We start from the raw sequence: 144,179 nt of genomic DNA, 5'->3' as shown, positions 1-144,179 counted from the left end.
AAGAAATATAAATGGTCAAAAGGCACATGAAAAAATGCTCCACAACGCTGGTCATAGGGGAGATGCAAATCAAAACAACAATGAGACATCATCTCACATCACAGAGACTGGCACACATTCAAAAGAACAAAAGCAACCAGTGCTGGCATGGATGTGGGGAAAAAGGGACGCTACTTCACTGTTGGTGGGAATGCCGAATGGTCCAGCCTTTCTGAAAAACAATATGGACAGTCCTTCAAAAACTAGAAATTGAGCTTCCATATGACTCCACAATACTACTTTTGGGGATATATTCTGAGGATGCAAAAAAAGCACAGTAGAAATGACATCTGTACCTATATGTTCACTGCAGCACTGTTCACAATAACTAAAATCTGGAAACAACACTAAGTGCCCTAGAACAGATAACTGGTTAAAGAAAGTTTGGTACATCTACACAATGGAATATTATGCAGCTGTTAGGAGAGATTAAGTCATGAAATTTGTTTACAAATGGATAGACATGGAGAGTATCATGCTTAGTGAAATGAGTCAGAAAGAGAGGGACAGACATAGAAGGACTGCACTCACTTATGGAGTATAAAATAATATCACATGAGGCTGATGCCCAATAGACAGTAGATACAAGGGCCAGGAGGATTGCCTCATAGCTGGAAGATTGCTTAATGAGTGGAGGGGAGAAGGCAGCTGGAACAGAGAAGGGATCATTAAGAAAATGATGGCTGCAGGAATCAGTTGGAATGGGAGATTTGTGCCGAAACTAGATAACAGACCAAACATGATGACCTCTCAGTATCTGTGTTGCAAGCCATAATGCCCAAAAGTAGAGAGAGAGTATTGGGAATATTGTCTTCCATGGAAGCAGGGGAGGGTGGGGAAGGGAGGGGTAATACCAGGGATATTGGTGGTGGGGAATGTGCACTGGTGGAGGGATGGGTGTTTGATCATTGTTGATTGAAACCCAAACATGAAAGCTTGTAACTATCTCATGGTGATTCAATAAAAAATTTAAAAAAGAATAAATTTGGCTATTGGAAGTTTTTTATGGTTCGATATAAATTTTTTAGTGGCCATTTTAAGACCTTGAAGAATTTCAGCAGGATTTTGCTGGAGATTGCACTGAATTTATGTAATAATTTAAAAAGTTTGGTCATCTTGATAGTGATTCTTTCAATGATTAATTCTTCTTTCTTTGAATATCAATAAATGATTCTTCCAATACACTAACAGGAAATACTTTTACATTTCTTTTTTTATGCCAATAAAATTTTATTTTATTATTATTATTATTTTTACAGTTACAGATTTATACATTTTTGTGCTCATGTTTTCCCCATACAAAGTTCAAGAACCCATCCCTTCACCAGTGCCCATTTTCTACCACCAGTAAACCCAGCATCCCTCCCACCATCCCCAGTCCCATCTACCCACCCCCCCACACTGCCACTATGGCAGGGTATTCCCTTTTGTTCTCTCTCTCTGATTAGGTGTTGTGGTTTGCAATAAAGGTGTTGCGTGGCCATTGCGTTCAGTCTCTAGTCTACATTCGGCACGCGTCGCCCTTCCACCACATGACCTCCAAACACATTTTACTTGGTGTTCCCTTCTCTGAGTTGCCCACAATGAGAGATCAGCCTCCACGCCATGGAGTGAACCTCCTGGTACATATTTATACTATTCTTGGGTGTTAGTCTCCTAGTCTATTATTCTATGTTCCACAGATGAGTGCAATCTTTTTATGTCTGTCTCTCTCTTCCTGACTCATTTCAGTTAGCATGATACTTTCCATGTTGATCCCCTTATATGCAAACTTCATGACCTCATTTTTTCTAATAGCTGCATAGTATTCCATTGTATAGATGTACCAAAGTTTCTTCAACAAGTCATCTGTTCTAGGGCACTCGGGTTTTTTCCAGATTCTGGCTATTGTAAACAGTGCTGCGATGAACACATAAATGCAGATGTCATTTCGACTATACATTTTTGCTTCTCTGGGATATATTCCCAGCAATGGTAATGCTGGGTCAAATGGGAGCTCAATATCTAATTTTTTGAGAAGCGTCCACATTGTTTTCCAAAAGGGCTGAACCAGTCGGCATTCCCACCAGCAGTGTAGAAGGGTCCCTTTCTCCCCACATCCTCTCCAACAGCGGTTGCTTTTGTTCTTTTGGATGTGTGCCATTTTCTGTGGTGTGAGGTGGTATCTCATGGTTGTTTCGATCTGCATCTTCCTGATGATTAGTGATGTAGAGCACTTTTTCATGTGCCTTTTGGCCATTCATATCTCTTCCTCTGTTCATTTCTTTGCCCCATTTTCTGATGGGGTTGGATGTTTTCTTCTTGTAGAGTTCAAGCAGTGTTTTATAAACCATTGATATCAACCCCATATCTGATGGGTATTGTGTAAATATCCTTTCCCATTCTGCAGATAGTCTTCGTATTCTGGCCACTTTATCTTTTGTGGTGCAGAAGCTTTTTAGTTTAATGTAGTCCCATTTGTTGATCTCTGTTTCTACTAGATTGCTTAGTTCCATGTCATCTTTGAAGATACCTTTATCTTCAATATCCTGGAGGGTTTTGCCAACCTTGTCTTCAATGTACCTTATGGTTTGTGGTCTGATGTTGAGGTCTTTAATCCATTTTGATCTGACTTTTGTGCATGGTGTCAGGTCGAGTTCTAAACCCATTCTTTTGCATGTGGTTTTCCAGTTGTGCCAGCACCATTTGTTAAAGAGGCTTTCCTTGTTCCACTTCACATCTCTTGCTCCCTTATCAAAGATTAGATGATCATACACTTGAGGTTTTGTGCAGGGATATTCCAACCTGTTCCATTGGTCTTTGGCTCTTCCTTTGTTCCAGTACCATGCTGTTTTAATTGTTACCGCTTTGTAGTAGAGTTTAAGGTTGGGGAGGGTATGCCTCCCATCATCTTTTTCCCAAGAATTGTTTTACCTATCCGTGGACGTTTGTTATTCCATATGAATTTCAGGATTGCTTGATCTGTTTCTTTGAAGAATGCCATGGGTATCCTTATAGGGATCGTGTTAAATCTGAATAATGGTTTAGGGAGTATTGCCATTTTGAAAATATTTATTCTCCCTATCCATGAGCAAGGGATATGTTTCCATTTCCTCATGTCCTCTTTTATTTCATAAAGTAGCATTTTATAGTTTTCTTTGTAGAGGTCCTTTACTTCTTTAGTTAAGCTGATTCCAAGGTATTTGATTTTCTGGGGCACGATTGTGAACAGGATTGCTTTTTTCATGTTCTTTCCTCTGTCTCATTGTTTGCATATAGGAAGGCCATGGATTTTTGGATATTGATTTTATAGCCTGCAACTTTACTGAACAGGTCAATTGTTTCCAAGAGTTTCTTACTAGAGCTTTTAGGCTTCTATAGTTATAGTATCATATCATCTGCGAATAGTGAGAGCTTGATTTCTTCCTTTCCGATCTGAATCCCCTTAATATATTTTTCTTGCCTGATGGCTATTGCTAATACTTCCAGTACTATATTAAAGAGAAGTGGTGAGAGTGGGCATCCTTGTCTTGTCCCGATCTTAGAGGAAAAGCCCTTAGTTTTTCTCCATTGATGATAATGCTTGCCATAGGTTCGTGTTAAATGGCTTCAACTATCTTGAGGAAAGTTCCTCCAAAACCCATTTTGATGAGAGTTTTTATCATGAATGGATGTTGGATCTTGTCAAATGCTTTCTCTGCATCAATTGATATGATCATATGGTTTTTATCTTTACTTTTGTTGATGTGATGGATTATGTTGATTGATTTCCGAATGTTAAACGATCCTTGCATCCCCGCGATGAATCCCACTTGTTCATGGTTTATGACCTCTTTGATGAGTTGTTGGATTTTATTTGCTAGTATTTTGTTGAGGATCTTCGCATCAGTGTTTAGCATGGATATTGGTATATAGTTTTCTTTGTTAGTGGTGTCTTTGTTTGCTTTTGGTATTAGGGAGATATGTGCCTCATAGAAACTGTTCAGGAGGGTTCCTGTCTTTTCAATTTCCTGGAAAAGCTTGAGAAGAACTGGCATAAGTCTTCTTTAAATGTTTGGAAGAATTCCCTAGTGAATCCGTCTGGACCTGGGCTTTTGTTTTTGGGGAGACTTTTGATTACAGTTTCAATTTCCTTGATATTTATGGGCCTATTCAGGTATTTCAAGTCTTCTTGGTTCAGTCTTGGGAGATTGTAGGAATCAAGGAATTCGTCCATTTCTTTTAGGTTCTCTTGTTTCGTGGCATACAGACTTTCAAAGTAGTCTCTGATGATCTTTTGAATCTCCTTGGTTTCTGTTGTGATGTCCCCCTTTTCATTTCTGATTCGGTTTATTAAGGTTTTCTCCCTTTCTTTCTTTGTGAGTCTTGCTAGCGCTTTATCAATCTTATTTATTTTCTCGAAGAACCAGCTCTTTGTTTCATTGATCTTTCGGATTGTTTTTCGGGTTTCCATATCGATAATTTCTGCTCTAAGCTTTATTATTTCTTTCCTTCGATCTGGTTTGGGTTCCTTTATCTGGTCCTCTTCTAAGATCTTGAGCTGCGAAGTCAAGCTATTTATATAGGCCCTTTCATCCTTTCTGAGGAAAGCTTGCAGAGGTATAAATTTTTCCCTTAACACAGCTTTTGCTGTGTCCCATAGGTTCTGGTAGCTTGTGTCTTCATTCTCATTTGTTTCGAGGTATCTCTTGATTTCTTCCTTGATTTCCTGTGTGACCCACTCGTTGTTCAATAGTGAGTTGTTTAATTTCTAAGTGTTTGATTTGGTTCTCCGTGTCTGTGCGTGATTAACTTCCATCTTCAGTGCATCATGGTCTGAGATGATAGTTGATACAATTTCTATCTTCCTGATTCTATTAAGGTATAATTTGTGACCCAGAACATGGTCTATTTTGGAAAATGTTCCATGTGCGCTGGAAAAGAATGTGTATTCTTTCTTTAGAGAGTGTATAGCCCTCTCTCTTCCATTTCTTCCTTCAGAGCCATTGTTTCCTTGCTGAGTGTTGTTCTTGTCGATCTATCCAGAGGTGATAAAGCAGTGTTGAAGTCTCCTACTACTATCGTGGTGTTAGTTATGTCCTCCTTAAATTCTGTTAGGAGTTCTTTTAAGTATTTAGCTGGTCGTTCCTTAGGTGCGTATACTTTTAATAGTGTGATTTCTTCCTGTTGTACATATCCCTTGATGAATAGGAAATGACCTTCACTGTCCCTTCTGATCTTTTATAGCCTGAAATCTATGTTGTCAGATACTAGTATGGTCCCCCCAGCTTTTGTGAGGAAGCTGTGTGCTTGCAGGATTGTTTTCCATCCTTTGATTTTGAGTCTGTGTTTGTTCTGATTATTCAGATGTGTTTTTTGTAAGCAGCAGAAAGTTGGGTTTAGTTTCTGAATCCATTTTCACCACTCTGTGCCTCTTGATTGGTGCATTTAGACCGTTAACATTAAGAGAAATTATTGTCATGGGATTTTGTGTCATTTTTCTGTAGGATTTGTTGTTCTTGTAGGTTTTTTCCTTGTCTTATAGTAGCCCTTTGAGTCCTTCTTTTAAGTTTGGTCTTGAGTCTATGAAGTTCCTGAGCTGTTGCTTGTCCTTGAAATAGTGTATGGTTCCTTCAAGTTTAATTGAGAGTTTAGCCAGGTAAAGTATTCTTGGTGAGGCATTCATTTCATTGAGTTTTTTCACTATATCCCACCATTGTCTTTGGGCTTTTAAGGTTTCTTCTGATAGGTCTGCTGTGAATCTAAGGGGTGCTCCTTTGTATATGATCTCCTTTTTGATCTTGCTGCTTGCAGTATTGTGTTTCTACCCACGGCATCCATCATTCTGACTATGATATGCCTTGGGGATTTTTTTATTTTGGTCCCTTTTAGCTGGCACCCTTCGGACTCCTTGGATCTGGATGTCCATATTTTCTAGCTCTGGGAATTTCTTAGTAATGATGTCTTTAATTGTGTTTTTTTCATTAGTATTGGTTCCCTGTGGTTCTGTACTCCAATGATTCTTATGCTTTTTCTCTGGAGGTCATCCCCTAGGACTCTAATTCTCTCTAGAGCCATTTTGAGGTCTTTTTCCATTATTTGTTGTTGCCTATATGCTTTCTGCAGCTCGTCTTCAAGATCACTGATTGTGTCTTTGGCTGTAGTCATTCTACTGTTAAGGGCTCCTACCGAATTTTTTATTTCATCTACTGATTCTTTTAATTGTGTCACTTCTGTTCGTAGCTTTGAAATTTCTGCTCTCATTTCTTCCTGGATTATCTTGGTGGATTGTTCCAATGCTGCATCCATATCTTCCCTTAACTTATTGAAGTTCGCTCCATAGTTGCTTTGAGTTCTTCAACCATATTCACGATTTCCTCTCTGAATTCTTTATCTGAGAGGAGACTGTATTTCTGGGAGGTCATTGTTGGGGTTGCTGAGATTCTCCCTTCCATCTCTGCTGGTGGTGGGTATTTTCGCTGTTTCTTCATGTTGTTATGGGTTTTACTATTAGGCGCTCTCCTTAGCTTGTGAGGGGTCTCAAGAGAAAGCGTGGGGGCTATGATCTTTTTACAAAGGAGTTTATGTGCAGCTTGATGAAGTCATTGACATTTTTTTGTGAAATGAAGATAGGCTAGGCCAGTTGACTATTAACATATAGTGACTAAGATGACCAGGGTATTTTTCAGAGGGATAGATTTCATCGATTATGGCCAAAGCACAATGCATTGAATGGGAAAAATATCTTTGGCCGTGTAAGCGGCCGCTGCTCCAGAAAGAGGCCACGCCCCTTTTTGAGGCCACCCCCCTGACGTGTGGACACGCTCCTAACAACCTGTTGGGGAGTGAGAGTTCAGGGCTGCCGGAGGGAGTCTGAGAGGTGCAAGATGGGGGGCCTGGGGCTCCGGACCCAGACCACGGATGTGGGGGGAGTCGTCGCACTCTTGGACCGGCTGCAGAGTCTCAGAGGAAAAGTCCCAATTTACCTGGTGGGGAGTCCACTGTTTCATTTCTTAAGGTCCTTTTTTATTTCTTTGTTAAGTGACTTTTAGTCTCCCAGGAATGTCTTTCTTCTTCCTTTTGTTAAGTTGATTTCTAGTTTCTACTTACTCAATATTTTCAAAATTTTTTTTTGCTTTTTTGGGGGAGGGGTCACACCTGGCGATGCACAGGGGTTGCTCATGGCTCTGCAATCAGGAATTACCCCTGGTGGTGCTCAGAGGACCATATGGGATGCTGGGAATCGAACACGGGTCAGCCACATGCAAGACAAATGCCCTACCTGCTGTGCTATCACTCCAGCACCATTACTCAATATTTCTGAGCACAATTTTAAATGCAATACTCTTCTGGAGCTCTTTCTCTTCTATTTCACTATTTACAAATAACAATACAAAAAATTTGTAAGTTGATTTTGTAGTCTAAATCTTTGCTTATATATTATAATCATATAGTTATATTATGTTTATATATAATTATATATATATAATTATAAATAAATTATATACATTTTATATATATATATATATAAAATCTTGTCTTCTGCAAATAGTGACAGTTTGACTTCTTTTTCCAGGTGGATCTCTTTGATTCTTGCCAAATTTCTGCTGCTAGAGCTTCCAAAACTTTATTGAATAAGAATGCAGGAAGTATAATCCTTGCTTTATGCCTGACATCAGAGGGAAAACATTTACTTTTCACCACTGAATTATACTAGTTATGGGTTTATGGTAAATCAATATTTCTAACTTGAGGAAATTTTAATTTATCCTTAACTTCTAGAGGATTTTCATCATAAACAGATGATGGATTTTGTCAAAAGCTTCCTGTGTCAAGTAACATGCACATAAAATTTTAATTGTTTCTTTTGTTGATATGCATTTTGCATTGATTAATATGCATACGTTGAACCATCCTTGCATCCCTGGTATGAATCTCACCTGATTATGGTCTTTTTGATATTTTATTAGACTTGGTTTGCTAAGACTTTGAGATTTTTGCATCAGTATTCATTAGTGAAATTGGCCTGAAATATTATTTTTTCAATGATGTACCTTGAAACTGTGCTATAAAGGTATAGGTATTAAACAGCATTATGCTGTAATAAGAATAGACTGTAGGACAAATGAGTTAGAATCAAGAATCCAATTATAAGCTCTCAGATAGAGGACAATTAATTTATGACAAAGAGTCAAGTATATGAAATGGAGTAAAGATGTCTTCTTCAACAAATATTTTTGGGAAAATTGGATAGCTACATGCAAATAAAAATGAGACAAGATTCATATTTCATACTCTACAGAAAAATCAGCTCAAAGGGGATCAAGTACCTTATTAGATAAGATTCCAAAGATATACATTGAAGAAAGTAATGGTAGAACTTCAAAATATGGAACTCAATGATATTTTAAGCAATGTGATCCCTCTGGTAAAAATCAATAGAAATAAGAATAAACAGATGTAAGTATATAGAGTACAAAAGTTTATACATGGCAAAATAAACATGAAATCAAGAGATATCCTATTAAATGGAAGAAAATATTGTCATACAGCTCATCAGATAATAGTTCAATATCCAAGACATTCAAAGCATTCACAAAGATCAACACCAATAAATCCAATAACACCATAAAAATAAGGAGAAAAAAACACTTTTATGAAAAATACAGGTGGATGGCCATTAGGCATATGTAAAATTGTTGATTGTTATTGTTAATGCTGCTTGGTTTAGCCCCTATGGAAAGCAATATAAAAATTCCTGAAAAGAAGAAGAAGGAGGAGCAGGAGGAAGAAGATGAAGAAGAAGAAGAAGAAGAAGAAGAAGAAGAAGAAGAAGAAGAAGAAGAAGAAGAAGAAGAAGAAGAAGAAGAAGAAGAGGAAGAAGAAGAGGAAGAAGAAGAGGAAGAAGAAGAAGAGGAAGAAGAAGGAGAAGAAGAAGAAGAAGAGGAAGAAGAAGAGGAAGAAGAAGAGGAAGAAGAAGAAGAGGAAGAAGAAGGAGAAGAAGAAGAAGAAGAAGAAGAAGAAGAAGAAGAAGAAGAGGAAGAAGAAGAAGAAGAGGAAGAAGAAGAAGAGGAAGAAGAAGAGGAAGAAGAAGAAGAGGAAGAAGAAGAAGAAGAAGAAGAAGAAGGAGAAGAAGAAGAAGAAGAAGAAGAAGAAGAAGAAGAAGAAGAAGAAAGAGAAAAAGAAGGAGAAGGAGAAGAAGGAGAAGAAGAGAAGGAGAAGGAGGAGGAGAAGAAGAAGAAGAAGAAGAAGAAGAAGAAGAAGAAGGAGAAGAAGAAGAAGAAGAAGAAGAAGAAGAAGAAGAAGAAAGAGAAAAAGAAGGAGAAGGAGAAGAAGGAGAAGAAGAGAAGGAGAAGGAGGAGAAGAAGAAGAAGAAGAAGAAGAAGAAGAAGAAGAAGAAGAAAAGGAGAAGAAGGAGAAGAAGAGGAAGAAGAAGAAGAAGAAGAAAGAGAAAAAGAAGAAGAAGAGGAAGAAGAAGAAGAGGAAGAAGAAGAAGAAGAAGAAAGAGAAAAAGAAGAAGAAGAAGAAGAAGAGAAGGAGAAGAAGGAGGAGAAGAAGAAAAGGAGAAGGAGAAGAAGAAGAAGAAAGAAGAAGAAGAGAGTCTCAGCCGGGCCGGAGCTCGGCTCTGGCCGAGTTTCGACCTGGGTGGCCATGCCTTTGCACAGCCGGTGGATGTGGAAGGAGCAGGAACCAGAGACAGCTTTAGGATTTGGGGTTCCAGCAAGTGCTTGCAACCATGTATGGAGACTGTGAACTAAGCTTTTGCTACATGCTCTTCCAGGATGGGAAATGATTCATTTTCCAACTTAAATCTCCGTGGACTTAATTACTATAATACAGAAATTGTAAACCGCGCTTTTATCTCTTCATTCTCATCAGTGGAAAACTTATTATCAAATATTTCCTTGCCAATAGAGCTGTATTCTTGGGGGATAAATTCCAACAAAAATAGTGAGTCTGTTTTGAAACTCCAACAATAGTGAGTTGTGTGTTGAAATCTGGAATGTAATCAAGGTAAAGAGAAAAGAAAGTGAAATTATCAGTCACGCATGGTGGGGGGGCGGGGGTTTGGGGGTGAGGGGTGGGATGTGTACTGGGTTTGTTTTTGTTTTTATTGGTGGTGGAATATGGGCACTGGTGAAGGGATGGGTGTTTGAGCATTGTATAACTGAGATATAAGCCTGAGAACTTTGTAACTTTCCACTTGGTGATTCAATAAAATAAATTTAAAAAGAAGAAAGAAGAAGAAGAAGAAGAAGAAGAAGAAGAAGAAGAAGAAGAAGAAGAAGAAGAAGAAGAAGAAGAAGAAGAAGAAGAAGAAGAAGAAGAAGAAGAAGAAGAAGAAGAAGAAGAAGAAGAAGAAGAAGAAGAAGAAGAAGAAGAAGAAGAAGAGAACACCCTTATGACCCAGTAATTCCATTGTTTTTTTATTTACCCTCAAGTCACAAAAACATCCATTTAAGAGATATATGTACACTTATTTCATTACAGAACTTAGAACAATAGACAAGGACAGAAGAGTAGATGATAAAATTGTGGTCTCTCTATGCAATGGAATATGTTGTAGCCACAAGAAATGAAAAATATATCATGTATTTGCTGCAAATTGGATGGAAGTGGGTAATCTTAAATGAAATAAGTCAGAAGGACATGGGCCTTTGCATATCTGTGTTCTCATTAATCTGTGATATATAGTCTAGGGAATGGTAGATAAAGTAAGCAAAAACTGGATTTGCTTTACAGAAATATAAGAGCCAAGGATGGAGAAAAGTGGATGAAAGAAGAAGAGGAGTCCCAGAAATGACATAGAAACTAGGGACTCCTCTGTGATGGAGTAGAAAGGTATCTGTAACATGAGTGAATACATGAGGGGAAACTACAACAATTACATTTCAAAATGTATCTATCAAAGAGTCAGTTTTAGGAATGGGAAGAAATCTGGAGTCTTAGGGGGAGGGATGAAATAATGGGGTGGTGGAATTAGAGGGGGTCTATTGTATGGCTGAAACCCTATTGCGAATACTTTTGCATATCATGACATCTAAATTAAAATTTAAAACAATAAATAAGTAAAATAGAATTTCAAAAAATAGTTTGCACACTTATACGCTTAGGCATCATCTTCATATTTTTTATTATGTGCTCGGTGGCAGGGCATTTCAAAGGTAGCCCCAGAATACTCCTCATTTTCCTTGTTATACCCTTGAATAGACCTTTTGCCTTGAATATGGGCTGGCTTTAGCAACTCACTTTCATTCTTTTCTAGTCCATTTCATTCCCATTCACTCCATTTAAAAGATTTCCTCCTAGTTTCCTTCACTGAATAAAGTATGGCTGAAAAAATAGAATCACACTTCTAAAATTGTTATTTAAAAGTTTTCTGATTTGAATTGTTCTCCTTCCCATGCTCTGAGGGAAGACTGACATAATATGAGCTGCCCTGTTTAAAAAAATAGAGGGAAAAGGAATGGACTTTACACATCAGTGAGTGGAGAACTAAAACCTTAGTTTCAACAGTCTGCAAATGACTAAAGTCTACCAATTACAAAAAAAGTGTCATTGAAACATATCCTCCACTCAGACTTCAAATATGATCATAACTGTAGGATAACATAGCCTCAGGTAGTTCAGGTTTATTGGATTACTCCTGTTATGGTGCTCCCATTCCTCTGTGTTTATTTGTAGCTTCTTTCTTAGTGTTCTGTTGACTTGTAAATATTGTTTTTCTCTTCTCCTTGAGTCCTTTGCATAGTTTATCCAGAGCAATGTCCTTTTTGTATGGACACAGGAAGTAAAATAGAATTTTACTTAGCAAATGCTATGCTTTTGTAACGTGGGAGTCATTTGACTCTACATGATATTTTCCTCCTGGGCATCTGTTCCTAAGCCTCAGCTGCCCTTACTTCCTAGCACCCCCAAAAGCAGGGTCCCGACGAGGGATGAGGCGGACCCAGGGCAAGCGGTGAGTTGTGTGATACCCTAGCATCGAGATGGGCCTGGCCAAAGTGCCTAATGCTTAAGTATAAGTTAAGAGCTTTATCATGGACAAATGTTGTCATGATCCAAACAGTGATAACTAGATTTGGACCCTACTACGGTGAGGAATGATTAATCTGGCCTGAGTGCTATAGTCTGAGTCTGTGGCAAGATGTTGCCAGGAGAGCTGCCTTGCAAGCCTCAATGTATCTCTTGCTATGTCCATACAAAAATAACTAGTATTAAGATGTTAATGAGTGTTTGGAATAAGGAGAGGAGAAAAAACACTTAAGAGGTATTTTGCCTACTGAGGAAGGGCTTTGGAAGCCCCTATGTTGTGTTCCCTTTAAACCTGACAGCCCTCAGGAAGGGCTTTCTTATGTTGATTTTGCTACCTGGCAGTGTGTAACCTAGGGGCAAGGGCAAGAGAGGAAAAAGGGAGGAGAGAGATGAGAGAGAGAGGCTGCAGTAGGTCCAGAGAGAGGAAGGAGCCGGGAGTGTGGGAGATGAGAAAGATGGAAGATTGAATAAACGGTAACTAATCAGCAACCAGCTTGGTCTTCGTTCTTCCTTTGCCTGTCCTTGACAACAGCTGTCCCCATCCAGCCCATACACAGCGGTTCCGGAGCACCGAACGCGTGCGGTGAGACAGAGCTGCCTGGAGAGCCCGCGAGTGCACACACCTCTTGGAGTGCTTTAGTTTTTTACAATAATTTTGACTAACAGCTTAATTTCAATTTCACAAGAGACCTTAAACTACACTGGTATCCAGACAAATTACACTTGAATGTCTGACCCATCAGAACTGTGAGATAATGAATGTATCCTGTTTTAAGCTGTTTATATTGGACTGACTGCTACCTAATAATAACTAAATAATACATGCTCCACCAAAAAATAAGAGTTCTTCATGAATTACGAATCACAAAATCCCTGCTAATCATCGATTTCTCGAGCGGGTGCAGTAACCTCTCCATTCGTCCTTTCCCTGAGATCTTAGAAGTCTCTCTCGACTTGGCCCTCCAAACGATGTTGCACTGGAGACTCAGGATCAGGGGAATGAGATCCAGCTTGTTACTGGATTTAGCATATGAATACACCATGGGAAGCTTGCAAGGCTGTCCCATGTGGAGAGGAAACTCTCAAAAGCTTGCCAATTTCTCGCAGAGGGAGAAGTAGGCTACACGATATCGTGTGGCCATTTGCGGCCACGTGCTTCTGGGAGCTTGCTTTTAAGTCTCTGGATATTGGCCATTGATGGAATTACACACACCTGGGTTCCTCTGCTGGTACCTTCATGTGTGAGGTCTGCCTGAACGTGTGGAGAGGGGCCTCGGGCATGGCTGTAGCTAGGTTCTGGTGGTATTCGGCCGCCGGGAGCTCTGCTCAGGGTGGGGAAGCTGGAGCCCATCCCCTCCGAGGGGTCCCAGGGAAGATAGCCAGGCTTGCGGGCAAGAGACTCTCTGCAAGAGAGTTCTCATATGCAAGAGTTCTTATTGCATATGAATTTTATTTTAAATTACAAGCATTAGCTAACATGAATATTTGCTTTAAATACTAGTAATATGGTAATTCTTGTATTGCTTTATTGTTAGCTAAAAATAAACAAATAGGGGAAATTTAATAATTTCTTGAGTATGGATGCCCCTAAATTGTTTTTCCATTCTTTGATGTGACCAGATCTACACTGGAGAAATCTGTTCAAGTATCACAGGACCATAATAACACAAACACTATCCAGACTGCTAATATAGGATTTTATCAATCTGATGACTCTCTCCTTTCAACAGAATCAGAGCTTTCTGTCTCAAATACTTTACGTATTAAAAGTGTTAGCTCCTCATTCATGTTACTCAATGGACAACTCACCACAGATGTCACCTTGGAAACTTATCTTTAGGTTTGTAGGAAATTTTCAGATGTCGAAGAGTTTGTTCTTGTTTTAAGGGTTGCTTGGCCACTGAAGAGGAATGTTAACAGCTGTGGGAGAAGCAATTAGTGTCCATTCTATCCTGATTGACAATTCTGTAAAAAGCCCAGTAGCATTTTCTATGGTTCTACAAAATGGCAACCTTCTGTTTCAGAGTGCTGGGTAGCTATCGAGTTCTGGGTACAGTGATCATCACGCCGCTGCCCCATGTGGCTTCCAATTAGGGAATCAAGTCTAATTTTGCTCCCCAACGAAATATAAAAGAGACAGATAAGACCTTCAGAGTGAGGTATGAACAGAGATTGCAGGCAAGCAGAATACATGAATATCAACTTTTCTCAGAGCATTCAATTAAAAATGCGAAGGCAGAGCTCTCGGAGAATCTGGAAGCCTTTGGATGAAAGGAGAGAGATTAGTGAGAAGCCTGCAATGAAAGCACTGTTTCCATACAATGCTCTAATCAGGAGGACAAGTGGCAGTTGTAATGAAGCAGGGAGATTCAGAACAATGCCTTTCCCGGGAAGCAGTCACTACAAAACAAGGACTGCAGAAGGACAATAAGGACTTGGACACAGGAAAGAGAATAGTGACTTTAAGACATTATACAAGATATCTGGTAAGGGCCCTTGCTCCAAAAAACAAAAATATTGCAAACTGGAAAGCAGAGAACTATTTTTCCCTTGGATCCCAAAATTTCTGTTTCTCACTGAGCATTTTGTATTTTCCCAATTATCTAAGTTACTCCATTAATATACAAATGCTATTATCTTCCATTTTCCCTAATTAAGACTATTAGGAAGACATTTAATGTTCTTATTTTTAAAAATAAAATTCAATTTAAGGTTACTGTATTAGATCTTATTAACTGCTATGTTATAACATACAATATTTCATTAGAGGCAAAATGCCTTACTCATAAATTATATCAAAAATTATAACTTCAGAATATGCATTATTATAGTAACATAGTTGTGGTCCTTTTTGTGCATTTCATCAAGTATAAAAATTTCCTTATATCATTTTTTAATCAAGAATGTCCCCACGAAATACTGCAGAATAGAGATTCTGGGGAGAAATCTTACTATTCCATTCTTTTGATATTAGAATGTTAAAATTAGAGCTTGCACCTATTTTCAGAAAAGTGTGAGAAGTGAATTAAGGAATTGATTCACACAATGCTACTTTTGTTAAGATGAAAAATGGAAAATTTTTATTTAATTAATTCAGTCAGCGTATAGAAGTATTTACCTCATGGTGAACATAAAGTTAATCATAGTGGCATAGGATAACACCCTGATTCATATACCACAACCTGGAGGAAAACATCTCCTGGGTCCAACACACAGCAGTTGATCTTTTGTGTGTGTGTGGGCGGGGGTTGCTCACACCCAGCAATGCTCAAGGGTTACTCCTGGCTCTGCATTCAGGACTGGCAGTATACAGGTGGACCCTATGGGATGCTGGGGATCAAACCAGGGTGGGCATATGCAGGGCAAACACCGTACTCACTGTACTATCACTCCAGCCCCAGCAGTTAATTCTTGGGCCACACTCAGCATGCTTAAGGCTTACTCCTGGCTATGCAATCAGGAATCACTCCTGGTGAGGCTCAGGGGACTATTTTGGGTCCTAGGGATTGAACCAGTGTCAGCAGGGTGCAAGGCTTTTCTGTCTTTCTTGCTTTTCTCTCTCCAGACCCAGTGCAAGATTTCTAATGGATAAAGACCTTTCAAAAAGGATGCTGCCACCTAGTTAGAATGACAGTCACTCCCTTTTATGATCCTCACCATTGAACAGTGAGGGAGGAAATGTCTTTAAACTAATTTTGTTAAGGGGAAAATAGGAGTACTGAGAGTTAATTAGTTCAAAGTCAGAGAACTAGAGGGAAAGAGCGAGACATTCAACTCTGCTTGACTCCAACAACCAGGCTGTTAACTTGGACTTGATATTTCAGCTGTTGGTTCTTCCCTCTTCTCAAAGGCAAGGACAGCGTTCAATGATATCCTGGTAGTCCTTTAGTCCTGGATATTTTCTAATATATTTTCTGCCTTTCTTATTCTCCCTTACAAAGGCTATGGAGTGACATTCAGTCTGCTATGGAAAATCTTTGAGGCATTATTATTATTATGACACAAGTAAATATGTAAGAACATCCCCTCTCACCATCTACTCCAAAACTTGAGTGATACCATATTTCAAATCAAACCTGAAGGGTTACCTGGAAAGTCATTTTGCTTGTAGTAAGTTCTCAGAACAACCGTGTGAGCACAATTAATACTTAGACGTGTTTTCTTTATCATTGCTGGACAGAATGGACCTTTCTAAATGATTTTCTGCCACCTCTAAAAAAGGTGATATCCTCTGTGAACAGTTAAATGGTCAAATGAAGGATTTCTGGATACCTTATAGAATAGATTCTCAATTTTTCTGTTCTCCCAGTACATCTCAATGATATGCTTAGAGGAGACATCAATGTTCACATTTTCACCAGGGCTTAGAATCATCTATTTCCCCTAAACCAGTCTGGCACTGGCAGGATTCAGCAGTGGCTAACAATAAAATGTACTGGGAAATTGTCAGTCAATAAAACTTGAGGACTCTATTTTAGCTGGTGGACTTGACTATTTCAAGTGGGAACAGAAACATTTTTTGTTTAAGAATTAATTTGGGATGGGGGCTGGAGTGATAGTACAGTTGGCAGGACCTAGCTGACCCAGGTTCTATCTGTGACATCCTATATGGTCCCCCAAGTACCACCAGGAATAACTATTGAGCAAAGATCCAGGAGTAATCACTGATCATCACCAGGTGTGACTCAAAAAACAAAACAAAGAAAAAATAATTTTTGAAAGGCTTAATAAATGTGAGAAAACAAACTACAATAGGTAAATATCACAGAAAATAAAAATAATGATTGCGAGTCCACCAGGAATGATCATTTCCAGTCCACTAGGGAGGCGCTTTTTAGCCCACCAGGCCAATGGATCCATACTAGAGTTCGAGGATACAGTGTTACTCAGGCCTTGTAGTACCAACCATTACCTGGACCATATCCATGGTGCTCAGAGTGCCTCCAGGATTGCCCTGGCAATGCTTGGGGTAATGGCTTGCTAGGGATGAAACCAGTTAACTGCATGAAGGGCATTAACCCCTGTGTTATCTCTTATTTTATAAGAAAAGTTTCCAATTTCCTCTTCAATGAAGGGAGAAGAAAGAGATGGATAGCAAAATTTAGATGACCAAGCACTTAAACAGTGGTACTGGAACTCTAGTCTTCCTATTTTATTTTTTTGTTTTAGGGTCACACCTGGAAGTTCTCAGGGCTTCCTCCTAACTCTGTGCGCAGGGACTACTCCTGATGGGCTCAGATAACTATATAGGAAGCCAGAGATCAAACCCAGGTCAGTCCTGTACAAGGTGTGTGGCTTACCAGTTGTTTTATGTCTCTCTAGTCCCTGATTCTTTTTTGTTGTTGTTGAATCACCAGGAATTACAAAATTATAAAATTATTCATGGTTGAGTTTCAGGCTTACACTGTTCTAATACCAAACCAGTGTCCACTTCCCTCTACCAAGGCTTGTTTTCCCTCCTGCTCACTCCCTCACCCGCCCTCCCCCCCACATAATAAATAAATAAATAATAAATAAATAAATAAATAAATAAATAAATAAATAAATAACACACACATTAAGCTTCCAGAAGATTGACCTTCAGGACTGGAGTGATAGTATAGCATGTGGGGTGTTTGCCTTGCACTAGACCAGCCAAGGTTCGATTTCGATTTCCAGCATCCTGTGTGGCCCCCTGAGCACCACCAGAAGCAATTCCTGAGTGAAGAGCCAGGAGTAACCCCTGTGCATTGTCAGGTGTGTCCCAAAAAGAGGGGAAAAAAAGATTGGCATGTATGTATAATGCAGGTGATGAGCTCTTTACTTGCAATTCCCCAATCCCTCCCAATTGCAGATAAAGGAAGGTTTGGTTTTTATTTTTTTTTTAAATCTCTTGAAGTTAAGATCATTCAACAACTTAAATGTGTTAGAGAAAAAGAAAACTTTGTCTTTGCAAGGCCCTTCTCAAAGATTTGAAATTCCTTCTCCGTTAATACAGAAAAATGTTTTCATCCCCTTCACAAGGCGCCAGCAATTGTGATCACTTCTACTCACCTTCTGCTCTGGGCACTATAAACACCACCTACTCTTCCGAGGGATACATGACAGTTGGAAATGTGCATGACTTGGATTTCATGAAAAAAAAAAAACACACAAGAGAAGTTAGCCCCTTCCTGTCATATGCTCCATAGCCTCTTGCACTTCTTTTTGGTCCTCATCACACTTCTAATTACTTGTTCAATGTCACTGTCTAATTACTTCTTCCCCACATGTTATCTATTAAGACTTTTAGAGGCCCTGAGCTCTGACAAGATAATGGTGTCTCCTCCAACACCATATGGATCTTGAAATAAAGAAAAAATTCAAATTTGTCCAATATGTTTAAGATGTCCAACATGGTTATGAGTTTCCCCATCATGAGTACTTCAAAAACTTCACCCCAAAGAGCATATGCTATGCTTATTTTGTAAAAGGGTGGGGGAGGAATTATGGAGGGAGTAGACGACATGAGAAAAGGAGATTGGGGGAGGGAAAGTTCACAGGGAGGAAAGAAAAGAGGAAAAGTTTAAGGGAAAATGAAAAGAGAAAAGTAGGAGGCAATAAAGGTAGTCACTTAAATTTTCTATGAGTGAGGAAAGAGGTGGCTAGGTTCTAAATTCCCCAGTCTATTGTTAGAACTCAGAAAATCATGTTTCATTATGGCTTAATTCTAGAATGAGTGTTCCATCCTCCTTTTATAGAATTATGAACTGTGTCTTTATTTACTTGCATGGTACAATTTTCAAATACATGCCCATCCGCTGCTCATGTTGTCTTTGTCATGGAATTAGGGAAATGTAGCATGAGCTTTAAATTTGCAGCTGCTGTCCAATCAATGAGGAAGGGCTACCGTGCAGATAGTGCTATGATATGTGACATTAGCTATTCAGCAGTTACAGTGCTTGGGACTTTTGATTTCTGTTACCCTGGAAAATGAGCAGCATTTGCGCTGACAGCTTTTTTTTTTTCCAATTCACCCCTTTTAATGAATCTATTCTAACCTGAGGTATGCATTTAAATAAATTTTACACGCCATATCAAAACAGCAATATTAACGGTACTTGTTACCACAAAATCCCATGCATATTACAAGGAATTTACCCATGCAATACGTTTAGCCAAAATGGAGCTTTTAGATGACATCAATCTTAGAGGGTGACAACAACAGCCACAATATGCAGACCCATATTTTCTACTGGGTCTTGATGAGAACAAAAGAATGCTTTTGTGCAACATTCAAATTTGTCAAATAAGCACTGAAGAGAGATTTATTGCATAAACTAAGGTTGCATAAAGGAAGTCCATATGCCATGTACAAAGACTCCTATATCTCTAGGTCCCTAGATCCTAATGTGACAAGGATATTATTATCCACTAGAGTCATAAAGCCTTTTATAGAGATATTTTCCCCTTTAGCCCTGTTATTTTAATTTGTGCACAGATTTTAACACAGGCAATTTCCCCCTGCCAGGGTTTTTCACTAATAGAATCATACTGTCTTAGCTCAAAATGGCCTTTGGTTCTTAGTCCACTGGGCTCAAAAGATTATTTTCTTGTGGTGGGGAGCTCTCCACCCTGCCCAGAAGCTCACCATTATCTGCTCTCAACACCCCGATCCTCTGCATCCTTCAAGACGCTACACAGCTGGGCCCAGCATGAAAATGACAAGTGTTAGAAAGCTTCAAGAGTTTATTTTCCTCTGGCTGGGCATCTCAGCTTCTTGAGTCCTGTCAAGGCCATAACAACACATGCCTTTCAATAAAAAGTGATCCTAACAGGATTAAATGTAATTTAGAGTCAATAAGGAGAAGTTTGCTATCGGGCAGAATTATAATAGACAGTATGATCAGAAGGTAAGGCATTTGGAATGTTTTCAGGGACCCATTCTGCTGTAAAAATGAAACATGAAAAAGAAAATATGTTCTCAGTTCCATCTTGCACACAAATTAATTCAGTCTATTAAGGTAGCAAGCGCAGTATACTGTTATTTACTGGGGAGAAAAAGGGGGGGAGAGAGATTAATAGAAGATGGAAATCACTGTGAGTTCTTCACCAACCCTCTTTACTTTAGATTCTGTATAGCATGGAAATTCATCCCCTAGAACATACAAGAATCTCAGTACATAATATTTGATACAGGACACTCTATTCATTAAAACCTATGACATACATATGCACAATGGAATACTACTCAGCATTGAACAAAAATGATACTTTGCCATTTGTGACAACATGAATGAACTGCAAGAGAGATAAAAATAAACAAAATAAGAAAGAGGACAAACATCATATTAGTTCACTGGTAGGTAGACTATTAATAAATAAACCTAAGGAAGAGACAAAGCTAAGATAAACTAAACCCCAATACTCTGATGACAAAATGTTGGTCAGCAGAGAGGCAGTGGATGTGGGGATGGTTGGAACAGGTAGAGAAAGTCAAGTGAATGGTGGTGGGTGGAAACCAGTATTTTGGTTGTGGCCATGATGTAATGTGTACAGATGTGGACTTATGGTTACGTGTACCTGAAACATACATAATGTTGTAAGCCAATGTTTCTTTAACAAAAATGAACAAAAAACAGCACTCCACAATTCACATGCTTAGGAATCACCCTTCCCTATGACCCCAACAGAGGATTCTATTTTACCACAATTCTATTTTACCTCCCCCATTCATGCCCTGCCACAATGCATAAGGTATGTTCTCCCTATGTAACCTATAATTCTAAAGCCCACCAGTGAGTATCTCTGTCAAATTTTCTTCTGATTTCATTCTTGAAGATTCATTATGTCTTATGCTCAAGGATATAGAAATATCCCTCCCAGGACAACTAGAGCCTAAAATATTGTGATCCGTGATGAATATGTGTTCTCCAGGTAAAGTGTATTGCTAGTAATTAAACAGTATTAATTCCATCCACTCTGATTTATTCTGCTTTCACAGTAATGAAACTCAGTGTTCTATTTTCTTTCTGCCTACCAGTGAGCAATAGAACTAGTGCTTTAAGGATTATCATATAAATCCACTTTTTGGTCATTCAGTGTTAGGGAAGTTTTTCAATATATTGCAAATGTATTCATTATTCCCCTGTTCATAAAAATAATTAAAAACTATAAGCTGAGCACATATTCTCAGAGCACAAAAGCTTGACTGGAACTCCAGCTTCAAATACTCCCATTGCCAGCATCTTTATGTGTTTGCTCATAAGAACTTGAACCTTTTCTTGTAGTGAAGGGCTTGGGTGGATATTTCTTGGTAGTGTTTGCAGTGAGTTACAAAATTAAACTCTGTATCGAAAAGAAACAGAAGTGTTATTTCTGTATGTTTTTGGTAATGTAGAAATTACTTTCTCTAAATGTAAAACCACTGCCCCCTTCAAAAAAATTTAGCCCATAACCATCCTCAGGATATAATTAGTTCACATTTCCTTTATCAAAATAGAGGAGAAAAAATTAAATCCAGGCAAGAGGGAAGAGAGGAAAAACTGCAAGTATACCCAATCCATCATTCTGATACCCAAGCTTCTCTTTAGATAAAACAGACATAAAACACATGCTTTACAAGCCTCAGATGACCTTCAAGACATCTAAGTACAGTATCTATGGATTTTTAACTATAATTAACAACTCTTGTTTTTCCATTTAAACAATCCAGGTTCTGTTTTCATGACAGGCAAAAAGCCTATCAATCTTGTTCTCAAATGCTAATACAAGCAATTAAAAATAACATGAATTAAAATACTACAGAGGCTATTAGGTTTTGGGTTGGTGGATTTTTTCTCTTCACCTTAACCTTATGGCAATTTTCTGATTTACAGGTCTAATTAGGGAAGCACCCTTGGTTTAATCTGTCTCTAGGACGAAGGGCTGGCCTTTAAAATTCAGCGAAGAGCTGCAGGAGGAAATTCAGAGGCCGCAGAAGGAATGTTTATTTCACCTGGTAGACCAAATGTGACAGATTACTTTATTTACAGCACGAATATTAATTTTCTGGTTTGGGGAAGGAAAATACAGTGCTCATTTGTATTGCTGTAAAACTTGTAAATATGCCCCGTAGGATAAGTAATATTCAAAACAATATATTAATTAAAAAAGAAAGCTCAGTTGTCTTGCAAGATAATATAAGAATGCAAATAAATTCTAAAAAGATATATGATAAAAGTGAAAAAGACAGGCTGGATAAAAGAGAATTGAAATAAGATTGTTGAAAATGTGTTTTTTAAATGAACACAAAGTGTGAGATAATGTCTCAATGAACAATAAAAATAACAAACCAGTAGGCGAAGATGTAATAGAATTTCCTGAATATACCAGTTTAATCTTAATATAATTTCCCTCAGTGCGTGCACTTTTATTGAACTACTATGACTATTTCTTTTTCACTCTGTCCAAAGGTACAGAGAGTGTTTTTGACTTTAAGTAATTTTCTGAATATGACCCCCCAAATCATCCAGAAAATTACCACATTTTAAAAAAGTGACATAGCATGTGTTCATGGCTAGAAACCTCTGATTAAGGCAAAATAGGAGCACTCTTGAGGAAGCAGTAGTAAGAAACAAAACCACTTTCCCCTTTCTCTACATCAGCATCTCCATCCCCTTCCCTTTTTACCCTCAACACAAAAGATGCAAAACAGCTGGGTAGGTAGTACAGCAAGTAGGATGCTCGGTAGAACTGATCTAAACTCAATTCCCAGCACCCACAGAGTCCCTTGTGCCCAGTGTCATTCCCCAAGTGCAGAGCCAGGAGTTTGTCCCCAGAACAAATAATAACCCCCCCAAAAAAAGTGTCCGTGTCACTCCACAGGACAGAGAATAGAGGTGGCCCAGGAGGGCAGAGTCCAGAAAACAAATCAGAATGGCACCTGAGGAAGATGCAACACCAGGATCTCAGCTTCTGGGGTTGTAGAATAGACCTGATCATATTAAAGTCTGATAGACTTCAATTGTTTACTAAACAGGACTTAATAATAGACGTGAGGTTCCAAACTCCACAATTGAAAGATTTGTTGTAGAAGACATGGAATCCAAAGAGACTTTTTACATTTACTCCTGATGCCAACTAAGGAAACCCAGAGCATGCCTGATTCCATTTAAGCCACAAACAAGTCAGTCATTCAGCCACTAGTATAAGGAATTCCTACTCCTTCGCTTACACACAATATTAATAATTTAATATGTGGACTTAATTCATGGCTGTCATTGTGTTCCTATGAGTTTTAGCTTTATTAAATATTCCAAAGTAAAGACAATGCCTTGTACATTATATTGATTTTATTTTGATATTCCTTTGGTGGACAAAAACATTTAAATACTTTTATTCTTATTTTCAGTATAATTTGCTTTGTTGATTTACTTGATGAAAGTGTATCAGATAAGAGAAAGATACATTGTTTATTATCTATATAAAAGGAACCAAACACATCAACAACTCTATTTACAATTAGCTTCCTTATTGAATGGAATAAATAAATATATTATAAGACTAGTATTTATTTATTTTTTAAAAAGACTAGTATTTAACAGATTTATTTTGTATAATATTTTTAATAGTAAAACAATTATGGACCACAGGAAATTGGATCTACTAAGAAAACAGTTTATGTAGCCAAGAAAGAAAAAACAGACAAGAAAGCAAGTTTACTTCTAAGAAAAAGTTTGTTGTAAATTTTAGAAATTTTTCTAGATAAATTTAAGTATTTGAATAGAAGTTTCCAAATCTATCTTATTTATTATTATAACAATCATTAGCAGTGGTCTTCTATTATATTTGTTTGTTTTACGGACCTAAGTGAAAATAAGGAAAAGGAAATTTTTATGTATGTAGACATCATATATTCCAATTTCTTAATCACTGATCAGTGAGTGATTACAAAAGCAAGTTGAGGTTTCTCCGACGTGCATTTCCTTTCCAAAAACAAAGACTTCTCCAGGTGGTACTGCTGAGCTGTCATGTCTATTGATGTCCCTCTAGGCCATTGTTCTGAATGACCTTGGCATATTCCTTGGCAGAACTGTAAGGGACTCGAGGTCTAGCCGGATCTTCAAAGTCAACATGGAAGAAACCAAACCGGCAGCTATACCCTTCTGTCCACTCAAAGTTATCCAGAAGAGACCATGCACAATATACTTTGAGGTTGACTTTATCCAGTTGGATAGCTGCAATTATAAAAAGATAGGAAGAAAGAAGAAATAGGGTTATTTTTGTGAAAGGCTCTATGGAAACAGACAACATAATTGATGCCCAGGTTAGGGTTGATGTCTCCTGTAGGAAATCACAGTAGGAACAGAGGAAAGCCTCTCAACCTCCTTTTTTGGTTCTCTGCTTTAACTAAGAAGGGGCTTCACTCATGTACTGAAATTGTAGATTATAAAATTATTTCATGTGCTCATTTTAACATCCTATTTTCTTTACCCATTCATTTACTCATGACACACCTTTTCAATGCCTACTACTTTTCAGTCGTATGCATTCAGAGAGACACTCAGACACAGTGAGGGGGAAATAAAGACAGAGCCAAAAAAGAAAGGGAGAGGGAAAAGTTTCTTCCTAACACCTCAAATTATACTCAGTAAAGATAATGCCTAGCTTCGAGGCAAAATTTTCAGACAGTCCAGAAAACCATTGGTGAGCTGGAAGATGTTATCAAGACATGCTCAGAAAGTCTAACATCTCCTTTTCATCTCCATGTGGAATTGAAACATGACTTCTGATTCTGGAAATGGAATCTTCAAAATGAAAAGCATCAGCTTAGAGTTCTAAGTGACTATCCTAGACTGAGTAAGCACCAACATATGATGTTATTCTCCCAGCTACATTTGAACTCAGAATGATGCTCTTTAAGCACATATTCTCCTAAGATGGACAGATTCACAACACATATTCAATATATAATTTCATTTGTAGATGTGCCAAAGCACATACATGGACTCCATTGTAAGATTCCAAGCTATAGAGAATCATCTCAGTAATTTTCACTCATTTCCATTGCTTTAAATTTTAGTTTAACTTTTATTAGCATCTTTTTAATGGGTCTTTTTATTTTTAAAACAAGAATAAGTAAACACATGCAGAAGGTACATTCATATTCATTGTTTAGCATTAAAACTAAGCTATGGGACCAGGGAGAAAGCCCTGTGGACAGAGGTACAGGATTTTTATAAGCTTTCCCCATGTCTGATCCCTGTCACTGCATGGTCCCTAAAACACTTCAAGGCATTGACCTCAAGGCCTGAGAAACATCCATTGTTGGTTCAAACATGAACCCATCTGGTGCATATCACTGCTCGGTATCATCCATTTCCCAGGAGGAAACAAACCACAAGACATTTTTGCTCACTTACATGGAAATTTTCCCAAATAAGTTGGAGACAAATGAGAGAACATTTGCTAGGCAAAATAGAATGGTGACGAAGTCTTGGACTTTTAAATACAGATCTGAGATTGGCTAGGAGGAGCGGTACGGGAAGGAAGGGGTGAATGAGAAGTGCACTGCATCTATTTGCTCAAGCGGGCACCAGTAACGTCTCCGTTGTGAGACTTGTTGTTACTGTTTTTGGCATATGGAATACACCACGGGTAGCTTGCCAGACTCTGCCATGCGGGCAGGATACTCTCAATAGTTTGCCAGGCTGTCTGAGAGGGATGGAGGAATCAAACCCGGGTTGGCCACATGCAAGGCAAATACCCTACTCGCTGTGCTATCACTCCAGTCCAATGAGAAGTGACATCAGAGCATAGAGGAGAATCTTGGGCACTTTAGTGGTGGAGAAGGTGTAGCAGCTTTGTTCATCTAAACCATGAAAATTAATACTATTGTGCATTCATGTTATCTAAACAATAATAAATAAAAATTGATTAACATATATAATAAAACTCAATTTAATTGTCCTGGGAATTACTTTTAACCAAGATGACTTCTTGAGCTTCAGTAAAATCAATCCTTTAGGCTTTTGTTGTTGTTATTGGTATAAATCTATATATTTTTAAGGTCTCTTAAAAGCACCATACTGACATATTAAGTTGAATGTTTTGCTCACCAAATCATCTTTGACCTTTTTGACTATGGACATTCCACACATAAAAGGTTCTGACAGGTTAATTGATGCAGAACATCTCTACCTTTGTATGTGATACCCTGCAAAGTGCTTTGCTTAGGAAGTGCCTTCCTTATGAATGGCCTCAAGGCCAGATTAAACATTGGCTCTTTTGAAATAGAATGTGTTTACAAAGTGAAATATATACCATTCAACTACAGTCAGTTTTTCAGGAATTAAAACTTTTGTGAGGTATCTTTCTTCTACTTGTTCACATAATCATGCATCTCCCCTCCCTTCTGTCAACTGTCACCTACAAACTATGAATTTAAGAAAGATTTAATTTCTGGGAAGTATCTCTTTTTTTTTTTTATTTTCCCCCACTGCCCCACCGCCCTTGGGAAATATCTCTTTAAGAATTAAAGTGGGCAAAGCCAAATATTAGTCCAGAAAACAATTACCTCCTTCATTTGCCTGATAATTCAATCTGAGGACAGGTGAGAATCTGTGCATTTTCTTCCTCATTTGCAAAACTACAACCTGAAAAAGCAGGCTTGCCAGCTATAAAGCCAGGCAGTTTCTGAAAACACACCCTGTCCCACCGATCATGTACAAAAAGGATTGATTCACGTGCTAAGCCAGGGGATAAAAACCATGCCTTCCCTGCTTGGAAGGGAACAAAAAGGAAATCTTGACAATTTCATTGTTAACTGCCAGGAGTTCCGCAGCAGGTACTAAACTGCCTGAGTGACACTAGTGGATGTCTTTGCACTTTCATTGCAAGAACATTCAAGTAGAGAATTTCCTAGTTTGCTGAAGAACTAGCCTGCTGGAATCATTTGCACTGTGCCACCACTGAAAAAAATTACAAAACTATGCTAGAAATAGCATGCCTCTCCTCTTGTGGTCCCCTCCAGAGCAGAAACCATCACCACACATTTTGTCAAGATGTACAAGATCCCAAGCCTTAAAGGGGGGAGGACACTTAGAGAAGTCCACTTTCCTTTTTTGTTTTTTAACTAGTGTTAAAGTCAAAGTAAGCACTGTATGACAGGAACTGTGTGTGAGTACTACACTGTCACATATCACAGTCAGAGTTTGGGACTCAGTGGCTAATGAGCAAGATTCTCACCTCAGAGCCAAATAGGTCAACAAGAAATGTAGAAGGAGAAAAGTCTCTGAGTCCTATAGACGTTAAACCCTTTGTCAGGTTGTGCTCGCTAGAAGAATCCCATGCCAGTGCTTTATTCCACATACACACCCACATCCACTCATTCACACACACGTGCACGCACTGCCCAATGTTAGCCAAACAATGTCTGCAAGACCTCCCTCACACCTGACACAAACTACAAGTTGGTGGACTTCTCCAAACCATTCTCACGTTCAGTTATCTAAAGAGAAAATTATGGCTCCGATCACTCCCCGCCAGAGGTCTGGGGCTCTGAAGCCCCCAGACCAGCCTCGCATCTCTCAGTCACCTGGTGGCGGCCCTGACCCCTCCCTCTTCTCCAGGTAATCGGGATTTTTCTTCTGAGACCCCGCCAGTGTCGAGGAACTCTCCGATCGCCACTCGCTTGTGGTCTGGGGCTTGAAGCCCCCAGACCCACCTGGAGCCTCTCAGTCACCTCGCCACCCGCCCTGATCCCCCTCCTCCTCTTGCTCAGGCTGTTAGGGGCGGGTTCTCACGTCAGGGGGCGTGTCCTCAAAAGGGAGCTTGTCCTCCATCTGGAGCAGCGCAGTTTTTTCTCCCATTCTATGCAATGTGCTTTGGCCACAATCGATACAATCTATTCCTCTGAAGAATACCCTGGTCATCTTAGTCACTATATGTTAATAGTCAACTAGCCTATCCTATCCTAATTTCACAAAAACTGTCAGTGAACACATCAAGCTGCACATAAACTCCTTTGTAAAAAGATCATAGTCCCACGTCTTCAATTGAGGCCCCTCTCAAGCTAAGGAGAGCGCCTGACAGTAAAGCCCATAACAACATGAAGAAACAGCGAAAATCCCCACCACCAGGAGAGATGGAAGAAAGGATCTCAGTAACCTCAGAACGACTTCCCAGAAATACAACCTCCTCTTGGATAAAGAATTCAGAGAGGAAATCGTGAAGATGGTTGACGAACTCAAGGCAACTATGGAACAAACATCCAATGAATTAAGGGAGGATATGGACGCAGCATTGGAACGGTCCCCTAAGATAATCCAGGAAGAAATGAGAGCAGAAATTTCAAAGCTACGAACAGAAGTCACACAATTAAAAGAATCAGTAGATGAAATAAAAAACTCAGTAGGAGCCCTTAACAGTAGAATGACTACAGCCAAAGACAGAATCAGTGATCTTGAAGACGAGCTGCAGAAAGCATATAGGCAACAACAAATAATGGAAAAAGACCTCAAAATGGCTCTAGAGAGAATTAGAGTCCTAGGGGATGACCTCCAGAGAAACAACATGAGAATCATTGGAGTACCAGAACCACAGGTAACCAATCCCAATGAAAAAACACAATTAAAGACATCATTGCTAAGAAAATCCCAGAGCTAGAGAATGCAGTCATCCAGATCCAAGGAGTCCAAAGGGAGCCAGATAAAAGGGACCCAAATAAAAAATCCTCAAGGCATATCATAGTCAGAATGATGGATGCCGTGGGTAGAGACACAATACTGCAAGCAGCAAGATCAAAGAAGGAGATCATATACAAAGGAGCACCCCTTAGATTCACAGCAGACCTATCAGAAGAAACCCTCTAAGCCCGAAGACAATGGTGGGATATAGTGAAAAAACTCAATGAAATGAATGCCTCACCAAGAATACTTTACCCGGCTAAACTCTCAATTAAATTTGAAGGAACCATACACTATTTCACGGACAAGCAACAGCTCAGGAACTTCATAGACTCAAGACCAAACTTAAAAGAAGGACTCAAAGGGTTACTATAAGACAAAGAAAAAACCTACAAGAACAACAAACCCTACAGAAAAATGGCACAAAATCCCATGACAATAATTTCTCTTCATGTTAACGGTCTAAATGCACCAATCAAGAGGCACAAAGTGGCAAAATGGATTAAGAAACTAAACCCAACTTTCTGCTACCTACAAGAAACACATCTGAATAGTCAGAACAAACACAGACTCAAAATCAAAGGATGGAAAACAATCCTGCAAGCAAGCAACTCCCTTAAAAAAGCGGGGGTGGCCATACTAGTATTTGAAAACATAGATTTCAGGCTGAAAAAGATGAGAAGGGACAGCGAAGGTCATTTTCTATTCATCAAGGGATATGTACAGCAGGAAGAAAACAAACTCTTAAACGTATACACACCTAATGAATGACCAGCTAAATACTTAAAAGAACTCCTAACAGAATTTAAGGAGACATAACTAGCACCATGATAGTAGTTGGAGACTTCAACACTGCTTTATCACTTTTTGATAGATCAACAAGAACAACACCCAGAAAGGAAACAATGGCTCTGAAGAAAGAAATGGAGGAGACAGTGATAATAGGCCTATACAGGGCTATACACCTCCAAAATAAAGAATACACATTCTTTTCCAGCGCACATGGAACATTTTCCAAAAGAGACCACGTTCTGGTCACAAATTATACCTTAATATAATCGGGAAGATAGAAATTGCATCAACTATCCTTTCAGACCATGATGCACTGAAGATGGAAGTTAATCACACACAGACACGGAGAACCAAATCAAACACTTGGAAATTAAACAACTCCCTGTTGAGCAATGAGTGGGTCATGCAGGAAATCAAGGAAGAAATCAAGAGATACCTCGAAATAAATGAGAATGAAGACACAAGCTACCAGAACCAATGGGATGCAGCTAAAGCTGTGTTAAGGAGAAAATTTATAGCTCTGCAAGCTTTCCTCAGAAAGGAAGAAAGGGCCTATATAGATAGTTTGACTTCGCAGCTCAAGATCTTAGAAGAGGACCAGCTAAAGGAACCCAAACCAGATCGAAGGAAAGAAATAATAAAGCTTAGAGCAGAAATTAATGATATGGAAACCCGAAAAACAATCCGAAAGATCAATGAAACAAAGAGCTGGTTCTTCGAGAAAATAAATAAGGTTGATAAACCACTAGAAAGACTCACAAAGAAAGAGAGAGAGAAAACCTAATAAACCTAATTAGAAATGAAAATGGGGACATCACAACACAAACCAAGGAGATTCAAAAGATCTTCAGAGACTACTTTGAAAGTCTGTATGCCACAAAACAAGAGAACCTAAAAGAAATGGACGAATTCCTTGATTCCTACAATCACCCAAGACTGAACCAAGAAGACTTGAAATACCTGAATAGGCCCATAAATATGAAGGAAATTGAAACTGTAATCAAAAGTCTCCCCAAAAACAAAAGCCCAGGTCCAGACGGATTCACTAGCGAATTCTTCTAAACATTTAAAGACTTCTTGCCAGTTCTCTTCAAGCTTTTCCAGGAAATTGAAAAGACAGGAACCCTCCTGAACAGTTTCTATGAGGCACATATCTCCCTAATACCAAAAGCAAACAAAGACACCACTAACAAAGAAATCTATAGACCAATATCCCTGATGAACACTGATGCGAAGATTCTCAACAAAATACTAGCAAATAGAATCCAACAATTCATCAAAAAGATCATACACCATGACCAAGTGGGATTCATCCCAGGGATGCAAGGATGGTTTAATATTGGGAAATCAATCCATCATATCAACAAAAATAAAGATAAAAACCATATGATCATATCAATAGATGCAGAGAAAGCATTTGACAAGATCCAACATCTGTTCATGATAAAAACTCTCATCAAAATGGGTTTTGGAGGAACTTTCCTCAAAATAGTCAAAGCATCTACCACGAACCTATGGCAAGCATTATCATCAATGGGGAAAATCTAAGGGCTTTCCTCTAAGATCAGGCACAAGACAAGGATGCCCACTCCCCCACTTCTCTTTAATATAGTACTGGAAGTACTAGCAATAGCCATTAGGCAAGAAAAATATATTCAGGGCATTCTGATAGGAAAGGAAGAAATCGAGCTTTCACTATTCGCAGACGATATGATACTATATCTAGAGAAGCCTAAAAGCTCTAGTAAGGAACTCTTAGAAACAATTGACCTGTACAGTAAAGTTGCAGGCTATAAAATCAATACCCAAAAATCCATGGCCTTCCTATATGCAAACAATGAGTCAGAGGAAAGGGACATGAAAAAAGCAATCCTGTTCTCAATCGTGCCCCAGAAAATCAAATACCTTGGAATCAGCTTAACTAAAGAAGTAGAGGACCTCTACAAATAAAACTATGAAACGCTACTCCATGAAATAAAAGAAGACACTAGGAAATGGAAACATATCCCCTGCTCATGGATAGGGAGAATCAACATTGTCAAAGCAATATACAGATTTAACGCGATCCCTATAAGGATACCCATGTCATTCTTCAAAGAAATGGATCAAGCAATCCAGAAATTCATATGGAACAATAAACCCCCACGGATAGCTAAAACAAGTCTTGGGGAAAAAATGATGGGAGTCATCACCCTCCCCAACCTTAAACTTTTCTACAAAGCGGTAACAATTAAAACAGCATGGTACTGGAACAAAGGCAGAGCCGCAGACCAATGGAACAGAGCGGAATATCCCTATACACACCCCAAATGTATGATCACTTAATATTTGATAAGGGGGCAAGAAATGTGAAGTGGACCAAGGAAAGCCTCTTCAACAAATGGTGCTGGCATAACTGGACAACCACATGCAAAAGAATGGACTGAGACCTTGACCTGACGCCATGCACAAAAATCAGATCAAAATGGATTAAAGACCTCAACCTCAGACCACAATCCATAAGGTACATTGAAGACAAGGTCAGCAAAATCCTTCACGATATTGAAGATAAAGGTATCTTCAAAGAGGACGGACACGGAACTAAGCTATGAAGTAGAAACAGAGATAAACAAATGGGACTATATTAAACTAAAAAGCTTCTCCACTGCAAAAGACACAGTGACCAGAATACAAAGGCAATCTACAGAATGGGAAAGAATATTCACCCAATACGCATCCGATAAATGGTTGATATCAAGGGTATACAAAGCACTGGTTGAACTCTACAAGAAGAAAACATCCAACCCCATCAGGAAATGGGCCGAAGAAATGAACAGAAACTTTTCTAAGGAAGAGATACGAATGGCCAAAAGGCACATGAAAAAATGCTCTGCATCACTAATCATCAGGGAGATGCAGATCAAAACAACCACGAGATACCACCTCACACCACAGAAAATGGCACACATCCAAAAGAATAAAAGCAACCGCTGTTGGAGATGATGTGGGGAGAAAGGGACCCTTCTACACTGCTGGTGGGAATGCTTACTGTTCCAGCCCCTTTGGAGAACTGTGTAAAACACAAAAATAAAAAGAAAGAGCGCGGGCGAGGGAAAGAGCGCCTCACCGCACCGAGCCAGGCACAGGGCCTAGGGCAGCTGCTGTCTCTCCCGCCACCCGAGTTCAGTAGTCTCTGGCCGCTTCCCCTACCCCGGGGAGGTTGACGGCGATGACGAGGCAGGTTAAGGAAGGAACAGAGCCAAGATAGTTGGTCTCACTCGCAGTTTATTCCAATCTCCCTCTATACACTCTCCTCTGGAACTCTCTTCCTGCTTCTTTCTTCCCCATGCTCCTTCATTCTCTCCCTCTCCTACTTCATTCTCTCTCCTGATTCCACTCGACTCCCCCAACCCCCTCATACAGCTACCTTAAATCTCCCGCGTCCGCCCCAGATGCAGAGATGCAGTAGGGGGGGGGGGGTGGGGGGGGGCTTAAGACACAGGCGGGGGCTTATGAGTAGTTGTCCTTACAATCTATAGGGGGTAAAGTTCTATCCCTTTCACTAGGACAGAATCTCTCTCAGCGGGACATAGCCCAAGAGCTCTCAGCGGGACATCAGCCCAAGAGCGGAATTCCATGGGTATGTTTCTCCTCTCTTTGTCCGACTAACGTATAAGTATTCATATTATAAATCATTTTGTAAGGACATAGCAAGAGACACATTAAGCTTATAGAATTGCTCTCCAGGGGTCACCTTGATCTCAGACTACAGCGCTCAGGCCAGATTAGTCTTTCCTAGACCTAGCAGGGCCCTGTCTTGTCGTTGCTTTTGAATCATGACATGACACCCCATGACCAAGCTCTTAACATATAGTTAAGTATTAGGCGCTTTGGCCAGGCCCATCTCGATGCCAGGGTAGCACATAACTCACCGCTTGCCCTGGGTCCATCTCGTCCCCCGTTGGGACTCTGCTTTTGAGGGTGCTAGGAAGTAGTGCCAGCTGAGGCTTAAGTCAAGAAAGCAGATGCCCGGGTATGAATAATATTTGAAGCCAATTAAATCCCATGTTACCAAAGCATATTAATAAATGTCTTTCTTTGTCCATACAAAAAGGATATTGTTTTAAGGTAAACTATTCAAAAGACATAAGAGAGGAGGAAGACAATATTAACTTAAAGACAATATTAACTTACACTGTCCTAGCAAGGTCTGACCTTACAAATTAGGAGTTTGATTAGAGGAAGAGCAGATAAACTTGTAGAAGTGTTTACAGATAAACAAAGGAATGGGAGTGACTCGGGAGCACTTTGATGGGTGTGACTGATAAACCTAAGCTCCTTGTGGCAAGGGGAGCAGGACAAACCAATGATATCCAACAGAGAACAATATGGACACTTCTCAAAAAATTAGAAATTGAGCTTCCATTTGATTCAGCAATACCACTTCTGGGAATATATCCTGGAGAAACAAAAAGTATAGTCGAAATGACATCTGCACGTATATATTAATTGCAGCACTGTTTACAATAGCCAGAATCTGGAAAAAAACCCCAGTGCCCGAGAACAGATGACTGGTTAAAGAAACTTTGGTACATCTATACAATGGAATACTATGCAGCTGTTAGAAAGGATGAAGTCATGAACTTTGCATATAAGTGGATCAACATAGAAAGTACCATGCTAAGTGAAATGAGCCAGAAAGAGAGGGACAGACATAGAAAGATTGCACTCATCTGTGGAATATAGAACAGAGTAGGAGACTAATACCCAAGAATTGTAGTATATAATACCAGGAGGTTGGCTCCATAGCTTGAAAGCTGGCCACACATGCTGGGGGAAAGTCATCACAGATAGAGAAGGGAACACCAAGTAATGTGTACTTGGAGATCCTGTGTGGGAAGGGAGATGTGTGCTGAAAGTAGACTAGAGACTGAACAGGGATGACCACTCATTACCCCTATTACAAACCACAACACCCGAAAGAAAAGAGAGATTTCAAATTGTAATTCCCCACCACAGAGGCGGGGTGGGGTCGGGGGGATGGGATTTGGGGGATGGGAGGGATACTGGGTTCATAAGTGGTGGAGAATGGATACTTGAGAGGGATGGGCTCTCAAACATTGCATGAGGGAAAAACAAGCACGAAAATATGTGAATCTGTAACTGTACCCTCACTGTGACTCACTAATTAAAAAATAAATAAATTTATAAAAAATAAAGAGAAAATTATGGAATTCGCTATTTGCTGTTCTATTCACAGTGGCTATTTTATTAGTCTGCACCGACAGCAGAATATGGTGAATTCCACACAGACACAAACCTTCCACTGGACTTGCCTCTAGGAATCAGGATAACTGGATAACTCATCCTCCATGGAACCTTCACAATCAAAGAAGCTCACCTGAGCTCACTATCAGAGGATTTTTCTTTTTTTTGCATCTCATTATATTGACCTATTGGGCTGGAGTGACAGCACAGCAGGTAGGGCATTTGCCTTTGTGCGGCCGATCTGGGTTGGATTCCTCCGTCCTCTCAGAGAGCCCGGCAAGCTACAGAGAGTATTCTGCCTACACAGCAGTGCCTGGCAAGCTACCAGTGGCATATTCTATATGCCAAAAATAGTAACAATAAGTCTCATGATGGAGACGTTACTGGTGACCGCTTGAGCAAATCGATGAATAATGGGACAACAGTGCTACAGTGTTACATTATATTGACCTAAGTGATTGATGGCCTAGGTAGGTGAGTTTAGTGATGGGGCCAAGTAATGCAAGTAGTCCAAAGTCCCCATCATTATGCACAGGGTTGGTATCTTAGTCAGTAATTAATCTCCACACTAAGAAACAAAAATAAAATTACTATCAGTTTTATTTCTCCTCCAGAAGCAGAGGGAAAATGCCAAAACACCCGTTCTTTGTACAAGTCCAAATTCTTTACTATTATAAGCACTTATGTGCACATGTGCACTCACACATACTCATGAGAGCAACTATTTTAGAAGCTTATTATTTTGTAGCACTAGGCAGAATCTTCTCAAATTACTGATTTATAAACGGCTGTTATTTGCCTGTGTTTCTCACATCACAAAAGGCTAGAACATAGATGAACTTTGTGGCCAAGATTGAGTAGGGTACATAAGATATCCATGAATGTCACATGACCATCAGGCTATCAACTGTCACTGTCATCCCATTGCTCATCGATTTGTTCGAGCGGGCACCAGTAACGTCTCATTGAGAGACTTACTGTTGCTGTTTTATATGAGCTGGAGCACAGCGGTTGGGCATTCTCCTTTCACGCGGCCGGCCAGAGTTTGATTCCTCTGCCCCTCTCGGAGAGCCCAGTAAGCTACCCGTGCGTATTGGATATGCCAAAAACCAGGCTATCAAATATACCAGTAATCTGCAGTCATGATAAGAAACAGTGGAAAGCTTCAAGACACTATACAAGGCAGCAAAAAAAGTGAGCTAGATAAAGGAATGAGCAAGAAAAAAAATAAAACCCACAGAACTCCTGTGTTCCATAATGGCAGACTATATTACTTGTGCAAACTGTCTTAATATAAATAAGTAGGCATTCTAGATAAAAATTTAAAAGCAAATCTTCAAAGTAATGAAAAACTCGTATTATTGCAAAATATCACCAGGCCAAATCGTGCAGTGGAAATTGAGAAGTGGAAATTGGTAGGCATGCAGCTTCTTTTACCTAATAAGAAATATTTGTTATTTTTTGGGAGTGAGGATAGGTATCAAATTACAGAGCTGTACTGGGTGGAAAATCTACTGTGAGGTACCACACAGATAAATAACCTTCCAAAAGATTAAACCCTGCAGAGAAATGCGAGCCAGACAAAAGACAGTAATTGAAATGGTTTAAGCCACCTATTATTGGTTAAAAAAATATGAAGTCTGGATCTTGGATCGAAGTAACTCCAAGTTCCTATAAGATACTCATTAAAGTTCTTTTTAGAGGTAAGCATCTATTTTCTAATTTTTTAAATTATTACAAAATGTTAGGTACAGTCATCAGTATGTGATAAAAAAAATAACCAAACATTGACACATGATTACAATTGCTTAAAAGCAATTGTAAGTGAAGTTCGGGATCTCAAAGTGAGTTTATCTTGGATAACAATGAGTCTAAAACCCAATACAAATACTGTTAAGAGAGAAGGGGAGGTCACATACGCAGGATATGAAATCAGAATGATATGATGGGTCTAAAAACCAAGAAATGGCAAGGGGGCCACCAAAGCTGGTATGAATCACAAAACAGATTCTCCTTAGAAACTCAAAAGGAAACTAATCTTATTGACATCTTAATTTCAGACCTCTGGCCTCTGGAGCTGTAACGAAAATAAGTTATGCTATTTTCAGCCACCAAATTTGTACTAGTGTATAAAAGCAACACCTGAAACAAATGTGTCATTCTCTGTCATAGCCCATGGTCAACCTGGTTCCAAAACTCAACCAACTCTTCTGACTTTGTAAATGCATGTTGGATTCTTTCTCAAGGACTGGAAAAGATGGTGAGATTCCTCAGGACAAAGCAGATTTTCTGGCCATTACCTCTATACTCACTTTGAAAATGTTTTTCTTTACATTTTGTTACTATATACTAGAACACATCAATTAGAGGATAATTTCAGCTGCAAACATTTCTGCAAGAAAGCTGGTAGATTGGCAGTTTTCTCCATTCTTCAGGAAAAATTAATTTAATTCAAAACTATTGGAGGGACTGGAGTGATAGCATAGTGGGTAGGGCATTTGCCTTGCATGCGGCTGACCCGGGTTCAGTTCTCAGCATCCCATATGGTCCCCCGAGCACCGCCAGGGGAAATTCCAGAGTGCATGAGCCAGGAGTAACCCCTGTGCATCGCCAGGTGTGACCCAAAAAAGACAAACAAACTATTGGAAAAATATAAGCATAGAAAATGCACAATAAGTCCTCCACTTTCTGACTCACTCACCCACCCTTCTATCAGAGGTTGGGCAGCGTCTGTGAAAATGCCCCAATAATCGCAACACAGATTTTTCTCACCTGCAGATGGGAGCACACAATAGCAAAAGCTATAAACTCTGGCCCCAAAAAAGGAGCCTTTGAAAACTAAAGTCTAATATTTAAATGTTTTCTAGAGAAATGCCAGTTAACCAGACATTAAGTGGTAGCCTTTCTTGCCATTTACATTAGACTTTGGGAGGAAAAACAAAGCTGTGAATAGAAAGGTATTGAAAGGGATTATAAAAATATATCTAAATCATAAAGCTCTTATGAAAACTTGAACCTCCCACTGCCCCCCTATATGAGTTCTCCATCAAATTATTTTTGCAGTCACTTCTATTACAATCAAGAAACTCTCATGGGAATCAAGTTTTTCAGCAAGTGAAGCTTTCTTCTTCCAGAGAGCTCTCCTTCCTTCACACCTCTTCCCCTTTCTCTTTTATTTCTTCTTTGGCACTCATTTTCACCTTCCATAAAATTCTGGTCATCAGGCCTCCTTGGGTTGCGGGTGGATAGTAAATAAATGAGCACATAGAAATATCTATAAATAATGGCTAGCTTATAGTATACACTAAATATACACTGCTTGTTAATATTGCTGCCACTTTTGTTGCTGCTGCTCCTATTATTGTTGTTACTTCTCTCGGAGTTTGGGAGAGCAATGAATGAAACTTGTTTTATCACTTCCTCCCATCTGGCTTCACACAGATTTCCCAGGGTGTAGAGTCAGCACAAAACGCTCAGTGCTGAGAACCAGACAAATCAGGGCATCAGGGGACAGAGCAGCATCTGGGGCGGGGATTGTGTTCTGCGGACGCAGGTTAGTTGTGGGTCATGAAAAATAAATCACTGAGACAAGGAACTGAGGGTGAGGCTGTAAGAGTCACGGGGTGATGCTGAAGCCTCCGCACTCTAGCATTCCCCCAGGTGGGAAGGGTCTCTCTCAAAGCTTCTGAGACCCAGAGACAATGCCCCTTCCCCAATGCAGAGAGACTATTTTGTGCTCGGAAACGGAAATGTCCTCGTGAATGAAATAGCCCCTCTCTTTGTGGAACATAACAGCTTAGATGGAAGACATATCTTAATCAAATTACCACCCTGTGTGCATTTAATTGCAATCTGTGAAATGTATTATGCAGAAGAGAATTGGAATCTGTGAAAACAAACTGCATATTAGTTGACATTTACTGTGGTTTAAGGTAACTCTTCAAAGGATTTTGTGTGTGCCTTAATTCATTCAATCTTTAGAATAAGCATCTGAGTTAGAGGAATGCTAGAGTTATTCCCATTTTACGAAGAATGAGGTGGATGCGCAAAGAGGTTAGGGGTCATTTATAAAATTCATCAAAATTTTGGGAATCTAACATATATCATGGTACTCTATTGTATTCAAAAATATTGTACTAATCTTGAATTTTCTCTAGAAAATTAGATCTGAGAGTATCTCACAACCAAAAAATTATATATATATATGAGGTAAGAGGATATTTGCTGATAGCACTGTGAAGATAATTTTTCAATATGTGAGTTTATGAAATCAACAAATTGTACATCTTTAATTTTCATGAAAATTACCAATGAGTTTCATATTTATATATCAATTATATATCAATAGAGCGGGGAAAGGAAGAACCATTAGGAGAAAGATATAATGTATGGACAGAGATATACAAGTCCATATAAGACTTAAAGAACTTTGATCTCTATCCTAGCAACAGAATAGTCATAGAAGGTTGGGTGTTCGATCATTGTATGACTGAAGCTCAATCACAAAAGCTTTCTAAATATATCTCATGGTGATTCAATAATAAAAAAGAAACAGTTGGTATTAGCCAAAAAAAGAAAAAGTATTGGAAGAAGTTTAAACTGGGGGTGACTTATGCTAATTCACATTTTTAGATTACTCTGACCTTTGTGAAAAATAGATTTGAATGTAGCAAGAAAGGAATGTGAGAGTGTTTAAAGGTAATTGAAGCAAATAATGAAAGCTGATGGGTTTTTGGTCTGATTTACCTTAAGTAAAGATAGAAAATCAGATGGATTCAAAGATATGCAGATAAAAAGAAAACTCAACTGGATTGGAAAACAAAGTAGAGATCAGTGGTGACAGAGATAAGGTAGCATAGTTCTGAAATTTGAATAAATATAGTTTGGAATCTCTAAGTTAAGGATTACTAGGCATAGCAACCATTTTTAAGTTGTTTGCAATAATTGATTACATTTGATATTCCAACATCAATCCCACCATCAGTTTTAAATTTTCCCACCACCACCACATCCTGTCCCCAAACGAGGTCCTAAGTAATTTATTTTGTATTGATTATTTTGAATAATCTGCTAAAAATGATCAAAAATAGTTTCCTGAGAGGAAAGTGTGTGAAGATTGTTGTATCTTACCCTGGAGCCATTAAGTCCTTGTATAAGTGATTACTAGCATGTCATGAACAAATTTTGGATAGAGGTAAAAGTGATTATAAATCAAGTTTTGGTTATGACTTTAAGACATGTTTTGACTTTCAGATTAAGAGGTGAATATGTACTTGGATAGAACATATTAAAATTTTTATCTCTTTATAATACTAAATAATACTTCATTGTAGTATTTTGTTTTTCATTCATTCATTAATAGACTTTTGAGCTGTCTTTGTACTTAGGCTGTTTTGAAAATTCTGCTATGGGGCTGGAGCGATAGTACAGCACCTAGGGCACTTGCTTTGCAAGCAGCTGACCCAGGTTCAGTCTCTGGCTCCCATATGGTGCTCTGAACACCACCACGAGTGATCCCTGAGCACAGAACCAGGAGTATCCCCTGAGCATCACCGGGTATGATCCAAAAACAAACAAGCAAAAAATGTTGCTATGAACATAAATATACAAGTAAACATTTAAGCTTTAAATGTTATTTAGACCAACATTAGAAGAACTTTAGAGAAGTCAAGAAGGTGACTGAAGATTTTGTAGATTAGGGAGATGCTAAAGCTGGGAGATAGAAGTTTGGAGATCAATATATATAGTACTTGACAGAAGAAATTGTAACTCAATTTTATCACAGCTGAGTGCTGAGTCATTCTCCACGGAGATATATGTACACTAAGGAGACTAAAACTTTGTAATGACTTGGGGATTTGAACCTCAATGAATTCTATAAATGCATAGAGGTATAAATGTTGAAATGCCATGATTTTGCAAGCTAATAATAAATCAATAAAAGAAAGAATTTTGTTAAATATTTTTTAAATTTTTACTGCCCTACCCACCTCTACCTTTTATTTTCTATATTTTTGTTGAAGTAATATAGTATTATATTATCTAAGTTCCATATGCACATCATTATAAACCAATTTATACATATGTACATTACTCTCACCAGCACAAATCCAATTCTATCCTTTACCAAACAACTTGCCACTTTTACCCTCTCCCATTTCCCCTTCATAATAAGAGAATAACTAATTAAACCACAAATTTGCTGTTATAATCTGAAAACCTAGTTTTTTAAAATTTTCCATTTTTAATTTTATTTTCATTTTTCCATAGACTTCATATAGGTGAAATCATATAGTATCTTTCCCCATCTTATTTACTTCACTGAGCATATCTTTCTGGTCTAGGTACATCTAGGTTGTTACAAATCATGTGTAAATAAAGTTTGAGGTTCACCTCACTTTTCAAGCCTACCCACACTTTAGCATTCCCAATAAATGGCCCTAACAATCTGTCCAATTCACCACACCACAAATCCAAAAGTCATGCTTGCTTCAGTTCTTTCAATGTTCTCTTCCACTATCAAGCAGACTCAGCCTCTGTTTATTTCCTGATCCTTCTAAATTACCAGAGCGTCTTCACTAGTCTCCATGCCATAGTTCTTGCACACAGTGTGAACGTTCTGTGCAAATGAATTTAGCTCAAACCTTGCCCTGTTTAGTCCTAACCGCCCAGTGTTTTTTGTTTTACTTCGTGAATCCTTTACAATCAGCCACAACCTTTAAAGCCCGACGTGACGAGTCCATCACCCCTCTCCTTCTTGTCTTCCATATTCCGTTCCTGGCCACACTGGGCTTCTTTTCTTCTTGAAATGTGTTCCATTCTGTCCCACCCTGAAAAAACTTGCTCCCCTCTCTTCATTGATAAGTCAATATAGAGAAGCGACTATGAAGAATGTCAACAAACCATGTTGCTCAGATGAAGATATGTTACATGTTCCTGAGCTTTAGAAGAACTGAAAGAACAGAATTCAATGAATTACCACACAGCTGCAAGGATCAATGAAATCATGCAATTCACTGCAACTTATATTGAATTGGTAGGTATCATGTTAAGTGAAGTTAGAAAGACAAACACAGGATGGTTGTTCTTATCTGTGATGCATAGAATAACAGGATGAGGGGGTGTAAGGTGTTAAAGGGGGTATACTCAGACCCTTGACCCTAGAGTATAGAAAGAAGAACAGGGAAGGAAAGAAGAGGGGAGAAGTAAAAAGAGGTAATGAGAACAGGGGCAGGGGTCAGTGGCCTAGAGCCCCTGACCTAGGGGTCAGTGGATGGAGAGGTAGTGGTGTGGTGTATTGACCTAAACCACAGACACTTTATATGTCTAAATGTACAATATTGAAAACAAAAGATTTCAACTATAAAAAACATACTTAAATGTATCTGTTAAACCCAAAAGGAGAGAGAGAACAATAAGGAATTCCCTGTCACAGGGGCGGTGGTGGGGGGACAGCATGGGGCAGGACAGACCCTAGAGCCATCGGTGGAGGAGAATGGGCACTGGTGGAGGGATGGGTACTCGAGTATTGTATAACTGTAACACAGGCATGAAACTCTGTAACTGCATCCTCATGGTGACTCATTAATAATAATAAAAAAATGTATCTGTTAAAAAGGCAGGCTGGTGGTGGGCAGGGGGGCCTTGGAGACTCAGGGGACACTGATATAAGGAAGTTGAGACTGGAGGTAGGGTTGATGCTAGAACACTATATCCCTTTGTAAATTATGTTGCCTAATAAAACAAATTTTAATTCTGAAAATAATTGTTTGCAAATAAGCATGCAGAGAATATAGCTCACAGGAAGGCAAGCTTATTTTTTTTCTTTTTGGGTCACACCTGGCGATGCACAGGGTTACTCCTGGCTCTGCACTCAGGAATTACTCCTGGCTGTGCTCAGGGGACCATATGGGATGCTGGGAATCGAACCCGGGTCGACCGCATGCAAGGCAAACGCCCTACACGCTCTGCTATTGCTCCAGCCCCGGCAAGCTTATTTTCTTAACTGATATGACAAGATTCAGCTCCAAATTCACCTTGTCCAAAAAAAGATAGAGGTTGTCTTCTTCCAAAGTGATGGAGTCAAGGCTCATTTTGCATACTAGAATATTTTTCCTGTCATCACTTGATTTGGGACCATGTCTCTTGTAAGTTAACTCATATCCCTGTACATATACAATAAATGCTGAATAAATTACATTAAATGCCCCTTAAAAAGCCATTCTCAGAGGAGTCAATGACACCTTCTGTTAATGACAAAGGAAACCAAGCAAGTGTTAGCATTACCCTCACTGCACTACCATCATAACAATATTTCAAGTACTTGCCTGTGTGAACACTTCACTTCTTGAAGACAAAAATGTGGGAAAGTGAGGAATCAGAGAGTTGAGAAGAAAGAACAATGACACATCTTCAAAGTGCTGCTGTGTAAGTTTTCAGAATCCTGGCACCAAGTTCAAGCCCATGTGGGAACTCCTCACCCAGATTGCCTGTCCTGCCTTACTGTCCACGTCTCAGTCGTCTGCACTTTAAGGACAAAGAAGGACACTGCCTGGTGATGTGGCCACAAGCTGTTCGGGGAAGAGACTTTGCTCAGCACATTTTGGCTAGTGAGCAAAGCTGGGCTTGTTGCAGAGAGCCACATAAAATAAATAATCATGCGAAAGCAGATTTGTTCTGATAGGGCTCTGACAGCTGCTCCGAGAGGTGGGGCCTTGCAAGCCCATCTTTCCACAGTGAACTGACCCAAAGATCTAGCAAAGCTCCAGACAGGACCATATGGCCTAGAATAAAAACATATTTAAAACTCTGTTTATTATGCATATCTTTCAAAGGTTCACTAGTTTGTGATGAAACACCACACCTGCAAGGCTTTAATAAGCTTCTCAAGCAAGTACAATTATAAAATCGCAGACACCTGAAGAGTTTGTCTTCCCTTACCCTCAGCACATGCACTGCCCATAAGTGACTAGTCTCATTCTTTTTAATTATATGGGTTTGCTGTAATTTGTAAGCAGCAATCAATACTTATTCAGAAAAAAAATCTTTTATAGAGAGCAGAGAGGGGGATCACGAAGGCTTTCTCCTCCTAAACATTGCGGATTCTGACACTATTGCATAAAGAACTCTTGGGTTTTTCTGAAAGAAAACAAAACTTTCAATCATACCATCCTGTCAAGGCAAGAGAACATTTGACGTGAATTTATGCGGGGCTGCATTCAGCAGCAAGGTCAAGGGCAGAGGGGCATGAACAGTTTCCATTTACAAGTGAGATCTGTAATTCCACATCTGGTGTGGATATTTGAGAAGCAGTCCATTCATTATTCACCCAACAAGTATCCACTGAGAAGCTATCATATGCTGGACTCCAAGGCTGGTGTGGTGATTCAGAGATAAGTATCATACAGTTTCAGCCCTCAGGAGTTGATGGTTGCATGGAGGACATAGACTTCAAAAGGATTGTTTGGGGGATTCAAAGAGTCATGGGTAATAAAAGATACCAGAGGAGCAAAGATGGGATTGCAGCTTTCCTGGGAGGTTTCAGCACCACTTTCCAGAGGAATAGGTATTTGAATAAAAAACCTGAAAGATAGGTTCATTAGTAAGGAAAGATATGAAGTATATCAAAGTTGGCGCTACACTCACGTGTCAGTATTTATCACCTCTCCTAAGTCCATAAACAGCATATAGTAGCTTAAGTCTCCAAAATAGTAACATAGTCAAAGTAATATAGTAAAAGACTCCAAACCTGTACCTTTAATTGGTTAATGAATGAAGAACATATGTGTGTCTGAGATTGTTCATATGATCAAATGATGGGTTTGGAATGGATGATCTTTATAGGTCTAATGTTAATGGCACTAAAATGTCTTTAGGGTTTTTTTATAATATCCGGGTCTATATGAAACTTGGAAGGGATTTATTTTTCACTCCAAAATGTTATATAAAAGATCAGTTTAGGATTTTAAGTATTCATTTTAGATAAGATGGCTTAGGCTAATTATTAAGCAGAGTGGCTGAGTGTTGCCTAAAATTCTATCTTATTCCCTTTGGTTGAACATCAAAAGCAATTTACATCATAAAAATAATTATACCATATTCAGCCTTCAAAATTAAGAATATAAGACCAATAATGACCGGTGAAATAAACATTTTTACTAGAAAAGTAAATGGCAGATCCTGAAGACATCTTACTTCCTAAAGAAACTGATTATATATAGCATATATCATCAGCAATCTGCAATTTGACCAGAGGTTGTTATATGACAAGTACACTGAGAGCATAAAAAGGAATGAAGGTGAGAAGAAGGGAAGAGAGAAAAGAAGAAGAATGGAACAAATGGAAAGAGAAAGGAAAGGAGAATAGGCAGGAAGAAAGGGAGGAGAAAGTGTGAGGAAGATACGGGGGCAAGGGATGAACAGAGTAAGGGAGAGAAAAAGGCAAGGTAAAAGCATCCATTTACTGGGATACTGGTTACTTCAGTATATCTAAAAAAATTATCTTCAAGCTCTCAACAATAGTTTGTAAATATGTATTTTGGAGCATTATATTTGAGTGTTTTCTGATTCAAGGACAATAGCAGAACATTACAAGATATGATTCCCAAGCACATAGAAAACGGAATAACTAATAATAATTACCAAAAACTATGATGTTTGGTAAAAGTTTAGAGAAATCAATGTTTAAGATGGTTAGAGAAAGATGTGACAGAGAAAGGATCAAAACCCAGTTACTTCTTCCAAAGACTGTTCTTTCAAGATCCTGCTTATCTTGCCCTTCAGTTTATCATCATAAGAGTTTGTGGTTTTGCTCAGGAAGTAGAGAATAACCATTTCCCTCTCCGTTTTACTCACATTTTAAGTGAATCTTGAATGAATGTGTGTAGGTAGCAAAAGTCAACAGTGTCGGAAGAAGTCTGATGAGAGCCTGACAGAGCACGGCATCAGCAGAGCCAAGTGCTAGATCATCTTTTTTTATTTGTAACACTATCACACATCAATTTGTAATTCCTTGTTTTGAGTATAAAAAATTTGAAAACTTTCCTAGACAGCATCAGCAAAGGGAGAGAAATAGTAGATAATATGAGAATACTTCACTGTGAGCTCCAAGTAAGAGGAACCTCCAATCAGAGAAAGAAGGAGATAAACAAGTAGTGATTACTCTCTGGTTCATGCCAGGACTTTGCAAATCTTTGAAGTCTACTGTTTCATGTGTTATTTCAAGGTTAAAGAGATAGTTACATTGTAAGGCATTTGTATTGCATACAACTGACCTGGTTTGATCCCCAGAGCTGAAATATGGTCCCCTGAGCACCGTCAGGAGTGTTCCCTGTGCTCAGAACCAGGAGGAAGTCCTAAAGGAAAGTCTACAGACCACCTACCCCATGTGTACTTTTATTTGATTAACTAAAAGAGAATTTTCCTGAATAAAGGATAAAATTAATTTAGTCCTATTTTGGAGCTAAAACTAGGAATTAAGCTCCAATAGTAGAACACATGCCTTGCTGATGCAAAGCCCTGAGTTTAATTAATCCTTGGAAATCATCCCCACCCTCCACCACCACCCCAGTGCAGCACCATTAGCTATAGTTCTACAGCATCCTATAATTTCAGGCCCTGAGCACCACATGCCATCTCAGAGTCCCGAAGAATCAGGCTAGATTAAGCATGACTAGAGGTGGCTCCCAGGACCTCTGAGCATTACTGGTGTGACTCCTGTATGCATTTTTAAGGAAAGTATAGTAATTTATAGTTACAAGGTATTTACAAGATCCCAAGTTCTTTGAAAAGCATTTTGTATGAAAATTGTTTCTAAAAATTTTACAAAATAGATACTATCATATTCTTTTTTAACAATATGATAAAAATGAGACATAGAAAGTCTGGGTCATTTGCTCACGGTCATGCACCTGATAATATATCTAAAGTATGGTCTTCTTAGTAAATCTTCTTTAGAATGGATTAGCAATTTGAATATAATTCTCAAGGGATAATTACATCCTATTTTCATTGGGTATAATATTTTATTCTTTCACTCAAATGACTATTTTGTTCAGACTGACTGGAAACACCAACAAGAAGCATGAGATGATGTTGTTTACAATTCTTACAAGAGAGTCACAAGAGAATAGTATAGCACAAAGCAATCAGGAAAAATTTTGCTGTCGTGGAACACAGAAAAGGAGCTGATAATTCCATAAAGTCCCTGGGGAAAGAGAATATTAGAGAGTTTCTTCAGAGTATCTGATTCTAGAATAACGTTGAAGAAGAGGTAGAAGATACTGTGGATGAAAAGAACAGAAAACACACGAGAAAGACAAAAACACATTCTGGAAAATAGACCTAATTTGGTGTAACACAAGGCACCAATAAATGCATAAGGACATGAGTGACCCTGGCAATGAGTATATGAAGCTTGTCATGGAGCCCTTACATGTCATGCTAAGAAATTGGAAGTTTAGATTGCAGGCAATGAGAAACTACCAGGGGTGTAAAGATTAAATTTGACTCTAGTACAATCTTTCTGCTAGCAGATGAAGAGTGGAGGCTAGAGTCCAGTTAGGTGGTCACTAAATTCTAATATTTAAGGAAGTTGCAATGGAATAGGAGAGGGAAGCCAAATACTAGGGATATTGAAGAGGAGAATAAAATTTTAGGCAGTAAGTTAACTGAGGAGAAGAGTTGAATATTAACTCCCAATTAAATAGCTGTCAATTGGGTTATAAAAAAGAGAATTCAATAGAAGGAACAGGTTTAGGGAACAATTGAAACATAATCACTTATAAGTAAAATGGAGAGATATTTACTATTCTTTTAAACAAACGTATGAGGTTAATATTTTCTCATCTCAGTTAAGAGCAGAGAAATTAAGCAACTTGCTCAAATTCACACAAGGAGTAGAGGAAATAAGTAGATCTTAAACCTTTTCCAAATCCTATTCTCTTTCCGCCATGTGATCTGATACATGTGATAATAATAACCAAATAATAAGAATGATATCTTATTACATTGATATCAGCCAACTTACTGTTTCTTTCTATTACTGAACTGATAGTGGATGGGGATGAGGAACAGAAAACAAGAATCAGAGCATCAGACTCCTAAAGAAACACCCACCCAGGTATATTGAATATCCAAGTCCTTTCCCAACATCCTTATATTTTACTCATTTCATCCTCACAACAATCCTATGTGATGGGTATTACTCTTACCACCATTTATTTGGAGGGGGTGACCTCCAAAGCAGCGCTTGGGGGCCACTCCCAGTGATACTAGGCCAATGGACCAATATTAGAATCCTATAATACAGTACTGCTTGGACCCTGCAGTGCCAGTGGCCAGCCAGGTGACTGGGGTTCTGTTAGTGTCACTTTATAATGGAAGCAAATTGGGCACAGAGAGGTATCAACAGTAAGCTGAATTGTAGGGGTAGAAATCTATGCCATTTCCCCTGTGTGGAAGGCCTAGCACCAAGGAAGACAGTATCAGATCTTGACTTCCTCTATGCTACTGTCTTTCAGAGCTCGGAAACCGGAAATCCACAAACCCTCATTAGTTAAACCCACACAGAAAATACAGTATTTATTTGCCTCTACCCCACCCTTAAATCCTTGAGTTTACAGGTGAGCCGGTCCTCTCTGAGAGACAGACAGCGGTGCCTTCTGAGAGTGAAAAGCAGACTCTCTTGAGCAAGGGAGGGACCATTTTGCAGTCATGTTAAGGCTCTGGGCTGCCCAGCCCCAGAGCAGGATAAACCACTGCAGGCTTGACTGTCCAATGCATCAGGCTGTGGAAACAGCCTTCCAGAGACGATGATGTTCACCCAAAGCCCGTTCACCAATCACTCAGAATCTGCTTAGTAAATGAGTTCTTACTGTGTACTAATTGGGGCCTTTTAAAGTCAACCTGCAGTGAGAAGCTAGCTTTCTGTGGCCCGATTCTTCCGTTTGCTCACCTCCCAATCAAGCAGGGTGCAGAGCGGAGTAGCCAACGCTCCAGGTCTGAACTCTCTTGATTCCACAGCTAGCTTGGCCCTGAGGTGGCCTCAGCAAGTTACTCTGTCCTTAATCTGTGAAAGGAGAATAATAGAAATTCTGATTCATAGAAATTGGGGATTTGAAATAAACCTGAATAATATGCCTGAGTCCAAAGCTAAGAAACTATTTAATGACTTATCAACTGTTATCTTGCTTATTTGTATGGAACAATCCACTTTATTCTAAGGAATGAGATATTTAAAAGTGAAAAGAAAAAATATATTTAATAAGGTTTGATAATGTACACTTAAACACAATCAGAGCATTCCTCGTGTCTGCTATACCTCTCATTTGGTAATTAACACGTGTCATATTGCTAATTTGTATCATTTTATTTCTAAGTGATTTATGGGGAACTGCACCCAGTGGTGCTCAGGAATTATTCCTGGTTCTGTGCTCAGGGAATCACTCCTGGCAGTGCCGAGAGGATCATCTAAGATGCCAGGGATCAAACCCAGGTCAGCCATGTGCAAGTAGGCGTGTACTACTTCTCCACTTCTATATGATTTTTAATGTCACCTAAGCATAACTTATCTCATCAATTTGACTTTAGGCTTTAAAGGTTAGGCTTTGAATGGTGCAGAATATGAGAGGTTACATGTACTCTCATATTCTGCACCATTCCATGTAACCATTCAATGCTTGTTTACTCATGGATATTCTTGAATACATTTCTTGCATTCCTAATAAAAATATTGACAAAGAGTTACCTTTACTGTCTGAAATATTTAATTCTTAGAGATTGAAAAATTACAACCAATTTAACTTTTATTCATGTTTTGATATAAAATTAAAAATACATATTCCCATAAAACAAAGAATTAATGAAACAACCAAGACAAGAGTTTATATTGCAGGTGAAGAACCATGGGTATTTTATGTTTTTATAACTTTATAACAATGTGAAAACAAATGAACACTAAATATTCCTGATCTTAATTCTGCCACGGTTACATGACAGTTAACCTAATGAGAATGGAGTTTAAAACAGAAATTGAAACTCCACATGAATTAGACATAGTTGTACAACTTGACCAAATGATTTTTTCTACAAAGTTTTAGAAGTCCATTTTAGTATAAGTGAAAGTAGTATGTTTAATATTAATGAAATAATATTCGCTCAAAAATCATTTGATGAGTTTCATAAATGGATGACTATTTATTAAAAATTATAGTTGTCAAGGCAAACATTGAAAATAATGCCTTCATAATGTGGGCTCTTCCTGTTCCTGGAGCGAGCAGATATCATTGGGCTGCACTAGCTCACGACAGGGACAAATGGAGACGTTATGGGTGCCCGCTCGAGCAAATCGAAGATCAACGGGACTACAAGTGATACAAATGAATGTGGGCCACAACTATTGTGATATAATCACTTTTAAAAGCATAAAAACAATGTGCTAATTCTATAAAGGGGAAAAACACATTAAATATTTTGTTAAATGTATGCAGCAATTAAATGAAAAAGTCGGCAGTATATAAAAAATTTATTTCTATTTTAAAATGTCACCACTATAGAATTGCAGACTTGTCATTACAATAGACTCAGGCAAAGAGTTAAATTATCCTTTTATTTATTTGAATTTTTTGTGGGGGGGGTTCACACCGAATAGTACTCAGGGATTACTTACTCCTCATTCTGTGTGCAGAGTTCACTCCTGGTGGTACTCAGGAGCCCATATGTTGTGCTAGGGTTGGCTACATACAGGCAAATACCTTAATCTTTATACTATCTTTCCCACCCCTTAATTATTCTTTATATCAAGTTTCTATGGAAATAATTTTTTATTTTACAAAACAGAAGAAGGTCCTGAAGTAGTTTCCGTTCTTCAGTACAGTCATTTTCCTGATTCTACAAGCAGAAGCAAATGTAATGTGACTTGCTAATTCCCAGCTGTATGAAGATTTAAATCCATGTCTGAATACTGGACAATCAAATTATGTAGTAGCACAGTAGCCAGAAATAAACCCAACACATAAATGCAGTTTATTCAACATTATTAACACAAATAAAATTTATACCTTCAATACCGTGCATTTAAAATAATTTCTTCCACATCAAATGACAATATTTTGCAATGCCAATCAAATTAAGCTACCCGAAACATATGAAAAGAAATCAATTCTATAACAAACCTTTGAAAAGTATGGCATTTATCATGTTCAAGACAGGTTAATTCTAGTTAATAAACAAGCTTTCTCCTTCCAAGTTAGAGCTTTGGGTTTTTTGTTCTTTTCTTTGCTGGGAATGTAGTGTACTGAAAAAAACAAGCATTCTGTCAGTCTAGTCATAAAATCCTTTCTTTTTCATCCACCTTTACAGAATTAAAAGGAGACAAAGCCAGAAGAAAGAAAACAGCCAAAACCATTACACAAAATAATATTACTAGACCCAAACAAATGTAACCATATTGATTTGTAGCAAATGAAAGACAAAAAGTTTGTACCAAGAACAAGAACCTGAAAACTCTGGTGAGAAATGTTGATAGAAAAAGCTCTGTCCCCTTGTTCCCTGTCAACAGCCCCAGAGACTAATTATAAAATCACCTCAACAAATCTACTTGACTAAATGGAGAGAAGTCATTTTGAATGGCCTTCTTAGCCCTAAACGCCACATAGCTCTGCAGATGAAAACTGATGGCCTTAAGGAGTGGTTGAACAGGACTCTGAACAATAACCACATCCTCCACACTACCTGAATCATATTCCTAAATTAGCCACCTCTGCAGCCACCATTAACTCCCACTTGAAAGACATAGTCAGACTGGTCTTCTAAATCATGTGCCACAATAGCCTCATTTGCAAGTTATGAGCAAATAATCAATACCGATGAGGCAAAAGGGAACAATGCCTGCTTTAAAGAGCGTATTGAGTGGAATGGAAGGAAAAGAAAGGCATAGACTGTGCATTTGAGAGTCAGAGGAGACTTTGCCCATTACCTAGTCTGATCTCCTAGCTTCCCTCCCAGGAGACTGTGGGGGTGATGATGGGAGATATAAAAAACATTCCCCCACCAGCAGAGTAAAAAAAAATGTATATACAGTACCAAATGCCCCTGGGGCTTCTCAGTATGCAGATATTCAATTATTTTTCACAGAAAAAGTCAAAAGCATTGGGTCAAATTAAGAAAGGAGTTGGATTTTCTGTTAGAGATAGAATATTTACATCTAGTTAAAACCTGCCAACTAAAAAAAAAATCAAACTCAGACTCAGTTCTCTTTATGACTGTTTATCATATACATTACAATTAATTATTTAATTTATTCACTTATTAAGTCAACAGATATCTAGGAAGAGTTGGCAAGTGTCTGGCACTACCTGGCTGGCTGCAGAGGAGTACAGTTAAAGCCAATCACAAAAACCATAGGAAGAAACTGCCAATGAACAAGTACATGTCTGAATATAAGAGGTACATAGAGTATAGAACATAGAAAGAGAAATCAAGCGCTGAAGAGATAGCATGGTGGGTAAGGTTTTTCTTTGCCTTGCACATGGCTGACCCAGGTTCAATCAATCCCCAACACTGCATATGAGTTCCCAAGCTCTGTCAGGAGTGAATCCTGACCACAGAATCAAGGATTAGTCCTGAGTACCACCAGGTATAACCCTTCCCCCAAGATAATTTATTATTATTACTTTAAAGAAAAAGAGCTCAAAGTAAAAGAGAAAATTTCAGAAAATGTTGCCATATAGAGAATGGTCAAGGAAAACCTCACCAAAAATGTGACAGTTAAGATTTACAAAAGGTGTGGAAAAAAACCTTCTGGTCCTTATCTCTACTACTCTTGGGTGTTAGTCTCCCATTCTGTTACTTTATATTCCACAGATGAGTGTGATCTTTCTATGTTTGTCTCTCTCTTTCTGACTCATTTCACTTAACATGTGATTCACTAAAAAAAAAATTTTTTTTAAATTTTATTGAATCACCATGTGGAGGGTTACATAGTTCTCAGGATTATGTCAGTTATACAATACTCAAACACCCTTCCCTTCACCAGTGCCCCTATTCCATCACCAACCACCCCAGTATACCTCTTGCCCCCTCCCGACCCCCCCATCCCTGCCCTTGTAAGTGATGTTTCACTTCGTTTACGCTTTATCTTGGTTACATTCTATGTTTCAACACATAACTCGCTATTGTTGCTGGGGTTCCCCCCCCCCAAAAAAAAAGACAGTCCTATTGTCAAGGAATCATTTAATAGTTCTCCATTGCTGAGAATGTAGAGATATTAAGTCCCGCAGTTTGTTACATAACTTTTCTATTTTTTTCCCCCCTCGTCCCGCGCCACCGAGTTCATGCCTTTTTAGTATTCACCACACTGCCTGACAAAGGGGGAAAAAAACGAAAAAGATGGTTATTTCCCGTCATCAGCCGGCATGGGGCTCTGGCTTAGTTGATAGTCTGGTAGAAAGTCTGCTGTTTCTGGAACCAAAAGTAGTGCACTGGTATCGGCTCCGGCTCGAGATTCCACCAGCATCCCGCTGTTCCATGTACATAATACTTTATTCCCTTGTATCCCATTCCCATGCCACCAGGTCTGTGTCAACTTAATGGACATAAATGGACATAATACTATAGTTAACGCCATGCCGCGTTTCTTCCCGAGAAAGAAGGATATTTCTTCTCAGCTGGCGTGGGTGTATGGCTTAGTTCAATCTAGAGAGATGGCTACCACTTTGGTTGCCTTCAATATTTCAACAAAAAACTTACTATTCTTGTTAGGGTTTCCCACCAAAATCCGACCTGTTAAGAGGGAACCATTTCATATTGCTGATGATTAGATGATATTAGGTCGCGCTGCCATGGCAGTGGCCGCGTGGTTTTGGGTTTCTGTATAAAGTCCAGGGAAAGTATAGCCAGAAATTACACGTCTCTACAAACTTTTACCCTTTTTTGGTCCCCCCAAAGTCCAACCCATTACTAAGGAACCATTTCATATTGCTGATGATTAGATGAAAAGATTTACAGAAGGAAGACTGGAGCTTGAGACCATAAAATTAGTGCATTTTTGTAGCAAAGGCTCTTGGGTGAGTGCATTTTTGACATAAATAAGGAACACAAAGGCCAGCCTGGATTTGAATGCACAGGGGATAAAGCTGTAGAGCAATAAGTGAGAGTATAAACACACACACCACAAAAAAAAAGAAAGAAAGAAAAAGAAAAAACAAATTAAGGAGCTGTCTTGAAGGTCACAGTCACTGGATTTTATTCTAAGTGTAATTTAAAAAAATCTTTTGGGGCTGGAGCAATGGCACATTAGTCTTGCATTTGTCTTGCACATGGCCAACCCGGGTTTGATTCCCAGCATCCCATATGGTCCCCTGAGCACCGCCAGGAGTGATTCCTGAGTGCAGAACCTGGAGTAACCCCTGAGCATCGCCGTGTGTGACCCAAAAAGCAAAAAAAAATCTTTTAAGATGTGACATTATTGGTTTTGGTGGCATGAATTACTAGGAAGTAGGTGTAGAGCAATTTGGGGACCTGCCGGAATCAAAGGAGATACTGACCCCGTAGTTGGCTTCATTCTAATCTTGGTTTACCATTCAACGGTACTATCATCACCAATTCTTATCATTTCATGGTATAAGATAAACAGAACAAAAGAGATATCTCCTTAATATAGTCTGTTGAACAGCAAATTTCCTTTCTGCTTATACTTCTCCACCATTTTCTTCTACAATATTTAGGAAATCAATTTAGGAAATCCTAATATCCCACCCCACCTCTGTTAACTCGGGTACTGGTGTACATTGTTTGTCTTGGGTGCTGAGCTGTGAGTTCCCAATGGACAAAAAAGGAATGGAGGAACATAGAGGAAATGAGTTAGAGTGGTTTGGAAGAGGCTGTACTTCCACAGTTTCCCAAGAAAAAGGTGTAGGTGTATCCTTTGGGTTGACCCAGAGAATCATTTGATGAACAAGAGGAAAATAACAGCAACAGGATGTGCATTGAATACCCCATTCATGGTGTGGAAAGAAGTAAGCATGAAGATGTCAAAATTGATTTAGGTCTCCTTGGACTGCTAGCCATAGTAATGGTGTGGGGCAAAGATTGAACGAACTCTCTTACGACCACTCAATGATGATTTGATAATCTATTCCACAGAAAGAGGATGACCACTCAGTCCACAAAAGCTGAGTAAAAGACTTGGAGAACCCACCCTTCTCCTAAACAAAAAAATCCCTTACTCTAAAATGACTGCTTTTAAAGTGAAAACAACTTGATTTAAGTTCGTAGTGGAACTTTCAAAGACACTTTTCCATGCATACCATTTCCAATGTGAAAATACCCCAGAGGAAAATTTCAACATGAAAACATGTCAACATAAGAAACTGGTGGTAAAATAGAGCTTATATATCAATTCCTTTAGAATATTATATACAAAACAATTCAACAAAGAATATTTTCAATATTCTGTCATAGTCATATTTATTTGCTCACAGGTATTTTTCAAATTTTTGAAATTAGGCAAAAATATTACATCCTAGTATTGACTATTTGGACAATTATATGTATACATATATGAATATATATGTGTATATCACTTGTATCACTTGTCATCCCATTGATCTTCGATTCCCAAGTGAGTGCCAGTAACGTTTCCATTTGTCCCTGTCACTTGCTAGTGTAGCCCAATGGTATCTGCTCGCTCCAGGAACACGAAGAACCTCAAACCATTCGTTCAGGGTTTTGATGAAGAAGTCTGACCAAATAGTACGCCACGCGGTCTTTTGACGTCCCGTTGAATCCAGATGGTAACAGCTCTAGTCCAGTGGTCATCTCTAAATCGAATTACTTGTCTGGCCCATCTGATTTTTGACGACTTGGCAAATGAGACAGTGTGCCTGATTCTTGATTGTTGACGGAGATCGGAATTCCAGATTCCTTCTCTCACTTGAGTGAAATATGATACTCCAAACATAGCTCTTTCGATTCCTCTTAGGGATACCTGAATAGCATTCTCATCCTATTTTCATAGGGCCCAGGTCTCTGAGGCGTAGGGTAGTGCAGGAAGAATGGTGGATTCAAAAAGATTTGCCAGAGCCAGAGGTTCTTCATCCTCTTAACCACTTCTTTAACACCCTTGAAGGCACTTCACGCTGCTCTCTTCTTCCTGTGGAGTTCTGGTGCCAAGTCATTCCTCATGTTGAGTTCTTGACCCAGGTACACATAGCTGCTGCATTCGGAGATGGTCATTCCATTGAGAGCAAATGGAACATCAGGGACTAGTTCGTTTTTCATCAACATTGTTTTGGTGAGATTCAGCTGCAGTCTGACCTTTCCACACTTACAGTCGAAGTCAGCCAGAACTTTGTGCCGCTTGGCTAATGTTTGGTGTTATTAGAACGATGTCATTAGCGAAGAGGAGGTGGTGTAGTTGCCGACCATCTATCTTCCCTCCCATTCCTTCCCATTACAGTAGTTGCATGACGTTCTCAAGGGTGGCACTGAAAAGTATTCATGAAATGGTATCACCCTGCCGAACCCCTCTCTTCACGTCAATGATCACTTCTTTGTAAAATAGTGAGCTCCTGGTGGTGAATTAGTAATACATCCTGAGTAGGATCTTGATGTACTGAGTTTGAATGCCCTGTTTGGTTAGAGTTTCGAGACCACTTCAGTCTAAAAAGAATCAAAATCCTTCTTTAAATCAATAAACGTTCAACAGAGTGGCATCTTAAACTCTCGTGAAACTTCAATAACCTTGGTCACTGTGTGGATATGGTTAACTGTGCTGAATCCTTTTTGGAACCCGGCTTGTTCACTCGAGTGAACAACTTGTGTATGACGGACAACAGGCAGATCGGGAGATGGTTGCTGATGTCGTGGATGTCTCCCTTCTTGTACAACAAGACGGTCCTTCTGGTTTTCCATTGGGACGGAACCTTGCATTCAGACAGGTAGTATGTGAAGAGTCAAGCCAGTGTATTGAAGAGTACTGGCGGCAGATTCTTCAGGTGTTCGGGTCTGACCTTGTCTGGACTGGGTGCTATACGCTTCTTTACCAATGAAATGGCGTGACAGATTTCAGAAGGGAGGACGTTGGGAATGACATATCCATCCTGTGGAATTTGGTTTGTAGGCAAGTGGACGTGGCTATTGAAGAGATCTGAGTAGAAGTCATAAATAATCCTCTCCATTGCCCTTCTGGAAGATGTGATAGATCCATCAGGACATTGGTGGACAGTCATCTTGGTCTTGTAGTTAGCAAAGGACAGGTGAGCATTGCAAATAATTTTCCTGGCTTCTGCCGCATCAGCCAACAATGCTCCTCTTCTCTCTTTGAGGTCTTCCTTTATTGCTTCTATGCACAGCTTTGCGAGCTCATATGTTAGCTTGTGATTGCCTGAGGCTCATGCCAAACCGTGTTGGCAAATGGTTTTGGAGCAACTCTCGGAGCTCGAGAGTTTCCGAAGACAGGCATCTGTTTGTGACTTTCCCACTCTCAGCATTCTTCATGCAGTCTTGGAAGTGCTTAACCAGTCAATTGTATTCCTTGTTGATGTTGTCAATGACAGGATCTTCCCATGTTGCTGCAATAGTTCCAAAGAGCTCCCACTTGGTTGTCTTTCTGGGAGTTCTCTTCTTAAACTTAAACTTTGCAGACCTTTCTCCCTGATCCATGAAGTAGAATTTTGCATGAAGGAGACGGTGGTGTGATTCCATTTGGAATTTTGGACAACAGCGACATCGGTCAGGCAAAACCTTCAACTGAATATGATGTGGTCAATTTCGTTGTGGTACTGTCCACCGGGAGACTCCCATGTCCAACGTTTAGATTCGGCCTTCTGGAACTGTGAGTTACCATGGATGGTCTTGGTCAACATGATGAACTCAGACAGTCTCTTGCCCTGTTCATTTCATTCTAGCCCATGGGTCCCAATGTAGAGTTTTTCAGGTGATCTTATCAGTCCTATCTTGGCATTAAAATCACTGACAATGATCTTATAGAAGGTGTGGTCTTCTTTATAGAACTTCTCCAGCTCCATGTAGAACTTTTCAATTTCTTCTTCATTGTAGTTGAATGTTGGTGCATAGACAATGAAGATAGAAACTCCCGGCAGTGAGCCATATCTATTCAAGCATAATCATCCAATTTGGGTTGTTAGGCATTTGAATGAATCAATGCTCATGGCCAAGTTTGTGTTGACAAGGACACCGACACCTCCAACGCCTATGTTGTCGCATGTTCCAAAGAACAGTTCTCCAGCGTTGAAAATGGCATGATGTGATCGAAGCATTTCTCCTTTCACTCAGACCAATGATGCCGTACTTGATCTTCTGCGCTTGCACCATCAGGTCCTCGATGGATGCTTCTGATGCCAGTGTACGTGCGTTGAAAGTACAGATAGTAATTTTAGTCCTTCTTTGTTTTGGCAGTCTAGTTCTTTCCTGAGATTTTATCAGCTTCTCCTTGCTCATCCTTCTTAATGCTGCCGTATTGGAGGCTCTTTCAGTGTCAGGCAAATGAGGTCCATTGTTGTTACTGTTTTTGGCATATTGAATATGCCACAGGTAGCTTGCCAGGCTCTGCTGTGCAGGCAGGGTATCTTTCTGGGCTTTCTGAGAGGATGGAGGCTTTTAGGGAGGCCTCTAATCGCCCTACAAGTGTTCCCATGGTTCACACCATATATGAACACCATCAAATATGGTGCGGATATTATGGAAAATGGGTGATAAGTGTCTTATGGTATGTTGCGTGGCCACTTTGAGGCCGCGTGATCTGGAAAATGACCTGGAGCGTGGTGGTGGCTGGGTAGAGGAGGTAGTGGAGGTCAGCCAGTGAGGTATTTATCTGGTGCTAATAGGGTGAGGAGTCTGGGTTTTACCCCTGAAGTGCCAGAGATTGGAGTAGGTAGACAGAGGATCTTGTTTTCAGGTCTCGTAGAGCCTGGAGTCCAAGGTCGCAAAGTTCTGCTTTACCTGGTTCTGTGGGGCTTCACTCATGTGCGAGGTTTGGCCCGAGTGTCTGCAAAGTGGCCTGGAGAATGGTGGTGGCTGGGTAAATACACTATATATATAACCCACATAACACATAACCCAAGAAATACCAGTTTGTGAAAATACCCCAGAGGAAAATTTAAGCATGAAAACATGTCAGGAAGAGAAACTGGTGGATAAATAGAGCTTGAACAACACAATCTGCAGAGGAGTGTTAGAACAGTATTGGCTAATTCTACCCTTTAAATAGAAATTATATGCACAAGTTAATCCTTTCTCCTGAAACACAGCTTCTTGAAAGAGTTGGAATAGACAAAGTATTTCTAATCTGTACATTTAAGGACATCTGTGGAACTTTTCCTCATCACATTGCCTCCCTCGTTTTAATTTTATTACTGCAGTACATCCTGGAATCTACAACTAAACTGTTCCTGGTCATCTGGTGGTATTACCTAACTAGGATGTACTTCTCACCAACAGCTGCTAAGAACACCTAAGTTTTCTGGAGAAATAAGAGTGCTGTTCTCTTCTTGGAACTGATCTTGTTCTTTGTTTCCTGGTGTAAGCAAGAGGATGATTTCTGGTTGATCAATATTTTGCAAAACTGAAGTCACTGTTCTTGGTTGAAACTCGAGTCCCTGGTTCAAGATGTCTCCCAGGGCTAAGTCCAGCCTCCTCTAGGGCAGCAGAAGGAAGCTGATGCTGACCTGAACAAAGAAGACCCAAACCTCCACTGCCAGCAAAATTCCCAGTGACAGAATTTGTGAGATGAACTAAAACCAAATAAAATCAAGCCAAGAAATGGAGAGGAAATAGATCTCTTAACATTTTTGAGTCAAATTAATTTGAAGAACTAAATTGGACCTCTAAGTAACTTAAGCAAATAAATTTCCATTTCTCAGTTAAGATTTTTTTGTAACTGAAACCAGTTTCCTATTAAAGTTTTTGGTAATTGAAAGAGATGAGTATGATAATTTAATAACTTATTCAGTTTAACATGAATAAATTTAAATACTTTATAATATATGTAGATAATGTGCTAAATAAACTATAAATCAGTGTAAAAGTTTTCTGACTCTTTTACTAGGGTTTTCTTAATCAATATATAGTAAAAATGCAATTAGAAAATTTCAAGAGTCCCTTCAGGTTTCATAATCCTGTGATTTTTAAGAGCCTTTGCATTACATAAATCAAGGTATAAATCTGTGCATAAAATAGTACAGGGCACATTTGTCCTCAGAGATTAATCAATAAGCATCTGTATACCTTTGCCTGATATTGTAAAATGTGATAACTTTTAGACAATGATGTTACATTGTGGGTTTTACAGATTAGAGACATGGAAATAAGGCTATGAATTTTGAGTAAAACCAAAAAACTGTAAAAGCCCCAAAGATGTCTTTTGTTTTGATCCTTCCTTTGGTGCCAGTGGAGATTTCACACTGGCAATATACATCACCAATGTGCTAATTAAGCTGTGCTTCTCACTTTAAGGTCTTTTTTTGTGTGTACTTCCCTCAAAGTGATAACAAATGGAACATCATCATTTCCTTAGATCTGAGATCACAAAATGTCCACAAGCAATATACAGTTGTAGTGATACAATAGCCAGCAAAAAATAAGGCTTTAAATATCACCCACTACAAAACTTGGAATATATAAAATGTGAAATTTGTAGAGGCATGACTAATGGGTGATTTCTATTTTTCCAGCAACTGAACACCCAGCCTATGAGCTGAGAACATATAATACTTAGAAAACAATCTTGGAAGAAACTGACAGATATATGGGATATTTTATCTTGCATTATGTGATTTGTGGAAGTAATCTCAACTGAAAGTACTTCAAAGGAAAGCATTAAACAAGTATAAAATAACTAATCTACAAGGAGTTATTAAGTGTTTGCTATCTAAGAAACCAAATGCATGTGACTGAGGAGAAAATAACAACAAGAAGCCTAAGGATCCCATTGAAATTAACCTGCTAACTTGGACCCCCTCGTTCAGCCTTACCCTTGCAAACCATTAACTCATAGGCTGATACAAAGAACTGTCTGACTCATTTCAGTCAACTCACGTGTCTCCAATGGCTCCCAAATGCCTACTAAATTCATTTTAAATCGAGGTTACAAATTGGTGGTAGAAACACTTGTGCTCTTTGGTGGCAGACATGGTATGACCACATTGTTCCCCTGAAACATAATACTTTTCTCTTGTAAACCAATGTTATCTCATTAGTTTTTTAGTTCTAAAATGGCTATGAGAGTGATGATAGTGAAGAAGTTGAGGAGGAGAGACACAAAATAATTGATCCTTTTTTTTTTTTACTTTTTGGATCACACCTGGTGATGCACAGGGGTTGCTCCTGGCTTTGTGCTCAGGAATTACTCCTAGCGGTGCTCAGAGGACCATATGGGATGCTGGGAATCAAACTCAGATAGACTGTGTGCAAGGCAAATGCCCTAACCACTGTGCTATCACTCCAGCCCCCAAAATTGATCCTTTCAGGTTTCAGTGTGTTTGTTATCCATTGTACTAAGTATTTAACATCCAAAAGTGTCATTTTAATCTTATACTTTTTCATCACTACTTTTTCTATTGGGCTGGAGTAACAGCATAGTAGGTAGGGCATTTGCCTTGCACACAGCCGACCCGGGTTCAATTCCTCCGTCCCTCTCGGAGAGCCCAGAAAGCTACCAAGAGTATCCTGCCCACACATCAGAGCCTGGCAAGCTCCATGTGGCGTATTCGATATGCCAAAAACAGTAACAACAAATTTCGCAATGAGATTTTGCTGGTGCCCCTTCGAGCAAATCAATGAACAATAGGATGACAGTGCTACAGTGCTACTTTTTCTATTGATGTGAGATTCTTCACAAGACATAAAATGAATCATGTTAAAGTGGTTAATTGATATACATACAATATTTAGAATGTGATATATGTACAATGATGTGCAATCTCTACCCAGTTTTAAAACGCTTTTATCATCCCAAAAGCAAACCCACACCTACTGAATAACTGCTCCCCATTTTTCTCTCTTCCCACTCCCTGGAAAACAACACTGCATTCTCCTCCCAGTTCTATCTTCTTATATTTTATATTTTTAATATTCCCTATTTTTATGGACATGATTTGTTTTCACATTCTCTCCTCCCTGTTATTTCCTCAAGAAAAAAAATAAGAAAAAGAAAAAACTTACAAAAACTGCCAAAATTATAAAACTTCCTACGACAGATACCTACTTATCCAAATTCTCCCTGCTTTGAATAGTGAAATTGGAGTTCTATGTCCTTCTTTAAAACAAGCGGGCTCTGAAGCTGAGGAAACACAAGTTCTTGAACAATCGCAGCAGGAATGGTGGGTTCAGAGAGTGGCTGGACTCTGTTCATCTTGAGAACAGAACAGTTCTCAAATAGGCCATCCCCAGCCACCCTGAAAACTGAGGGAAGCTCTCACCAAGAGCTCCCTGTACCATATGGCCATAGCTCCTTTCAATCCCTTCCATCCTTCAGTTATATGTTATGGGGTATGTGCCAAGCACCTAATCTGAGGTCAGTGCAAAATCACATTTCCTGTGCCTTCAAAAGTTCTGAGAAGGACAGAGCTGAAAGCAAACTATAGTCTCGTATGTCTATTCTTAGTAAAATAAGCCATTTTTTTTCTCTCATGTGGGGATCCTAGGTCTTTTTAGAACATTTTACCAATGTTATAAAATACCTCACATAGTAGGTATAAATAAAAAGCTATAATAGATATGCATACGATATTAAAATTAGGATTACTTAATTGAGTCAAGCTGTATATCAGAATTCAAACAAATTATGAGTATAGTGTTGTAAAACATCTCAGTTCATCTAAGTCTAAAGGTTAGCAATCCAAATGTTTTCTAACTTAAGTACCTAATAATTCCATCCTTCCTGCTTGTATTAGGGTACAAAGAAACAAACAGGATATGAAGGCATGTGGTGTGTGTGTGTGTGTGTGTGTCTGTGTCTGTGTCTGTGTCTGTGTATGTATCTGTGTGTGTGCGCATAGGAAAAGGAGAAATTTATTTTAAGCAATTAAGTTACATAACAGCGGAGTTAAAGAAATCCAAAATCAATAAGGTAGGAAGGAGACTTAGGAAAGAGATCACGTCACATCTCTGGAAGATAATTCCTTCTCCTTCGGGACATCTCAGCCTTTTTTCCTTCATGCCTTCAACTTATCAGAAGAGGCCCACTCACTTCAGGAAGGATATTCTCTTTTGTCCAAAGTCTACTGAGTAAAATGTGAATCACACCCAAAATAGATCTTCGCAGCAACATTTAGACTGTATTTAATAAAATATCTGAAGATTGAATGAATTACTGAAATGGAATGTGTGATGATCCCAGAAATGGTGCGTCAAATTGAAATGGAAAAGGCGTTAGGAACATTTCCTTTAAGTGTTTCATTCTTTATCAGAATTTTGATATATTCACTGGAGACTAATGGTGGTACCTAACTTGGCACAGAACAAGGAGCAAAAGGATGGAGAGCACTTAGGGCTAAGTGGGTGCTGGTGAGAAAAGGGTCAGTTCCTCACTTCAAGAGGGAAACTGGTAGACCAGATGAAGAACTGGGTCCACTGCTGAGAACTGAAGACCTTAAGTTATCACTCAAGAATATTAAAAATTGTGAGGAGGAAGGACAAATGAAGCAGGATGGGGAAAGAAGTTTTGCCGACTGGACAATTTTGCCTCTTTGTTAGCAGGGGCTGGAGGACAGGCAGGCAGCAAAATGAGAAGAGAGAGACTGTGAATAAGCACGCATATATTATAGAAATTCTCAGATGGGATAATCCTTTCCAGAGTTTTTGTTATGTCCTAGCTAATTAGCCAAGTAGATCATTCATTTCACTCCAGAGAATCCAGTTTTCCCTGAGGGGTGAAAACATTCAAGTCTGCAAAAAAAGAAGTCCCAGGCGACTGGGAGTGTAACTAAATACCAAACCTTCATCCTCCAGCGCTTGGGACCCGCAAGGGCAAAGAAAAGACAAATGATCTGGCATGAAGGGAAGCCACTCCCCTCTCTGTTCCGTTCATCCCCTTCCATCTAATTTTCCTGTCCTCTCCTCTAGCAGTTAGGGCTGGAGATGTCTCATGCCCTGGGAATGCAGAATCCTAGAGAGAATTTCTTGTGTTCCTGCCAAATATACAGTAGGAAGAATCACGCGGTATGTAGTGGGTGGAACACAAAAGGCATGCCCAGTGCTCAGTGAATTAGAAGAGCTTTGCTGTCTAAAATTAGAGCAGACAATGGCAGAAATCCCAGCAACGCTGGCCTCCATTAGAAAGCAGGACTCACTAAGTCCAAATGAATTAAGGCGGCACCGATAGACAGGATGGAGCAAGAGACAGAAGTTCAGACGTGAAGATAAAGGAAACTGGGTAGAAGTTGTCAAAATGTGTTTAGCACCACTGGGGACTGGATATCCTCAGCAACTAGGACAATTTTGCTGAACCCCTATGTAGGAATACTATTATAAAAAAAAAAAGGTTGAAATATCATGCTGCCCCCTGATTTAGTCACTTTCTAAAGCTTCTCTTCTGTCTCACTCACACTTGCCTTCCAGACAGATAAAGTGCTAATAAATTAACACACATATCTTATGTCCTTGATGGTTCGTTTCAGTTTATACAGCAGTGCCTTACAATTTGCTAGATGTAACTATGCTGTAGGAAACTGCAATCATCTAGAAATGGTCAGAATTCCTGAACAAGCACGGAGACACACAAGATTGTAACTCCTCCGAAGAGCCTTGGAACACAGTTTGGCTGGATTCTTGGTGTTGTTGCTAGTCCTCAAACCCCTTAAGTTCAATAGCAACACAGGGACTAGAGAAAGAGCAGGTAGGGTGTCTGCCTTGCATGCAGCTGACTAAAGTTTAATCCCCGGCACCAGAGCCCTTGAGTTCTGCCAACAGTGACTCCCAAGCACCGAGTCAGGAGTAAGCCCTGAACATGTATGAATGTGGCCCATAAAACAAAAACAAAAGCAAAAATATCATAAACCAATGGCAATAGCAATGCAGGATCATCAGGAAGGTCATATTCATTGACCTTGCCATAGATTAGCCTCCACTCTAATGAGACACAGGGGAGAACTTTTGCACTAAAATTGTGGAATCACTGCACTCAAAGTGGCAAAAATCAAAAGACTATACAAAATGTACAAACTTTAATGAGCCCTCACTTCACACATGATGACAAGAGGCTCCAAAAAGTCAAATGACTTCTTTATTGCCCCCCATTTTCAGACAAGACAAGCCCAGGATTCTAGGCTTAATTGTTTCTTTCCACTGCAGCCACGATTCCTAAAGACCATCAAAGTTATCACTATATCCCCCAAAAGCCCAGCTTTCATATCTTTAGCATTCACTGTTATTCTTAAGTGAATTAAATTTGAAGATATTGGCAAACATAGTCTATGTCCTCCTTCCAACAAATAGTATGGAAATGTTAATTGCATTTTAAAGGTAAAATGCTCTGACTAGTTTGCAACCAAACTATAATTGCCTTTATGGGTTCTCCAATTCCTTATTCTCCAATTACTTACTATAATGAGCCTAAGATTGCATATAAAATTTCATTACAGATTAAGTAAATATTAATCGCAGTGAGTTTTCAACTTAATGCGAGTTCTCCTTTTTTTACGTGGCATGGAGTAAGTCACTGAGAGTCAGTGTTCTATTTTAGCATCAGGGGATTATACTGTTTTACTTTTATTGGGTAACAAAAATTATGCAGCCCATTGTATTTTGCTTTTTGTTCTAGCTGATGCGTGACTATAGAAAAGAGAGCATCATCCACAGAATTGTGCTATTCTAGAATCTTATTTTATGACTTTCACTATGATCTGATCATCTTGGGCTCAAGCCCTATTTATGCTGCCTGTGAAGAAACTATGCAAAGATCATGAAGAGGAGAAAGTTGGTAATTAGTTTCCTCTGCTACATCTGATTTGAGATCAGTATCTAAAATCTTAGTAAGATTAAAAGCCAGTATATGGAGGAAAAAGGAATGAAATCAAAGTTGGGTGGGGGTGAGGGAAGGGACAGATTAAAAGCAATGGGGGTCAGGGAGAAGGATTAGATACATCAGTGGTGCTAAGGAATGATTGAGCTAAGTTTCCAAGCACTGAAATCATGAGACCAAATTTTAACAACCAAACTTTAATAAGGTGACTGTCGAGGTGGCAGGCTAAAGGTTGGCGGGTAAGTAAGGGAACCTGGGAACTCTGATGGAGAGAAGGTGACACTGGTGGTGGGATGGTGCTAGAACATTGTCATATCTAAAACTCAATTATGAATAACTTTGTAAATCGTGGTGTTTTAATAAAATAATTAAAAATATATGATTCTACTTCTCTGCGCCAGACTATTTTCACTTGGGGTGCCCCAGAGGGGAACTGGTAAGAGCCCTCCCCACCCCAAGGGACCCAGCCCCAGCAGCCGACCTCCACTACCGAACCGCCACCACGCTCCAGGCCGATTTCCGGATGCTCCGGCCGAGACTCACACATGAATGAAGTCCCAAAGGAACCCAGATAATGCGAACCTTTGTGACTTTGGATTCATTATAAGACACTTCCTACCCATTTTCCATAATTACCACACAATATTTGATGGAGTTCAGACAGTAGGCAACAAATCATAGAGTAATATAAATAAATATATATATAAATGTATATATGTGAGAGTCCAGTAAGCTACCAAGAGTATCCCGGCAGCACAGGCAGAGCCTGGCAAGCTACCCGTGGTGTATTTGATATGCCAAAAACAGTAATGATAGGTCTCATTCCCCTGACCCTGAAAGAGCCTCCAACTGTTGGGAAAGATGAGTAAGGAGAGGCTGCTAAAATCTCAGGGCTGGGAGGAATAGAGACATTACTGGTGCCCACTCGAGTAAATTGACAAACAACGGGATGACAGTGACAGTGACAGTGACTCCTCATCCTAGGAAATCATGCGTGGGGTATTAATATTGATGAGAAGTGTGGCAGTATAGAATGAAGAACAATAAAAATCTGAAAAGTCCAATCAGTTAAGATGCCACTACTACTCTGTGTGAGATGGAAAAACCATTATAAAGCTCTATACAGAATATTTATATGATACAACTTATTTCTAGTTGCTATAAAATGGAAAAATGGGAAAACACTGAAGGACCTATCTGTTGGTACAGGAAAGCATAGACAATAGTGACTTTATTTAACCCAGGAGAAAATAAAAGAGAGTAGCAGGGGCTGGAGAAAATAGTAGAGTTTAAACCAGTTGCCTTACTCATGGCCCAGTATAAGCTTGATCCCCAGTATCTGAGCACCTTCACAAGTAATTCCTGAGTATAACACTAGTAGTAAGAACTGAGCACTGATGGGTGTAGGGAGAAGAATGAAAGGAAGCTGGGCCAGACCAATAACAGAGATGCTTGTTTTGCATGTAACTGACCTGAGTTTAATCCCTGGCATCTGAGCACCCACAGGAGTGATTCCTGAGTGCAGAGTAAGGAGTAAGCCTTGAGCATTTTGAAGGGTGTGACCAAATTTTTTTTAAATGAGAAAAGGAAAGAAGAAAAGGAAGGAAGGAAGAAGGAAAGAAGGAAGAGAGGGAGGGAGGAAGGAAGGAGGAAGGAAGGAAGGAAGGAAGGAAGGAAGGAAGGAAGGAAGGAAGGAAGGAAGGAAGGAAGGAAGGAAGGAAGGAAGGAAGGAAGGAAGGAAGATTGGTTGTGAGAAAGAAAGAAGAAAATGGCTCAAGATTTGGGGTTCAAGTTATTGGGAAGTTGACATTGAATGCGATGCTGTGTGAAGTTATTATTCACTTAGCTATAAATAAGGCATGAGGGAGTCTGGTTAAATACTGTCTGAAAGAGAAGATGAGAAGATGGGAGGATGGTTAAGAAGTGCTAGTAAAAGTAAATTTCATTTTTCAGCTAGTTGCTTTTTTGTACTAGGCACTGAACTAAACACTCAACCAATATGGCATCATATCATTCTCATCACTGAGTGTCATTGGTTCAATTAACTCTGCTTTACAGCTGAGAAGGTTCAGTTTAAGAAAGTAAAGCCAGAGCCCACGACCTGTGAGCTGAAAGATCGAGCATGGGTCTGAATCTATAACAGTTCCATCTCAAGCTTGTGCTGTTAATGACCATACTTTAGTCTAACTCTGGTTCAACTTAATCTGAGGGAGGAATAAGGTCGGCAGGATATATGGAGCAGCCCCGTGAGGAGAGAGAGCAGTTTACCTGTGACAGGATGATTGCCTGATCACTTTTAATCTATAAAACAAGAAGAATGGACTCGATGATTTCCATGGTTCCTCTCAGCTCTAAAAGCCTATAATTTTAAAACATGGCGATGCTTCTTTTCACTAAAGTGAAAGTCATTTTTATTTCTTAAGATTGAATAGCATATAATACGATTCTCTTATTTATACAAAGCTATTCCAAGCCAGGCTGAATTGAGCCTCAAGCCTTACAGTTTACCCATTTTGAAATAGGAAGAGCATTAAAGGTAAAAGAATAGCAGTAAGCACAGAAAGGTAAACGAGAAAGGGGAAAGGACACATCAAGGAAATGAAGGCGTTGTCATAAAATAAGCAGGAGAAATAGAAATGAAGTTTGGAAATGGTCATTTTCCAGGAAACAGGAAGATTTCATATCTTTAATAGTGAAGCATCTTGATTGTGGACTAAAAAATCCAATGCCACTTTAAAAAATGTTTCTCTTGCGTTAACAAAAACTTTAATTTTCTTTGTTGTTCCAAAGTCTAGTTCGTAATATCACACCTTCCATTTACCACAATAGCAAATCACACAAATATATTCTCGCCCTGCAAGGACATAAATCATGCACAGGCAGAAAGAGATAATGCAATATATTTATGTTTGCCTTCAATCAGGGAGATGTCTATGAGATTAAAGTAAAAATTTGTCCTCGATTTAAGGAATCAAAAGAGCAACTTTGGTTTTAATTAAGAAGTAATAAGCAGCATGTTTTTTCTTCATCATCACTAAATTTATAATGGGCGTCTATAATGTATATGTCTCTCTAGCAAGAGGCAGCTATGGGGATAAGACACTTGATTTGCTGGTATTGAAGACAAAGTTACAGGCAAATGCTACCAGAGTTTGCCAGAAGAAAAACAGCTCCGAATTTTGGTTTTTAAATGAGGCTCTGAATTCTGGTTTTTAAATGAGGCTTCTTGGAACTAAAATTCTTAGTTCAAAGGAAACTGCAGCCCTTACCCCATTCCCTAATTCCCTACTCTCTCTCTCTCTCTCTCTCTCTCTCTCTCTCTCTCTCTCTCTCTCTCTCTTCCTCCCTTCACCTTCCTTAGGAAGTTTTCACATAATATCATTTACGTAATGACATCTGGAGGTTTTATTTAAACTTTAAAATATGTGTAAGGCTGCATCTAAGATCACAATGAATGGATTAAATGCTTAGAGTTATGAATCCACTTTAAGATTTGTCTCACAAATTAGAATTATTATTGTCTCTAAATATTTTGGGAGGATTGCTAGGTTAAATGCTATTCATTCATTTTAATGCCTATGATGTTTCCTTAAAACCCATGCTAAACATGAAAACAATAATAAAATATAACAGGATATGAACAGATATTTACCTTCCAAAGAAGAGCTCAAATAATTAAATAGTATCTTTAAAATTAAATGTAAATGAAAACAACAGAAACATATGAAAAAACATGTATTATACAAATTACAAGGTATTTGCTCGTGTATGCATGTATTTTAAAGCTAATTTTCAGAACTGGTGAGGTTATGACAAAATAAGTATCTTAACAAATATTAAAATAAATAATTTCTAAAAATCAGTTTGAAAATATGTGTGTATCTAAGTGATTTTTGAAGTGCATATTTTTGAATCAGATTTTTCCCTCTAGAACTATATTGTTGGACTGGAGCGATAGCACAGCGGTAGGGCATTTGCCTTGCATGCAGCCAACCTGGGTTCGATTCCTCTGTCCCTCTCGGAGAGCCCAGCAAACTACCAAGAGTATCCCGCCCGCAAGGCAGAGCCTGGTAGCTACCCGTGGCATATCTGATATGCTAAATACAGTAACAACAAATCTCACAATGGAGATGTTACTGGTGCCCGATCAAGCAAATTGATGAGCAATGGGATGACAATGACAGTGACAGAACTATATTGTGAAGATATAAGCAGAAAAGTATTATCCAATGTTTTATTAGGATTTCAGGTAAATTGTCAATATGAGAGGTCAGAGAGATAGTATAGCAGTTAAGGTGCTTGCCTTGCATGCAGACAAACTGGGTTCGATTCCTGGCACTACCTATGGCCCCCAGGACACCTCCAGGAGTGATTCCTGAGTACAGAGGTAGGAATAATTCTTATATGTGGCCCCAAACAAAACAACAATAAAAGTCAATGTGAGCACTAAGAACTATCTCCTCCTTTTTCCATTTTCCTATAATACTTCGAAATACACCATTTTATGCATTAAATCAGGAACCTAGAAAGGATATGCTCTGTGTGCCAAATAATAATAATAATAATAATAAGGTTCTGGTTTGCCTTTTGAAGAGTAAGACAGATGGCAAGAGACTGAAAGAAGAACGGAGGATAGATCAGTATAGAGTGGAAGCAAACAGAACACTCTTGCATAGGACAGACGCTGCCAGCAGGAAGACCATCTCCTGGATTCCTCCCAAAGGAGGAGAAAAACAATTAGCTACTTGAAAAGTTATTGCCTGTCCTAAGAAAATAACCATTTCTAAAATTTATAGATAATACTTTGTTCTAAAAATAGTCATTGTGGGGCTGAAGAGATAGCACAGCAGATAGGGCGTTTGCCTTGCACACGACCAACCTGGGTTCGATTCCCAGCATCCCATATGGTCCCCTGAGCACTGCCAGGAGTAATTCCTGAGTGCAGATCCAGGAGTAACCCCTGTGCATCACCAGGTGGGACCCAAAAAGCAAAAAAATTAAAAATAAAAATAGTCATTGCACGAAAAGTATATGAGGCTAGGAAATTGCTGTCTTTTCATTTCAAATATATGTGAGTACTGTGCTGGAGAAAAAAAGAAGTAGTGAAATAAGGAAAGAATACATGAAGAAAATGAAGTGCTGAATCAAATGTCATGATAGTAGCAGACCATGATACATAACCGAAAATAAAATTAGCAAAGTGAAAGACATGTTGGTCATATGGCTAGATCTTACAGAGGGCAAACATATTTAAAAATATTTATGTAAAAAAGCATAGCAAACAGATGCAGAAAAACCAATACTCTATATGAAGCAATCAACTCTTGTCTAGACACCACAGTACAGAGGAAGCAAATGTTCCTGAACCAAAAAAAAAAAAATGAAAACTTATGCTGCAAATACCTGAGAAATAAAAATAAAAACCTGACATTCATGTTTCAGATGGCATCTTACAATTACCAAAAGAGAGGAATAGTTGTTATGCATATAGTTATTATAAATAAACGTCTTATAAGTATCTATTCCAAGGAATTACAGATCAATCTAAAAATTTATAAGTGACAGCAATGTGAGTGTTCCTTGAGGGTATTATACTAAGAGAAAGGAGCCAGGAGCAGAAAGGCAAGTACTATAAGATATCACATACATGTCCAACCTGGAAAAAATACATAGAAACAGAAAAATATGGTGGTTAGGGCTAAGTAGGAGGTGGAATGGGAGTGAGGGGAGATATGTTGGTTAAAGAACAAAATACTGAGTTATAAGATAACTAAGCTCTGTGAATCTGATAGACAACATGGTGATTCGAATTAATATTGTTTTATGTACTTGAAAGTACTAAATCATGTGATCACCACAAAAGCAAAGGGCAATTATGTAATATGACAAAGATATTAAGTATCCGGACTATGAAAATCATTTCACCATATATACATATCTCAAACCACCATATAGTACTTTTTAAAATTACACAATGTAGGTTCTCAATAAAGCTTGAAAAAAATAAATTAGAACCACAGGGCAAGGAGTAGATGTCAGTATTTTCTTTTAAATCTCCCCCAGGCAATCCCAGGAGGTAACCAAGAGAAAGAAACAGTGCTACAAATCATTGCCCTAGAAATATCAAAATGTAGGAGAATTTAAAAAGAAATCAAGCAGGGGTAATATTTTTTCCTCAAGCAGGATATTAAAATTCCATTTTTTATTTTTAATTTTGTAGTTTTTTTTTCTGTTGCCTTTCCTCTCAAATTATGCATATCATACAAAGTGTACATTCAACCTTGCTGGCTAATCCCCTTTCACAATTCCGAAGTAGTGGTTTGGGGGAGCTGTCTTAGTACAAGCTCCCTCTGCACTCTAGCCCTTATGCAGAACACATTTATCTGAGTTACTCTTGAAGAGGGCTGGAGCAATAGCACATCGTAGGGTGTTCGCCTTTCACGCAGCTGACCCGTGTTCAATTCCTCCGCCCCTCTCGGAGAGCCTGGCAAGCTACCGAGAGTATCTCGCCCGGTTGGCAGAGCCTGGCAAACTACCGTGGTGTATTTGATATGCCCCAAACAGTAATAACAAGTTTCACAATGAGAGACGTTACTGGTGCCAGCTCAAACAAATCAATGAGCAATGGGATGACAGTGACAGTGACAGTGGCTCTTGAAGAACACAATTTTAAACTAGATTTATTTCAAGGCTAATAACAACAACAACAACAAAAGCAGACATAAACAAAGAGATTCAGGACAACAGGGAAAGAACCAAGTGCCCTAGACTATATAGTAAAGGAATCTTTATAAAGATGCATGTTGCTGATATTAATATAATGATGAAAGCAGATATTAAATCACTGGGACTCAGAACCAAAGTGGGCCCTAGTGGTCTACACAGTCACCTCCTGAGGAAACATCTTAACCCCTCAAGTCACTGGAAAGTACACAAATCAGTAACTAGGAGGGATAATACAAACTTTAGCAGGATTTTAACATATTTATTTTTGAATGGTATAAAAGACAGAGAGGTCACAACCAGACCACAGCCAACACCATGGCATACGCCAAGGAAGTCAGACCAAAATGTTAGGCTCATGGCGATATCCAAATCTAATCCCTAAAACTGTTCCAGTCAGATATTTATTTATGAATATTCTCTGCTGTGCCAATGAGGTTTCCAAGTCAAACACTTTGTGATTGATTGGGGCAGACTTGACTGTAAAGAATTAAGTGTGTAGACTTATAATTCTGTCAAGTGTCGGCTTTATAATTCATGATTTTGCCATCAATGAAAATCACATAGATCCAATTCTAGTGAAAAACATTTGTCTCAACATAGTCTGAATAAATAAAGACAACACATGTCGTTGTGAAGTTTATATTAACTATTTAGACCAGAAGAGAAATGAACCAAAGAAAAGAAGCTAATTTCCTAGGGACAATAATCATTCAAAACTCAAAAGCAAAGTCCCTAGATGTTTAGTAATCCTAAACCTAAAAAGAAATAATTCTATTATATGATATGATAGAGGTACAAATTATACCTACAAAGGCAATGAAATAAGTGCATAAAACCAATACCTAAGTGTTTTAAATTTATATAATTTTATATATACTTATATATATTCATATGTGATGTACTTCCTTTTTATTTTAAAGAAAGAAACAAAGCAAAAGCAGTGCTTAAATCAAGGGATAAAAGTAGGTTTTGGAATTCTGCATCATATTCTTCCTTAAAGTTTTAAGTATTATTGATAGGTAGATGCTGTTTAGAGACCTCATAACTTCAGACTTCTATAGACTTCTATAATGTAGAATTTGTGAAATTACATCAGAGCCTCAGCGGCAACTCCCTGAGAGTCACAAAATTTAGGATTGTAAGGTGATCGTGTCCAGGCAGCGGCTGAGACATATATTTCTGCATTCTTCCATAGAATCGAGTATAGTATGTGTACTTAGCTACTCAATAAATACTAGGTGATTACACACATGTGGAAGGACCTCCCACGAGAGACAGATATCCTCTCTATCTGGCATCTGCTGCAATGCCATCTATTAATATGTATTTGAAGATCACCTGAGGTCATTCATTTCACTACTCATCCCCACTAATTGTTAGAAAGCTCTGTTTATGTTGAACTAAAACTTGTTTTCAACACTGGCCTTATTTCTTCCTTCTCCTCAACACAAATGACACCTTTCAATCTTCTACCTTATCGTTCTTTAACAATTTGAACACTATTAGGCCTCTCTCTACATGAGTTCATCTCAGATACTCTCTTTGGGGTAACATTTAGATTGTTAAATATTAGCATAAATGCTTAATGATGCCAAAGCTGGAAGATCATATTCCAGATATAAATCTAGAGCTCTGACTCTCTGAAGACATTGAGCAATTTTTAAATGCCTGCAACATGTGTTTACTTCCAGAAAGCATATTCAGCAATATTTATCAGGTTGATTATCTTGATTCCTTCCAAATTTCCTTTCTAAACTGGGACTTGATGCCACTAAATTTTGTCCAATATTTTTCATTGGTTCCCATGACTTTTGTTCAATCAACCAAAATTTATTCACTTCCTAATACTCTCCGGGAACTAGTTTATATTGTGAGGTACCAAAAATGAACAGGGAGACCTGGTCCCTACTCTCATCAAGGTTATAGTCTATGGAGATGTGTCAGGAAACCATTAAAAACTAGGAAATACAATTTCAGGGAAAGAAAACAGGTGAAAAATAGATCGGAAATGGAGGTCGTACCTTAGTCAGAACTATAGGGAAAAAAACCCATGAGGAGGTCAAATTTCAGCCATGACCCATTATGATGAAAATGAACAACCCATCGACCAAGAAGCAACAAGCATATTTCTACTCTCGCTCCTAATGATCCTTTTGGTCCTCTACAAATTCGAAATGATTGAATAGAAAGTAACTTGGGACAGTCCAGAGGCAACCTCAGGCCTCTGGATGTCTCTTGCTAGGCTCTCTTGCAACAACATCTCCTTTAAAGGCTTCAGAAAGCAAATATTACAAACATTGCAAGATATCCGAAGCAAGGCACGATTTCTCCCCAAGTAAACTCCCGATCATAATAGTGAGAAAGTCGCATTGCTGGCTATGGGACTGTTACCCACTGCAGGCAAAGCCACTAAGTGAGGACAAATGGTGAGGGTCACAGGAACTTTAGAGAAATGCCCCACAGAGCATTCAAGTGAGAGCACTTGGACACCAGCCCCAGCAAGAGGCTTACATTTCAGTACTGCAGCTCCACCAGGCCATACCAATTTCCTTCTCCAGTGCTTTCCCTTGACCCCCGCCTCCCGCCTTGGTAGCACGTTGTTGAGTTAGCTGATGAAAGCTGGGAGAGGCTTTCCTTTAAATACGTGTCTGCATTGAAGGACTTGAGAATAGTCTTCTGAAAATGGGGGGATTGATGGATAATGCTGCCACACATTGTCCATTGGTCATGCCCCTGGTTCATGTAACCAGGAACAAAGTGGAGGCCTTATACAGTTTGATTGTGATGTTCTCCATTCGAAAAAATAATATCACTAACAAAGAAATCAGTCTTTAGTTAAAAAAGGGGGGACTACATATAGATACCAAAGGCAGATGTTTGTGGGGGGTGGGAGAGGAGGTTGGGACCAAACCCAATGTTATTAATGTGGTACCAGGGTTCCTGGAGAGGCTTCGTGCAAGGCAAGTTCTTCACCTCCTGTACTCTATATATTTAGCCCCTAAACACACACTTTTCATTGTAGTTGCTAACCTGTGTAAGCACGCTATTCACTTACATTATGTCCTGCTGATTTTCACAGTGCGCCATCCCATCCCATTATGTCTGCTGTTTATGATTATGCAGAGTTTTAGTGGAAAAACCCTAAAGGATGCCTTTGACATAAAGTTTTTAGTCTTAAGATTAGTCCTTGTCACCATATTCCAGAGAGTGGAACGTTTTGGGGAAAGGGAGCCTCATTCTAAAAGTGTGGACATGTGTGTGCACGTACTGGGGCTGTTCTATGGACTCCTTTGTATCTATAAAACACTTTGTGAACTGTGGATATACAGCACAGCACTTTTTGTGGAAGTGAAAAGACACCCATCACTTAATCCCTGAACATCCACCAAGAAGGGAAATGGATAAATGCTTACATATTAAAGCACTGCAAAGCTGTTTTTAAAAAATGAACTAAAGCTACACTACCAGTATGGACAAATGATAAAAATCTTAATGTTGTGCAATGAACATATGAAGCATATCATCATCTTAGTAAAATTCATGAAACAATCTATAAAGAGGTGATATAAGTAGTCTTCACTTAAACAATATAGGCTCTCTCTCCTTTATATATACATATATCATGTATTATATATGTATATTTTTGTATTTATATATATATCACTGTCATCCAATTGCTCATCGATTTGCTTGAGTGGGCACCAGTGATGTCTCCATTGTGAGACTTGTTACTGTTTTTGGCATATCAAATATTTGTTACAAAATGGGTCTTTAGTATGCCAATAATACACATCAGTTTCAGGATCAGGGTTAGCTCAGGTGAGAGAGGGAGGAGATTTGGAAGGATATAAAGTGGTCTCCCCGAGGATAAGAGTACTTTTTTTTTTAATGTAAAGATAGATGTGGCAAGATTTTCTTAAATTTGGGTCACTATTATGGTGTACCTATATTTTTATGAATATATAAAATAATTAAGTGAAAGAGAAAGTAAGTTAAACTTCATTTCCTCAAAAGAGTGACTGTTTCTTTCCATCTGTTAATGATATCCCTATTTTTCAATAGCTTTCCAATTTTGTCCTTTTTTAGTATAAGTCTTTAGTTCAAATGAAATTTTTATAGGTTTCTAGTATAGAAAACCAATAATCATTTGGTTGTTCTGGAGCCCTGCTTACTTACATGTTCTCTACGCTGAGAACAGAGTTCCCAATCATTCCTCCTGAGGTGAAAATTACTGATGAAACTAATCAAAAATTCATTTTGATCGGAATGCCAGGAAGCTACAGCCAGAGTTCAATATTTATGTCAACACCTCTGGTTTGAAAACATATGCAGTGTGTCATTTCCTCCTGGTTCTGCTTTATTGGTTTTCTTCTCTTCAAGAATTTGAAGGTAATCAAATGACCCATCTTCCCTAATTGATGAAAATTAAAACCTCTCATCAAGTCTAAATTGGCATTTCTTAACTGTGTTCCCTAAGACTATTCTGAGCAATGGAAACTTGTAAGTGTTTACATTTACCAAAACATAATTTTAATAGAAATTTAGAAGAAAAATTTTAAGAAGCAAGTCACCCTTAGATAGAAGAAAAATAATAAATGACTAAACACAACTACATATAGAAATGATCTGATATTTTAAATGTAATAATTTTAGATACATTGCCATTCTGAGATTTGCCCTACATCTAAACTGATATATACATATATATATATAAATCAATGAGTAATGGGATGACAGTTATATATATATGAGTACATATATATACATATATGATATATAATTCTAGGCTCAATGCCCTCGGTAAAAGCCCGTATTCTTTCTCTGTCTCTGTCTCTCTTCCAATATCTCTCTCCTCCCTTCCTCCTCTTATTTCTCCCTCTCTCTCGCTCATCTCTCTCCACCTTTCCTCATATTTCCTAAAGCAGTGTTTTACTTATGCAAAAAAAAATTAAAAACTACATCAGATAATACCATAGAAATTTCCTTAGACTATTGACCAACACATGCACTTAATATATTTCATGACTAATATTGTGCTCTTAAAGACAGTGGAGATAATTTAGCACCACTTTTATGAATGCTCTTAAGTTTAGACATTTTATATTAACATACATTCATTTGTTACACCAGGAAAAGTGATACTCTACTTATGAAAATGTCAAAATTTTTTAGAGAAGCCTATTCAATAGAACACTGCAATTGGCCACTCTAATATAACAAAGTTCAAAATCATGGTTCCCAGAAGATTCAAAAATATTCCAATTAAGTAAATAGGGTTTGTCAAACATAAAACATATTTGAAGTTATTAAATGATTCAATAGTTTTCCCAAAGCTAAAGAAACTGTTACAACAATTGTATTCAGTTCTTCATTTTTAATTATATATTACTTTGAGTTACACAGGCAACTACTTACTACATCAACTGAGTGACAGCTACCTGGTATGTTTAGTCTCAGAGAAATCACCAGCTTTCAGGAGAATATTAAGTGTTGCTTACTGGATCTACACCCACACTCTTTGTCCTCTTCTAGCACTCATTCAGACATCACCAACGCAGCCTAGATAATAGATAATTTTGACTAAAGAATTCTTTCATGAGAGCTAGAGTGGTCTAGCTTTAAAGTACCTCATCATCAACTCTTTTCCACAATGTCTTTGCTCCCGCTTTAAAAGAAACAATCAACCTTCTTATTTTGGCACCATTGCTCCCACTAAGGAAAAAGTATGTGTAAACATGTCAAAGTGAATGTGTAATGAGCTTAGAATAATGGAAGAGAAGACAGTTGAGTTGGAAGAGAGAATTTCAGGGCAAAACAAAAATTGAAGAAATGGTAGATTGAAGGAAAAAGTTGGGTTGACTACTATGACCTATCGTGACAATTAAACCACAAATATCAATCTACCTTATTAACCTTATCAACTGAGCTCACAAATGAACAATAATATAGATGGCTCTTTGAAGAGGCTAATTTTAACAGAGGTCAGTTGTTAAATAATAGTTTAAAGCAGTGTATGACATTTGGTAGGAGAGAGGAATGGGATAAAATTTGGAAAGTTCAAAGAAAAAATTGTAAAAACAACGATAAAATGCACAGTGAAGTTTTATCAGGAAGGTTACCAGGCCTGAAAAGCCCAGTGGAAATAAGCCTAAAACATAATTGGATAAGAGTAAAGGTTGATGAGACACCAAGAAAGATTGATTACAGCAGAGGGTCGATCTCTAGAAATACATAGGAAAAGAAAAGATACCCCTCAGGGCTGGTAGATTTATTTATCTGCACAAAATCACACAGAATGACTTCCATTAAGAACTTGTAATCAAAAATATGCAAAGAAGGCCTAATATGCACATAGACTATTGTTTAAATAGATTGAAAAATTAATTCTAGAATTTCCAATAAATAATAAATCAACACATTGGCTCTGTGAATGAATATAATACTAAGGTGAAGTGAATTCATCTAATAAATGCCCAGTTTATCTATAGGGCAGAGTTTAGACTCCAAGAATATATAATAAACTCTTTATTAGTCCAAGAATCAGGAAATGAAGTGCTCCGGCTAATCAAATATTTTTGTTAATTGTTACCACATGCAGAAGGATTACAATTTTTTAAAGAATGAGAATAAATTAAAATACACTTAACACTGAAACTAAACTGATTATAATTTAATCTTTCTCTAATTATTCAGAATGCATTTCAGGGTCATCAAGAGAAGCATAAATTATCAGGGCTTGATGATTGTGCAGGAAGTCACAGTTTTTCTAAAATTCTGGCTAATAGACGCTGGGTAACAAAGAATTCACTGCAATAGATATCATTTGGAGGATTTATGTGCTAGGCATTTCACTAGGATATGAAGTGTATCATTAATCCTTGCCCAAAATAAAATTTCACTGATGATGAACTGACATTCATAGCATAAGAATAACTTTTCCAAGGTTACATAACATGAAAAGGAACCTGAGCTAGTCTTGAATGCAGAACTATCTGTCTTTAAAGAAGGGCTTTTTCTCCATGTCAAGCACACAAATCCTTGTCATATGAATGCATTCATAAAAGTTGCTGCCTTTATATATAAAACTTATTCGTGGCAAATATGTAATGCTTCTTGTTTTGGCAGAAGAGTTGAAAGATTGCTTTAAGCCATTCGTGACACTGTTACTATATATTCATGAGGGCAGTCAACTTTGACCATGAACTTGTTTTTGTTTTGTTTGGGGGCTATACCCAGCAGTGCTCAAAAGTTACTCCTACTCTGCCTCAAGAATTATTCCTGGCAGGCTCATGTGACCATGTGGAATGCCAGGGATCCAACCTAGGTGGGGCACATGAAATGCAAACACCTTACCTGCTGTACTACTTATCCAGCCCCTGGCCATAAAATATTTTTGAAGGTACTTTTCCCCAAAATTAAAGGCTAATAACTCATTTAAAGGTTCAAGGACATAGCCTGAACATCACCAAGGAAAAGAAACACGAAATCAACATAGCCTCAGCTGCATAACACAATAATCTACCAAGAAATATGTAAATGAATGCATTTTATATGTAATCATCTCATTATCTGCAATGATCTAATCTAGTGATCTTCGACCATCCTTCCATGAACTGGTGCCAGTTTACAATGTAAATGAGCTAAAAACCATTGATCCATAGACAAGTGTTTTAAATATTGGTTATAAATATTGGTCTATGGATCAATATGCAGGGCAAGTACCTTTCCACAGAGGTAAAGAGGTTGAAAGACACTAGACAATCTTTCTATTACACCACTTATTTCTAACAATGAAATATCTGACCTCTCTTTTACTCATAAGAGGACATGGTTATCTAAAATTACTTAAAATTTTAGTCTGGGTTTACATCCATTAAAGGAAGAAGCCCCACTTGCATGAGGAGGCAGAGAGTAACTTCATCCACATAAATACCTTCTTCCTCCCATCTTATAATTTTTTGGTCCCAAACTCATTAATTTTCACCTGAAACCTTATGGTTTCTCACCCACCTTTACTCACCAGCACCAATTAAAATTCTTCAAGGTCCAAATGTCTCTTCCACCCATAATGCTTTCACTTATCTCTAAAGCAGGCTGTGAATCCTATAATGGAATTTCACAAACAAGGGGGGGAATGTGGCTGAACTTTCAAATGGCACAAAATAATCTCAGGCCATGATACTGTTTCATTAGCTAATCTCATTCACACACCAACCACTCTGCAATGGTAGAGATGACCCTATTCAGAAAGACAGGTATCCCTCCCATCCACCCCTGCTCCCAACCTCTGCACATAGCATTTACTGATAAGCCTAAGAAATACTTTCCATTCCAGAAGAGACTGTTTTCATCACTAGCACAGGCTGATATTTTCATTCTATTGAAGAAACTCCATCTAAACAAGTAACTTGGGGGCAGAGGGAAGGAGGAGACAGGATTGGAGTAAGCTCTGTGCTTACAAGTTCAGAAGAACGGGGAAAAAAATAATAAATCTTCCCACCAATGAGGAGGGAATTACTCAGAATTACAAGGGGATAGCAGAGAAGGTGATTTCAAAAATGTTGCAATTTGATCCTTCCTTTAACTCAGCCCTTCTTGCCCAGAGTTAAATTGAAGGAAAGTTAAAATTATTTGTACTGTCTAACTGAATTAAATTTCGTTTATGGAAAAGCTTGAAAATCATACTTAACTGTCTTAAAACATGACAGATTAGGTGGTAGGTGCTAGCCATGCTATTTTGAAAGGTGATTCCCCTGTGCATATTGTAACTGCAGTGGAGTTGTTCAGCTGAGTTTTTTACTCTAATGCTAGGAACTGATTTGTTCATTCGATTTCGCCTGAGAGATTTTACGCTCTGTACTGTAACTTTGTTAAACTTGAATCTGAGCTGACCCTTCTGAATTGGAATGTCAAGAGATATCTTTCCTAGGGGTACCAAGTCAGGTTCATTTTCAATATGAGTGAATAGAAGAGGAAACACATGGAGTGAAGGTTAAGAAAATGTTCCCTTGAATCAATATCAATAGAAAGAGTTCATTGAAGAACAAGATCTAATTTTATGTCCAGAAAAGAAAGGCATTCAAATTTCAAGTTAAGTCATTGGGTTAGAATAAAGAAAAAAATTTTCAGGCAATTACTTACCAGTTCTTAGACTTAATTTTATAGCCTCAGAAAGTACAAAGAGTTCTAATAAAATATGATCATAAAATGTGATCATAAAGCATCATCCTTGACATCCCTGCCTACAAGGAATATTTTGAGGATCATATAATTCTTAAACTGGATGAATCCCAACAGGCTAGTTAGTTTGGGCCTAGGAAGATAGTACAGGAAGCAATATGCTTACCTTCCACGCAGCCAACCCAGGTTTAATCCCCGGCATTACATAAGGTTCCCTGAGCACCACCAGTAGTGAACCCTGAGCACAGAACCTGGAGTAAGTTCTGAGCACCACCAGGTCTGGCCTAAACACTGAAAAATTATAATAATAATAATTTTAAATCATTCATTAGTATGTTAAATGTTTTTAGTTTTCAAATGAAGAAACTGAGATAAGTGTATATAAGATTTTAAAAAAAGAAAACTTTGGCATATATCTCAATTATTGTCACCACAAACCAGAAATGAAGATTAAAAAATATAATCAGTTCCCATGTATAACAGTAGTGCATAAAAATTATTTTAATAGCCTCAGGAATTACTCCTGGCGGTGCTCAGGGGACCATATCGGGTGCTGGGAATCGAACCCGGGTCGGCCGCTTGCAAAGCAAATCCCTACCCACTGTACTGCAGCCCCTTTCCTGCTAATTTAGAATCACTTCCATAGGCATTCACTAAACATTTACTGAGCACTTACTGAATAAGTACACAGCCCAAAACTCCAAAATTCTATTCTGGTTGATTTATAAAGGGACAAAAAAATCTTTAGATATGCTATTCCTGCATATGAGTACTTAAACATCTAACAAATTATTTTCTCCTAAAAGTCGTTTCCTTCCTTATAATTGGTATTTTCTGCAAGAATCATGAGACCAGAGAGAAAGTTCAGTGGATAGGGGCCTTACCTTGCATGTGACTGATGTAGAGTGTATCCCCCGCAACCCATAGGGTTCTCCAAGCCTGCCAGGAGTGATCCCTGAGTGCAGAGCCAGGAGTAAACCCTGAACACCACTACAAGTGTATACCTTCCCACAGCCAAACAAAAAAGAACCTGTGTCTCTTCAGTTCTATCTAGTCAATTGCTTTCTTCAACAAGTACTTATCTATAACAGGGCTGCAGGAGTTCAGAAACTGATAATGGTGCCAATTTTTAACAGGTTTATTCATAATATTGCTGATTTTCTTCTACCTAACTTGCTATTGTCAAAACAGTAGCAGAAGCACTTAACCATCAATTCTCCCAAGTGCAAGTGAGGAAATTCCTGGGAAAGCTGGCAGAAACAGTATTCATGTCACTAAGGAGTGATGGCTCAGCCTAGTAATGCCAATGTTATAAATAGGTAAAAGAAAACCCCATGGAGGATGGCCACAGAACTGGTGAGATTAATAAGGTCTGATTATGAGCACTGCAGATCCAGAAACTCCTTGTTTTAGTTCATCCAGAGATAATCACCATGGATGAACTTACAGGGCCTTGATTTACATAGCATAATGTCAGTTGTTAATTTTTAATGGAAAAGAGTGCTTCCCTTGCCTTAAAAGCTCATGTTAAGCTCCCTGAGTAATACTGGTCAGCTAGCTGTTCTAGGCACTTTTTGAATGAGCCTTGAGCTGCCCAATGGAATTCTTGTTAACACAATGATCCTAGCAACCCCTGCCAATCTCTAAGGTAAAATCTACCAGTCCTGTTCCAAAGCAGTGCTTTTTTCACTCTCAAGATCTCTTGAGAGGCCAGATAGTAATCAGGTTATTTTGGAGATAAGGAAACAAGAACAAATATAAGCAGACACTTGAGGACCATTTTCCCTCCAGCCCTAGGGAAAACCTGAGTTTACCGTGTCTAAATTCCAGTAGCATCCTCACTGCTTGAATATTCTAGCACTGTTCTTTTCTAGAACAAGCTGAAATTATATTATCACTTTGGATTCCTGTCTTCATTTCCTCTGGATGTGTATTCAGAAGTGGTATTGCTAAATCACAGGGTAGTTCCATTTTTAACTCTTTTTTTTTTTTTTTTTTTTTTTTTTTTTTGCTTTTTGGGTCACACCCAGCGATGCCCAGGGGTTACTCCTGGCTTTGCACTCAAGAATTACTCCTGGCAGTGCTTGGGGGACCATATGGGATGCCGGGGATCGAACCCGGGTCGGCCGCGTGCAAGGCAAACGCCCTACCCGCTGTGCTATCGCTCCGGCCCCTCCATTTTTAACTCTTAAAGAAACTCCATTCTTTTTCCATAATGGAAATACATTCCACCAACAATGCACAAGTATTTCCTTATCTCCACATCCTGTCAATGTCATTTCTTGCTTTCTTAATGATAGTCAAGAGACACCAATACTGTCATGTTTATTATAGTCATAATACCCAAGATATGCAGACAACCTATATACCCAACATCTTAAACACATAAATTGAGAATTGTGAGAGACACAAAATATACATGTATGCATATGCACAGACATTGCTATCACATGCACACAATAAAGTGTGATTCTGATGTGAAGTAAGGAAATCCTGACATTTTCATGGATGAAAATATGGATGAACCTTAAAATATGAAAATATGGATGAACCTTAAAAGAATCATGCTTTGTGAGATATGTCAGATGAATAAGACAAAAGCTGTATGATATCCATCATGTAGAACAACAACAACCACTATGTATATACATATATATATATATCTTGTAAAAGCAGAGTAAAATGGTAGTTCTTAGACACAGAAGTGGGGAAATTATAGAAATGTTCTTCCCAACTACAAACTCAGAACTGGTTAACACATAAGTTCTACACAACACAGTGGCTATGCCCAATGTTAAAAGTTATCAAGAGACTAGATCTTAATTCTTCCTTCTTGAAAGTTGAGATAATAGTGTAATAAATGTGTTAACTAACATTAAAATTGTAATTATATTGCTATGTGTAAACAAATCAAGTCAACATATTATGCCCATTTAGGTTAAAAATTTGGGGGGAACTTCTTCAAAGAAACGGATCAAGCAATCCTAAAATTCATATGGAACAACAAATGCCCACGGATAGCTAAAATAATTCTTGGGGAAAAAATGATGGGAGGCATCACCCTCCCCAACCTCAAACTTTACTACAAAGCAGTAACAATTAAAACAGCATGGTACTGGAACAAAGGCAGAGCCATAGACCAATGGAACAGGGTGGAATATCCCTAGACACAACCCCAAATGTATGATCATCTAATCTTTGATAAGGGAGCAGGAGATGTGAAGTGGAGCAAGGAAAGCCTCTTTAACAAATGGTGCTGGCACAACTGGACAACCACATGCAAAAGAATGGGCTTAGACCTCGACCTGACACCATGCACAAAAGTCAGATTAAAATGGATTAAAGACCTCAACATCAGACCACAAACCATAAGGTACATTGAAGACAAGGTCGGCAAAACCCTCCACAATATTGAAGATAAAGGTATCTTCAAAGATGACACGGAACTAAGCAATTTAGTAGAAACAGAGATCAAAAAATGGGACTACATTAAACTAAAAAGCTTCTGCACCACAAAAGATACAGTGACCAGAATACAAAGACTATCTACAGAATGGGAAAAGATATTTACACAATACCCATCAGATAAGGGGTTGATATCAATGGTATATAAAGCACTGGTTGAACTCTACAAGAAGAAAACATCCAACCCCATCAGAAAATGGGGCGAAGAAATGAACAGAATCTTTCCCAAGGAAGAGATACGAATGGCCAAAAGGCACATGAAAAAGTGCTCTACATCACTAATCATCAGGAAGATGCAGATCAAAACAACCATGAGATACAATGGCACACATCGAAAAGAAAAAAAGCAACCGCTGTTGGAGAGGATGTGGGGAGAAAGGGACCCTTCTACACTGCTGGTGGGAATGCCGACTGGTTCAGCCCTTTTGGAAAACAATATGGACAATTCTCAAAAAATTAGATATTGAGCTCCCATTTGACCCAGCAATACCACTGCTGGGAATATATCCCAGAGAAGCAAAAAAGTATAGTCGAAATGACATCTGCACTTATGTGTTCATCGCACCACTGTTTACAATAGCCAGAATCTGGAAAAAACCCGAGTGCCCTAGAACAGATGACTGGTTGAAGAAATTTTGGTACATCTATACAATGGAATATTATGCAGCTGTTAGAAAAAAAGGAGATCATGAATTTTGCATATAAGTGGATCGGCATGGAAATTTTCATGCTGAGTGAAATGAGTCAGAAAGAGAGAGACAGACATAGAAAGATTGCACTCATCTGTGGAATAGAGAATAACAGAGTGGGAGACTAACACCCAAGAATTGTAGAAATAAGTACCAGGAGGTTTACTCCATGGTTTGGAGGCTGGCCTCACATTCTGGGGAGAGGGCAACTCAGAGAAGGGATCACCAACTATAATGTGGTCGGAGGCCATGCGGGGCAAGGGTGATGCGGGCTGAATGTGGGCTAGAGACTGAGCACAGTGGCCACTGAGCACCTCTTTTGTAAACCACAACAGCTAATTAGAGAGAGAGAACAGAAGGAAATGCCCTGCCACAGTGGCAGGGTGGGGTGGGGGGAGATGGTATTGGGGAGGGTGGGAGGGATGCTGGGTTTACTGGTGGTGGAGAATGGGCACAGGTGAAGGGATGGGTTCTCAAACTTTGTATGAGGGAAACATGAGCACAAAAATGTATAAATCTCTAACTATTCCCTCACAGTGATTCACTAATTAAAAATAAATAATTTTTTTAAAAATTTGGGGGGAACTTGAGTACAAAAAAAATAAAAACGCTACACACTCTATGTCAATTATATTTAACTTTTTTTCTTCTGTCTTTTCTTTTTTTCTATTTTTTATTACTATTTTTTTAAACAGTGAATCACTGTGAGGTAGTTACATACTTACAAACTTTCATGTTCGCATTCCAGTCATACAATGATTGAGTACCCATCCCTCCACCAGTGCCCATTTTCCACCACCAATGATCCCAGTATCCCTCCTACCACCCCACCCCATCCCTCCAACCCCACCTTTGTAGCATGACATTCCCTTTTGTTCTCTCTCTCCTTTGGGGTGTTGTGGTTTGCAATAGAGGCATTGAGTGGCCATTGTGTTCGATCTAAGGTCTGCATTTGGCATGCATCTCCCAACCTAAGCAGGTCCTCCAAACACCGTTTTTTTTTTTAATTTAAAAGGGATTTGTTTGTGGTTTCCTATATATATTTAGCTTGTAAATACAAGACTGTAAATGTATTAAGAGACAATTTCTGTTAAAGTTTTCATTGTGTTTCACTTCAAGTACTGCACAAGTTAAAATCTGATAAAGGATTTACATTCGGTTATCTGAAACTTCCCATTTCAGACTCGTGTTTAATGTGGTGGGTGAATCCATCATCTCCATAGACACCACCAGCAGGAAAGTCTCTCCTTTATGGCTTCTGGGACTCTCGCTAGTTAGTGTGCATACAGTTTTCGTTTTCTATGCCATTGTCATTATCATTGCTATCTTCGTCACTTTCTAACGGGATGCCTGTGGCAGCAGAAGCACCTTTAGTTTCTCGGTCAAGAGGGAAAAAGCCAGTTCCACTGAAAGTGTCTTGCCTCTGGTAGAAGAGCACGTACGCAGCTTTGGACACAATCTGATCTTCAGATGCTGTCGAGACACTACTGTCATCAAAGTAGTACCATTTCCCATCATCTTTATGTTTTGCAAAAGCAGTATAATGTCCTCCTCCCATCCCTCCATAGTGGTTGGAAACGGCGATCAGATTATAGCGGCAAGGACCCACATTTGGATTCATTAGGAATTCTGACATATCCAAGTCACTTATAGGAAAGTCAACTAAGGTATCCAATTTATCTCTCATGTATCGACTGTAAGAAAATCGTTTGAGATGTACCACAAGTACTGGAGGCAGTGACCATAAATCTAATTTCTTTGTGGCTTTTTGATGTTCTTTACAAGGACAATACCAAGGATCCTCAGCACCTAGCTTTTCCTTTGTTGTAAAAAGCTCAATGCAATCTTTCAATTTCACAAAGGGTTTTTTGGGAGGTTTATATTCCACACTTTCATGTTTCTCAAAGTCCTCAGCAGCATTTTCATCAAAGTATCTTTTTTTCAAATCAGGATCCCAATCCAAAGCAAGAAAAGATCTTTCATCTAGCCTAAGCTGCCTGTCATCAAATCTTATATGCCGGGTGTCATCTTTGATGTAATTGATATCGGTATTGCCTAAATTGTTGAACTGGAATGTAAACAATCTCCTTTTGTGTCCCGTGAGTTGACCTTTGCAAGTTTCCTCAGTACATAATCCATTTTCAGAATCATTTTCTCCTCCAACTGAATCTTCAGACTGACTGCTTTCATTCTCAGAGGGAAGTTCTTGATCTTGGCTGGACTCATCATCTGGCTCATCTGTTTCCATTTCACTTGGTGAGCCTTCTTCATGGATGCCACTGGGGCCGTTCCCATTAATATTTTGGTCCTTACAGCAATGTAGGGATCCTTCAGTTTCTTCAGTTTCAGTGGATATTTTGACATACCGGCACATTCTTAAAAGTAGAAGATTATACAGTTTATCTTCAGTATTGTATCGTGGTACTGCTAAAAGAAAAGGCTGACCAAAAAGTGAGGAACCAGTATGGTGCGTGTAACTTGAATGTCTAAATTTTTCTCTTAGGCAAACAGGAATAATCACATGCTCTGTATCTTCTGTCCTATTGATGTTAATCTCAAACACATAAATATTATCTCGATCCATAATACTACTAAGGTTTTCATCCATGGCAAATATTCTGTGAAATCTATGATTGTATATATCAGTGACTATCATCTTATCTGCAGGTACACCTGAAAAAGTAGAGAGTGCCGTACAAAGATCTTGTATGTTTCCAATTTTGGGAACAACCCCTTTGTACTGCATAGGTTTGGTAAGTGGATCCATTCTAACTAAGTAAACTTCCAAGGTACGCTCTTTTTTCATGGGCAAAGGAAGTGTCAAGTAACAAAAAGGATCAAATGTGACTGAAATCTTTGCACATTCAGGACATACTAAAGTTGACTTGAAAAGGCCGTGAAATATGTCGACTATGATAGAATCATTTCTTTTTAAATGATTTTCCCAGGCTTCTTCAGCAACCACCTTATCTGGCCTCCCATCAGCGTCTTTTAATTGTATGTATGGTTTTTTCCTAATTCTATTCAAATCCTCATGTAGACCATCCAACAGGAAAGCTAGTAATTCTTGACAGTCTTGCTGCTGGTATCCAGAGAACTGCAGTACAAAACGTCCTACTTGTGTCTTAAAGGCTCTTGGTGTGACGTAGCTAAATTTTCCAGACCACATTTGTTTGATCAATTCAGCATAAGACTTAGCTATTTCACCTCTCATACCTAAGGGATTGTCAAAATTCAGTTCTTCTTGATACTTATCATTGAAGAAATATTCAGTAAGTGGAGGTGTGTTGCTCAAACACTGAATAGCTGAGTTCATGAAGCAGGTGTTTCCCAAGTTACTCAGGCCACAGAGGCCTGGCTGCTCATTATTTCTTCAAGGTTCTGAATAATCATAGTTCTTATAAGCAGTATATGGTGGAAGACAATAATTTGAGTTTTTCACATTAGGAGCAGAAGGACCCCTTGGCCATGTTCCATCTTCATTTTTCTGTTCTATCATGAACACCTGTCCTTGGTATAAACCAGCATCCTGAATAGTGCTGTCTGGCTTATTCAGTGGTTCAAATGTATTACTCAAGTATTTGTTCCACAATCTTGTCTCCTTCTCATCTGGAATATTGAAGATTTTTCTGATTTCCTTTTCAATTGTATCTATTGTGTCAGCTTTGCTAAATCTTCTAGTTACAACATCATTCATGTTGCCATTTTCACAAAGCTTCAGTTCTGTGAGATATACTTCTACTTTGCAGTGCTTTACAAACATACCCTGTTCAACCACCTTCCCTGCTATTGGTTCTTGCCCTTCCATCAACGTGTACCAGCTGACAAGTTTATTCCAGCTCTCCGTTGGCAATAATATGTAATCCAATTCATCAATAAGATGCTCTTTGAGTGACTGGGCATCACCATCTTTGAGAAGTCCAGAGTTATCAATAGGTCCAGGATATACATTTTGATCTCCCATCTGGTATTTGTCCCAACTGTCAAAGCCAACATATTTTTTCCACTGTTAGAACCAGCGACTATCAACTAGGTACCAGGTGTCCCCCTTCCGGAGCAAAATTTTGAGCAGCGTCGCGATGTCAGAACGCTGGATGTCCAGATCCACCGCTCTGCCTTCCGCCATCTTCCCCCACTAGCGGCGGCGGTGGTGGCGGTCCTCCAAACACCATTTACTTGGTGTTTCCTTTTCTATCTGAGCCGTCTTTTCCCCCCAGTATGTGAGGCCAGCTTCCAAGCCATGGGGCACCTCCTGGTCCTTATTTCTACTGTTCTTGGGTGTTAGTCTCCTATTCTGTTACTTTATACTCCACAGATGAGTGCAGTCTTTCTATGTCTATCCCTCTCTTTCTGACTTAACATGATACTTTCCATGTTGATCCATTTATGTGCAAATTTCATGACTTCATCTTTTCTAACAGTTGCATAGTATTCCACTGTGTAGATATGCCAAAGTTTCTTTAACCAGTCATCTGTTCTTGGGCACTTGGGTTTTTTCCAGATTTTGGCTATTGTATACAATGCTGCAATGAACATAGAAATGCAGATGTCATTTCTACTATACCTTTTTGACTCTCCGGGATATATTCCCAGCAGTGGTATTGCTGGGTCAAATGGGAGCTCAATTTCTAATTTCTTGAGAATTGCCAATACTGTTTTCCAAAAGGGCTGACCCAATACCCGTCTTATAAGAGGTTGATGTCAAGGATATTCAAGGTATCCAACCCCATCAAAAAATGGGGTGATGAAATGAACAGAAATGTTTTCAAAGAAGATATCCAAATGGCCAAAAGGCACATGAAAAAATGCTCTTCATCACTAATCATCAGGGAGATGCAGATCAAAACAACAGTGAGAGATCCTCTCACACCACAGAGACTGGCCCACATCCAAAAGAACAAAAGCAACCAGTGTTAGGGAGGATGTGTAGAGAAAGGGACTCTCCTTCACTGCTGGTAGGAATGTATTTAACTTTTTAAATCATTGTCAAAACCTTCACACTTTCTCCCATTTTCAAGATCTTCATACAGGAAAAGTAAATTTTCCTCAGATAAATTTGACTCCAATCATTTTGCAGGTCTCTTTTACAATTCTAAAAAGTAAGCTTCCATTGACGTTTTTGAAATAATCTGAAATATTTAAAAACATTAAAGAAATCATAAAATTTACTAGGAATGGATATTGGAGTAACTTAGGTAAAGAACAGTTGGAAGTGAAGCTCAAAGAACCCCAGAGGCCTGTCCATAGTGAGGGAACAGCACTCAGTATTTGAATGCTGTGGCAAGCGAATAGAAAGAATATTCTTCACTCAGAATGCTCAAGGGCAGAGCTCCTATATGCTCCTATATGTGACTGCTTCTCACATGGGCAGCCCCGGGGTTTCTGCTCTCACAAAGCAGATGCACATGAGGTTATGTTTCTAATAGGGTGCACCTGTTGAATGGAAGTGTCTGATCATAGCAGGATGCACCTTATCTGATAAACCCGAGGCACAGCTTAACAAAAATAGCATGTGTGTGTGTGTGTGTGTGTGAGAGAGAGAGAGAGAAAGAGACAGAGAGACAGAGACAGAGATAGACAGAGAAAGAGATTCTGAGTACTGATTACTGAGTACTACACCACCATTTGGTCATAGATCATATTCTCTAAAAATCCTAAGTGCAAACAAGGTAGTTGGAGGACTTTGGTGGAGGGAAGTGGACACTGGTGAAGGGTGATATTGACAGGACACTGGTGATATTGAAACACTGTTTGCCTGAAACCCATTCCTAAAGAATTTGTAACTTCACCATGACTAATTTTTTTAATGGGGGCTTGAGGAGCCTAAGCAGATCCCATTATCGAGGCAGTTTAAAACACACAATAAAGTAAGAATCAGGGTAACTCAGATTTGTAGATGTTGAAATGATCTTGCTAATGAGAACCAAACCCCACCCTTTACAGAGAAAGCTGAGGTCCAAATTATATATTTCAGCCAGAGTGATGGATGCTCCTAAAAGTTACATAAAATATATCAAATATGTGAATTATCTCATTTTATTTTGTCAACTAACTTTGCCAAGCTGTCCCACTAACAAGGGTAGAAGTTGACATTCAGAACATTCTAATGTTAACCCATGCAAAGGCACACTCCTAGAATACAGGACTTGGTTTCAGTGTTCACTCTCCAAAAGTGCAGGGCAGAAATGCAGGCATTCTACCCTGTCACATTCCAAAAGTAAGTTTGCCAGCGGACAGAAATAAGAAATAGCCTTGGAAGGTAAACTGTAATCTCAGGCTGAGTCTATGTGTGGCCTGAGTATGTAAATTGGTAACGTAAATAAATTAGAAATAGGTTCTTAGCAACTATTCAAATCTTTAAGCCCAGATGCTGACATAATAACAATTATGTGCAGCTGCTGAGTCTGGTTATTCTGAATTCTAACCCTGTCTATGGCCACCCAGGGTAGCGGAGAGCAATGATATCAAGTATTGTCTTCCCCACACAGACCCAAAGTCAAACAAATATGTTTCAAGAAGTTCACCTGAGCCCAAAGATGAACTGCTTCACTGGGACAAAGCGACAAAGGTCTCCTTTGAGAAGCAGTGAAAGAACAGATGTCGAGCGGGACTCTACCTTCGGGTAGCTGGATCTCGATTCTGAGCTGCAATGGATTTTTAATTGGTCCATTTTCTAAAAGGTCAACATATTAACCTCTGAGATCTTTCCTTAATTCTTGGGATTTTTTAAATGCACATTTCAAAAAGCACAGGTGCTTAACACATTTTGTCCAGTTAAATGAGCCTCTGTGATCTGAAATTGGCCGAGGCAGGTGGCTACCAGGCCTGCACTGCTTTGGGAAATGGATGCATTTCTCCTTTCCTGGCTCTTCATGGGAAGGGGAAGAGACCAGGGGAGGGAGATGCTGACAGGTGACAGCAGGGTGATTCTGTGCTCAGCATCTTGTCTTGGTGGTATACCCAAGCTGCAAGATTTATAACTTTCTTGTTGCAATGCATCAGCTTCCACACTTTCAGTGAAGTCTTCAATAACTTTGATGACATCTTGCTGAGGGGTTTTGTCATTAAAAGCCTAAAGCTGGTCATTAACAAATCTTCTCTACAATCATCTACCACTGTGCTAACTCAGGCATGGATCTGTCTGGAAAGTTGGACTGGCTCAGAAACTTTCCAGACGGCAGAGCTGGTGTTTTTTTGGGGGGATTTTTTTTTGGTGTTTTTTTTTAATGTGTGGGGTATATTTCTTTGGAGAAAAAAATGATACCCAATGATTTAATCATTTATTTTTCATTGTTCATTGTCTAGACCTTCTCTGATAGTCACCTTCAAATTCAGGTAATATGTAAGGAACATCAAGTTTTCTGCAGAAATGGGGCTTGAAGGTGGAATTATAGAAGCACAGTTCCCAGAGAATTCTTAACCCTACTCCCCCAAATTAGCCATTGCAGAAGCCTCATAATCCTCAAGACTCTAGAATTTGTAAGAATGACCTTATTCATTTTTTGAACATGAAATGATACATGTTCTTTCTATCCTTATTTTAAAGACCAGATGTCCACTCTTTGCTTGAAATTTTCCCTCAAATCACTGAGCTTGAGAGAAGCAGAGCCAAATCTCAAACAGTTTTAAATGCTGGTCTGACTTCAAGCTTGCTCATGATCTGCAAACAAACAGCATAGGGTGTGGAAAGAGGCAAAGGGGTGGCATTGCAGACTGATAAGAGCGCATGAGTCTGATGAAGGGCAGTGCCACAGTGGGATGCAGAAAAGATCAGGTTAGACACTCTCTAGCCCCTTTGGGAAGGGCTTAGGTCGTGGGTGAACTACAGCCCACTGAATATCACTGATCACTTTCCTTGATTTCCTGCACTTGCTCATTTCCCCAACAGCGTTAGATAACAGAGGTATCCATGAGTGTGTGTGTGTGTGTCTGTGTGTGTGTGTGTTACCTAGAAAGTCAGACTTGATTGCTGGTTCTAAAGCAAGAAGGATTGAAGCAAATTTTATTAATACCATAAAGATTCCTATAGCATGAGAAAGGTGAACTCCTTGAAGATGATGGCACCCCCCCAATCCCATCCCCCCACCCCACCCTGCCTCTGTGGCGGGGCATTCCAATTTGATATCTCTCTTTCCTTTAGGGTGTTGTGGTTTGCAATAGGGGTATTGAGTGGTCATCCTGTTCAGTCTCTAGTCTACTTTCAGCACGCATCTCCCTTCCCACGCGGAATCTCCAATCACATATTACTTGGTGTTCCCTTCTCTATCTGGGATGACTTTCCCCCAGCTTCCAAACTATGGAGTCAACCTCCTGGTATTATATACTACTATTCTTGGGTACTAGTCTCCTACTCTGTTGTTTTATATTCCACAGGTGAGTGCAATCTTTCTATGTCTGTCCCTCTCTTTCTGGCTCATTTCACTTAGCATGGTACTTTCCATGTTGATTCACTTATATGCAAAGTTCATGACTTCATCCTTTCTAATAGCTGCATAGTATTCCATTGTATAGATGTACCAAAGTTTCTTTAACCAGTCATCTGTTCTCGGGCACTCGGGTTTTTTCCAGATTCTGGCTATTGTAAATAGTGCTGCGATGAACATATAAGTGCAGATGTCATTTCGACTTTACTTTTTTGTTTCTCCAGGATATATTCCCAGAAGTGGTATTGCTGGATCAAATGGAAGCTCAATTTCTAATTTTTTGAGAAGCGTCCATATTGTTTTCCATAGGGGCTGGACCAGTCGGCATTCCCACCAGCAGTGTAGAAGGTCCCTTTCTCCCCACATCCTCTCCAAAAGCGGTTGCTTTTGTTTTTTGGATGTGTGCCATTCTCTGTGGTGTGAGGTGATATCTCATGGTTGTTTTGATTTGCATATCCCTGGAGTCATCACTTTTTTTAAACAATAAAATAAGTTTGTTTGATCATCTTAAGAGAGTATGTTTCATAGGAATCATTGTTACACTGGCTAGGCACTGACTATGGCCCAGCCTCAGGAGGCGTGGGGTGTGGGGAAGGAGGGGCTAAGTGGAATCTTTATTAGAATATTATCCCATTCCCCTAGACAAACAAATGGAAGGTTTGAAAGATTTAACAGTTTACAAAAAAATCCTTACTGAACAAATGGTGAAAAGCCAGCCTGGTTATGTTTGCTATTTCACATATTTTTGTTTCCTCTGCTGCATCTATTTCTCTTCTCTATCAGTACAGGAATTAAAGCAATACCTTCTTGAGGGGGACGGGGCAGGGTTCTGGGGCTCAACAAAAGCCCTTGCCTTGTAAGTATGAGGCTGAGCATGTGAAGCCCAATGATATACGTGTGTGCAGAACTTAATACCAGCACTCTATAGACGGGGAACTGTAGTGCTGTGACAAAGTGTATGAGCTCCCGCATACCACCACGTGTGTGTCTGTGTGTGGGGGGGGGGTGTGAGAGAGAGAGAGAGAGAGAGAGAGAGAGAGAGAGAGAGAGAACTTCAACAAAAGTGTGAGACCCCCGTATCAGGGAAAGAGGCATAGGCTCTGCAGCCAGAAGTGCACCCTCCTAAGCATCACAGTTACCTGGTGAGCACTAACACCAGTGCATGCCCAAACACCTCGTCAAGAATGAGTGCAGCCCCCCCCACCCCTCCCACATACACCATTATACAGTATCCACAACTAAAATGTAAACTCCACCCTGGCAAGCACTGCAGCCAAGTGTGCGAGCACCACAATTTGATGTGCAAAACTCAGTCATGCTAAGAACAAAGGCAACCCAGGCGGGCAGGAAAAATAAACGGTGCACAGCACCTACTTAAAGCTGCTGAAACAGTGCCCTGATTCAATGGCATTGGCTGATTTCTTTCTTTGTCTTGAAATGACATTCTGCCTCTTATTTTCTCCTAGTCTCAAAAGGAAACGGGAACATTAGCTTTCTTTTTACTGCTCAATTAATTGCTGTGGGATTTGACCTGAAGAGATCAGCACGAATTCCAGGCGGATGCCACGGATCTAACTCAGGTGCCGCTGCTGTGTGCCTGTCTGCGTGCCTGGAGTGTGTTGTAGGAATGGCTGTGTTCCTGGGAACTGCCGTGCCCACACCCATCTGACACCCCCGTGCTGGAAGGCTTACACCCGCGATCTTTAACGCAAACGTCTTGCCCAGGGCTGGTTGTTTTAAATTGCTCCCAGGGTGCTTCTTCCTAGGATAGTTCTCACCCATCAAAATCATCAGTGCTACCTTGGAGGAGTCTCAAGAAACCCGTTAGTAAATGCAGCTCCGTTCTTATGAGAGCGGAGATGTGGCTAGCTTAGCCGTGTGTAAGGTCGCTTGCCCTGCTGGCTCTTGCAAAGAGAGTGTGAAGCACTTCCAAAGAAGCCAAGACCCGTCCAGAGTGTCACAGGTGAGAAAGTCGCTCTGCAGAATGGTAGAAGAGCAAGCACCCTGAATCAGAAATCCTTGGATTCACTAAGCTTATCAAAACCTATAGTAGCCCCCAAAATGATATGCATAGTCCGCCTTGTTCCAGGAAATATCACTCAGCTGCTTTGTAAAATGAACAAATTTAGTCCTTGAAAACTCCTTTTCCTCATCTGTAAAATATGAGCAATGACCTCATAGCACTGCTCTGAAAATGAGTGGGGGAGGGGAAGAGTCACATGATGGTATCAATTAAGGTTGGTTTTCTTCCAAGTGATAGAAAGTCGTTGAGAATCAAGCTGAGCAGAATGAGCATTTAATTATAAGTAAAAGTAAAAGTGTCTGGAGAACATGCAGTTGGGTCTGAGGAAAAGCCCGTGGGAAGCTTTGCTTCACCCCAGCACAGCAAGAAAACCAATGGGTTTGAGTCCATCCTAAACTCTTGACTCCCCTTCCCTGCCTCTCTCTTTCTCACTATTCATAACGTTTCATGGCAGAACTTCGCAACCAAAGGGCCACAGTGTTACACCCTCTGCCAATCCAAACTAAGAAGCAAACTGATTGGTCCAAGTCTAATTACCAAGAAAGAAATAGGATTAGTTCAGCTTATGTCATGTGCTATAATTACACCAAGTAACTTTACTTAGAAAACTGTGCATTTGGAGTGTGGGGATATGGGTAAGTGGATATTTCTTGGAAGAAAAGAGATCATATACTGAGTTTCCCTAAAGACTAAAAATCTGTTGTCCACTATGATACATCATAAATAGTTATCACCATATGCTGTTCAAAATAGTTATAATTGTATGTGGGCTCTTGGTCAATACGCAGATTCTTTGAAATACTACTTTTAAAATATATATAGTATTAAGTGCAAATTATAGTTACTCTAAATCATCTGAAGAATCAGTAAAGAGGGAAATGAAAATATAGTATATGGTTTGAGGCGTATGTATGCCGAACATGCAGAGAACATTAATTAGATTTCCCAGCATCACGTGGTCCCCAAAGCATTGGAGAATGTTGTTCAAGAGCCCAAACAAAGTAACACAAAGAATCTGTGAACAATTAATGTTTTAATGTTATGTCATGGATTTTTTTTCAGTTCATTGTTTGCTTATAAAATTCCAGTGGATTTCTCCTGACCTTCTGCTTGTTGTGCCACCATACTAGGTGATGCCTGCCTCTGGCAAATATCAGTGAGCCTATTCCAGAATAGGAAGCAGTGTCCATCCCTATTGGGTGGGTCCCAACAGCTTCCACATGACCTCCGTCACATTAAGGATTCATATTACAGCTCCTGAAGTACAAGCCACATAAGAAGTCATGTGACAAATCTACTGAAAAAAATTACGTGCTGCTCAAAATTATTCTCCCTGTCATTCTGTGAGCATGGGCAGATATGACAGAGAGCATTCTCTAGCTTAATCCCTCAGCATTTCCCAGAGGGTGAATTTAAAAAATTCACCCCAGCACAGCAAAAAAACCAGTGGGGAAAACACATAGAAGCCCACAAAGCTCAATGAGAGAAATGAAATACATAACACAAAATCAAAGACATAAACAAGAGCATCGAAGAAGTGGTTAAGAGGATGAAGGACATCTTTTCGATTCCACCATTCTTCCTGCACTAATGTATGCCTCAGAGACTGGGGCCCTATGCAAACAGGATGAGAAGGTTATTCGGGTATCCCAAAGAGGAATCGAAAGAGCTATGCTTGGAATATCACATCTCACTCAAGTGAGAGAAGGAACCCAGAGTTCTGACCTCTGTTGACAGTCAAGAATCAGGGACACTGTTTCATTTGCCAAGACATCAAAAATCAGATGGGCTGGACATGTAATGTGATTCAGAGACGACCATTGGACTAGAGCTGTTACCTGACTGGATTCCACAGACCGCGTGGTCACCCACCAATGAGATGGTCAGACTTCTTTGTCAAAACCCTGAATTGGTTTGAGACTCTTCCTGTTCCTGGAGCGAGCACATATCATTGGGCTACACTAGCACACAACAGGGACAAACGGACACATTACTGACGCCTGCTTGAGCAAATAGAAGATCAATGGGAAGATAAGTGATACAAGTGACAAGTGAAACACCAGCAAATCCTCAGAAAATGTCTCCAATGACAGTATGATATTCTAAGAGTTAAAAAAAAAAACATAGCACAGGGGCTGGAGCGATAGCACAGCAGGTAGGGCATTTGCCTTGCATGGGGCTGACCCAGGTTTGATTCCCAGCATCCCATATGGTCCCCTGAGCACTGTCAGGAGTAACTCCTGAGTGCAAAGTCAGGAGTAACCCCTGTGCATCGCCGGGTGTGACCCCCCCAAAAAAAAGAAAAAAAAAACATAGCACAGACAATCAGAAAAGCACAAGAAAGTATGAGAGTGAAAATGAAAGTCTGCTACAGTCAGAAATGACAGAAAAGAAGAACATGGTAGGTGATAAAAGACAACAGAAGCTTTGAAGCTTTGAATGGCAGAATAATAGAAGCTGAGCAAAAGATCAAGGAGCTCCAGGAAGACAAGGAGCTGTTTTCCTAGTGGAAAAACAGCAGAAGGTGGAACATAACCTGAAAAGAAATGAACAGCATACACGAGAGCTATGGGATGAGTTCAAGAAAAATAACATAAGAATCACCAAAAATGTAATGAATTTTTGAACATTTATATCCTCCCACTTTACTGTATTTGTTTATTGTTTCTAATAGATTTTAGCAGACTCTTTAGAATTTTTCTATATATATTGCAAATAGTGATAAATTTATTTTTAATTTTACAATTTTGATCCCATCTCTTTTTCTTCTTGTCTATTTGCTTTGACCAGTACTTCCAATACTAGGTAAAATAGTAGTGGTTAAGATGGACCTTTTTGTCTTGTTCCTGATCTTAGAGAAAAGCTTTCCATTTTTCAAAATGATTTGGGTTTTGTTTTGTATGGTGTTTACTCCGTCAAAACATGTCCTTTTTCAAATTTAGGAGTTTTGAACATAAACAGATGTTGACTTTTGTACAAAAATATTTTGTTGCTTTTTTTCATTATATAGTTTTTATCTTTATTTTGTTAATATGGTTGCCATGTTTGAGCAATGTTTCCATCCCTGGAATAAATACCATTTGGTCATAGAGCATGTTCCTTTTGTTTTTTATTATTTGGGGGGGTAGATTTATTTTGTACTTATATTTAGCACTGCAGCACTGTCATCCCATTGTTCATTGATTTGCTCGAGCGGGCAGCAGTAACGTCTCCATTGTGAGACTTGTTGTTACTGTTTTTGGCATATCGAATATGCCGCAGGTAGCTTGCCAGGCTCTGCCGTGTGGGGGTCATAGCTTTCCAGGCACTCCCAGAGAGACAGAGGAATCAAACCCAGGTTGGCTGTGTGCAAGGCAAACGCCCTACCCACTGTGCTGGAGTGATAGTATTTGTATTTATTTATTTTAATTTAATCAGCATACATTACAAAATTATATTCATGGCTGAGTTGCATGTATACAATGTTTCAACACCAATCCCTTTGCCAATGTCCATTTCCCTCCATCAGATCACTGATTCTCTTTCCACCCCAGGACCTACCTCATGGAGGACACTTTTTCTTCTTCTTTTCTTCTTTTTAGCCTAATCTTTTTAATATATTGTCAAATTCATTTCCCTAAAATCTATTGAGGATTTTTGTGTCATTTGCTCATCAAGGATATTTGTCTGTTGTTTTCTTTTTTCATTATTATTATTTCCCTGTCTGATTTTTGGTATCAGGATAATATTGGTATCATAAAACATATTTGAAAGAATGACTTTTTCTTCATTATGGGAGCGAAAACTTGAGAAAGTTATGTAGTAGTTCATTTTCAAAGGCTTAGTATAATTCATTAATGAAATCTGGTCTCTGACTTTTGTTTGAGATAGACTTGATTACTATTTCAATTCCCTTGCTATTTATGTTTTCTGTTTTCTCCTGATTTCATCTTGAGAAGTTTTAAGATCCTAAGATTCTGTTCATTTCTTTTAAATTATCCAATTTAGTTGTATTAGGTTATGCAGAACAAATGTAGACAAGTCATTTGTACACCATACTTTCAGGACAAACCTGGTAATAAGTATCTATTAACTATAAATAGGATACATTTACAGAAAGTAGAGAGTAGCTCTAAAAACAAGATATTTACCATTCCTATCACAAGTTGGTTTTACACCCAGAAAATCTATTTTGCATTACACAAGTGAATTGTTTCACTTGGGTAGGACTGTAAGAATCTGATCCTTTATGCTAATAAGAATCCATAACTGACTGTGGGATTGAGTCAATATAGTTTTGGTTATGGAAAAAGTCTTCTTTGTGTTACTTTCCTGGTATCCTTGGGTTGATTCCTATATATCATGGATTAATTTTAGAAAAAATTATTCCATGGTTTTTCAGACACAACTATTAAGAGAGAAGTGTGCCTTCTCTCTATTAAGCAATATTAAGCAATCAAGCTGAAAATTTCATTTTCTGTTGGACTTTGTTGCTTTGATTCCTTTAGATGGAAGATAAATTAAATGCATGTGTTCTAGCAGTGTTCCAAGAGGTAGAAAAGGAATAAGCTACTTAGTTCAGAGATATGTGTTATGAGCTAAAAATTATTGCTTTACGTTTATTTTCAAATATGAAGAGAATCCCAGAAGAGAAAAGAATTACAAGAAAAATCACAATGTCCTGAAACACAATATACAAATTCTATATGAAAAAAAAAGTCTCTTACTGCACTACAAATTTACAGCATAAATGAAACCCACATTGATCAAAGACTCATGCCATTTTAGTGTTTATTGCACAAATGCTTAATTTGGTTCCTTAAAAAAAGTCTGCCAATTTATCTTTGCTAGTTATGATATTAAAATATGCAAATCAGCATGTTCTAGCTGGTCACTGCTAATCTTTTTATAATAACTAATGTTCTCTCCCAGCAGCCACCTCACCTTCTAGTTAAGTAACCTTCATCCAGAAGTCACAAAATACTGTAGACAGTAGCTTTTTACTTGATTAAATTTCAGGAGGTTGAAGCTAGCCAACATCATCACCTTCTTCTTTCCTAAATATTTTTTCTCCTCTCTCTTAATTATATACCTTTACACTGATTTACATGAATTTCAGCTTTTAAAATCATTGGTTTTTACTGAACGCTAAATAGGTGCATGGGAAAATTATATTAAGTTTGTACAATTGATCTTTCATCATTTCAAATGGTACCTTTGAGCAGCTCCTCAAATGTCTGTCTGAAATATTCCCAGCGCTGAGTGTCATCCAAAGACGTGAGGTCACTGTGGGGAAAACCATTCTCAGTGATGTAAATTACAGGGTTGTTATACATTTCCTAGAACAAGAGAGCACAAGTTTTATTTCAAACAAATATACCCAAAAAAAATCCCTCATAAAATCAGGTGTCTTTCTATCTTCTCTAAGTTCCAATCTCCAAACTGGTTTTCATCAAATTGCACTGACCCCATTAACTTAATTTTCCATGCACTGACCTTTCATGACTAACAATGGAAAAGCAAAGCTGTGCAAATGTCCATGAAAACAGTTAAATGACTCTTATTATCATAAGAAGACAGAAATATCTCTTTCCCATCAACATCTGCTGATTGTCACTGCTCCTTAACCCCTTGGCCAGCAGCTATATTCTTTCCCCACTAGAGGCTATCTAAAAAATGAATCACTTGCAATTTTAATTTCAGCTACCTCCATGTTATCCAGCAAAACAAAGGACCCCCCAAAAGAGCCCAGCTATGTCAACCCTTGATATGCCTTTTTAAAAATCATAATCATAGCATAGCCTGAAAAAAAAAACGAAATGTATTCAATCTACTTCTAAGACCATGACTGACTTGAATAATGAATCACCACTTTAATCACAGATTTTGAAGCCCTTATGAGCTAGCAAACCCTCACCCACTTAAATTCTAATTTTTTTTGTTCCCAACAACTGCTTGTAATACTGCCTACAAGTGTCCTTATTTAGGATCACATACATGCATACGTATGCCTTTCTTCCCACCTTCATTGAGGTACATGAACATAAAAATAATTGTGTTTACCTTTACATACTTCAGTAATTTACGTATTCCCCATGGCACTACATAGACCCAGTCCAAATTGACCCAAGATGGGTCTGTCAAAACTTCAGCCTCGGCATCGTGGATAGCACCCAGCTCTCCTTTCTTGTTCTCCTTGTATCTGACTAAGCGAGTCGTATAATATTGCACAGCAAAGAAATCACCAGTGCCTTTGATCATCTTCTTCTCTTCCTCTGTAAATTCCGGAAGCCTGGATGATGGGTAGCCTTGCTTCTTACTCATGGAGGCAATCTGGGACTTGACCCCTTCAGGATAATCACCATCAGTAAATATGGGTTTAGCAAAAAGATCTAGATGGAAAGCCATGACTCTCCTAGCAGCTTCTTGGTCAGATGCTGAGTTGGGGTCTGCTGGTTCCACCCAGCCAATGAAGAATGACAGGGACACCAGACCCTTCTGCTCTTTTCGGAATAAGGAATCATAGCTGTGCCAGGATTTGGCATGAGCTTTAATCAAGTTGTGAGCGGCCTGATAACCCCCAGTTCCTAGGTGAGGCACACCAGGAGGAAATGTGCCATGATCATATGCCATCAGGGCAAACAGATTAGGCTCATTTAAGGTGATCCACAACTTGACTCGATCCCCAAATGTACGGAAGCAAAACTGAGCATATTTGTCAAAGGATTCAACTATTGTCTCTGACAGCCAACCGCCTTTGTCTTCTAAACCCTGAGGCAAATCAAAGTGGAAGAGTGTCACTATAGGCTTGATGCCATTTTCCAACAAATCATCGATGATCTTGTTGTAATAGTCAACTCCTAAGAGAGAGGAAAAAATTTGAGTAGTTATGCTTAGGATGTTAGCAATACATTTTAAGGGGGGCATGATAAATTCCTACATAATTTATGTTTTATAAGTTTCTACTACATTCTACATATAATCAGTTGAAGACTGAAGAGGACAACAGGAAGAAGTCTGAGAAAACCTGGCTGATCAGAGACAGTAAGTGTGATGGGACAATGCGATCATGGGAGATATTTATTCTCAAAGACTTATTTTGATAAGTTCCTAGGGCATTGCTTTGTGTTATTGCCACACTTAGTAAATTTATTTTATACATTTGGATGTTTTATGTGCCCCTTAACTTTCTGAAACATAGGTACAGTGACAGCAGATTAGTCTGTCTGCTTCATCTCCAGATCTCCTAAATCCTGGAACAATACCAGAAAGGTAGCAAACACTTCCTCTTAGAAAGTTGGAGTAAACAAATAAATTGGGTAGAGGGTTTGGGCCACACCCATTTGTTCTCAGGAATTTTTCCCGGCTCTGTGCTCAGAGGTTGTTCCTGGTGATGCACAGGGGTCCATACGTGGTGCCACTAACTTGGAACTGTCAGGATGCAAGGCAAATGCTTTAACCCCTGTTCTCCAGCCCTTCACAAATATTTGCTTTGTTTTCTTCTTTCGGGGCCACACCCATATGGGCTCAGAGCTTGCAGCTGAATTTGTACTCAGGAATCACTTTTGGCAGGTTTTGGGGACCATGTGGGTGCCAGCGATAGAACCTGGGGCAGACACATGCAGGGCAGGCACCCTATTTGCTTTACTATGTCTTCAGCCTCTTCATGAATATATGTAGATTGAATGAACTGATCTCAGATGCCTTAAACATAAAGGTTAAGGATTAAACCAGATGACTACTTCAGTGCTTCTTGAAGCCCCTTAGCCTTTTGGATCTTGGGAAAGAGACCACTAAGCATAAGAACTTGGCATCTGCTTCAGAAAATAGTAGAAAAGGGCAGTGAGCCAGGGACTTGGGATATTAAGGAATGTTAAGCTGAGGGCTATTCTCTGAAATTCTAACCTGGTCTGTGAGAATTCCCTGACTAAGTCGAGAGTTTCACAGCCAACTCCTTCCTTTAAATATAAAAATAATATCTGCACTCATATATTGTTTTCATACCTGAGTGTCAGATGACACATATTTTGTTTAATCCTCAAGCTAAGAGGTGTGGCATTCTTCATCTTGAGAAATATGTAAGAAAATCTTCAGGAAAGATCAGTGCCAGACTGAAAGTGACAACCCTCTTTCTGTCACAGTGTGACATCTGAGCCCTCCTTGCTAAAGCGTCTGTTACCAGGCTTGCTAACATTTCACAACAAGAAGCATAGCAATTTTATTTTATTTTATATTTTTATTTAATTCATTTATTATTGAACCACTGTGAGACATGGTTATAAAACTTTCATGATTGGATTTCAGTCATACAACATTTCAACACCCATCGCTTCTCCAGTGTACATTTCCCACCATCAATAATATCCCCCATATCCCTTCTGTGATAGCACAGTGGTAGGGCATTTGCCTTGCACGCAGCTGACCTGGGTTAGATCCCTCTCGAAGAGCCCAGCAAGCTACTGAGAGTATCCCACTTGCGTGGCAGAGCCTGGCAAGCTACCCATGGCGTATTCTATATGCCAAAAATGGTAACAACAAGTCTCATAATGGAGATGTTACTGGTGCCCACTCGAGCAAATCTATGAGCAACAGGAGGGATGACAGTGACAGTGACAGTGATATCACTTCTGCCATCCCAACCCTCAATCTGCCTCTAGGGCAGGCAGTCTCTCTCTCTCTCTCTCTCTCTCTCTCTCTCTCTCTCTCTCTCTCTCTCTCTCTCTCTCTCTCTCTCTCTCTGTCTCCCTCTTTCCTTTGGGGTATTGTGATTTGCAATACAGACACTAAGAGGATCATGTTTGGTCTTCTACCCATGTACAGCACACATCTCCCAGGAAAATTCATTTTAATAGCCAGAACAATCATCTATTTTGCAGCTGATTCTTACTACCAGATCCTTGAAGAGAAATGGAAGGAATAAGTGATTTACCTCTTGTGAGCATTATTAGACATGATACTACCATTAATGATGGCAATTACTGTAATTCAAGCAACAAGATAATTTTCCATTGAACCGAAGATAAAAATATTTTAAGCTAAAAGTGTTTGTACCCCAGCATGATGGTACATCAAAACTATTGCATAACTAATATTTAACAGCTCAGAAGTGTACACTTTACTTCTGGTTTGTGCAGTGTTCTGTCTTTTTTTTCCTTTCTAAGTTCTCAAAGGAAATTTCCCATGATGCAGAAGATTATGGATTTCATGAGAAGAGCTCCAGAGTGGGACAGTTCAGTTATAGCACCACAGAAATAAGTCACCTGATATTACTACACCCAAGTTTGCTAACCTGTAAAAGAGAAAAAGAAATAACATCACGCCATGAGAATTGATAATACCTATTATCATTTGTAGGTATCAAATGACAATACATTATTAAATTGTTCTTTACTTTCTCCAGTTGAAATAATTCACTCACAGGTAGTCCTCTTAGTAAATACGTTCTTTCCCCCACAATCATGTATTATCAATATAGAAATATTAAAACTCTGAAGCAAGCCCATCTAGGCTGTATTCTGCTTCTGAATATTTATAATATTTATAATGGGAATGATTATTTTCAGTATTAAATGTCAAATCCTTCTTTTATGCTTACTCTCCCCTTCTCCATTTGAATGTTTTTATTTGTTTTCGTTTGCTTGGCGGCAACACTCAACGATGCTCAGGGGTTATTCCTGGCTCTGCACTCATGATAGAATTACTCCTGATGATTCTCAGGGGGATCACAGGGATGTCAGGAATGGAGCCCAGTTGGCCATGAGCACAACTATGTCATACTGGGAATATTATCAATTTGACCTATCTTCTTATCTGTTTGAATTGTATCCATTTATACTCATTTTATCTACAAAAATATGAAGCATTTTTGGGTGAGGGGTCATTCATATGTATGGCAAAAAGAACCCACTCATATTAATCCAAGCAAAGCAGTGGTATTGTGGACAGATGACTTGTTAGTGTGGAATGCAGTGGAAATGATTAGAAACAATGAGAGAAAAGTAGCAGATACTTCACGACAGGAAATAAATGCAACTGGAATTCTAGGGAACTGAAATTAGAAGCTGAAAGTATCTTTATTTCTCAAGTACAACTATGAGAAGTTGTACTTGAGAAATAAATACACCTATTCCAACTTTTCCCACTACACCCTATTCCTCTTCTTCAACGACTAATTTTCTTTATGCATCTTATTTTCCATCATCTCAAAATGCTACCCCATCTGCCAATGACAGTCCTCCTGGTGGTTCTGAACTTATTTTTCTCTCAGATCTCAATTCCAAACATCCCTGGAAGAGAAGATAATTGTGCAAGAATATCTTTTCCAATGAGGTTGTCCATATCAGATGTCACAAGGGAAGAATTTTTTTTCATTCAGTAAGTTGTGGCCAGGAACAGAGCTAAATTATAAAGAATGAAGAAATGGGGACATTCCTTTAGAAGAGGATGTGGCTGAAGTTTGCAAAAAATGATGCCTGTGTACAGAAAATAATTGAACTGCTACTATCCCACTTAAACTATAAATGTCTTAACCAGAGAATTAATGTTGGCTGAGGCCCACCATGTGTATGACGCATAACTGCAGATTAATTCTTTACCAATTTTTTTCACTTTACTAGGTGTTCTTGGAAAAATGTTTATATTAGTTTCTTATGGTTTCTAGAACAATTTGTCAGAAATGTAGTAGACTTAAACAACACGAAGGTATTTTATTAGTTTAGGGCATCAGATGTCCAAATATTCTCTCTGAGTTAAAATCAAGGTAAGTTATCAGCAGGACTGCATTCCAGAGACTATCATGGAGAAACCATGCCCTGCTTCTTGCAGATTCCAGAATCGGTCTGCATATTTGGCTCGTGGCCCCTTTTCCCATATCCAAATCCAGCAGCAGTACATCATCCATACTTTCTGTCCAGGCTTTATTCTTTATATATTTTCTTTCTGGCTCTGAGCCTCATGCCTCACTCTTATAAAGATGCATATGATTACATTGAGACCTCCTTGGTAATCCAGTTGCTATCTCATGATCCTAAAATATCTGTAAAGTTCCTTTAACATTAAAGATAATACATTAATGTAAGTAGTAATGAGGACAAGGACATATTTGGGGGCCCATTATTCAGCCTACTATATTGCCCAGGGGAGTAAGAGATTAATGAAGATTGTTGCAGCAAATTTATAGAAATACTATTCCTGTTAAGTGTGTGCTCATATTTTAAATGTAAAAGTGATGAGAAATTCTGTATGAAAATCCTTTTTTCCATTCCTTTCCAGTACTGGGTATCCTCATCAATGCCCCAAACTTACATTTGTGACAGAAATGAAAATGTCTTGAACAGTGGAGGAAGGGAGAACTACATGATTTCAGTTGCCAACTCAATCTCTTATTGTTAAATCTTTTAAATCTTGACATATGAAAGACAAAGGCTATAGAACATTTTTATTTTATAAGATATTCCTCCAGTTTGGAAAAGGGATTTTTTTAAAGTTTCCAAATGTCCTCTAATCAAGCTTTAGCTACACAGTAGCTAAAATATGAACTCAATATAGGTGCCCAATGATATACATGGGCCATACTCTGTGAAATGATTTACTATAGTAAGTAGAGGGTTTCTCAGAAAGGATAGTGATGAGGTTTTTTCTAATTCTTTACATGCTTTTTGAGAAATTGTTTAACAGAAGAAATAAATGATGGTCTCTCTGAGTTAAAGCAGTTCCAATTGCTTCAACAGATCACTGCACAAGAGTGAGCAGCTGCTTATTGAAATTCAGCCCACTAGAAATACCTCCTGTGCCCTCATGTTCATGGAAAATCCTGTAATATTAACCAGTTACAGATTTTTTTAAAAGCTGGGGTCAAACCCCGTGATCTCAGTAGATATCATAACCATGAGAGGTTGTACAAGTGACACCCCCATTTTTTAGATGTCTTCCATACTGCCACCCTCCAGTTTTACATTGCCCCAATCTTGCACTGCTGGTCTACAGTGTCCCCCATGAACTTCTGTGGTTTTTAAATAGTTTCATATGTTAACAGATTTATTCAGACATGTTACCCTTTACCTGAAAATCCTAAGAACAAACATGTTAAGAATTCTTGAATTCTAGTAAAAAGAAACTTGAAGCAAATTACATATTTGAAATTAACATTTCCAGTGGGTCCAGTTCAACACCCTCATATTTCTATGGTAAAATATAATACAAATGTTTAAACCAGGGAGAAAACACTGAAATGATAACAAATGGTCACATCAATGTGGGTCAAATTGTGCTGCCAAATTAGTTTTAGAACTAAACTTTTTTTTTTTTATGTGGTTGGTTTACGGGAAACAATATGAAGATTTCTCAGTAAACGAAGTATTGAGCTGCTATACAATCCAACAATTCTACTTCTGGGCATCTTCCCCCAGAACATTAAAACAGTCATTCAGAAGGACATGCAGCATTATTCATTACAGCACTAAGTACAGTAGCTAAAATATGAACTTAATATAGGTGCCCAATGATATATGTGGGCCATGAATGTGCGGTCTATATACTCTGTGAAATGATGAAAGGAAAGATAAAAGTAATCCATATACTCTATGGAATGATGAAAATAGTGATGAAATCATGTGATTTGCTTCAACTTGGTTGGGACTAGAAGATATCATGTTAGATGAAGTAAGCCAAAAAAAGGACAAAGACCTCACTTGCCTGTGGTATATAAAATTACTAGATGAGGGAGCACAAAGTTTTAAAGGGAAGAAACCTAGTATAGGGAGGAGAGAATAGAGAAGAAAAGAAATAAAGGGAGGAAGAAGAGACATGGGAAGCAGTAGGAGACAGGGGTCAAGGGGAACTGGGTACATCAGTGGTATAGACGAGTGCTACAGGTAAGTATCCAAACCACAGTCAATAGCAAAGAAGCAGGGGATGTGCACTTAAACAACCAAACCTTAAAATGTGTATGTCAAGGTCACAAATGAGGGAGGTAGGGAGATTCGGGCAGGAGGGGTAACCTGGAACCCTGTTCAAGGGAACCTGACACCAGGGGTGGGATTGATGCTGGAACACAGTATGTTAAAAACTCAACTGTGAATAGCTGTGTAAATCATGGTGCTTTCATTAAATAAATAAATAAATAATTAAATGTGGGTGCTGTTGGGTTGGCATTCAGAACCTTTCAGATTTTAGAAACCACAGAAAAGGTTGTGGTTCCATACTATATGTTGGTGGGCTTGTTAAATTTTCTGATGCTTATCATTGAATGTAACTTCAGTGAAAAGTCTCAATGCCTAGAATCGTTAACTAGAACACGAGAAAGGGTTGGAGCCACTGCTTCATTATCATCAACAGGGAGTTTTTGGAAGAGTACAAGCAGTTTAGTGAGGTTGGAACTGACCCAAGAGTAGAGACCAGGCATCAGAGCAATAGTACAGCAAGTAGGGTGCTTACCTTGCACACAGTCAATCAGGGTTAAATCCCTGGCCACAAATCATTACCCTAAGGCCCATCATGAGTGAGCCCTGAGCATTGCTTGATTTGTCCCAAAACCAAAGACAAGAGAGAGCCCAGGTTCTTATTGTCACACAATCCTAGATTGAACTCATTTCTAACTAAATTTATTATTTTGTCTAATTTGTACCCAGCCTCAAAGCACTGAATCCACAAAAGCAGGAACAATTTGTGGAGAGCATACACATTTCTTCCTCAATAAGCACTCATTACTACATTCAGAGTGACTTTCATCATTGTTTTTGATTTAATTTGACTTTATTCAGTACATGCTTACCAAATTCCTTCGTACAAAATGTTGAACTAGGTGAGAGGGTGAACAGGGCAGAATTACACATGCCTATCACACGATCACGATCACGAAATCCCGTAATCACCGATTTCTCGGACGGACTCAGTAACATCTCATTTCGTCCTTTCCCTGAAATCTTAGAAGTCTATCTCGACTCGGCCCTCCTAACAATGTTGCACTGGGGGCTCTTCAGAGTCAGGGAAATGAGATCCAGCTTGTTACTGGATTTTGCATATGAATACACCATGGGAAGCTTGCAAGGCTGTCCCATGTGGGCAGGAAACTCTCAGAAGATTGCCAGTTTCTCCCAGAGGGAGAAGTAAGCTAAAGATATCGATTCTGAGAGCTTGCTTTTAAGTATATCTCTGGATGTTGGCCATTGATGGGATTACACACACCTGGGTTCCTCTGCCAGTACCTTCATGCATGAGGCCTGTTCCAACGCGTGGAGAGGGGCCTCCGGCATGGCTGTAGCTAGGTTCCGGTGGTCTTCGGCTGCCGGGAGCTCTGCTCGGTGTGGGTAATTATGCCTATCACAATGTCAGAAAATGTAGAGGCTCTCTTACATTCACCTAACAGTTCCTCTCACACAATAGATACTTAATGTTGAATTAAATCAAACTCAAGGGGCTCACAGCCTAACAGAGAATGTGAGAAGTGCCCTATGAGATTTACACAGTGTTATGGGATAAGATAACTTTCTTCCTTCTGTCCTGCAGTACAAAAAAACTTTAAAGAAGATGAGAATTTCTGCTACAATTGAACTGGAAGACAGATATCCAGCTGGAATAGGTGGAGATTAAAGATAGTTCATCCCAGACAGGAGAAATCCTTTAAGAAAATTCCTACAGGGACTGGAGCAATAGCTCAGTGAGTAGGGTATTTGCCTTGTATGCAGCCAACCCAGATTTGATTCCCAGCATCCCATATGGTCCTCCAAGCACCCCAGGAGGAATTTCTGAGTGCAGAGTCAGGAGCAACCCCTGAGCATTGCTGGGTGTGACCCAAAAAGCAAAAAAAATAAATAATCAAATCTGCCACTGCCATTGTCATCCCATTGGTCATCGATTTGTTCGAGTGGGCACCAGTAACGTCTCTATTGTGAGACTTGTTACTGTTTTTGACATATCAAATAGCCACAGGTAGCTTGCCAGGTTCTGCCATGGGAGCAGGATACTATTGGCAGTTTGCCGGGCTCTCATAGAAAGATGGAGGAATTGAACCCAGGTCGACCACATGCAAAGCAAACGCCATACCTGCTGTGCTATTACTCCAGTCCACTCTCATCATAAACTTTCTAATCATTTTCTCTCTATCCAGGAATCAGCTTTTTAGTCTGTGGAAGCATTTCAGTCAATACTTGGGCCCATCTTTCTTCCTTAGCTTCACAACAAAGACACGATGATCACGATGATCTCCACCTTGTGCTGTGCACAGAGATCTCTGCGATTCCTGACTGGAAAGTGAAGGCCTCGAGTCAGAGGGAGCAAATGACACTGAACATGACATTTCACCTTCCCTTCGTGGCCTGAAGGGCACCTTGACACCATGAAGTTTGACTTGTATTAGTTGTTAGACCTGGGAGAATTCATTACACTCTATGAACTTGCAGAAAAGAATGAGAAGGCCAAGGAGACAGTCTGTGTGTTGTACGGTGGGGCCTGGTAAGAATTCCGCAGCACAGGAGGGTGAGGAAGGGCCCAAGAGGCCCGAGCGTGGGTGGATGGAGTTCTGGTGTGCCCCTGCACACTTCCAGGGTGGTCCCCGTGGTCTGGCTGCCACAGCCCCTTAGCACTGCCACATTCAGAGGCCTCAGACTGAACTGTCCACACTACAACAATGACAATACAAATAAATGTTTGTTTTTAAAAGAAAATTCCTACAAAGGTGAATTACACATAGTTTATTTAGAAATTAGTATGTTATATCCTTAGGGAATGATATGGAGAAATTGCTTGGCTCATAGGCACAGAGAAATCTCAATCTTAGAAGTTAATTAAGACTAAATCAAATAAAACCCCGTATAACATATGAATGAATGTAGACTATACTTGGATATGACCATTAAATTATTATCTGGCCTTTTTTATTTTTGGAGCAGGAGATAACGATAGTGTTAGTCAACATGACAGAGCTTTTGAGAAATTTCTGTGATGGCGTTTTCGTCAAAGAATAAATGGACAGAGAAACAGTGAGAGCCAGTGAAACTGCCAAGATTGTACCCTTCATCCTTGATAGTAATGAGAAATGCCCAAACTAGGGCAGAAACAGAAACAATGCTGGATGGAGAAAATCTGAAAAGACCAAAGTAGAACAAATCATATTTGGCAACCAATTAAATGTAGGAAGAGAATAACAGAAAGGATTCAAAGATTACTTTTAGCTTGTAGACCTTGGGGGATGTGGTGATGTCAGAAAGAGGCGGAGGTACTGAGGCTGGATTTGAAAGGGTCTGAGTTCAGTTTTGTTTCTATTTGGAGGGTGGGCCTGGCCCCTCTGAAGTTCTCAGGCCCACCCTGTACACCACAGGCATTACTCTGCATGCTTCTCAGCCAAGAACTCTAGGCCTGACAACTGAGTGCTAGTGTCTGCGGAAGATGATGTGAATTAATTCTTAAATTGAACAAAAAATTTCTTCATGTTGAACATCAAAAAGCAAGGCTGATGAATAATGTCAAGAAAGTGCCAGCACTGGCAAGGGTGTTAAAGGAGCCCTCATATCTACCAGTGGGGACGTAAATTAGTTCAGCTCTGCTGGGGAAATTTGGAAAAGTTTTAAAAATTGCCATATGGGACCAGAGTGATAGTACAGTGGGTAGGACATTTGCCTTGCATGGAGTTGACCCGGGTTTGATCCCTAGCATTCCACACAGTCTCCCCAGCGCTGCCAGGAGGAATTCCTGAGTGCTGAGCCAGGAGTAACCCCTGAGCACTGATGGGGATAACCTCAAAAGCTAGAAAATATAAAATAAAAACAAAAAGATTGCCACATGATCCAGCAGTTCCACTCCTAGTTATCTATCCAAAAATACAAAAATGCATACAGGATTTTCTCATCTGTGTGGGATACAGAGAAGCTACGCGAGGAAATAGACAAACTAAGCAAAAATAAACTCTTGGACCCTGATCAACACTGAGGCTGCCAAAAGGGAAGGGGATTTTAATCTGGAGAGTGTTCAGTGGTATTAAATTAAGGAATATAAGTAAGGGTAGGTAAGGTAAGGTACCAGTTCTTTCTTTCTTTTTTTCTTTTTTTACATTTTGGGCCACACCTAGCAGTACTCAGGGGTAACTCCTGGCTCTGCACTCAGGAATTTCCCCTGGCAGTGCTTCGGGGACCATATGGATGCCAGGGATCAAACGTGGATCAGCTACTTACAAGGCAAATGCCCTGTCTGTGGTACTATGGCTCTGGCCCCTGTACCAATTTTGAGACATGAAATTGTACCACGTAAATGTTAGATATATAAACTAACATTAGCTCATTTGTTTGTTTGTTGAAGAATTTATCAGCAGCAATTAGGACCTATTAAGACTGCATTGTCCCTATTAGTAAGACACTACTTGGAAGCCACTGTGAGTTGCAGTTCCATTTTACCATCTGGAGATTATCCCCCTTTACATGAATTGAGTATGGCCCTGGTGAAGAACAGATAGCTAAAGGCAAAGGAGCCCGAGAACTGATCTTCAGTAGGAAGCTTGCCGCTGGGGAGAAAGGCGGGTGAGGAGATAGGTCAAGGAAGGGAACACCAGGACAATGGTGGCGGGAAGTGGTCACTTGGTAGGAGGATTAGGTGCTGAAAGGTGGCAAAGTGACATGCATGATACTCTATCAGTAACAGGCTGGTGAACCACAGTGCCTAAAAGAAAAAACAAAAGTAAAAAGATAAAAGAACCTGCTGGGAGCAGGAGGGGGATGGGCAACGCTGACAGAGGGAAGTGGACACTGGTGAAGGGGTCAAAACATTGTCCACCTGGAACTCAATCATGAGTTACTTTGTACCTTTGTGATTCCTAGTGATTCAATAAAGACATAAGATTTATTAGTCCCTGATGCTCTTCCTGTGTGAGCAAACAGGTAAACATCTCAAGAATTTTCTAGAATTGATGAGGACTCTGGAAACCCAAAGTATGGAGTAGATGCTGTCGGGTTTGCATAAGTGCTCGTCTTGCCAATGGGGCCTTCCTGGTTCCTTCAATATTGTGCCTAGTTTCTTCGCTGGCCTCACCTATGAGTGTGTGTGACGTCTTTTCCAAGACACAATAGCAACAAACTTCTTTGTAAAGACCTCGCTGAACTGTAACACCGGGGCCATACGTTTCCTGTACAGAACAGTACTTTTTACAAGTTTTACTGGTCCTTTCCAAGCCTGTCCAGTGCCTTGAAGAAGAGTGGGGGTGGGAGGTGCTGCTGCAGGGAGTCATGAGTGGGCACAATTGTGTTTATCAAAATAGGACTCAGGAACCACGTGACCTTGTGTTTGGAAGGGCCAGCCAGGTCTTGGGCTTAAATGCCACACCTTCCATCTACCAAACATCTGGGTATGAATAAGCATGTCTGCAAAATGTGATAATTATACCTCCCTCATTGATTGTGGGGGTTAGAAAAAATATGCATGTAAAATGCCTCATAAATGCAGGCATTCAAATAGGGCCGCAGTCCTTTTTAATTGCAATGCATAATCATAAGGCTAGCTAGCGTTTATTGAATGTTTTTATGACAGATCAGCCAATTTGTAAAGCACTTTGCAAAGGTTATTTCACCTAACTTCCTACAACTCTCTGAAGAAGGAAGTATTATAGTAGCCTTTCTATCTGAGGGGAAACTGAGGCACCAAGCAATGCTCTTGTTGATAATAAGTGATGGTTATGGCCAGTTCCAAATCAGAGACCTTGCTACAAATTACTGAGCTCTAGGAACTCTGGTCCAATGGAAATGTTCAGAATCTTCTCAAGATTTGCAGGCCTCTTCATTACTCATCACAGTACACCTCAACAGCAAATAGCTGAATACATAATTTTTGAAAACCCACCTTTAGGTTCACTCTCAAGTAAAAGCTTACATTTTAGAAACACTTACTTCAATCCCCTTCTCGTTACCCTATTACCTCCTCTCCTTGTCCAGCATAGCTATCCAATTAAGGGGGAAAATAAATATATGTATATTATATATATAACACGCATATATGTGTGTATGTGTGTATACATATGTATAGATATATATATCATTATCATCGAGGAAAAGTAATGCAAGCCTATCTCAAAAAAATTACCCTATAATCACTCTAAAAAGTTGCCATTTCAAAGCTACACTGCAGAATAGCATACTGGATTAATTATGCCAGACTGCAGCAATAACCTTGAATTAAAGCTGCAACCTTCTAATTTTAAGAAACACTTGCCTTTCTGGTTGATGAAACCTGTCGTCCCATCAGGTAACAGACGTGACCAGGAAAGAGAGAAGCGGTAATGAGTCAATCCAAGCTGTTTGATACATTTCAAATCTTCCTCCCACAGAGTGTAGCTGCTACAAGCTACATCGCCAGTCTGGTTCTTGAACACTCTCTCTCCTCCCTGATGGGTGAATGTATCCCAGACACTCGGGCCTTTCCCGTCTGCATCCCAGCCTCCTGAGAAAAAGAAGAAAATGAAATGGTTACACTCTTGACATCGAGAAGCATAAGTAGAATGTAAATATTTGCCGCCAAAAGAACATACCTCATTAACTCAATGTACCAGTTTTATAACTTTAAAATATGCCTTTAAAATAACATGCATGAGCGGGTTATATGTTTAGCTCTCCTTGATCCCTGAAGCTGACTGGTGGCAAATGAAAAATTATTGCTGAGTGCTGCTGCAAAGCAGACTTTCATGGTTCATTATCTGAATATCTCCCTGCTGGTAAACAGAGGCAGGGCCCAGTCTATGCATGTCAGAGTTGAAAACATTACCCTGTGAACATTCCTCTTAGCCATTACCAACACCCCCTCTCCCTGATGTCATGACTTACTCTTAGACCTTATCTTCACCCTCTCCGTTTGAGCAAGAGTCTCCTGTTATATGACAAAGACTATCTCGGTCCAGTATATCCTGCCATTTTAAATATGATATTGGTGTCCTACCTTCATTCATTCATACCAGCACTTTTTCAGTAGGTGTTTTACATATGTATGTATATACATATTTGTGATACATATACTGCAAGAGTAAAATCCTAGAAGCAACCCTCATTCTTCCAACCACCCAACAGTATACGAGAGCATTAATGTGAGGTGCACCCATAGAGACGCGAACTCTACTTGCAGCTAAAATGGGAAAATCAGAGTACAAGTAACTCTCTGCTATGATCTGAATGTTTGCATCTCTTCAGATAATCCTAATGTGCAAGGGGATGGTATTAGATGAGACCCTTTGGGAGGTGCTCAGGTCATAAAAGCAGATGCATCAAAAACATCCTTTAGGAGAGAAAGCCACAACGTTCGCTAGTCTCTTCTACTGTGTGGGAACAAAGAAATCTGTCGTTGGACAAGGGCACGCTGGCCTTCCCAGTGCTCTGATTTGGGTTTCCAGCCTCCAGAACAACGAGCAGAAAAACTGCTTGCATGTGTGTTCTAATAAAATGAAAAATATAGGTAAATATCTGCTAAAACCACTCAGTTTATTTAACCTAGTTTTTATGACCCTGGTACTAGAGCAGTCCCCTCCAAACGATAAGGTCAAACAACAATAAACTATAAAATTCGGAAGAACAGAGACAAGCGTGAATGAGCAGAGCATTTGCAATAAGTGGAGCATTAAAGCAGTGAGACTGTTCTGAATGGTACTATAATGGTTGGTTTGCTTTATAAAATTGTCAACACTCATCAACAATGAATTTTCTTTAATAGTAATACATCAATAAGTTCTAACACACATCTTGTAAGATGTCCATTGTAGGGGAAACTGGAGGGATGAGACAGTTCTTTCTGCTCAGTTTTTCTATAAATCTAAACCTTTCTAATATATTTTGCCTATTTATTTTAAATATATATAAATGTTATTTATCTTGTCTTTACATTTAAAATTATGTTGTAGGATCTTAAAAGTATGCATTTTTGTGAAGTCTCTCTCTTCCTTTCTTTCTTTCTTCCTTTCTTCCCTTTCTTTTTCTTTCTTTCCTTCCTTCCCTCTTTCTTTCTCTTTCCTTCTTTCTTTCTTTCTTTCTTCTCTTTCTTTTTCTTTCTTTCCTTCTTTCTTTCTTTCTTCCTTCCTTCCTTCTTTCTTTCCTTCCTTCCTTCCTTCCTTCTTTCTTTCTTTCTTTCTTTCTTTCTTTCTTTCTTTCTTTCTTTCTTTCTTTCTTTCTTTCTTTCTTCCTTCCTTCCTTCCTTCCTTCTTTCCTTCCTTCCTTCCTTCCTTCCTTCCTTTCTTCCTTCTTTCTTTCTTTTTCTTTCTGTCTTTCTCTCTTTCTTTAATTCTTTCTTTCCTTCCTTTCCTCTCTTTCCTTCCTTCCCTTCCTTCTTTCCTTCCTTTCCTCTCTTTCCTTCCTTCCCTTCCTTCCCTTCCTTCCTTCCTTCCTTCCTTCCTTCCTTCCTTCCTTCCTTCCTTCCTTCCTTTTCTTTTATTGAATCACCGGGCTCTCTGAGAGAGAGAGAGAGAGAGAGAGAGAGAGAGAGAGAGAGAGTATGACGTTTCACTCAAGTGAGAGAAGGAAGCTGGAGTTCCGACCTCCGTCAACAATCGAGCATCAAGGACACTGCCTCATTTGCCAAGGCATCAAAACTCAAATGGGCCGGACACATAATGCTATTTGGAGACGACCGCTGGACTAGAGCCATTACCTACTGGATTCCATGGAATGTCAAAAGAATGCATGGCTGCTCACCTATGAGCTGGTCAGACTTCTTCGCCAAGACCCTGAACTAATGCGTTGATGCTCTTTGTGTTTCTGGAGCTAGCAGACACCATTGGGCTACACTAGCACGTGGCAGGGACGAATGGAGACGTTACTGGTGCCCACTCGAGAAAATCGATGAGCAACAGAATAACAAGTGATAGAAGTGAATTGAATCACCATGAGATACAGTTACAAGCTTCCATGTTTGAGTTACAATCACACAATGATCCAACACCCATCTTTTCACCAGTGCATATTTCGTACCACCAATCTTTCCAGTATACCCCCCCTTCCCACCCTCCCACTGCCTCTATGGCAAGTAATTTCCCCCAGACTCTTTTTCTACTTTGGGCATTATGGTTTGCAATACAGATACTGAGAGGTCATCATGTTTGGTCTTCATCTGCTTTCAGCACACATCTCCCATCACGACTGATCCCTCCAACCATCATTTTCTTGGTGGTTCCATCTCTATTCCAGCTGTCTTCTCCCCCGACTCATGAGGCAGGATTCCAACTATAGAGCAATATTCCTGGCCTTTGGGTTTACTGTCCTTGGGTGGCAGTCTCAAGTTATGTTATTTTATACTCCACAAATAAGAGCAGTCCTTCTATGTCTGTCCCTCTCTTTCTGACTCATTTCACTTAGCATGATACTCTCCATGACCATCCACTTAAAAGCAAATTTCATGACTTCATCTTTCCTAACAACTGCAGAGTATTCCATTGTGTAGATGTACCAAAGTTTCTTTAACCAGTTGTCTGTTCTTAGACACTCGGATTAAAAGTATGTTTTAGATTTTTAAATATGTAAAACAATGTATACTTGCATTTTTGAATGTATATATCTGTGTGTACATATACGGCAAACATATAGACATTCAAAGTCAGGAATGATCTGCAGGGTTAGTAGTTATGTTTGGGGAGTAAACAAACATGAAAAGTGTATAAGAAGCTTTTACTATATTTCTTATGTTTCATTCCTTTAATTCTGTTAAAGATGTGCGTGAGGTTGGTAATTATGTTGTCCAGAATCCTATTACATTGTCTGTTTGGTTGGTTGATTTGAAGTTACTCAGAGCTTACTCCTTTCTCTGTGCTAAGGGTAAACTCCTGGTAATACCTAAGGCACCATATATGGTGCCAGGGATTGAACCTGGCTGGATAAGAAAAAAAGGCAAGTGCCTTACTGCTGTAGTTTCCCTCTTGCCCCTTTTATATGCACAGTTGTAACAGGATTTTGTAAGGTCACCAGACTAACCCCAGAATACGTGTGTTTTATTGATATGAAGAGAGTCAGTAGTTATCTATTGGGAGCTATTATGCTTTTTTAAATTGGGGAAATATTCCTACATTCTAATTTAATTATCTAATTATCCTATTTGTAACTGTATCTCATGGTGATACAATAAATTAATTAATTAAAATCAAATTATCCTAATTCTTGTCTCTGATTAATAAGGAAAATGTTGGTACATCTTTGTACATACATATTGTCACCTTATTCATTAGAGAAATAACTTGGTTATTCATAAGGTGAATAACCAAGAAATTTATCAACATTCAAGTGGGAGCCCCACATTTGTAATATTGTAATCACAGCTTGGTCGCTGATCTAAGAACTTACCAAAAAGTCCATTCTTTAAGATTTAAATGGCTGCATAGAGCTTGCAGCAAAGAGTACAAAGAGTACTGCATTCTATCACTTGGAAATTGTGTATTCTACATTCTTTATATCAATAAGAATACACAAAAATTGAAAGTAAAAATATAAAAGAAATATTATTCCTCATCCCCCCCAAAGTATATGTCAATGGGGTGGAAGAAAGCATTTGTAGAAATAACCTGGGTTGATGTGTGATTGCAACACTTTTAAACGTGTGTACAGCTAAGAAACTGTATGTGAAGTATTTTTTTTTTTGCTTTCAAGTATGTGAAGCAAAAATTGACACAATTGCAAAGCAAAGTTGACAAGGCCACTTCCATCATGGGAGGTTTCAATTAAGATGAGTTTTTCAAACATTAAAAAACAAAACAAAACTGTAACCTTGTGCATAGTACTCCAGAAAGTTAGAGAGAAGTCCTTAACTCATTTTTTATCACTAGAATAATCTTGTTCCAAACATCTCTCAGTGGTTGGAAAAGAGAGGATAGGGATGGCAGGTATTAACAAGCCTTATCTAATTGATATAAATGACAATGCACAATAACGAATGCCACAATTCAGAGCACACATTATTGTCAAGCAGACAAAAAATGTATAGACGTTAAGCACAAATTGGCCCATAAATAAAGTACCCATAAATTCCAAAATATTGGAGTCATGCAGATTCCAGATTCCAATCAATTATCAGAGTTCAGAATCTGAGTGATCCGAATCTCAAAGTAAGTAAAAAAAAAGAGAAATATATATATATATATATATGTATATATGAAACAATGACTAAATATTTTTTCTAAATTTGTATATATGAAACAATGAATATTTTTCTAAATTTAATGAAAACTGTAAACTCATGGATTTAAAATCAGCACAAGACAAATGAAGAAAACTGTGTGAAAGCAGAGTATAACAGAGTTGTTCAAGAACAGTGATGAATATGCTAAGTGAAATGTGTCAGAAAGAGAGAGACAGACATAGAAAGATTGCACTCATCTGTGGAATATAAAATAATAGAATGGGAGACTAACACCCAAGAATAGTAGAAATAAGTACCAGGAGGTTTGCCCCACGGCTTGGAAGCTGGTCTCACATGCTGGGAAAAAAGGCAGATCTGACAGAGAAGGGAACACCATGTAAAGTGTGGTTTGAAGACCCGCTTGGGATGGGAGATGTGGGCTGAAAGTAGACTATAGATTGAACACGATGGCCACTCAATACCTCTATTGCAAACCACAACACCCAAAATGATATGAAGAACAAAAGGGAAAGCCCTGCCACAGAGGCAGGTGGCGGGGGGGATGGAGTGGAGGAGTGGGAGGGATGCTGGGATCATCAGAGGTGGACAATGGGCACTGGTGGGGGATGGGTACTCGAGCATTGTATGACTGAAACACAAGCACAGGATATATTCCCAGAAGTGGTATTGTGGGGTCATATAGAAGCTCAATTTCTAGTTTTTGAAGGACTGTCCATATTGTTTTCCAGAAAGGTTGGACAGTCGACATTCCCACCAACAGTGAAGGAGTGTCCCTTTTCCCCCCACATCCACGCCAGCATTGGTTGCTTTTGTTCTTTTGAATGTGTGCCAGTCTCTGTGGTGTGAGATGATATCTCATTGTTGTTTTGATTTGCATCTCCCTGATGACTAGTGATGTGGAGCATTTTTTCATGTGCCTTTTGGCCATTTGTATTTCTTTTTGAGGAAACTTCTGTTCATTTCTTCTCCCCATTTTTTATGGGATTGGAGGTTTTTTTCCTGTACTACTAGTGCCTTGTATATCCTGGATATTAATTCCGTATCAGATGGGTATTGGGCAAATATTCTTTCCCATTCTGTGGGCTCTTTCTGTATTTTGGTGACTGTTTCTTTTGAAGTGCAGAAGCTTCTTAGTTTGATGTAGTCCCATTTGTTTATGTTTGTTTCCACTTGCATGGGCAGTGCTGTTTTGTCCTTAAAGATGCTTTTAGTTTCAATGTCATGGAGAGTTCTGCCTACATTTTCTTCTATGAATCTTATAGATTCATGTCTGATATTGAGGTCTTTAATCCACTTTGATCTGACTTTTGCGCCTGGCATTAGACAGAGGTCAGAATTTCTTCAAAAACTAGAAATTGAGCTTCCATATGACCCTGCAATACCACTTCTGGGAATATATCCCGAGGATTCAAAAGATCACAGTAGAAATGACATCTGTACCTATATATTCATTGCAGCACTGTTCACAATAGCCAAAATATGGAAACAACCTGAGTGCCCTAGAACAGATGACTGTTTAACAGATGACTGGTTAAAGAAACTTTGGGGGGGCTGGAGTGATAGCACAGCAGGTAGGGCATTTGCCTTGCACATGGCGGACCCGGGTTCTATTCCCAGCATCCCATATGGTCCCCTGAGCACCACCGGGGGTGATTCCTGAGTGCAGAGCCAGGAGTGACCCCTGTGCATCGCTGGGTGTGAGCCAAAAAGAAAAAAAAAAAAGAAACTTTGGTACATCTACACAATGGAATACTATGCAGCTGTTAGGAGAGATGAAGTCATGAAATTTGCTTATAAATGGATAAACATGGAGAGTATCATGCTAAGTGAAATGAGTCAGAAAAAGAAGGACAGACATAGAGGGACTGCACTCATGTGTGGAGTGTGGGGTAGCATCACATGAGGATGACACCCAAGGATGGTAGATACAATGGCCAGGGGGATTGCCCCATAGCTGGAAGACTGCTTCATGAGCGGAAGGGAGAAGGCAGATGGAATAGAGAAGGGATCATTAAGAAAATGATGGCTGGAGGAACCAGTTGGGATGGGAGATGCATGCTGAAAGTACATAATGGACCAAACATGATGACCTCTCAGTGTCTGTGTTGCAAACTATAATGCCCCAAAGTAGAGAGAGAGTATGGGGAATATTGTCTGTCTTAGAGGCAGGGGGAGGGTGGAAAAGGGGGGTATTCCCGGGATATTGGTGGTGGGGAATGTGCACTGGTGGAGGGATGGGTATTTGATCATTGTGAGATTGTAACCCAAACATGAAAGCTTGTAACTATCTCACAGTGATTCAATAAAATTTAAAAAATTTAAAAAAAAAGAAAGAAACACAAGCACGAAAGTCACTGTCACTGTCATCCTGTTGCTCATCGATTTGTTCGAGGGGGCACCAGTAATGTTCTCATTGAGAGACTTATTGTTACTGTTTTGGCATATCCAATATGCACGGGTAGCTAGCCAGGCTCTGCTGTGCGAGCTCGATAGTCTCTGTAGCTTGCCGGCTCTCCGAGAGGGGCGGAGGAATCGAGTTGGCTGCGTGAAAGGTGAACGCCCAACCACTGCTATCGCTCCAGCCCGAAAATATGTAAATAAATATGTAAATCTGTAACTGTACCCTCAAGGTGACTCACTAATAATAAAAAAAGAGGGAACAGTGATGAAGAGAAAATTCTTTTTTTAAAAAAAAAATTTATTTTTAACTAGTGAATCGCCATGAGGGTACAGCTACAGATTTATACACTTTTGTACTCATGTTTCCCTCATACAAAGTTTGAGAACCCATCACTTCACCAGTGCCCATTCTCCACCACCAGTAAACCCAGCATCCCTCTCACCCTCCCCAATCCCATCTCCCCCCACCCCACCTTGCCACTGTGGCAGGGCATTCCCTTCTGTTCTCTCTCTCTAATTAGCTGTTGTGGTTTGCAAAAAAGGTGTTCAGTGGCCACTGTGTTCAGTCTCTAGCTCACATTCAGCCAGCAACACCCTTGCCCCACATGGCCTCCGACCACATTATACTTGGTGATCCCTTCTCTGAGTTGCCCTCTCCCCAGAATGTGAGGCCAGCCTCCAAACCATGGAGTCAACCTCCTGGTACTTATTTCTACAATTCTTGGGTGTTAGTCTCCCACTCTGTTATTCTCTATTCCACAGATGAGTGCAATCTTTCTATGTCCGTCTCTCTCTTTCTGACTCATTTCACTCAGCATGAAAATTTCCATGCCGATCCACTTATATGCAAAATTCATGATCTCCTTTTTCCTAACAGCTGCATAATATTCCATTGTATAGATGTACCAAAATTTCTTCAACCAGTCATCTGTTCTAGGGCACTCGGGTTTTTTCCAGATTCTGGCTATTGTAAACAGTGCTGCGATGAACACATAAGTGCAGATGTCATTTCGACTATACTTTTTTGCTTCTCTGGAATATATTCCCAGCAGTGGTATTGCTGGGTCAAATGGGAGCTCAATATCTAATTTTTTGAGAATCGTCCATATTGTTTTCCAAAAGGGCTGAACTAGCCGACATTCCCACCAGCAGTGTAGAAGGGTCCCTTTCTCCCCACATCCTCTCCAACAGCGGTTGCTTTTGTTCTTTTGGATGTGTGCCATTTTCTGTGGTGTGAGGTGGTATCTCATGGTTGTTTTGATCTGCAGCTTCCTGATGATTAGTGATGTAGAGCACTTTTTCATGTGCCTTTTGGCCATTCGTATCTCTTCCTCTGTTCATTTCTTCGCCCCATTTTTTGATGGGGTTGGATGTTTTCTTCTTGTAGAGTTCAACCAGTGCTTTATATACCCTTGATATCAACCCCTTATCTGATGGGTATTGTGTAAATATCCTTTCCCATTCTGTAGATAGTCTTTGTATTCTGGTCACTGTATCTTTGGCGGTGCAGAAGCTTTTTAGTTTAATGTAGTCCCATTTGTTGATATCTGTTTCTACTAAATTGCTTAGTTCCGTGTCATCTTTGAAGATACCTTTATCTTCAATATTGTGGACAGTTTTGCCGACCTTGTCTTGAATGTATCTTATGGTTTGCGGTCTGATGTTGAGGTCTTTAATCCATTTTGATCTGACTTCTGTGCATGGTGTCAGGTCGAGGGAAGAGACAATTCTTAAAAGCTACAAGAAAAGAAATGTACTAGCTAAATGAACAAAGAGTAGAAGACAGATTTGTTGTCAAAAACAATGTAAGGAAAAAACAACGGAATTTACTTAGCTCTTAAAATAATGAAGTGAAAAAATGTCTAGCTAGAATTCTATACCCAATGTTTCCAAAATGAGATCAAGTTTTTCACATACAAGTTCTACAATTAATGGACAGCAGGCTGAGAGATAGTCCTCAAGGCAGAAGAAATTGGGTATGAAATGGGAGTACAGATCTACAAAGGAATGAAGAGGCGCCAGAGAAATAAAGTGAGCAGGGTGCTTGATGACTCAGGTTTTATATTTGGTACCCCATACGGTCCCCTACACCCTGCCAGGAATGACCCCTGAGATGAGAGCTAGAAAGAAATCCTAAGCACAGCTGGATATGGCTTCAAAATAACAATTAAAAAATCCTAGAAATCCAACAGAAAACATTTAATAATAAAACTATGATTTAGAGCTGACAAACCAACAAAGTGTATATAACAGAATAATTTTTTAAATTAAAGAGGAAGAAAGTTTCAAAAACACCATTAGAACACATAGAAAATAAATAGAATATTTTACTTAAAGCTAACTATATCAATAATAACATTAGATGTAAATGAGTCTAAATAATTGAAAGGCAGAGATCATCAGATTGAAAAAAGAAACCACTGGGCTCTGGTACATACTGCCTTCTAGAAAGTCACTTTAAACATAGTCATAAGAGGGTTTAAAGTGACAGGATAGGGTCAGAGCAATAGTCCAGGGGGCAAGGCACTGCCTTGGATGTGATTTTGGATTAAATCCAAGAATACAGATGGTCCCTGGGTACTGCCCAGACTCACTTAAGCACAGAGCCAGGAGTGGCCCTAAACCCAAAATGACATCAAATAAAATATAGATATGATGCTAACACTAGTCAAATAAAACTAAGACGCCTATATTTATATTGACATAGATTTCAGAGCAGGAATATTACCATAAAAAGTCCTTTCATAATATCAAACAATTTATCACAAGGATTAACAACACTAAATGTTTATATGCCTTTTAACAAAAATTCAAAATAGATGATACAAAACTTGTAATAACTATTAAATAATAGATAAATCCAACATTATTTTTAGATATTTCCATTCAAGCAACCAACAAAGCTGCAAGAAAATAAATAAAAGAGACACAGTTTCGTCACAGGATAAATACATGAGCGGTAAACATTTCTTTAAATGTAAGGGAACATTAAAAAATCTGGGAAATGCAAAATGAAAACCACAATGAGTAACTGTTCTACACCCACATGGTTGGCAGAGATTTCAAAGTTGGGTAATATCAAGCACTGGAAAGACAGCAGCATAGCAGGCTTATTCATATACTGCTACTAAGATAACAGAAAATCTCTAAGAAAGTTGAAAACACTCATATACCAAAGCCAGTATTTCACTAGCCACCGTATAACCTGTTTCTACAAATGTAGAGCAAGACACTTATAAAACCAAAGTGAACAACAACAGAAGCATAAGCTGGAAACCATCCAAATTCTTTTGTCAGGGAAATGAAATAATGAGTAAATACCTAAACTAAATAGTCATATAATGAAAGACCAGGCAGGGGTAAGAATGAATCAACTACATCCACACAGATGTAAATACATAAATCACCCAAACACATATTGTGAGGGGGAAAAGATTTAAAAAGATACCTGGTAGATATTTTCACTCATATGATGTCTAAAACATGTAAGCAACAAATAATTAGCTATTTATTTTCTTGTATCAGAACCACAAAGAAGTGTGGTTCTTTGTGTATTCCATAAATAAGGAATTGATAAGTGTAAATTTCACTTCAGTGGGTACCTCTGGGCAGAGAAGTATGGAAACAATATTGGAAAAAAGAAATACAGTGAGCATATATCATATATATATGTATTAGTGAATCACCGTATATATATACATATATATGTATATATGTACACACTATATATATATGCATTAGTGAATACAGACTTACAAAATTTTGTGCTTGCATTTCAGTCATACAATGATCAATTACCCATCTTTCCACCAGTGCCCATTATCCACCACCAATGGGCCCAGCATCCCTCCCACCACCCCCACCCCATTCCCCCACCCCATCCCACCCGCCTCTGTGGCAGGGCATTCCCTTTTGCTCTCTCTCTCCTTTGGGGTGTTGTGGTTTGCAGTAGAGGTATTAAGTTGCCATCATGTTCGGTCTATAGTCTACTTTCAGCCTGCATCTCCCATCCTGAGCAGGCCCTCCTACCACCCTTTGCTTGGTGTTCCCTTCTCTATCTGAGCTGCCTTTTCCCCCAGCATGCGAGGCGGGCTTCTAAGCTGTGGAGTAATCCTCCTGGTACTTATCTCCGCTGTTCTTGGGTATTAGTCTCCCTTTCTGTTACTTTATATGTTAATTACAGCACTGTTTACAATAGACAGAATCTGGAAAAAAACCCAAGTGCCTGAGAACAGATGACTAGTTAAAGAAACTTTGGTACATCTACACAATGGAATATTATGCAGCTTTTAGAAAAGATGAAGTTATGAAATTTGCATATGGGTGGAGCAACATGAAAAGTATCATGTTAAGTGAAATGAGTCAGAAAGAGAAGTACAGACACAGAAAGATTGCACTCATTTGTAGAATCATTTATATTTTTATGCTATAGACATAAATTATATTATTGTGTCTACTACCTAACAAAAATTCAATTTTATGCGGCATTTCACTGTTTATAATAAATGTAATTTATTATGTGATAATTGTCAGTCTTAAACCAACAATGTACATTCATGGTTCTTCCTTCATAATAACTATTTTAAAATGCACTAGAATTTTATTGCTAATAAGAAAAAAATACAAGGTTTTAAAAAGACTGAGTGACTTTCTCAAATCAAATAGCTACTAATTGTGTGAAAGACATACACAATACCAGCCCCACCTTATCATGCAAGTTGATCAGGCTTCTTTAAGTCGATTACAACTTAGGTGAGACTTTGAAAAAATGAAAAGTTTCTTTGTGAATGAGTATTTTATTTCATATTTACGCATTTGACAAATTATTACTGCATAGCCAGTTCCCTTTGAGGATTTCATCGTCAAGTAAATATCAGACATTTTCTTAGTCTACATGAAGATAAGCTTTGTATTTTAAGATCCTGAGGGGGGAAAAACACAGGACAATCAAGAAACAAGCACTCCTGAGCTACTTCTGTCATTGAGAGTCTGATACACTTGCCCAAAAGCAAATATTGGAAGGCAGATGTTGAAAGATAAGGAAGAATTCTCACAGTCAACCCTACAACAACAAAAGCAAATGCATGATCCAGTGGTCATGCTGTGTGAATTTGAGAAAGAAGGCAGAAGGACCCAATTGCAGTATATTACAATATTTTGGGCATGAAATGATAAGACCCTACTTTTCTGATTTTTAAGTAATTTGGAAAAATAGAAAGCTGTATCTGAAATTCTCAACAAATAGGAAAGAAGTTGGGGGAGAGGAAGATTATGTATGTGTTTGCGTATTTGTATATATACACATATACTTATATGTGTGTTTGCGGGTATGTATGAGTTTTGTTTACAGGCCTAACTACCAAAGTTTTTCTAGGCTACAGATTATTATGGAAAGGCATGTGCTAAGTTGGAATAAGCCTAGATGAGTTAGAAACCTCTCTCTCCCCCTAACTTCACTGTCTATGAAGTGGTAGCTAGGAAAAACCAATTGCATCAAAGCAAGAGGTCCTTTCAGTATGGTACAAGACAGTGCATGTTCAATGAGCCCCTGTGTCAGGGCAGGCTCCTTTTCTTCTATCCAAGATTCTGCAATCAACACCAAGCTACATTTACACAAGAATTGGCCAGCTGCTATTTTACCTCTTCTCTCAGAGTCCTGTTATTCATAGCAGAGTGTACAGAGAAGATACTCTAGATGTGTTGGCAAACTTGCTGTGCTTGAGAACTGGTGTCTGGACAGGCATGGTTGGGTGTGTCCCAGCATCCTGATTTAAGAAAGCTGTCGATGCAAACGGTGGTCTGTCATACTCACTTTTGTGATTACACTGCTTTCTTCTGCCAGGAACTAGAACTATATGAACCCAAGTCCTCTGCAGAAAGGAACCCAGGTTGAGTTAAAAACAAATCAGTGTATGTGAGTGTACATTTGTGTATGCAGGTGTATGCATTTGTGTATGCATTCTTCCAAGATCCAAAATTAGAATGATGGGTGGGGTTGACAATATGGCTTACTGGTAGAGCAAAGACTTTGCATGTGCAAGAACCTGGGTTCAATCTCCCCCAACATACAGCTGTCATTCCACCGCCAACAACAATTTAAATCCAAAAATGGCAAGAACGGCTGGAGAAATAGTACAGCGGGTAGGGCATTTGCTTTGCACACTGCTGACCAGGAATCAATCTTCGGCATCCCATATTGTCCCCAGAGCACCATGAGTAGTGTTGATTCCTGAGTGCAGAGCCATGAGTAACCCCTGAGCATCTCCGGGTGTGACTCAAAAAGCCAAAAATAATAATAATAATAATAATGGCATGAATCCCTTTCTCTGTTTAGAAACCTTTCCTAACTCCCCATATGGTCCCACCTTGCTCCATGCTTCCACTGCAGAAATAACACAGGCTGTTTGAGTCATCTTTAAAAATATCTTAACCTCCTAGTACATCAAGGTCTGTCAAGCCAGTTCAGGTTTCACTCACTTAACATGTGTCTCTCCAGAAGCAGCAAAGGAGACAGACAGGATATGTGCTGAGTGAAATGGTTTTTCTTGGGGGCGTGCTTAACCCAAACCAGAAATGCTGACACTCGCTGCTTTGTCTCGTTGCTTTCCAGATGTCAAGAGGTATTATCTTCATTCTTGCCAGTTATCATAAATTCTTTATTTGAAAGGGGGTGTGGCTAAAAAATTCAAGTAATTACCACTTACACATTGTGTCTGGACATACTCACCAAATAAAATAAAAGAGGGGGTTGTTTTCACAAGGAACATGGACAGTGTGTATTAAATATTTGTTCTAAGGCAGATGTGAAGCGGTGTTGAGAAGTGTCCTATCTAGAAAGAGTTCTCAGTGCTCTAAGCACATCTGAGAGGGATGAGAGTCCCCAGGGTAAAAGGAAGCCAGGGTCCCATGGAGAGATGCTTTTCCCTGCCAGGTCCCAGAGGAGGGAGAGCCCCAGTGGAGATGGCTCTGAGGGGGAAAGGGAAGAAAGAAACTGATAAAGCATCTGATGTGTTTAAACACGTCAAGAAGATATTTACATTTCTGGCAGGCAATATGGGAATGAATCAGTGAAAGATTCACAGACGAGGATGCCAGCAACAACAAAGACAATTATTAACTGTCAGGCAAAATGAAGATGACACAAGCCAAGAGAGAGGGAAGTATGTGAGTGGCTCAGTGTTGTGCCGTCTTTGAAAGAAAAAAATGATATTGAAGCTGAGTCACAATTTTAAACAAAATTTCTTAGTGACTAAATTGGGAGAAAAAGAAGGAGATAGAAAAACAGTAAGATAATATAAACTGGTTTCAGGGTCCTGAGAGATAGTACAGTGGTAGGGTGTTTGACTAGCATGTGGCCGACCTGAGTTCGATCCCTAGCACCCCAAAAGTTCTTCCAGAGCACATCCAGGAGGGGGTGTGTCCCAAAAACCAAAACAAAACACGACACACACACACCTTAAATAGGGGAAAGTCACCATTACATTTTTAATTAGCACACAACTAACTATATGTGTTTTTTATTTTGAAATTTAAAAATAGACATACAGAGAGTTCAAAGACTAAGGTCTTTCCCTTGCAGGCAGCCAGTCAAGCTTTGACCCCTGGAAAAACATATGATCCCCCCAGCACCCCCAGGAGTAAACACAGAAAGGAGTAATCCTTGAGCAATTCTGGGTATAGCCACAAAACCAACAAAAAGGAAAGAGAAACATTTTTTAAAAAGTATCATAAAAAGATTCAAAGTTGTTGATTATGGGAAAAACATAGAGATGAATGACACGGTAACTTAATGTTAGGTACCATAACTCTCAGAGCTCTGAGTTCTTAACCTATGCACATGTTGTGCATACTAAGATAAAAAGAGAAAAATTCAGTTAGAAAAACAAAGATAACCACCAATGAAGAGAAACTGCATCTATGTCCCAAGCTAAGGAGCACTGGGCTGCAGTTATTTCTGACATAACAGCTCAAGGAGGGACAAGAGGATATGTCTACAAGTTTTCCATTGTCCCAGCAATGGGGCTGTTACTAATATTTGGCATCAGAGCCAATCATGAAGCCCTGCCGAGTGCAAAACAGTCACACAACCAAGATACAGCCAGATTAAATATTAATAGCACCTCCACTAGGAAACACTGTGCTGGATAGAAAAAAAGAGCAAAGAGACATGGGACAGAGGAGGCGGGGGGAAACCAAAGAAAGATTCTTACACATGAGAAAATATAAATAATATCCTGAAAAGTTGAAACTCTAATGATAATCATGAAATTATGTATGGGTTAAATAGTTCTACTCAAACAAAGGTAGAAGAGGGCAAAATATTTGCCATGCAAGTTCTGAGAAATAAAATCAAATAGATTGAGCAATATGAATGTTAGGTAAAAATGAATACAAATAAAATGCATTAAATGGGACACAGAGCAACAGTCTTCCAATTGTAAAAGTTACAGGTCACTAAAGCAATATGGTTAATTGTCAACCTTTGTATCTCTAATAATAGTTTTGAAATGTACAAGAAAAATCCTTCCATAAATAAATACAAGGATATATTGAAAATCCCACTAACTTGTGAAAGACTCTCAAATATTTGCAACTAAGAGAGAATTTGATTAATATAGCTTATAAGTATATTCTCCTATAGACTCATGTTTATGTATTACCATATAAATATACACCTGCACATATACATATATATACTTTAACTCATGTATGAGTCAGAGATTGATATGCAACAGAATTTATATAAAATATTATTTTCAAACTTCTTTGAAGTATTTCAAATAATTATTTCATTCATAATACATTATCTTACAATTAAAACGGAGGAAAGGAAGCATAAGAGGGAGGGAGGGAAGGAAGAGAGAGATAAAATAGAGGAAGGGAGGGAGGGAAGGAAGGAAGGGAGTGAGGGAGGGAGGAAGGAAGTGAGGGAGGGAGGAAGGAAGGAAGGAAGGAAGGAAGGAAGGAAGGAAGGAAGGAAGGAAGGAAGGAAGGAAGGAAGGAAGGAAGGAAGGAAGGAAGGAAGTGAGGGAGGGAGGAAAGAAGGAAGGAAGTGAGTGAGGGAGGGAGAGAGGAAGGAAGGAAGGGAGGAAGGAAGGAAGGAAGGAAGGAAGGAAGGAAGGAAGGAAGGAAGGAAGGAAGGAAGGAAGGAAGGAAGGAAGGAAGGGAAGAAAGGAGGGAAGGAAGGAAGGAAGGAAGGAAGGAAGGAAGGAAGGAAGGAAGGAAGGAAGGAAGGAAGGAAGGAAGGAAGGAAGGAAGGAAGGAAGGAAGGAAGGAGGGAAGGAAGGAGGGAAGGAAGGAGGGAAGGAGGGAAGGAAGGAAGGAAGGAAGGAAGGAAGGAAGGAAGGAAGGAAGGAAGGAAGGAAGGAAGGAAGGAAGGAAGGAAGGAAGGAAGTGAGGGAGGGAGGGAGGAAGGGAGGAAGAAAGGAAGTGAGGGAGGGAGAGAGGAAGGAAGGGAGGAAGGAAGGAAGGAAGGAAGGAAGGAAGGAAGGAAGGAAGGAAGGAAGGAAGGAAGGAAGGAAGGAAGGAAGGAAGGAAGGAAGGAGGGAAGAAAGGAGGGAAGGAAGGAGGGAAGGAAGGAGGGAAGGAAGGAGGGAAGGAAGGAGGGAAGGAAGGAAGGAAGGAAGGAAGGAAGGAAGGAAGGAAGGAAGGAAGGAAGGAAGGAAGGAAGGAAGGAAGGAAGGAGGGAAGAAAGGAGGGAAGGAAGGAGGGAGGGAGGGAGGGAGGGAGGTAGAAAGGGAGGAAGGAAAGGAGGGAGGGAGGGAGGGAGGTAGAAAGGGAGGAAGGAAAGGAGGGAGAGAGGGAGGGTGGGAGGGAGGGAGGGAGGAAGGCGGAAGACTTACATTGCATGCATGAGGCCAGAGTTTTATCCCTAGAGCCATGTATTATTTTTAACAAAAGGAGTCTGAAAGACGATCAAGAGGATCAGGGACATGTTTTACATGTGGAAGTAAAGATTCACTGAGCAGCATCTGGAGTGCCCCCCCACACCAGCACAGAGCCCAGAGTAGTCCCTCAATACTACAAGATGTGGCCCATTTCAGCAACACTTCCCATGAAGAAGAAGAAATAGAGAAAAATATGAAAGCAAATATCTTTAAAACTAGATGCTCTCAGACTGTTTCTCAACAGGTGAAGCTAATATCAGTGGCAGAGTTCCTAGCACAGGTAAGTAGCGAGACGGAGGAGACAGCTTCATCTGCATCCAGAACTCTGCTATACTGCCCTGCGGAGGCCTCCAAAAAGACACAGACATATCCATGAGGAAAAAATCCATAAATATTTGGACAGAGCTTTAATTTAAGAACTTTCTTTGGGGCCTAGAGAGATTGTACAGTGGGTAATTATGTGCTTGCCTATGCATGGCCAACCCAGGATCAATCCCTGGCACTACCTGTGGTCCCCTGAGCACCTCCAGGAGTGATCTCTGAGCACAGAGTCAAGAATAAGTTCTGAGCACACTGGGTGTGGCCCAAAAACAAACAAAAAGAAGAGAAAAGAACTTTCCCTCAGGGACTTGGGCATAACTCCGCTCAGAGTTGGAGGATGTTGAGTAGATCTGAAAGATCACCTGCCTTGTGAACGTGGGGTTATAAAATGTTATTTCAAGCCTCAGTACTACTCCTTATGGAGAGAGCAATCACCAAAGCTAAAACCAAGTGAGTGTGAGAACGAATCATGTGTGTGGCCTGCAGGGGGGCTACAACCAAGTGTGCAAACACTACCACCAAGTGTGTGCAACCCCTAGCCATCCCTACAAAAGAAAGAAAGGAAAGAGAGGGGGGTATATTTTTTCATTTTTAATTTAGAATTTTGATGCATTGATACCAACATTCTATTCATTTCACTCATACAAGGTATTAATTCAACAGTGCTATCTATCAGAAAATGTTCACCATGTAATATCAAGTTAATAGCCATTACTACTCATAGCTACCCTTGTATTTTTCTTGGAGTGGGAACTTGAAGATCTACTGTCTTAATATGCTCCAAATAGGAAAACTGTATTGTTAGCTAACATCTTCAGACTGTCCATTACAGGTTCAACTTTCTTTTTTATTACCTTACCTTTACCATATCAACCAGGTTCAACCTGGTGAGAAGCCTTGATAATGAAGCTGAAAAAAGGAGAATGAGGAGAAGAAAGATGACCAGCCCTTCCGCTGGGAGCCCTGAAAAAGTCAGCCCCAAATCAGATTTGGTATTCTAAATACCAAAGTAAGAGACTGTGTTTTGCAACTGAAAGAGGCCCTGCTTACCAGCCAGGGCCTCCATAGTAAACAGCTGGCACTTGTACTGGGCAACTGGGGAGCATTTCAGACAAGGACTGTTTACAAAGTATGACCAGGGTTGGCGGTACACCATGAAGCAAGGTGAACTAGTGTAGGACCTCAGAGCTCAAAAACACTGGAAGTCCTTGGCATCCCCTCCCAGAACATTTTCCGTTTTCAAAACTGAGTGATATTTATGAGTTGCTGAGTACAACCTTCTCTTTAAGTTAGACACAGCCAACCCACTGACATCTAGGAGGGAGAAAATCAGATGGGCAAGTGTACTATCTGATTTCTTTTTTCTTCCACCCAACTCTACCCCCACAAATGCTTGTCACAGATCAAACCCAAATGGAAGCCAACATGCTGTAGTATCCACGTGAGCTGGCTACACCAGGTCAAGAGTAAGGAAATGTGGAGAAAGGATCTGAACAGACAAAGAGAAAATACGGGTCACTTGGCAGTAATACTTCAGAGAACACCTCTGCCTGTATTTTCTGCTAAAGGGAAGAGAGAGAAGAGCAATGGCAGACAAACACAAAGTCACTCACACACATGTGACCTCAGTGTCCTACTAAGGACCTGTGCCAGTGCAAGGCATAAAAGAATGTGATTATAACCAAACTACTGACCCAGTAATTCAAGGAAGCAATCAATTCTTACCGACAGAAATAGAGAAAATATTTCAGTCCTGCTTCTGGACTCAACCTTTTGGTCTCCAACCCAGTACTTGTTTATTTTCAGACGGTTGGAGGGATATCTTCTCTGTGTAACAATATTACCTGTCCCCAGTTAAATAGGCAGAGTCTGAGGTTCCCTTGAGGATTTGGGAAAGATTTACAGAGTTGGAAAAGCATCATTGTATGACTGATGCAAATAAACAAAAATAGAGTTCTTTACTACACCCTATGGGCTTTTCATTCTTAGCTTCTAGATATTAATTTTGCTCCACTCTCACTCCTCCTTCCTTCCTCTCTTTCTCTCTCTCTATCTCTCTGTCTCTCTGTCTTTGTCTTTCTCTACTCTCTCTGTGTCTCTCCATGTCTCTCTGTGTTTCTGTCTCTCTGTATCTCTGTGTCTCTGTCTTTCTGTTGTCTCTCTCTGCCTCTCTGTCTCTGTCTCTCTGTCTCTGTCTCTGTTTCTGTCTGTCTGTCTCTCTCTCTCTCTCTTGCTCCGACCTTTGGGATCCACTCATCTTCTGGGGACCTCACTTTCCTCATCTGTAAAATGAGAATTAATAGCTCTTCTGTATCTTCCTTTTTGGCCCAATTGTGGAGTAAGCTTGCAGCAGGTCTTCTGGGAGTAGGTGTCTTTAAGGCAGACTTGTCATGAGGCACTGTGTAAGCATTGTTATGCTAATCAACAACCTTTGGACAAGCTCCACTAATTTGCAGGGGAGCTAGTGGCTGGTTGTAGTTACCTACCTGAGTCACTTCCTGACTCTTCAAAAGTCCTGGTTCTCTTTTCAGAACTAGATGAGTGCCCAATTGTGTTGGCTCAATGGGCCCAAGACCACCCAGACCTGGTGAGCATGTCCACTGCATCCTGACCTGACAGCTCTGGTGCCTGAAGGCCTTGTCATTTCTTTCTCTTTACATCTTACACACATCCTCCTGTTATAGCACCTGGGGCAAGCATGTGTTTTCTCTTCCTCCTGCAGAAATACCCGGTAAACACTGTACCCTAGGTGCAGGTATAATCTCTGGAAACTTTTTCTGTTTCCCTTTAAACAGTAAGTTCAAACGATAAGGAACAAGTGTTGGAAACGATGGAAATAAGGGAATCCTCCTTGACAGGAATGCAAATCTGTTCATTGGTGTGACCATTATGGAAATCTCCAGTATGCAGTGTACCATCCAAATAAAATAAATTCTATAAGATGCAATCATCACAGGGGCCAGAGCGATAGCACAGCGGGTAGGGCGTTTGCCTTGCACGCGGCCGACCCGGGTTCGATCCCTGGCATCCCATATGGTCCCCCAAGCACTGCCAAGAGTAATTCCTGAGTGCAAAGCCAGGAGTAACCCCTGAGCATCGCTGGGTGTGACCCAAAAAGCAAAAAAAAAAAAAAAATGCAATCATCACAATTCTGGATTTTTATCCCCAAAAGTGCAAAAGCTCTTATTCAGACATATATACTGCTATGTATATTACTTGTACATTACTGCAGCATTCTTTGTTTTGGGGCCACACCTGACAGTGCTCAGCAGTTGCTCCTGGCACTGCACTCAAGAATAACTCCTGGCAGTGCTCAGGGGATGATATGGGATTCGAGGGATCAAACCCAGGTCAGCTGCTTGCCAGGCAAGTGCCTTACCCACTGTACTATCGCTCTGGCCCCCCAACTACAGCATTCTTTGTGATAGTTAAAAAATGAAATCAAGTGCTTTTGACTCACAAATGGGCACAGAAGATGTGATATATAAATAAACAATATAATATCATTTACCTATCCAAAAGGATTACATCTTATAACCTGCAAAAAAAAAAATACAATACTGGTAGAACTACAGTGAATTGTTTAGAGAAATAACCCAGAGAATGGCAAACACCAAATGATTTCTGTCACATGTGTCACGTAGAGATAAAAAAGAGTTGAACTAAATAAAACAATAAACATTTGGACTGTGAAAACCAATGTAGCTCACCAGAAGTAGAAGGGAGGTGGAGGTATGGGAGAGAAGGGTTAGGCAAGCAGAAAAATGGGGTCTCAGATAGAGGTGGACTTGCAGTGCACACTTGATGTACTATGTAATATGTAGGTTTTCAGTGATTATATACCTGAAACTTACATAATGTTATCATTCAATGTGACTTCAATGATAAATAAAAAGACATTTACATAACTGTGATTTTGTCACATAATTGCAGGACAGGGGATGGGACACTTGGGGACTTAAAGTGCAAAAAGCATTTGACATTCAAATAACTTGCCCTACACTCTTTTTCACCGGGTTGGGTTGGGAGGGGGGCGGGGCACACCAGGAAGGTCGAGGGGCTACTCCGAGCTCTGGGCTCTGAATCACTGAACCTGGACCTTCTGCATGCAATGCCTGCTGTCCAGCCTGTTCCTCTATCTCTCAGCCCCTCTTGCCTTAAACCTTAAGGTCTAAGGAAACACCATTGGCAACTGTTACTTCCTCTTATTCTTTCCTCCTCAAGCAACATGAGCATTGCAAAGAGCACCATCTCAGTGACTTCCTAGTGATACGTGTGAGATACAATGCCCCCAAGCAACCTCGACTGCTGGGAATTTTCCTGTCCTGATTACAGAAGCAAATCAGCCCGAGAATTTTATAAACACTAATTTGATTTGCATGATTTTCTTATCAATCACCAATCAGATTTTCATTGTACAACTACGACTACGCACAAAAAGGAGGAAAGTGTCTCCCTAAATATGTTCTATGAATTGGTCTCCTGAAACTTGATTGTCAGTTAAATGGAAATGTCTCCATTTGAATAATTCCACTTTGATAAATATTTTTCTAGGCTATATGTATGACTGGCCTCTGTGAAAATGAGCTAGTGGTACCCTTTCTGCCTAAAATCACAGACAAGAATCAGAATCAGCTTAATCTTTTGTTGACCAAGTTAACCAATATTTACAGATCACACGATGTTCCAGGTAAAGGACTTGAATCAGAACTCCCATTTTCTAAGGTAAGTGAGAAGGGATGAGGGTCTAAGGATCTGGAGTTACTAAGGTGTCACATCCAGATATTAGCACAGAAAAAAAAAAATTCTAAAAAAATTCTTGACAACCTGCCTACACAGGAATGTAGGCACTTTTGTTTTTGTTTCCTGTTTATAATAAATCCTAACTCCCACATACTCATTCACTTTGGACAATGCAACATCTTTGAATCCATGCCCTCCTCTGTAAAAAGGGACCAATTATATAGGAAGTATGAAAATGTCTGAGACGGTGGCAAATAACTATTGTTTTAAAGGTAGTTGGGAGTCTTGCTGTTGTTATTCTCGTCACTCCTGCAACAGCAAGCTTCTTCTCTAGGTGATATTTATGTTTTCCGATAGTTCATTAGACTTCCTATGGTATATTTAGTTCAGCGCAAAATGCCCAGAGGCATTGAATGACGGGCTATGTTATAAGGCAATTCTACTGCAGTTTTCATCTTTGAGAAAAATGCTGCTCAGAACCAATCTATCATAGACATTAAAAGCCCAGCTTGAGGTATTACTGAGTCATAGTCCATTGCCTAAGAAGAGCAGAACCATCCATTTCCATGGACAGGTCTACACTTGGTACTGATGGGTCTGGCTAGACTTCTGTGTGATCTAAGTTCTGCTGTACTTGAAATGGTTAATTAGAAGAGGTAAGGGAATCGAAAATGTCATGGCGAGTTCCTCTTGGCCCACTGTCACGTTTCATGAATTCTTGTGCTGAACCCATTTGGATTAAGCAGTGACCCAATCCAAACAAATTGCTTCTGTGCCTCTTATCTCCTAACACCTATTTATGTCCCCATGCATCTGCATTGCGTGGCTCAGTGAGATCCATTAAATCCTTGGGCAGTGTTTATGACTAATTTTTTTTATTATTTCTTTGAGACTCAAATATCTCACAATAAAGCGAAAGAAAACTACTTTATGGACACTTTTCCTTTATTTTTAAAGAGAAGGAAGAAAAGAAGTATAAGCAAGGCAATTTTAGACTAGGGAATTCTCAAAACCACGGGTGAGAGACAATCATTTCTTGTAGATTTTAGGTAAAGATATAATTTACCTTTATTTGGAGATACAGAACTCTAAGAAAACATTACTGATCATCAATGCTTTAGAAATATGTATGAGGTTGAAATAGTTACTTGGAGACAGACATTTCATTTCCATGTCAAAGGTCAAGCACATTGGCTAACACCCCAGATAATATTGATGTACCTTTGAATTTTAAAATAATATTTAAACCATTTATTTATTCATTCATATATAGAACACCCATCCTGAAGTATCTGGGACACAGAGCAAGGTTTACATAAATCTGACTGTTTTTTCCTCTGGGCCATTTGGCTCAGACTGGTAGACCATAAATATTCAATACTTTACAATGACAAAGCATCTTTTATGCAAACATCTCTAAGCACATTATTCACCAATATTACAATCTCCTTTTTAACCTCCTGGTAAAGTCACAGAAACTAATTGACTTTCTTCAAGGTCCCAACACAAATTGTTTATTTTTGTAGATAAGAGTCCAGGTGCCCTGATCTTAGCTATAAGTAAAGAGAGAAAAAAACAAACAAACACATTGTTTAGGTACTTAAGCTGATGACCTACACTAAATATTTTTAAATTGAATCTATTAGGCAAAACGTCTTCCTTAAAGATGTTAAATGTTGTGATGCATCCAATTGAATTTTATAACTTTTGTTCAATTTGCCCAAGGCCAGTTACCATTTTCAGAGGCCCAAGAATGACCTATTTTAATTGAATCCTGTTACAAACACTTAAACTTTCACTCTCTAATCAAATCAGGTTTCTAAATAGAAATTAAAGTTGGAGCAGAAAAATAAAACTTTTCATGAAGGAGTTCAGTTGAGCACAGCTCTACCAAAATATTCAAGCACTGTGGAAAAACTGGGGATTGGTATGAAATTGGGCCAGTCTCAAACAGTGCCTGGTCCCAAGCAAAAGGAAATATTTTAAGTATTTATCATAGCTTTTATTTCAGTAGGTTAGCACAGTGGAGGTTAAACATCAAAAGTTGAAAAAAATGTCAAAAATAGGATGTTGTACCCACTCTGATGTCTGCAAGAATACATGTGCAAATCCCCAATCTCAAAGTTGTATATCAGAGCTAGGGTCCAGTTACTGAGCTCTGAACTTCATCAAACTGCTGGATTTTGTACTTAAACCACACTCTTGAGGCTGACCCCAGTCAGTGCTGAGTGTATCGAGGCTGCAAGATGGGAAACTTCTGTTAGGCCACTTTGGATCAAGGACCCCTAAAGACTTTGCTGAATGTTCCTTCGAACAGCACTGCAGTCTGAGTTATTCAAACTTTCTTTCTTCCTATCCCCTTTCACCACTCTTCAAACCCAACCTCTGCCTCCTTCTCCACTTACTGTCATGGATGTCTTCTCCCTAGAACATGGCTCACATGTTTAATGCCATACTGACATCTGCTTCTCAGAGGAACAAGACACACACAACCCGACGGTAATGAAAATGATGTGAATAGTGTTGGTGGTAATAAAGATGATGTTGGTGGTTATGGTTATGGCAGAGGAGATCAATAGAGATGACTGGTGGTGGTCATGGTTATGACGGTGAAGATCATGATGGTGACGGTGAGAATAGAGTTGAAGGTGGTGGTTATGTAATGATTACAAAGGCCAACAGTGATGATAAGAATGATAGTGGTGGTTGTGGCAGTAATGACAGTGAAGTGAATAGTAAGAACTAAACTTCACTGAGTTCTTTTTAAAATTCCAAGTCCTGGGGCTGGAGCAATAGCACAGCGGGTAGGGCATTTGCCTTGCACGCAGCCAACCGGGGTTCAGTTCCCAGCATCAGGAGTATTTCCTGAGTGCATGAGCCATCACTGTGCATCGCTGGGTATGACCCAAAAAGAAAAAAAAAATTCCAAGTCCCATGCCAGATGCTAAATAACAAAAGCTTTTTGCAACAATGACCCTTTAGTCTCCCAAGTCCTGAAAGAAAAATTAGAAAGACACTGAGGTTATAAAAAACTAAAACAAATGGTTTTGAGGTCTGTAGTTTGTTCAGACAGAACAGCAAGCTTGTTCCATTTTTTTTTACTCTAGTTAGGGCAAAACAGAACCTTCAGAGCACTTTTGAACTACTGACAACCCCAGGCCCCAGACTAGACTCTGTTGGTTAGTGGAAACTGCACAGTGGAACCCTCAGCAACCTCCAGCCACCTTTCCCCCTATTGCCATACTCCATACTCCAATGACATTTCTCTGGAATTGTGTGCCCATTTCTTCAACTGTGAACCTTCACCTATCCTTGAGTAGGAATATGCTTGTGTTTACTAAAACACTAATGGAAAAGTGTGTAGACAGTTATGTCACCCTTGCTCTGGGGGCCATAGAGCCAACCCGCCAATCCTTTTCTTTTACACTTGCTCTCCGGTCTGCTTGGTGGACATCTTTTCCAAATTCAGTTGCTTTCATCTCAGTAAAGTTTCACTTTTCTACTAAATTGTTCCTGTGCTTTTTGAAAAGCACATGTGAAAGGATGGCCTGAATTATTTCATAAACTACACCCAATATTCCCAAAAAAGGTAGGTACTGTTCACCTGAGGGAAGTAAATGTTAAAGAGAGGAACAAAAATCATACAACATTGCTTGAAATCTTAAATTCCATATACCAGTAGGGAAAAGTAACACTGTGCCAGAAATTACCCCATTGTGTTAGCTCTCTGTACTAATATTTTACTTAAAACTTTGCAGTCTCTTCTCTGTACAGTTATTATATGATTGTAATTACATTTGAAATAATAAATGCAATCATTTTTGGTAGTAAATTGAATTTTCAGTTTTTGAATTCTTTAAAATTTATATAATTATCTACTTCCCTTTTTATATAGGCCTAATCTAATCATTCAAATGCAATTAGTTGACTTTTTCAAATAAATCATTTTCTAGATCTGTATCATGTAGATAAAGAGTCACTATAGCAGCTCTGTATAGCTGGGGGAATCTTCCAAGCCATTAAAATAACAAAGGTCAAGCAAATGAGCCAAGGCTGAGTAACTTAATCAGGATCATTAAAACATCCAAAATAACAATACTTGTTCTCCAGTTTTAGAATTTATGGACACTATTAAATAGACCACTTAATAACAAACTAATGGGCTTTTGCTACACAAAACAACTGATACAATGACATGCACTTGAAAAAGATTCACATCCCATATGTATCTTTTTATTTTTTATTTTTATTTTTTTTCTTTTTGGGTCACACCCAGCAATGCACAGGGGTTACTCCTGGCTTATGCACTCAGGAATTACTCCTGGCGGTGCTCAGGGGACCATATGGGGTGCTGGGATTCGAACCCGGGTTGTCCGCGTGCAAGGCAAATGCCCTACCCGCTGTTCTATCACTCCATCCCCTCCATATGTATCTTTTTAAAGAACAACACCAGCCCGCACCTTATAGAAGTCTTGATGGCAGCCTGGCATGACTCTTCATATATGATGTACAAGAAGTTTGAGGTTCCTTTGACTCCTGAACTGACTTTCTCAACATCTCCAAGAAACCACTGCTGGTCTCAAAACTGTTCCCAGAATGCAGAGGTTTCTGGGCGTTTCATGTGACAATTGCTGTTGGTAGTGGCTGCAAATAGTTTCGGCTGAATATTGGCAGAACGGGGCTGGAGCAATGGCACAGCGGGTAGGGTGTTTGCCTTCTATGTGGCCAACCTGGGTTCAATTTCTCCATCCATCTCAGAGAGCCAGCAAGCTACCATAGTATCCCGCCCGCACGGCAGAGTCTGGCAAGCTACCCGTGGCGTATTCAATATGCCAAAAACAGTAACAAGTCTCACAATGGAGATGTTACTGGTGCCCGCTTGAGCAAATCGATAAACAATGGGATGGCAGTGCTACAGTGCTATTGGCAAAATAAAGAGATATTCCATCAACAGTGACCAAAAAGACAGGCACCCAAGAAAAAAAACCCAGCTGTCTTGCAACAGCGATTCTAAGACTGTTACCAGAGGGCTGGAATGATAGTACAATGAGTAGGGTTCTTGCCTTGCACATGACTGACCCCAGTTGGATCTCCAACAACCTATGTGGTCCCCTGAATACTGCCAGGAGTAGTTTCTGTGTGCAGAGCCAAGAGTAACCCCAGAGCATCATCAGGCATGCCCCCTATTCTCAAATTAAGACCATTATCAAGGAAAATTCTTCCAAATAAATTATCCTTCCCCAAATTTTTCTCTCACTGTTGCATCACTTTTGCTGGTATTTGCATGGATCTGAGAGTAGCTAAACATACTCTATGTGAGGGCTGCCTCAAATCTGCATAAGTTGAAAGGACCCATGTTCTAACTTTCTCCAAGCCAGTGCAAACTTTAGCTATGACTTTAAAGGAGCATGAAACTATATCTCTAACAATTTTCTTAGCCTCTAGAAATCTACCATCTGCAACTGCCTACTGTTAGAACAGAGGAGGTTCCCAGGAGAGCTATGTACCACTCATTTGGGCAACAATGCCATGTTGCTTTGTGTTGCTCTGTTTCTTGTGGGTCCTAGCACACAACATTCGCCTTATATCACTGTTGATGATGCAACATCCATCTCTACTGCCACTATAAAGCAAAGTATGAATAGAGACTCTCCAGTCTCTATAAATATGGAAAGACACACTTTAAATACAGTTTTAAATACTACATATCCAAGAGAAGATTCTAGCCAAGTGAGAAAGAAGCAAGAAGTATAAACTGTCGAATAAATAGTCATCAGTTTCTCCCCTCTTCCTTTGATCAGAGAGATTCCATTCCTATCAGTTTGGAGTGCTGAGCTGAATCAGAGTTGAAAACGTGGTTTTGCTGCATTAGAAAATGTATTCAAAAACCACTGGACAAGAAGGTTTCTGAAATTCACTCTTTTCATTTCAAGATTTGGAAATATTAATGGTTCTCTGTGAATGTCCTTCAGAGCCTTCTGGATGTTTCTAGAACATGAAATCCCATCTTTGTGCCCTATCTTTGCTTTTCTTTTTGCTTCTCTATAATGCTGTTTCAAGCATTGTCCTTGGTTATGACTGTAGCCATCAGCTATATACAGGTGAATCCCAGTGAATCTTTGGTACATCTATACAATGGAATACTATGCAGCTGTTAGAAAAGATGAAGTCATGAATTTTGCATATAAGTGGATCAACATGAAAAGTATCATGCTAAGTGAAATGAGTCAGAAAGAGAGAGACAGATACAGAAAGATTGCACTCATCTGTGGAATATAAAATAACACAGTAGAAGACTAACACCTAAGAATAGTAGAAATAAGCACCAGGAGGTTGAAAGTGTGTCTTTCCTTCCATGGCTTGGAAGCCGGCCTCACATGCTGGGGGGAAAGGCAGTTCAGATAGAGAAGGGAACACCAAGTAACCTCTGGTTGGAGGACCCCCTCAGGAGGGGAGATGCATGCTGAAAGTAGGCTATAGCATGGCCACTCAATACCCCTATTACAGACCCCAATACCCAAAAAGAAAAAGAGATCAAAAGGGAATGCCCTGCCACAGAGGCAGGGGGGAGGGGGATGGAACTGGGAGG

At 39.3% G+C, this 144,179-nt stretch overlaps 1 protein-coding gene and 1 pseudogene across 1 annotated transcript; both read right to left on the bottom strand.

Moving 5' to 3' along the window:
- Positions 1-24,006: 24,006 nt before the first annotated feature.
- LOC101537579 (cytosolic beta-glucosidase) lies at positions 24,007-134,003 on the bottom strand. Its single transcript, XM_004616552.2, has 5 exons — positions 133,898-134,003; positions 115,350-115,577; positions 102,225-103,021; positions 101,377-101,500; positions 24,007-24,209 (listed from the first exon to the last, which is right to left on the bottom strand). Exons 1-5 carry the CDS (start codon positions 134,001-134,003, stop codon positions 24,007-24,009), a joined length of 1,458 nt encoding a protein of 485 aa, XP_004616609.2.
- LOC129404954 (ubiquitin carboxyl-terminal hydrolase 15-like) lies at positions 87,007-89,862 on the bottom strand (annotated as a pseudogene).
- Positions 134,004-144,179: the final 10,176 nt, after the last annotated feature.

This window comes from Sorex araneus, chromosome 5, assembly GCF_027595985.1.
Source record: "Sorex araneus isolate mSorAra2 chromosome 5, mSorAra2.pri, whole genome shotgun sequence".
NCBI lineage: Eukaryota > Metazoa > Chordata > Mammalia > Eulipotyphla > Soricidae > Sorex > Sorex araneus.
The sequence above is the reverse complement of the archived record's forward strand: the minus strand, read 5'-3'. Positions and strand labels throughout refer to the sequence as shown.

Bases quoted from the DNA above. Each gene is read 5' to 3' on its own strand.
- LOC101537579 (XM_004616552.2), bottom strand. From the start codon at position 134,003: ATGGTGTACCGCCAACCCTGGTCATACTTTGTAAACAGTCCTTGTCTG. The intron at 115,578-133,897 runs GTAAGCAGGGCC...TCTTTTTCTCAG, and splicing joins TACTATGGAGGCCCTGGCTG to GAGGCTGGGATGCAGACGGG. The intron at 103,022-115,349 runs GCAAGTGTTTCT...CCTCTCTCTTAG, and splicing joins AGGTTTCATCAACCAGAAAG to GAGTTGACTATTACAACAAG.